Below are 144,179 nucleotides of genomic sequence, written 5' to 3'. Positions count from 1 at the left end.
ATTGATGACACATGATGGGTATCCTGACGGCGTATCCAATATTTTTCTTTTTTTTATTTATTTTTTGAATTCAGAAAGTTGGATTTGATTGGGATTGGAGAAGTATTCTCTATCACATAATCAAATTTAGGAATCCTCCAGTGAACCTATAAGGAGAAAGTTTTCCCGCACCGTGGGTGTAGGAAAAATACAACATCTAGGTCATTAATGTTCACCCTCTATATAGTACGAAGTTGATAATACCTTTTTACTATTTTTGAGAAGGCCTTCTTTCTTGACTACTGAAGGAAAACTGTCCCCAATCTATAATGTTCCTTTCTTTGGAGGAAAAATGTTTATTACGTAACCCACTTTATTATGTTACAACAAAGAGATGTTTTGGTGATGCCAAACATTGGAAAAACAATAGATGTGATATCATTTTGGATTGGTCATGCATGCATTAATGTACACCCTTTTTGTAGTCCCAAAATTTCAAAACTTCACCATGTTGAAATTCCATTTGGGTTGAAGCGGACCAGGATCCTCTGCAGTACCGGCGGGGCGGCGGTGCACATCCGACGGCATAGTAGAGGCCACACATGGCACACATGGCCTCTGCTGTGCACTGCCGCCCACCAGTACTGCATAGGATTTTAATACGGGTTGAAGTTGATATTTAACATGGGATGGGGGGACATTGGGGATATTTATTCATAATATTTGAACTTAGGAGCGAGATTGGTCACAATCAATTCCAATCCAAATCAAATTTTTTGATGAAAGTGTAATCACACAAACCACACATCAATCCCAAAAGGTTAACTGACTTTTAAGATCGTGGAATGACAGATATACACAACACACACCCGACGTGGGACTAAACCCACACACCCCTTTTTTTTTTTTTTTGTTTGATGAAAGTATAATCACACAAACCACACATCAATCCCAAAGGTCTAAATGATGAGGAATCAATCTTGATTGATGCGGAATTAGCCTAAATGTGTCATAGCCCTTGATTTTGGGAGGGTGCATTCTGACCTGAACTGGCTTAATCGTCTGAAGGCCGCTGCGTGGATTTAGAATCGGTATCGATTTTGGCCGAGCCGATCAGGAGCAGTCCATATCGAACGAATTTACTCCTATTTTTCTTACGAAATCGAATTCTCAAATTTTTATGTCCTTGGTCCGATAAGAATCTGCTGCTCCCCGATACCGATACCGATTCGATTCCTCAAACCATGCTGAGGCGGTTGGGGTGGGGTGGGGAGGGGAAGAGGGACAGCAAGTCAGCAACTACTTAAACATGGACGATGTGACGGACGGGGGCTTATTCGTGATCGTTCACGATGAAAATTGAAATTCAATTGAGTACTTCTATTTCATCCCCGTTCTCGCTGTAGCCCTATAGAAATTCTGTGACGTTACCCCTGTGCTGTGCATCTCTCTAAGAGCTTAAAGGTATCTGGGTATGGCCCTCCAAATCTCTAATCAGAACTCTTCTCATCTTTAGTCACAATTGGAGATGAGATCTGGAATAACTAAATTTATAGTGTTCTTCTATTTCCCAAATAAATTTCTCTTGTTTCTGTTTGATACTGTGTCCCCTAGTTTCGCTTTCCCCTGTCTGTCAATTTTTTTTTCGTTTATTCATTTATTAATTCCTGCTTCAGTTTTGTTTATGTTCAAATTGAGCTTTCTGGATTTCTTTCTGACGTGACCTATCTCCGTTGGAAGGCTTTTTAGGAAAGATGATGAAGGCAGTTGTGGTGGCGTCATTGGCATTTTTGCTTCTTGCAAATCGGATCGCATTTGCTTCAACTTCACTATCCACTGTCCCGGCATTCTTGTGGTCCCCGTATCAGTATGAACATCGTTTCTTCTTCTCCTTTTACGTTTGGATGTGTAGTCAAAGAGCAGGAAGATGATAAGTTTTTTTCTCAAAGTATTCGAATTCTGATAACATCTCCCCCCCCCCCCCCCCCGGGAAAAAAATGCTGCCAAACATATTTCCTTACCTTAATCGGGATTGAAACTTTGGTTCTTTAAGTTTCCCACGGATTGAAGTTCCATTAGGCTCTGTTTGTTTCGGCCTAAAATTTTACCTGTGAAACAGACGTCAAACGGAGCCTAAGGGATTTAGCAAGTAAGCCTAGTTCTATTTTGTTGTAATTCATGAATTGGATAACCAACTATAATGCCTTAAGAAGTTTATGCCTATTGAGACATGCTGTCTTGTAGATCTGTAGCCCTAATACATCCCCCTAAAAGGAAACATTATTTAAAAGGGTACTACATCTACGTAAAATTATGTTCATCTTTTAGATTTTCCATTATTCTGCATTTATTGTCCATGGTAAACTTAAGTGTCAATTTGTTGCAAAGTTTTGGGCATTTTACAATACTCATAAACTCCATCACTCTGTTTGTCATTTTCCCTTAATGAATAACAAATTTTTTAGCAGTCGATAAAGAAAAGGAGAGTACAATGAGAGGTTCAATTTAAGTAAGCATACCATAAAGAACAATAAAGCGAAAATTATTGATCAAGACAGCAATTCAGACTGGTAACAGAAGTGTGAGGTCTCAAATCAAAGGGCGGGCTATAACAGCACTTTGGTTGGCTAGTTGCCTAGTTCATCTGGTTATAAAAATGCATAAAGTTGGGAATGATCCCAATCCACCCCTCCTAGGATTCTGCAAAGAGGGACTTGCACTGGGTTATTCAGCTCCCCCCCTTTTTTTTGTTATTCTCCTGGACTGGCTTGAGCATTGTCACCAACGCCCCACTGTATCTAATTTCTGCCTTTTTAAAGAAATTAATTTTGTGATCATTTTTATGGGAAATTAAGCCCATTAAACCAATTGGTTTACCATTAAAAAAGAAAAAGAAAAAACAAGACAATAAGTCCATTTAATCTCCCACCTGTAATGCCAATGAGAAGCAACCTTTTTAACTGATGGGTCTGCGGGTGTTTCTTCCCAAGTTCCTATCCTCATTAGAAGTCCCACGCTCCCACCCTTCTTTGCATCTGTATATTTCTCTGGGGCCACCACTGAGGGACCTCAACTTTTTTCAGGTGAAGGACTCTGACTTGACTCCTCTTCAGCAATCTGACCAAAGGGGGCTGATTTTTCAGTCAAAAACCTAAAATTCTTCTTCATGCCACAAAAATCAGATGTCAATGGCTGACAATGTCTCTGATAGTTAAACTATCATCCTTCCATCCATGCATCCGTTTGATATGTTACAATCACTCATATATGTTCCCCTAACTGGAGTTGTGGCTGCATAGTAATGATCCTTTAAAGATGAGATGTCTACAGTCAAAGATGCATGGAAAAGAGGTTCCAAGTTGACCTAGCAGCAGTCACATGACCAGGAGTAATGCATTTAAGCTTGTATCAGCTTCAACCCGTTATCATCACTGTTATATAGTTTTTCAGCTGCTCCACTGGAAGTTGAATGATACTGAGTTTCTGAATCTTGATCATTGTCAGTGAGATTTCTGGAGATTCTTTGGCAGGGTATCCATTTATCCCAAAGAAAGGGGATGGGTTTCTTAAGGGAGAAGATTTCAAAAGGGATTCTGAGGCCCCAAAGAAAACATCTGATTATCACAGGCTAAACCTGACTTGTAGTGCAAACCCTGGTCCACTTGACCATGCCCTTGAAGCAAATAAATCTAATGGCCCAAGCCCCCAACATGTTGCCAGGCTGGCAGTGGCTTGATTGCTGGGTCCAGAAGCATTCATGGACCTTGGGGAAGCCAAGAAATTGTTATCTACATGAGTAGAAGGATCAAAATTTGAATTTTGGGTTTTGATTTAGATGCACCTCTGCCATTAAACTTCTTTTGTTATTTTAGTACAAGACACATCTCTATCATCAGAGTGATTGCAAAACATTTGGCAGCTAGGTTCTGAATTTCATGACTTTAATCTCCTGGCCAACAGCTTTCTGCTTCCTCTGTTGAACCACCATCAACTAACACAGGTTTTCTAGCCTCACACACAAGTTTGAAATAAAACTCAATAATCAGGGAAGGGGGTCAAAGGAATCCCAATGACTGCACCCAGGTAGAAGTTTCAGGTGATGTTTCCCTCCACTATGGTGATTGCCAGCCTTCTTGGATGAGAAAATGATACAGAATGATGGGGCTTGAAGAGGAGGAAGATCCATCCACAGTTGGCCAGGTCTGCTCCTATCGAGCCAGCTCCTTTTTGGCCTTCATATGGGCCAGCGTAGCCTGAATTATAAGGCCTGATGGTTGGATTTTTAGGTCCAACTAATGGGCCTGATTTGGGCCCATTAATAGATTCTTTTAGTGACTTGCGTGTGAGGCTTAACGAAGATTTCATTTAAATATTTGTTTCTATTTTTAAGTAAGTTATTTTGTTTCTATTTTGGTGTGACCAGAAATTAGGAAGCAAGCTAGGTTAGTTTCTACTGTTATTGGATTGTGTTTTTGTAAGGGATCTTCTCTTCCATGCAAGGGAGGTTTACTTTTGATTGTTAATAAAATAGGAGCTGCACTACAGCCCCCATGATTTGGAGTTTTGAAAAAAAAGAAGCTTGTGCTTTGTGCTTTGTGCTGTGTGATCCCAGCTAGGTAAGAGACCCAGGTCAGTGAGAGACTCACCGAGGCTATAGGTGAGAGGCCTTGGTCATATCCCCCCTCTTCTTCTTCCTTACTTTCTTCCTTTAGTTCTTATCTTATTTCCTACAACTGTGCTAGTGTTTAAAGACTACCGAGACAGCTTTTGAAGGCTACTGATGTGCTGTTGATGCTCCAAAGAGTAGTCCATCGAGTTTTCTAAGAGATAAAGTGATTGGAGACTGGAGCATATTCTGCGGCACATATTGTTCTGGAAGATTCTTCCAAGACACTCAGTGCTGTTCATTACGCATATCAGATCTGAGATTCGCAGCTGGTTCGTGTAGTCAGAACAGTCCTACAGTTCCCTGTTTTGGTGTCTTTTTTTATTGCAGCTATAATGATGTAGATTCATCACCAAAACAAGCTTGTTTTATTAGGAATAAGTCTAGGGTTGGGTTATATACATGTTGGGCCTTTGGTCCCATGGGTTCTCAATGTAATAAGTCACTTTTATGGACCTAAAGTAGGGTTAATTAGGTTGCATACGGGATTAGCTTCTATAGTAGTATACTTAGTTTATTTTCATGTTTTAGTGTTTTAAATTGAACCGGTCCAAAACTGGTTTGAACCAGTGGTTCAATTTAAGTGACTTGAGTCACCTTTCTTTTATTTGTTTTAATTATAAGTTGGGTCCACACCTCTCCACGAATTTGAGAGAGGTTGTGATGTGTAATTAGAGCGGGTAGGAGCTTTTAGATTCATAGTCTAATTAGGACAGCAGGCCTTTTGGCCAATATAAATAATATAAATCATGGGGGTGCTCATTACCTCACAAATTTGAAAATTTTGCTCTTGCAAGCTGCTGCAACTTCTCTTCTCCTTGAAGAATTGTCTTGTGTTTGATCAAGGCTGGTGGGATCGGTGTTTGATCTGATTGACACCTTGTGGTGGGAAGCCCGGGTGGTTCGTTGGTGGGATTGGTGTTTGATCCAATCGACACCTTATGGTGTGAAGCCTGGGTGGTTCTATTGAAGCTCCATTTAAGTTTTTTGTCCAAGATTTGATTTTTATTCAAGTTTCAACTTTCAACAAGCTGCTGCCAGAGAACTTTCTGCAACAACAATCAGTTAGAAGTGATCCCCATTCCCATTACTCTTCTTCTAATCCTCTCATATCCCAACCCTAGCTATCCCCCTTTTTAATTTTCACTTTTACTACACCAACCATTGAACCAGACCTGTCTACTCATCCACGAAACCCCAAATTCAGACCACATACTCCTCCATCATCAAGCTCCACTCTATCCAAAGCCTGGCCCTAACCTCCCATTAAAACCCTAATTCCTACCTACTTGAATCAGTCCCCATAAACCCTAAAACCTTTGCAGACCAAACCCATCGTAAGTTTCTGCCCATTCTTGGACTGAACCTCACTCACACACCTAGGAACACTCGATCCAAACCCTAGGCCAAGAATCCCAATCTGAATCCTAGATCCTCCCTTGATTCTCTTTTGAGAAACCCATAAACCTAAACCTAATTTGCTGTCCAACTCAAATTACACTCTTAAACCTAACAGTACTTAACGTAACCTTCACTGATAGATTTCCCATCACTAAGCTAACATAACCCTACCTTCAAACCCTAGACTTAACTAACCCTAACCCTAATTTGGCCAAAAATTCCCAATGTTAGCCTACCCGAGTTTACCAGTTCAAAGTAGATCCTGGTTATTTGCTTCTAGTTGGTCTCCTACCAATCTAGATTTACATTATATAAACAGGTTATATCTCTACATCTATTCACTGAATTTCTGAGATTTTATGGGGTTCATGCCTATTAACCAAACTCATCCATCGACCAGAACTTGGCTCTGATCAGACCTGCAGATTGGTAGATTATGGTAGTTAAATTTGATTTAAAACCTGATCAGCTGGAGACAACCTCTATTTTATTAGTATTTATCAACTTGTGAACACTGATAAAAGCTCCTGCCTTCTCACCATTTCAGCTTTCTTAGTCTTGGTAGTCATTCGGCATGATGTCATCATCTCACTTGACACTCATTTTATGAAGCTAATTGCAATAAATTGCCCTGCCTGCTTTTATATACATCGACCATAATATGCATAGAACAAACTCAATCAACTATCCAAAACCAAAATAACAAAATTACCCCTGCAGCTATACGTATCAAGAGATTTTTAAGGATAATCAAATATGAATAACCCACAGAACTACTGTACCGCAATACAGTGCTAGACCCTATAAACAACTCAAACCCAAAGAAAATAAAGAAATAATGAATTCTTTCGGTGCACTTCTTTCGCGTAAGCTAATCCTCCTTGATCCACCTTGAGCTTCTTGGCAGAAATTGAGGCACATCGTTGCTTCTTGAGACTGATGATACTTATGCATTACACTCTTTACTATTGCCGCCTCTCTTAATTTAATTGTTACTTGAACAATTACTTTATTTAGATCATTCCATCATCAGGATAGTGTGTTTATCAATTAATTCATTCCTTGTGTTGAGTTACAGAATGATGCCTTTACTAAGCCAAAGGTCAGTACCCCTCCACCATAACATCTTTATGATTTTCAAAGGGATTGTTGATGTCTCGCCCTATCCAAAAGTCGTTCTTTCTTATTCTTTTTTCTTAGTTAATACTTAAATCCAGATCCTGTTGATGGTTATATTGACAATTACTTGCTTCACTGCAATCTGTAGCTTTTAGTTACTTACAATATTATTGATTGGGTGCAGATCTTTATACAATGAGATGAAAGAAGCTGTCAACTATCAAACAATATCATCGAAGGATTTAGCGAAATCTGTTCTGTCCCAAGGGGGCTGGTCAGACTTGCTGGTACTCCTTTTTCCCTTTCAGTTCAATTGGCTGCGGTGGTTTTACCATTTGCCATTTCAGATTTTAAATCTTTGGCATTTCATCTGGAAGTTGAAGAGTTTCATGTTCTATGTTACAATTCCTCATATTGGGTATATTTTCTTTAGTGCTCAGCAGAGAACTCTCAGCAATCTGTGGATGTAGCACTGGTTTTTGTTGGCCGAGAGGTGAGATCCTCTAAGGAATATTACATTTGACATTTTTTACACGTGAGCTGTGATAATTTCTATGCATTACCTTTAGTGACTTTGATTATCTTCTTCTTTCTCTTCTCTTTTTTTTTGTGTGTGTGTGTGTGTGTGTGTGTCTGTGGAGGCCTTATCTCTGTGCAAATATGATCCATGGCACCCTTTTATTAATTATTCCATCTGTTATTATTATTATTATTGTTATTATTATTTGGTTGGAAAAGGTACTGGGGGAACACAAAAAAATATGGGAAGATGGATTGCCTATACAGATTACATTCTGCCGGATGCACAACCACCTGCATCCTTTACGATAACACTCCTGTAGATTTCTATACAAAATTTTAGGATTTAACAACAAAAGATGCCAAGAGGTCTGTTGCCTTGTTGCACTCTGTCCTGATATATTTCAGTTCCATGCTGCTGAATTGATAAAGAAGATTACCAGTGGATGACAAAGGTTTCCAGCACTTCTAAGGCCTGATTTATCTGCTTGTACTATATTTCATAGCATTCCTAGAATCCATAGCAAGAACTCTCTTACGGATACTCAATTCGTGAGCCAGCTGAAGCCCATGAGCCACTTGTTGAAGTTCATGCACCAAGATACTTTGAGAAGTGGCAGGAGCAATACCCGCCATAGGGTATCCCTGATTATCACTGATTATACTCCAAATAATGTAGAGCCAAGTCACCAGTGACTTAACCCCAGAATAGGATCTCTATTACAAGCAAATCAGAACACTGACATCAGTCTCAGCGACAGTACATGAAATAACCACCCAACAGTAGGTGCACAATATGGTAAATCAACCCTTACAACTCTAACAATATCTGGCAAGGATTGATCAACCCTAAGATCAGCCCCATCCAAAGAGAAAGCTAAACAGAAACTATAGAAGACTTACCGCTGGCAATAAGCAAAACCCAAATAGCCAGAAACAAACAATATTCAGGAGCAACAATCACAAGGGTTGAATGGGGGCCAATACTCCCATCGAGGGCCCAATAGGTCTGAACAAACCCTCCAAAACTCAGACTAAATCGATGGTTAGATGCTGAGATATCAGCATGTCATGAAATTAGAAAGTAGGTTCACAATTAGTAAGTAAAGTAAGATGAACAAACCCAGCCATCATAATGTAGTCCTAGATTGGTAGGAGACCAACTAGGAGCCAGTACACCAGGATCTAATATGAACTGGTAGTCTGATTGGGGCAGAATATGATTTTAGGTCAAAATTAGGGTTAGGGTTTGAGGTGTTGATTATGCTAGGCAGGTGTAGGGGAGTCTATCAGTGAAGGTTACGTTAAGTTTTGATGGAGGAATGTGTGCTGGAATGAATTGGCAGCAAGTTAGGTTTAGGGTTTTGAAAGGTGGAAGATGATGGAATCTAGGGTCTATTATTACAGGAAATCAGGTGGTTGAATGGGCTTAATATTTAGGTTGAGTGTGGGTAGGGCGGAGGGGAATATATGCTGAAAGTTACAGCTAAATCAGATGGTTGATTTTGGATTTATGGAGGTTTCCTAGTAGAGATAAGAGAGGGGTAAAAGTGCAATTTCAGACAATCGGCTGTGTGGATGGTAATGAAATTTGGATCGAGTCCTTCTTAGGGTTTTGAGGAAGATTCTATCAAAATTTTAGCAGGTTCGAACGGTTAGATTTGGCTGGGCAGAATTCTCGCGAAAATCACCTTGCATGTGACCTTCGAGAAGGGAAGAAGAATAGTTGCAGGTTTTAGGTTATGGGAAAATTAACAAAAACAAAAGGGGGAATCTTAGGGTTTGGTCTGTGAGAGGATTAGAAGAAGAATTGTTGGGGATGTGGATTCAAACTCACTGTTGTTGCACAATTTCCTTGGTAGCAGCTTTTTTGATTTAGAAACTTAAATTAAAAGTGAATCTTTATGATGCAGATTCATCACCGAAATGGGCTTATTTCTTTAGAAATAAGTCTAGGGTTGGGTTATATGTATGTTGGGCCTTTGATCCCATGGGTTTTCTATGTAATAGACCACTTTTATGGGCCTAAAATATGGGTAATTAGGTTGCATATGGGATTAGCTGTTTTAATTCCTTAGTTTTGATTTTTATGTAATTAGTGGTCATATGATCACTTAAGTGATCATGTGACTTGTTTAAGTGGTCATGTGACAACTTAAGTGGTCATGTGATGTAAGTTGGGCTGGATTAGGATTCTATAAGTCCAGCCAGGTTTTGAGTCTATTTCTTTTAGTATTTTAGTTTCCTAATCAGTTTAAGTTACCTAATAGGTTAAAGATTGAGTTAGGCGTTTCCTTTTTAGAGTAGAAGTCTATTTTTGAGTCTTTTATATAAGGTTGTAAGGGGGCAAAGCCTTCAACACGAATTTGATTAATGAAAAGCTTTTGTTTGCTGCCATTGCTGCTGCCCTGCTCTGTTGAGTGTTGCTCCTTGTGAGTGTGCATCTTTGTGGATATCAAGGTGGAAAGGGACTGGTGGAATCCAGTTGACTCCTTACGCCGTGACGGGTGGGAGGATCTTCTTCAATTCGAAGGTTGTTCTATCCTTCACATCTGTTCAAGCTGCTGGTAGTGGAATCTCCAGTAAGTTTGACACCCAATTTCTTCTTCTAATCATCTAATCCTTCCCCCCAATTGATCCCCCTTTATTTTTGCTTGAATTCCATTAACCCCTAATTCCATTAAACTCTAGATCTTGCTGCTCAGCTATATTTGTCCATCAAAACCGTAATCCCCTTATCCTTATTAATTTCCCCAAAACCCATAGTCGATCCTGACTTATTGCCCAGTTTTACAGAATTTTCAAAACACTTAAAACTCTATAATACCTACATTATTAGAGTCCTATAAACCTGCCTAGCCATACCCCCTAAGCCCCCCTTCCATTATCCTAACCTAAGCCCTAGATTTGACCTAAAACTGCAATTCTGTCCTACTGAAACTGCAGAACCAACAGCCCCATTGTTCCTAGTTTAATTGGCTTCTAGTAGGGCTTTACCCTATCTAGAACTACGTTACTTTAACTAGAACTTGAAGGAGATCTTCAAAGAACTTGAAGGAGAACTTCAAAAGAACCACCCGGGCTTCACATCGCAAGGTGTCGATTGGATCAAATACCAATCCCACCAACGAACCACCCGGGCTTCCCACCACAAGGTGTCAATCGGATCAAACACCGATCCCACCAGCCTTTTTTTGGTTAATAAAAAATTCATTACCAAAACCCCAAAAAAAAGGGGGGGGGGAGGAAGAAAAAGGGGAGGAGAATACATAGGGGGAAAGAAAAAAGGGGGGGGACTATACAAGCACAAAAAAACACAGGCCTGGTTAGGAGAGCCAAAGAGAGAAGAATCTAAGCCCCAGGTAACAACAATGTGTCTGTTCCTTGGGGATCTATAAGAGAACCATGAGAAAGCGAGTGGAGTCTAGAACTGACATAAAAAAAGATGGCTTTCCAAATCAGATCAATTGACCGGGATTTGAAAGTCCATCTACGAAGATTCCGCTCCATCCCGATTTGAGAGATAGCAGCACCGAACACAAGCTTGCCAACTATATCGCAAATTGATCTGCCAGAAAAGGACTTATCTAGCCAAAGCCACTCCCGGGCGAAGGTAAGGGGGCATCTAGTACGGAGCCAGATGGATTGCAAAGCTTTTTTCTATATTGAGGAGGCAAGGGGGCAGGAAAAGAAAAGGTTGTCGATGTCCTCATTCCCATTCCAACAAAGGATACAGGAGGGGGAGACAGGGATGTGGCGGAGGGTAAGGAAGGACTGGGTGGGGAGGCAATTGTTTAGGGTTCTCCAGACATTGAATGAGTGTCTAGGAATGTGGCCTTTGAACCAAACAAGATTGCGCTAGGGGACTGAAGGGCCATGGGGTCTGACAAAATCCCAAGCAGAGCGGGAGCTAATGATACCATTTTTGGAGGGGAGCCAGGTTACTTTGTCCGAATGAGAGGGATGAGGAGGGGGGAGGGGGGAGGGGGGAGGGAGGCCCAAATCTGGGTTGAGACCAGGGGGAAAGGGAATCAGGGGAGACTAGGATCCATGGGAGATAAGTGAAGAGAGAGGAGCAGATTTGGGGATGCCAGTAGAGTAGACACTTCGGGCACCAAGGATACTGTAAAGGACTCCAACGGGGTGCCAAGGATCAAGCCATAGGGAAGTGGAGGTTCCATCGGCGATCACTGAGGAAGTGGCACTGAGGGCTAGAGGACGAAGGAGAAGAATTTTTCGCCAGACCCTGGAGGGGTCCGCAGGATGGGGAACAGTCCAGATGGAATCAGATTTGAGTAAGTAGGTGTAAACCCAATTAACCCAAATAGAATTTTGCTTGGAGGAGATTTTCCAGATTAGCTTGAGAAGGCCTACAATATTGTAATCATGGATTCGACGGATGCCAAGACCTCCTTCAGATTTGGGCCGGCAGATTGCAGCCCAGCTGATCGGGTGAAGGAATTTGGAGGACTCTTGGCCTTTCCAAAGGAAAGCATAGAAGAGAGATTCCATAGCTTTGATTGTGGACTTTAGAAGCCCAAAAATACCACACCAGAAGATGTAAGAGGATTGGAGAACAGATTTGATCAGATAATCCTTCCTACGTAGGAAAGGAATTTGCCCTTCCAAAGCTGGAGTCTCTTACGAATGAGATCAAGCATAGAGGTACAGTAATGGCCAGTCAGCCTGGCAAGAATAAGGGGGAGGCCAAGGTATTTCATGGGGAGGGAACCAAGGGAAAACCCAGTCAGATTGAGGAGAGAGGCTTTGACATCCTCAGAGATCACGGATAGAAAGATTTGTGATTTTAATATCACCAGCCTTGATCAAACACAAGAAAAAAATCTTCAATAGAGATGAAGAGCAGCAAAAACTTTTCATTAATATCAAAATTCGTGTTCAATTCTTGCCCCCCTTACAACCTTATATAAAAGACTCAAAAATAAACTCCTACACTAAAAAGGAAAGGCCTTACCCAACCCTTAACCTATTAGGTAACTTAAACTGACTAGGAAACTGAAATAGACTCAAAATAGAGTCCTAATCCAGCCCCACTAAACACATAAGAAAAAAAAATACTAAAATCACTTAAATTGGACCATTGGTTGAACCGATTCAATTTATGAACTAAAACTCCAAAATAAACTAAGTACGGAACTAAAACAACTAATCCCGTATGGAACCTAATTATCCATATTTTAGGCACATAAAAGTGGCCTATTACATAGAAAACCCATGGGATCAAAGGCCTAACATCTATATAACCCACCCCTAGACTTATTCCTAAGCAAAGAAGCCCAGTTTGGTGATAAAACTGCATCACATCAGATCTTCACCAAACCAGCATGGGGGGGGGGTGTTCTTGAGTATGGGTTCAATCCTCCAAATACCAGCAACAACTGGTGGTTGGATGCACAGATCAATGGAATCGAAGTTGCCACAGAATCCTTGAAGAAAACAGTACCGTAGGTTTGCTTTGGGCTTCTCCAGTCAACCTCTATTGCAGCAACAGCAGGATGCTATTCCTGGGAATCTCAGCAGCAATAGGTAGTCTTTGAAGTTCGAATGGATCTTAGGTGTGCAGAAAATTCTCAGAACAGCAACTAGAGATAGGGGTATTGATTGAAGAGAGGATGAAGATAGAAAAAAAGGTGGATCAAGCTTCTCACTCTCTCCTAGGCATCTTACCCACAAGGTCTAAAACATCACTGTCTTACACAATTTTTTTTTAGCACAAAGCCAAGCTTAATTTCATTAATCATGGGGGAGAGACTATGGTCTCGCATACATATAGCTTAATACTTACTAAAACAGAAAATAGAAAGTAAACAAAAAAAAAGTACTAGGGGCAGGCCTAAAATGACCATAGGAGAAGTTGTGAGGAAGGACATGCATAGTCTAGGTCTTGTACCAAGTATGTCCTTAGATAGAGCCTATGGGAGGGCAAGGATCAGTGTAGCAGACCCCATTTAGCTGAGGTTCTCCTGACTTGCTGGGCTGTGCTTCTTTCCTCTTACTTCCATCTTTTCTTTTCTTTTTCCCTTTATTTTCCATCTTTTCATTTGTCATTTCCATTGTTCATTTCTCATCTCATTCCCCATGTCTCTGTCCCCATCTCTTCATTCCCCCCTTTCTTGTCTTGTCCCCAGTTTCCCCGTACTTTGGTTTTGTTGGATCCATGTGGCCGACTCCATTAAGTTGGGATAAACCTGAGTTTATTGTTGTAGAAAGTAAGCAAAAAGTAAAGTACTAGAAGTCTCTTACAAGGAAACTTTGAGACTTGTACACTAAGCTAACTAAATTCATGGCTAGGAAATAAAATAGAAAGTTGTAGGCTGAACCAAACAGGAAGTTTTTAAACGAAGAATCTCAGCCAGCTGTCCCCCACGATCTGGTTTTGGGTGAACCAGAAATCACCCAGCCGCAAGGCTGGCCCATGAGTCTTGTCCACTTTTGTAGGATCATGGTCCAGACCCCTTAGGTTCCTGTGGGTGTACTTCCGGCCCAGAAACCTTTCTACATCACCAAATCTACCTTTACTCTCAGAGAAATACCCGTCAGAATTTAAAATGCAGAACGTAGGTTTAGGGGTAGCCATCTAGAACGTTTAGAACCTCTAGCGAGGTCTGCAAATAGATGTCCCAACTGCTGCAGAATGGTCTTACAGTAGCATAGTGTCATCGACCAACAGGTTCAAGGAATTAAACTTCGGTATTTTGTGTACAGCCACTTGCCATATATTGTGTAATATTCTCAGGAAGGCTGGACAGTTTTTTAACTAATCTATCATTATGGTCCTGCCATATAGAAATTCGGTATTTTGTGTACAGTAGCATAGTGTCATCGACCAACAGGTTCAAGGAATTAAACTTCGGTATTTTGTGTACAGCCACTTGCCATATATTGTGTAATATTCTCAGGAAGGCTGGACAGTTTTTTAACTAATCTATCATTATGGTGCTGCCATATAGAATACACAGCAGCTTGAAAAGAGATTCTTGATTATCATGATTGTATCCTCACCTAGGTTACGTCGTCATTTCAAATTATGAGACATAGCCTATAATTCTTCTTGCCAATGAGAATGCAAGAAATAATATCTTTGCCGCACTGGTGTTGTATGTGTGGGTGACAGAGATTCTTACTTCTCCGATGATTCATCAACCAAAAGGACTGAGAATGTGAATCTCCAACTCATATTTCTATTCAAGGTTTTCAGAAAATTTTATTGAACCAGAAAAAGACGATCAAAAAGTCAAATGATGAATTGAATCTGGCTTTCTCTAATGGAGAACACATCTTGGGTCCAGAGAAGAGCATAATCCCATACCAGTCTATATTCTGTCAACTGTCAAGCCAAAGGCCCAGAAGAACATAATCCCGTACCAGTCTATATTCTGTCAACTGTCAAGCCACCCGTCAGGATGTGCCACTGTCCATCTTGAATAAGGTGCTCAACCAATGCTTCCTCTGGGGCCTGGAATGATCTCTTCTACTGTCTCCAATATCAAAGAGAAAGCTTCATGATTTGGACACCGGTGATGCAAATGCAAGCACCCGCAAGAAGAAGAGGAAGAGGAAGAAGCTCTAAGATTAGGGCCTAGTAGTGGAGCCTTTGTTTATTTTATTTCAGTTTTAGTTTTTCCATAGTTTATTTTTCAGTTTTAATGTAACATAAATTGAACCAGTTCAGCCTTGGTTCAATTTAAGTTGTTAGTTTCTATTGGATGTTAGGTTCTTATTTCCTATTGGTTACTTAGGAATCTTTTAAGTTGTTTAAGTTATTTTAATTAGCTTTTAATTTCTGTTACACCCTTCCACGATTTATGAAGGAAGTGTTTAGATTGTATTAGGAATTGGGCCTAAGGCCATATTATAAATATTAAAATCGTGGGAGGCTCCCCCACAGTTCAGATTAAAAATTTTGTCATGATTGCATGCCATTGCTGCTGCTGCTCTGCTCCCCAGTGAGTGTGCCTTGTGGATCTTAAGGTGAAGAGATTGGGGGATTACCAATCAACTCCTTGCATCTGTTAAGATTGGGGAGGCCCTCTTATTTCTCTGCTTCAAGCTGCTGCTACTGGATCTCTGCAAATCCTGTAAGTTAATTTTATTTCCTGCAACTATCATTCTTCTTCTCATCTTCCAACCTAGCCGTAACCTATCCCCAATCGATCTCCATTAAACCCTAGCTCCATAGACCCTAAAATTCCTGTGCAGCCCAATCCCCTCCATCAATCCCATCCAAATTTCATCCACTGCAGCCTTACCATCTCCCTTACACTCGACAGCAACCCCAGCTCCATCTTTCCCTCAAAAACCCTAATTCCCCTTAACCCTACAAAAACCTAAAACCTTAAATACTGCCTAGACCTATCTAGCCACCCAAACCCGTCCACATCACAACCGAACCTCCCCTTCACTGCCCTGAACACTCGACTAGAAGCCCTAACCTAAATTCCCATCCTAAACCCTAATTTCATCCCTTTTCCTATTTCCTAAAACCCAAAGCCCTAACCCTAATTTTCTGAAATTCAAATTTTCAATTAAGCATTATTCAAACCTACATTGTTAGCTTCCCCTAGGCCTGCCTAACTTTACTAAATAAAACCCAACCCTTTACCCTGAACCTAACCCTAGTTTTTAACCTAAACTTTAATTCTGCCCAATGGGCCAGCTGTTTTAGAAGACCCTGACTTGCCTGGCTCCTAGTAGACCTTTGTCTATCTAGGACTACATTAACAGGTTTTTTTATTTAATTAATTTTTGCTATTATTGGGACATGTGTTTTCTCTAAGGTCTGTTATACAATCCAAAATATCTGGCACATGGTGGCGAATACATTATTTGACTGTATGGTTGAAGCCTAACTATCCAATGAATAGTTATCACCTCCAATTCACGGGCAAAGTGACAATTTCATCTCACGGTCCTTGGTGGAGATGTTATCAAAGCCCAACGAAATTATCATTGAATCTGAAGATGATGGTTTCGTTGAATTTTTTTAGTTTCTCGTATTGATGGTGTGCTTATTGTGAGGTGTTTGATTCTTTGGACCACATCATCAGAGGTGGTCGATAGTGTTTGGAAGCTCGACAGGGTGCGGTTGTTCATGAGAGCAATGTGTGCATCCTAAAACCTTCTCATCTACACAAGATGTTTGTTTTGAAAGGGGTAGTTGACGAAGTTTGCTCACACACCAGCGATCCAAGCTCAACAAGAACAGCTAATAACGACAATGGAAGACGAGAAGATTATGGATCTAGTCAAAACAGAAGTCAGTGAAATGAAAGCATTCCCATCATGAGTTCGTTCTTCCCCGCAATATTCAAGGCATGAATTCAACCCCATAACTTCATACATTGGATTTTCTTCAAGTTGTAGATAAGGAGCAGATAGCCTTTGTTCTGTGTGCTTTTATGCTTTTATTTTTACCGTTCTACAAAACTCGTGGACAAGTTTTTCTCAACAGCTGGGAAATTGATGCAAAGACCACTTCCTTGGGCATGGCCAAACCTGTTTGAGAGCCCCGACCGAGAATTGGGCCCGAGTTGTGATTTGGGTCTATTAATTATATTTTCCATTAATTCTATTTTGTCCCATGTCTTATATTTGCATTCAAGTTTGTCCTTGATAAATAAATACTAATCCCTATTAGGTCATCTCTTCTTTACCTACTAATTTAAACCTTAGAAAATTCTGGTTATTACAAGATTGACATTGCCCTTCTATTATTTGAACTTTTGTTAATTGGGTAGGCCCATAAGCGATTCGTGTCGGGTATCAGAACCCCAGATCCGCATCAGCTCGGGGTTGAGAACCTGGTTCCAAAGTTGCAGAATCATCAAAGTTCTAACGAAGGAAAGAACTCCTTTGTATTGCCGCTGTCTTCCACTTTCTTATTTATTTTTTTGGTGAATAAATAATTCATTACCAAAAGGAGGAGAAACAACGAGCCCTTAAATTAGGGGAAGGAAAAAACAAAATAGAACTAGCAATTCAAACCCAGACATTTCCATCCATTCCCCCATCTCCCTTGCTATTCAGCCTTTCACTTCTTTCGGTCCCAAGCCCTTCAAGTTCTTTGACATGTGGACCTCCCACCCCTCTTTTCTCCCCACTGTCCAAGAAGCTTGGGACAAGCCTGTTTTTGCTTTCTCCACCCCCCTCATTGCCCTCTCAAAAAAGCTTAGAAATGTTAAGGCTGCCCGCAAGGATTGGAATGCTAACATTTTTGGAAACATCCCCCAGCAGGTCTCGGATTGCAAGGCTAGACTTGCCTCTATCCAGCTTCGGTTGCAGTCTAGCAATCTGGATAGTGCTCTTGCTGCTGAGGAAAAAGACATATCTTTGGAGCTCTCTTCTTTGCTGGCCCGGGAGGAAAGCTTCCTCAAGCAGAAATCTTGAATCAAATGGTTAGGCTTGGGAGACTCTAATTCTGCTTACTTCCACCACTAATGTAGTCCTAGGTAGGAGTAATCCCACTAGGAACCAGGGTAATAGGATCTCTTAACAAGGCTGGCCGATTGGGACAGCTTAGGCTAATTAGGGCAGAATTAGGGTTATGGTTAGGGTTTCGACTTAGGGTTTTATTTGGTAATGATGTGCAGAATTTTATGAGTCTAATGGTATAAGTTGGATCAAATTTGGTTGAGGTTGGAATTCTAGGGTTTTGGGTAGGATGCCTTATGAAAATGGACTGTTTGTAAGATCTAGGGTTTAGGGGCAGATTTTAGGAAAGAGGTTTATAGGGTATTAATGGGCAGGTCTAGGGGGTTATTTTGGTATAAAGAAGTTAGGGTTTGGATGAGTTACAAAATTCTGCAATTTAGGGCAGAATTAGATTTAGGGTTTTAGGGTTCTAATGGATCTATGGATTAATGGAAGGGGTGATAATAGGAGTAGATGGAGCTTAGGTTAGAGGATTAGAAGAAGAAGGTTAAATGCTGAATTAATAAACTACTTACTTGAAAGATTAAATCTTCAATGGTAGCAGCTTTGAAGAACTAGAAGAAGGACCTCCCGATCTACAAGATGCAAGGAGTCGATTGGAGTCCACCAACCCCTTCACCTTGATATTACCCACAAGGTAGCCTTGATATTACTCACAAGGTTCACTCAACAGAGCAGAGCAACAACTATGGCAGCAAACAAAAGCTTTTTCATTAATCAAATTCGTGTCCAATGCTGGCCTCCCTTACAAACTTATATAGAAGACTCAAAAATAGACTTAGACACTAAAAGGGAATGGCCTAACCTTATTCCTAACCTATTAGGCAACTTAAACTGACTTGGAAACTCAAATAGACTCAAAATAGAGTCCTAATGACTTAAAACAACTTAAACTACTTAAAATAAAGAAGATTCCCTAGTAGCCAATAGGATATAAGAACCTCTTAGCCAATAGGATCACTTCACTTAAATTAGATCAATTGAACCAATTGGATGCAACCAATTTAAACCGGTTCAATTAAAAACACACAATAAAAACTAAGTATTGGGCTAATCCCGTATGCAACCTATGTACCCCTATTTTAGGCCCAGAAAAGTGGCCTATTACATTGGAAACCCATGGGATCAAAGGCCCAACATGTATGTAACCCAACCCTAGACTTATTTCTAATGAAACAAGCCCTATTTGGTGATGAATCTGCATCAACCACTCTTTGAAAGCTCGAGTCAATTACAACTCCATTGTTAAGCTCACTGCTACTGCTTCAACAGTAAAAGATATCAAGCACTTGGATGTTCAGTACTACAAGGATTTATTTAGTGGCACTCAGATGGACTCGTCTCCTAACCGGATGACCTGCTCAATAAATTCATCCCTCAGGCATACTTTGACTCCTTGAGCTCCATTCCTAAAGAAGATGAGATAATTGCTGCCACTCACTCTCTCAAGGTGTCGGGAGCTCTTGGGCCAGATGGTTTTAGTATGGGATTCTTCTCAGCTGCCTGGGACATCATCAGATTGGACCTTATTGCTGCCACTGAAAGCTTCTTCTTTAATCCTAATCAGGTCAAAGGCATCAATCACACTTTTCTTTGCCTTATTCCCAAGAAGGAGGGTGCTTCTACTATGAATGAATTCAGGCCTATAGCTCTTTGCAACCTGCTGTACAAGTTTATTGCCAAGATTCTAGCTCGCAGGCTCAAAAGTGTTGTGGACCTCCTTATCAGTGACAACCAATCAGCCTTCATCCTTGGAAGGAGCATCTTTGACAACATCCTTCTCTGTCACGATATTGTCAGAGGGTTTGAAAGGAAAAATCATGCCCCCTCTATCCTCTTGAAGATTGATCTCCATAAGGCTTTTGATTCTCTTAGGTGGGATTTAATTTCTCAAGTGATGTCCAAGATGGGTTTTCCGGCGATCTTTGTCAACTGGATTCAGGCTTGCATCTCCTCCCCAAGGTTCTCAGTCTTGATCAATGGCAGCCCGGCAGGTTTCTTTGAAGCTTTAGTGGGTATTTGGCAGGGCTGTCCCCTATCCCCTTACTTGTTCACTTTGGCTTTGGAAGTCCTCTCCAGGAAAATTCAAATTGCCACGGACCAGCGGCTCATTTCTCCTTTGCCAAAGTGTAAAGCCCTCAAGCTTACTCATTTGGCATTCGCGGATGACCTGGTGATTTTCTCCAAGGCATCCTTGGCCTCCCTTGAAGCTTCACTGCTCTGTCTTCAGCACTTCCATGAGCTGTCCGACCTTCGTCTTAATCCTGCCAAGTCTCTTTTGTTCTTTGCTGGAGTTTCAGATTCTGACAAAGTGGCTTTCATTGAGAGATCTAGCTTCCAAGAGGGCCATCTGCCTGTCAAGTACTTGGGTCTCCCCCTTATTCCTGCTAGGCTTACGGCTCCCCACTGCAGCCCGATGCTTGATCTCATCCGTAAGAGGCTCCAGTTATGGAAAGGCAAGCTCCTCTCCTATGTAGGCAGGTTGGTTCTTATTCGATCAGTACTGGAATCTTCTTATATCTATTGGTCCGGCATTTATGGTCTCCCCCAAGCTACAATCAAGTCCTTGGAATCTCTATTCACCTCCTTTCTTTGGAAGGGTAAGGAGCCTTCTAGATTCCTTCATCCTCTTAGCTAGGCAGCCGTGTGCCTTCCTAAGAAGGAAGGAGGTTTGGGCATTAGAAGAATCAAAGAAGTGAACTCCGTTGGGATCATCAAGCTCATCTGGAAGATTGTCTCTAAACAGAAGAGCATCTGGGTCGATTGGATTTACTTGGGCCTTCTTCGTCAGGACTCCATCTGGTCGGCTTCTGCTACCTCTGATTCTTCTTAGGTTTGGCGCAAGATCTTGGACTCCCGCCATTTGGTTCTCCACAAAATCCAAACTCAGATTAGGGATGGTCTCTCTTCTTATCTTTGGCTTGACCACTGGCTCCCTAAGGGGCTTCTCATCAACATGGTAACTCCTCGTATCATTTATGCTTCCGGCCTCCATAGGCTCTCCTTGGTTGCTGATATCTTAGGCCCAGCTGGCTGGTCTCCTCCCCCCACTGCCTCTTCGGATCTTATTCTCATTTGGAACGATCTTCCCTCCATTTCCAGAAGGCTTATGAGTAGAGGCGATTGTGTTTTTTGGAAAGCAAGCAGCTCCAGCTCTTTCTCCTCAAAATCTTCTTGGGATGTTATTCGTCTGAAGGGTCAGTTGGTTCCTTGAAGAAAGCTTCTTTGGTTCAAGCATCACATCCCTCGGCATTGCTTCACTGCTTAAAGGATTTTTTTTTCCAACTGCCTTCCAAGTTCCAACCCAGACCTTCCTTCGCCACCGCCAGATTCAGGTCTCGCCTTCTTGTTGTCTCTGCTAGAACAATGTGGAAGACACTGACCATCTCTTCTTTGAGTATCCTGCTGCAAAAGCAATCTGGAAAGGAATCCTGATCAAATGTTGGCCTGCCCATCGTAGAATCCTGCCTTTCTCCCGTGAATGGATTTGGATTGATATGACTTTTGCCAGCTCTTCTATCTGTGACACTGTTGGGAAGCTAGCTTTTTGTGCTACTCTTAATCATATTTGGATGGAGTGTAATATCAGGAAATGGACCTCCAACTCTCACTGTTATCAACAGATTTGGGATTCCATTTCTTTTGAAAATAAGGCCAAATTAGCCTCAGCTCCTGCTTCTTCTTGTATTAACTCGCCAAGGAATAGGCTCATTGTTGTCTCCTGGGGGCTCTCTTCTGTCTCTCTTGTTGCTCCGAAGCCTCATCTCTGAGGGCCTGGTCTCTGATTCTTTGTTTTGTTGCTCCCCTTTTGGGGCCATGTAATTTCCTTTTCCTCTTTGGTAATAAATTTCTTATTCACCCCCAAAAAAAAAGACCCATTCCTCTAGGAGAGGAGACAGACGGCTGCAATAAGGACAGAGGTAGGCCCCAGACAACAATATCCTGTTCCTTGGGGAATCAACACACTGAGAATGGGCCAATGCTAACTTGCTTCTTACTTCAAAAGCGATGAACTTCTAAATTTGCTCGAAAGATCTCGGGTTGGAAGACCATTTTCTGAGGTTGTGCTCCAACCAAATATGGTTGATAGTGACAGCAAAGGCAAGCTTACCTACCATGTCACAGATTGACTTCCCGGCAAAGGACATATCCCCCCAGATCCATTCCCTCCCAAATGGAAGGATCCTTTGTCTTGTTGACCAGCATTTACTCAGGAGCCCTTTCCAAACTAAAGAGGAAAAGGGACAAGCAAAAAAGAGGTAGTTTACATCTTCCAAAGCATTCCAACAGAGACAATAGGACGGGGAGACTAGAATCTGATGATGAATGAGAAAAGACTGTGTTGGGAGACAGTTTGAGAGGGTCCACCAAATAGGGGAACTATGACGGGGGATGTGGCTCTTGAGCCAAACTAACTTGCACTAGAGAGACAAGGGGCCACGAGCTCTGATGAGTTCCCAAGCTGACTTGGAACTGAAATGGCCTGAAGAAGAGGCAGACCAAACAACAATATCTCGCCTACCGCTAGGCCTTCTGGGAATGGAAGTCTAGGCATTCTAGACAGCGGATAACCGGGGAGAGGAAGAAAGAGGGGCCCAATCATCATGTTGATTGATATTTGCAACCAATGACTGCTTACTGAATCCCGAATTGAAAATAGCTCTTGCACCGATTGGGTGGAGGAGAATACCCATGGACTGCCAATGGTCAAGCCACAGGCAGGTGGAGGCACCATCATCTATTTTATAGGAAGTGGCTCGAAGAGCAATAGGCCTAAGGTTTAGAATTTTCCGCCAAACCCAGGAAGCATCAGTGATAGGAATAGTTCAAATAGGATCATTACGAAGAAGCCTAGAATAGACCCAATCAACCCAAATACTTTTCTTCTTAGCCACAAGCTTTCTGGATCAATTTGAGAATACCAACAGAATTAACCTCTTTAATTCTTCTTAAGCCAAGGCCTCCCTCATCTTTGGGGAGATGAACAGCAGCCCAGCTGCTAGGGTGGAGGAATCCGGAAGATTCAGATCCTTTCCAAAGGAAGGCACACATTAGGGACTCCAATGCCTTAATGGTGGACTGAGGTAACCCGAAAATACCAAATCGATAGATGTAAGAGTACTGAAGTATTGATCTGTTCAATTCTAGAGGACCAGCATAAGAGAGAAGCTTGCTCTTCTAAAGCTGGAGCCTTTTATGAATCAGATCTAACATAGGAGTGCGGTGATGAGCTGTCAACCTGGCCAAAATCAAAGGCAGCCCCAAATGCTTGACAGGAAGACAGGCTAAGGAGAACCCAGTCTTCTCAATCAGACGAGACTTGACCTCATAAGAGACCCCCGCCTCCCTTTTTGACTGGAGGTAGAAGACGATCTACCTCCCCATTTTAGATATCATCTTGTAAAGTTTATTTCCCCCTTTTGCCCTTCCCTTCTAATTTTAGTTCCTTTTATCCTTATTTTTATTTTGCTTCCAAGTTTACCCCTGGTTGTTATATCTTAATCCATTTTGAATCCTCCTTTTCTTCACTACCAAACAGTACTAATTTCTAGCTATTTACAGTTCTTCCACAATTCTTATAAACTTCATTATAATTACAGAACTGCCAATATTTCTTACATTTGAGTTATCTAGTACTTGGGTGGGCCCATAGCGAACCCAACAAGATTTCTGAACCCCAGGATTGCCGTCACTGTTGTTGTAATTATTAGGCATGGCATGCTTATCTGGAGTTGAGGGGTATACCTGTTGTATGTATTTTACCTTAATGTGTTATATTATTACAGTATTTGAGTGACTCAATGATAATTTTGTATATCCTTTCATCGATTCTCAGTTACTAGGCGGACTTCTTTTCCTGGAATTTGGATATCTATGACCCATGTCTTGTCTGACTCATTAGCATAGTTGTCAATGAGTCAACTAGGCGCCTTGATTGCCATGTTGGTGTTGCTTTGGATCCAAGCCCCCTTCAATGCCTTAGGTTGCATAGATGCCTTGACCACTTTCTCATCAATCTACATTTTGTAGCTCCCTTTTTTTTTTTTTTGTGTATGTGTGTGTGTGTACTGGGAAAGTTATGTATTTCAAGTGCATGGTTTTCTTCATAATCCGTATCTTTCTTGTTAATGTCCAGGCTACTAATATGAGGTGCTTTCTTCATTTGTAGTTGCAATCTTCAGATATTTCTAGAAACAAACGTGCAAATCCAGATCTTTTAGACTTGCTCGAGGTAATTCTAATATGTTCTTTAGCATTTTAACTTTCTAACTTTTAGACTCAAGTGTTCCCCCCCCCCCCCCCTTCTTTAAGTTTTTGCATTAAAGCTCTGAAACTTTAGCTATGCCATAAACTCGTTGCTTTAAACAGGTCTCGTTCATGAGGTCCAATTTTTCCCTGGCATTTCCATATGTTGCAGCATCCAAAGAGGAGTCAATGGAGAGTTCTTTAATGTCAGGGTTCACAGAAGCTTGTGGGCATCAAGAAGGACTAGGTGATATTGCTTTCTTGGAGTCATGTTCAGTCGAGGGTGAAGATTTTAAGAAACTTGCTGACCTGCACTCAGTCCATGTAATTCGAGGACAAATTCTTTTCCTTTTTGATGATTATAGTTCAAGACAAATTTATACAGGTCATTATGTATTTTGGAGGGAATAATGGTGAACTGATGCTACCCCCATTTCTCTTTAACTAAATAAAACAGGATTATTTGCTGTCAAGGATGGAAAACAGGCGAAAGGGGCAAACAGATTTGATTGTGTTCTGCCATGGTGGCACCAATTCTTTGAACAAACTTGAACAGATCCCTTCGGAAGGTATTCTAAATTTGATTATTTATTGTAAATTGAAATGCCTTTTAATGGATGCTTTGATGTCTCAACTCTCAAATACAATGACAATTATGTTTTGGATTGATGTACAGGTGAGGCTCTGTCTGGGCTTATCAGTTCTGTAGAGCAGTCTGGGGCAAGGTACACAGTTCTTTATGCTTCAGATCCTTACAGATCAATTCCCAACCCATCATATGTGGCATTGGAAAGGTTTCTCGCTGAAAGGAGTGCTGGGAATGGTTCAGCTAGTATTACTAGCTGTGATGGAGTATGCCAGATTAAATCAACTCTTCTGGAGGGAGTTTTAGTTGTAAGTTACTACTATTCTTATGTTTCTACCTTCTGTTACTGCTCATGCTGCTTTGTTTGATGGAAGGGCGAGGTTGGGAATTAATTAATGAGAAATATATGATTAACCTAAACCCGTTCATCCTTAGCAAAATCAGCCCCTTTTGAATCTTCAGAATGTACCTGTGTAACTTTTAGAAACATTTTTATGTATCATTGATTGCATGCATTTTTGCCTGAGCTGATAGTCTTTTTTTCTTCTTATATATATATTTGGGGTGGGGTAATTTTTCTTTTAGATAGCAACTGAAGTCTTGTACTAGTTGGTCCCATTTAGTTTGGATTTTGTGGACCAAATCTTTCTCATAGAAGTAGTGCCCTGCTAAAAAATGAGAGCACGTTGTCACATCCCACCACCATAGGCCCACGGGCCAGACACAAATCCCATTTACTTGGGCATTGTAGCCAAGGGGCCTAAAATATCCCTAGCCATTGGATGGAGGACAAATGTAAGCATCTTAGGCATTCTTTGTAGGGTTGGGTGCCTATAAATAGGGGTGGCCTCTTTGGCCAAGCAACTAAGCAATCAAGTTTTGTACTCAAAAGCTCTAGTTCAATTCAACATTCTTTCACACAAACTCTCCTGTTCACTCAAGCACTCTTTCCAAGTCCCTCAAGGTAGTAAGGTAGGCTGACTTTAGTGCTATAAGGAGTTTTTAGTGTTGGCATGGTTGGCTTAGCAAAGACTAAGGCCGTGACATCGTGCAATCCTCAAATCAAAATGTTTGAGAGCACCCTCTAAATAAAACCACCCTATGGATTAAGTGCATGCTTGATGTGAAATGGAATTTCGATTTAGTTGGACAATTCTGAACTTAAAATCCCCATTGGGTTACTATTCAAAAAGGAAAATTTCATTACGGTCAACATTGTGAGTGCTCTCTCTTCCCTGCCCCCTCATGGGGTTCGGTAATATATTTATTTACCAAAAAAAAACATTGTGAGTGCTTATGTTGTTCGCCGTCTGATGCAGTCACATTAGACCTTGATCCCATATGGAAACCTAGATGCAAGCTTGGGAGGCCCACAAGGTTCTGGTGGCATTTCATTGGATTAAAAATAAGCTTTGGGTGGTTATGTTATAGATATGGGCCTTTTAGTTGCTTGGGTTTCATTGTAATGGGTCTTAGTTATGAACCCATAAAGGTTAGCATACAGGATCGGTAGTTAATTATATGAGTAAGATTAGGATACTTAATAGCTTGATAGAGTTCTGTTTTGAATCTATTTACTTTATTCAATGTGTGGGAGTAAAAATGAGTTTCAAAAGTTTATACATATATATGTAATAACCCTCATCAATTAAGTATGATTTGAGTGAAGAATATAAGTTTGTTTTTTCTAGAGTCTTGGAGTTTTTTAGCTTTGCATACAGGATTGGTATTCTAGATCTGATCTCCTACTTTCCTTCTATCCTTCTACTATTCTAAGATCACATGTGATCTTTCCTCCCTCTTCTTCGCAATTCTTCTTTTTCTCTAATTTCTTCTTTGACCTTTTTTTTTCTTTCTAATTCTCTAATTTACTCTATGTATCGATTTCTAGTTCTGGCTATATATTTGCAGAAACTAAATTTCTTCTTGCAAATTTCTAGTTCTTCAATTTATTGGATTGATCCTAGATTTGTTCCTTAGAAGTTAGATCTTTAGATTATCAAGATCTCAAAGATTAATTGATTGACAATTCTGCCCATTTCCTGATTCTACCGACTTCTATATTGATTATGGTTGTAGTTTTTGCTTCGAGAACCTTGAACTGCAATATTTGGTATTAAAGCTAAGACCTGAGCCAAACCTAAGATCTTAATGATGGAGATTGTTCCACATATCTATGACTTGCTACTTTCAATGAAAGATGATATTCATTCAAACCAAAACAAAGAGTTTTTCATGTTGATTCAATAAACTTGTAGTGGGTGGGGTGAGGGTGATTCTCTTGTCCATCCTCAAAACAATTTAAGTGAGGGTTTAGTTGAGCTTTTGTTTTCTTAAAACATGAAAGCTAGTTGCCAAGAAAAAAAGGTATTGGATGGTGCTTACGGCCAATCTAGAAACAATAATAGAAGCGGCAGAAAGCAGTGCGTTCATGGTAAAATCGTTACACAAAATTAAAATATGGAAATGGTGATGCAATCAACCAATGAATTATGACTTTGCACGAATCCAGCACCACAACCCAGCTGAAAAACTACAGCGCGCAACGGTGCTCATAGATTGGCTTTACTCTACCCGTGTATTTGCCCCTAGCAAGACATAGTTGGATCTCTCCTTCATCTTCCTTAGAATTTCTTTAATGAATCATGCCTCAGATCTATTGTAGGAGGTATTGAAGAAGGTATGCGAGACATGAGAGCTAATTTTGTGGATTTTAGAGAAGTATCATAGAAAGGCTGTAGATACATCACCAAAAGGGGCTTGTTTGCTTAGGAGTAAGTCTAGGGTTGGGTCGTATACATGTTGGGCCTTTAGTTCATGGGTTTTCAATGTAATAGGCCACTTTAATGGACCTAAACTATGGGTATTAAGGCTGCATACGGGATTGCTTTTATTAGGACTTGGCCTATTTGCTGATCTGGCCATTTGATCAAGGTTCAGGAACTTGGTGCCGACATTGGTTTCGACCACCCCAGAAACCATATCTTGGTCGAAACCTGGTACTTTCTCCAAGCTAATTCGAAACCTTGGTTTCAAGGCCCATAATTCTTATTCTGGCCCTGATTCTTGTTGTGATGCCTATTTTTCACATTTTGAACCCAATCCATGCATTAGTTTCGTATAGAGAACACTCAAAATAATACTTGTAGTTTTGACCCAAGTTTGATAGTTGTTGAGAACCGTGGGATTGGAATAATTTCTCTTTACATTAGGGTTTTGTTTATTCTATTATTTTCCCTAATGGACTAGTTTGCCCTTGGGGTTGTAATTCTCATTATAAATAAAGTGGGCCTCTGTCATTAATGACAAGCCAATTATTCTCCTCATTCTGATTCCGAATTTGGTATCAGAGCACGAAACCCAAAAAATTCTTTTGGCTTTCTTTTCGCATTGCTTTCCATTCCTCCGCCGCCGCCGCTACTGCTTTTGAGGCTCAGCTTCCCTGTCTAGCATGGTAGACGATCATTGCACCACGTTCTTCCGACGCTGCCTTGACAGTCGCGACTCTCAACTCGCCGTGCTTCAACCATCAGCCCTTCTCCCTTGGCTGGTGCTACCGCTGCGACCCCTGTCGCTGTGCCGTCCTCCGCCATGACCCAAGTCGCCGCCCCTTCCCTTTGGTCGGTGCTGCCGCCGCGATCTCCTTTCGTTGTGCCGTTCTCCGCAGCAATCCACGTCATTGTGCCTCCACCGCTGGCCCTCCTCTGTCGGTGCTGCCGCCGCACCCCATCGTTGTGCCTTGCTCTGCCGTGACTTCCATGTCGTCGCGCCTCCACTGTCGACTCTCCTCTGTCAGTGTTGTTGCCGTGTCACTAGATCGCTGTGCCCCATCCGCCAGCCCTTCTCTATCCAGCGTCGTTTCCGTTGCGCCTCTCATCCGCCGGCCCTTCTCTTCTCGGCGTCGTTTTTTTGCCGCGATCTTAGATCCCCGCTCCCCTCTTCCGCCGGCTCCCTTTGTCCCGGCATTGCCGTTGCGCCCCTTGCTTTGGTCTCTTTGGTGCTCAGGTAGCTTCTGTACTGTACTTCACCATGGGCGATGACAATGCAAGTGTCACCTCTACGAGTAATACCTCCATACCCTCTCTTGGACGTAATGGTTCTTCTATTGGGCAGTCTAATACTCTTCAGTCAGGCCCTATCAAGTTAACTAGCCTGAATTATCTCACTTGGTTTCGTGCCTGCCTTCTCACTCTTCGCTGACACAGCTATGCCGGACTTGTTATAGGAGATACTCCAAAGCCTACTGACCCTACAACAGCTATCACTTGGTCTTCAAATTATTTTTGGTAATGTCTTTCCTAATCAACTCCATGGATCCTTCAGTTAGCCCAAGTTTTGCTCTCTTTAATTCTGCCAAGGATCTATGGGATGCTGTTCGCCAAACCTTCTCACAGGCAAGAAACTATGCCCAAATTTATGAGATTCGTTGACAAGTTCGCAATACTTCCCAGAAGGAACTCTCACTCACTGCCTATTACACTGCCTTGACAACCCTTTGGCAGCAATTGGTTTTTATCATCCCATCCATATGGTACACCCTGAGGATGTTGGTACCTTCCAAAAGGAGAGAGATGGTTCGAGTGCCGTTTTTTGCTCATACTCTCCGTTCTAATAGTGCTTTGACAAAGCTCGTTCATTGGCATCGCTACTTGGGCCATCCTTCATTTCATATTTGACGTTCTATGTTTCATGATTTAGTTAGGATTTGTGGTTTGGAACAATTGAATTGTGATGTGTGTGAGTTTGCTAAACACACAAGGAATTCTTACCCTATTAGTGATAGTAATAGTGATTTTCCTTTTTCTGTTATACATTCTAATATTTGTGGTTCCTCTGGGATTGTTGAACGCAATGGATGTCGTTGGTTCATTACTTTTATTGATAACTGTACTTGTCTTACATGGGTTTATCTTCATCATCACAAATCTGATGCTTTTTCATGTTTTAAGTCTTTTCATACTATGCTTTGTACTCAATTTAATGCTATTGTTAGAATACTTCGTAGTGCTAATGGTACCTAATATGTATCTCTCTTCCCATGGTATTCTCTCCCAGACTTCTTGTGTAAGAACCCCTAAACAAAATGGCATCCCTGAAAGGAAAAATCACCACCTCTTGGATGTTACCCGTACCTTGATGTTTACCACTGGTGTTCCAAAAATGTATTGGGGAAATGCAGTTCTCACTGCTGCCTATCTCATTAACAGTATGCACTCCAGTGTTCTAAACTTCAAAACTCCTCTCTCCTTCCTTCCTGACCCTACCATTGCCTCTTCCCTTCCTCCCAAAATATTTGAGTGTGTTTGCTTTGCACACAATTCTTCTCCTTCTTGTTCCAAGTTGGATCCTCGTGCCCTTAGGTACATCTTTCTTGGTTATTCGGCCTTTCAGAATGGTTACAGATGTTATCACCCTTTTACTCGCCGTCTCTATGTCACCATGGATGTCACCTTTCATGAATCTGAACCATATCATGACACCTCTTTAGGGGGAGAGTCTTGAGGGAGAAGAGGTGATATATCCTTTTGTTCCTATGGTTGTTGATAGTGATTTTCCAGTTGTTTCTTGGGAAATCCCTTGCCAGGGGGAGCCTATTATTGAAAATACAGGTGCAACTATTCCTGCTTCTCAAGATCTCAGGACCTACACTCGGATGAGATCCAAGAAGCAAGGAACCTTAAACAATCCACCATTACCCAGCGTGGCGCCTGCACCAAATCCGCCTCCTCCATCAGGTAATGATTCTCCTACTTATGATAATTTACCTAATTCTACTATTTCTTTACATGATAACCAGCCCATTGCTCTTAAGAAAGGTGTTCGCTCATGCACTCAACATCTCATTTCTCACTTTGTTTCTTATGAATCCTTGTCTCCTCCTATTGGGCATTTGTCTCCTCCTTGTCTTCGGTGTCTATCCCGCAGGAGTGGAAAGACGCCATTACAGATCAAAAGTGGAAAGCTGCCATGGAAGAAGAAATGCGGGCTTTGGACAAAAATGGTACCTGAGAGCTTGTTCCTCGCCCTGCAGGGAAGAAATTGGTCAGTTGTAAGTGGGTGTTCACAGTCAAGCAGAAATCAGATGGGAGAAGTGATAGATACGAGGCTCGTCTGGTTGCAAAGGGATTCACCCAAACCTACGGGATCGATTATCAAGAAACATTTGCCCCTATAGCAAAGATGAATTCGGTCCGAGCTTACTCTCCTGTGCAGCTAATTTGGGGTCAGACCTTTAGCAGCTAGATGTTAAAAATGCATTCCTGAATGGCGACTTGGAAGACGAAGTCTATATGGATCCACCTTCTGGCTTCTCTTTTCCATCTGTTGTTGGTTGTGTTTACAAGTTGAAGAAATATTTGTATGGTCTCAAGCAATCGCTCAGGGCATGGTTTGGCCGGTTCCTATAGGCTATGCAGAAATTGGGGTATAAACAAAGTCTGTCTAATCACACCTTGTTCGTAAAAAGGAGTGGTTCTCAGGTCATTGCTCTTTTCGTCTATGTTTACAATATTGTCATAATTGAGAATAGTAATGCTGTGATTTCCCATTGGAAGACCCTACTTGCTAAGGAGTTTGAAACCAAGGACCTGGCTCCTCTTCGGTATTTTCTAGGGATCAAAGTTGCAAGGTCGGACAAGGGTATTTTCATCTCTCAACGAAAATGCGTCTTGGATCTTCTACAAGACACTGGTATATCGGGGTGTAAACCTGCCGATTCTCCCATCGAGGTTAATCATTAGTTATGTGCTGCTATGGGTGACCCAGTTGATAGGGAACAATACCAGAGACTAGTGGGAAAGATAATTTACTTATCCCATACCAGACCGGATATAGCTTATGTTGTGGGCATTGTTAGTCGATTCCTTCATGATCCCAGGACATCCCATCTTGATGCAATTCATCGCATCCTGAGATACTTGAAATCTGCCCGAGGAAAGGGAATTCATTTTTCCCGTAATGGTCACTTGAAGTTGAAAATTTTCACCGATGCTGATTGGGCTGGATCCATCGATGATAGGCGATCCACCTCAGGCTATTGTTCCTTTCTTAGTGGAAACCTTGTTACATGGCATAGCAAAAAACAGGCAGTTGTCTCCCGCTCCAGTGTAGAAGCTGAACTTCGTGCCATGGCACAAGGGATCTGCGAGCTTATGTGGCTTAAGAGTTTTTTTGGGTGATTTGGGAATTCTCAGTGATGACCCTATGCATCTCTATTCTGACAACAAAGCCTCTATTAGCATTTCTCACAATCCTGTTCAGCATGATCGGACTAAACATGTTGAGATCGATAGACACTTCATCAAAGAGAAGCTGGAACAATGAATCATATGCATCCCTTATGTCAGTTCTGGTGACCAACTAGTTGATGTCTCTACCAAGGGCTTAAATTGTAAAATATTCCACCCACTGGTTTCCAAGTTGGGCATGTTTGATATCTTAGCACCAACTTGAGGGGGGAGTGTTGAGAACCGTGGGATTGGAATAATTTCTCTGTACATTAGGGTTTTGTTTATTCCATTATTTTTCCCTAGTGGACTAGTTTGCCCTTGGGGTTGTAATTCTCATTATAAATAAAGTGGGCCTCTATTATTAATGACAAGGCAATTATTCTCCCCACTCTGATTCCGTACTAAAGTGTATATTGTTCTTGGACATGGTATCGAATAAGGTTTGACCGGAACACAACTCTGTTGAGATATGTAACCCGATAAGGGTATTTTGGGTATTTTATCTGTTTTGTTTACTTGTTCCCCAAGTTTACGTGTCTTTCAAGCTTTTGAATATTATAAATAGAAGGCTTGGGATGAAGTTCTTACCATCTAAGCCTGTGTTCTTTCAAATTGCAGTCTTCTTCCATCGTCTCTTCTCTCTTTTTTCCTCTTTAAAGTTACTGGTTACAGGTCCTAGGTTTTCTACATGGTATCAAAGCTAAGCAACCAGTGACTGATTCTCTTCAAGATTGCTGATTTGAGAGTCGTTTAAGGTTCTCCGATTTATGGAGAAACCCTAGTTCATAGAAAAAAAAGAACTAGGGTTTCCTGCTCGTTTTGGAAAATTTTCTGCAGTAATGATGTTTTTTTTTAATTTTAATGAAGGCTGCTGATTGTTGTAGCTCCCTATTTGAATCGATCCCTATTTGAATCGATCCCTTGTTCTCGATTTCCTCTTGCGGTTGGTTCTCGGAATTAGTTTCTTCTGCGGTGTTGTTGGTTTTTCTCTTATTGCGTGAAGGTCTCATCCTCCTTACTGTCCTCGTCAACTCCAGCCATTACTCCACTGCTCTCTTCTTGTGCTACATCTGGTTGGAGAAAAAGAGAATTGATCTCCTTCAATACTGTTTTGTTCAGCCCCTATTTCTGGAATCCTTTCTGGTATCGCTACTGCTATCATTTCTAGTTTTCTTCGATGAATATTGCGACTGCTGCAAAAAGGGCTAGAGGTGTTTCGTATATTAATATTGCTGGAGTCTATTGGATTCCTGGTACAATGGCTTGATCTGGAGGTGTTTACAAATAGGATTTCTGCCTCTGGTATGTCGTTTTTTTAATTCCTGAATACCAGCATACCTTTGGTTTTCTATGGTTGAAGACAACACTACCAAGAAGGCTTGGTTATCCCCTTGGTTTCTGCCGGATTTCCCTCCAGTTTTGGAAGTGGGTTGGTATAAACCATAGTTGTCATGGTGTCGCCATGGCGTCCTGGCGCTGGAGAAGCCTGCATGGCGACCTACGCCATGGCGTCCTTCTTTGATTTCTTCTTCCTATCTCTCTTTCCCTCTTCGATTTCTTCTTTATTTCTTCTTTCCCTCTTCGATTTCTTCTTCCTGTCTCTCTGTCTCTGTTTTGCAACTAAGAAGTCGCCAGATCTGATTCCAGGAATTAAATACTCCTTGCTTAGTTGATTTCTGTGATGAGTTCTTGCTGTAATTGATAGAACATGATGTGGCGATGCTTTGCTTGAAGGTTTAGACTGGACCGAGAAGAGTTGAAGGAGTTATCTCCTTCGTACTTTGCCTTTTTCTGTCCCAGGCTGAAGTGGTAAGGTTGAAGATAACCATAAACCCTTATTTTTTTCTTTTTCCTAAAGTACCATTCTCTTCTTTTATTCCCCTTTGTCCATACTTTACACATCCCTCCAAGTTTACCCTTGGTCATTAAATCAAAACCCTTTTATGCCCTTTTTTAGATTCTGCTTAATTACAAGATTGCCATCCTTAAAACTTGAGAAACAATAGAGAAAAAATAAAACATGGCTTGAGTATACATCTATTAAACCATTAAAAATAGAGAAAATAAAAAATAAAAAATGGTCGACATGCTCGCCATGGCGGACGACATGTCGATATATCGACGTGACACCCCTCCACCGACTTGGATCGCCGTGACAACTATGGTATAAACCCTCCTCTCATGTTGGTTTTCCACCATTGATCGAGTTTGGGACAGAAGACAACACAGGTTATTTATTCAATTCCCTCCTACCAGTTCTACCCTCCTCTTCTCCTTTTATTCCCTTAAGTCTTTTATTTTGAGTTCATTCCAAAACTACCCTTCCCACTAAAACATAACCAGTCTCTTGTTTGTGTCATTCTTTGTTACTTACAGTGTACCGCTTGGAAATTCGGGTTTATTCCAGATTTACCCTATTCTCCTTTAATTCACACATTTTCTCATATGCCCCTTTTCTCTCTAATCAACTCATGTCCCAAATTTTCTTTTCCTTCCCAATTTACCCTTTTGCCTAGTTGGGTTATAATTGGATTTCAATTTAATTGCAATTTTTCCCCCAAACAATATTTTTAATTCCCATGATGTCCCATTTCCTCTTTAACTACCAAATTGACCCCTTGCAAATTCTGGTTTATTACCAAATTGCCACTCCCTTAAATTTGGCCTTGCTTATGCATATATATGGATTTCACTTAAATTACGGTTCTGCCATTACCTCTTGCTATTGCCTATTGTATACTTGGATGGGTCCATCCCAAACGAAATTGGGTATTTTGACCCGGGTTCCATATCAATTAGAGGTTGCATGATGTAATTACGGAATTGTCATTAGGTATGCATATGTTCCATATTATTGCTTTGGTGGGCCCCATATCACATCAATTTGTTTTTTGGCAATTTGGTATTTACATGACATTGAGGTTGGTGTTTGTTTTGAGGGGGAGATTGGAATTCGATATTAGTATTTGTATATCTGCTCTGCATAAGTCATCAATTGGAGAGTCTTACCTTTCTCAAGACTATTTCGGTGAAGATTTCTCAAGATTTATTTTAGTGAAGATTTTTTACTTTTGAAGGGAAACTCCGAAGTTGTTGCCCTCCATCTTTTAAGCATGATATGGTGTTTTTGAAGATCGACAGGAAAATTCCACTTTGTGCGATTGAATTGATTCTTCCTTTGTTTGAAGATCGAGTTCTTTCCTTATATTGAAGATCAAATCTTCCCTTATTAGAAATTAAGTTCCGCAATTATTGCAGAACATTTTTCATCGTTATCTATCTGCTGTTTTTGGATTGGGCTGATATTTCTACTGGTTTTAATGATGGCTGATTGGAGTTTCCTCTGTGTTCACTGAAGTCTGCAAATACTATTCAAGACTGGTGTGAAGTTTGATTTTCTATTCTTTTTGGTCCAAGCTAGAACCTTTCTTTTGGTATCTGTATACTCCAGCTTGAGGGGGAGTGTTGAGAAGTGTACCACGATAGGGGGAGTGTCCCTATTGTGGTTGAGTCCATTGTGGTTTCCTTTATTTTATGTCTGTAAGTGTTAGGAGTTAGGAGTCAGTTTCCTAGTCTAAGTTAGTTTCCTATTTGGGAAGTTGTTTCATCCTAGTTTAGTCAAGTTAGGCATGTGCGATATCTATGCACCAACTTGAGGGGGAGTGTTGAGATATGTAACCCGATAAGAGTATTTTGGGTATTTTATCTATTTTGTTTACTTGTTCCCCAAGTGTACTTGTTCCCCAAGTTTACTTGTTTTTCAAGCTTTTGAATATTATAAATAGAAGGCTTGGGATGAAGTTCTTACCATCTAAGCTTGTGTTCTCTCAAATCGCACAGTCTTCTTCCATCTTCTCTTCTCTCTTTTCTCCTCTCTAAAGTTACTGGTTACAGGTCCTAGGTTTTCTACAAACTACTTCAATATAAATTAGACTTGAGCAAAATCTTTGGATTTGTTTGAAACCTCTTCGACAAATCCAAGATTGTTTAAATCCGATTTATATTGAAGGAGTTATGTTTCGGTCAAACTTATTTTGGTGTGCATGAATGCTGTTTAAAATCTCTCTGAATGGAAGTAAATTTTTAGACATCAAAACAAATGAATATTTTACCTCTCTTTTAGTTTTTAGCAATGTTTTATTATATTAAGATTTATGAAATTTTAAGATTTGAGAAAAAACCTAGCATTTAAAAGTTGAAAATTGCACCTGCCACCAAAATTCTAGTTTTTGTTCTTGAACTGCGGGTAGACTTTATATTCTTTTAGAATTTTATTTTTTTAACTATTTTTATTGGATTCAAAGAGGGGTACTTGCTTATTTATGATTATTATCTTTAGTAAATGAAATAATAATCATTCACTTAAATGATATTTAGCATAAATAAGTGTCTTGTCTTTGAGCCAGGTTTCCTCAAGTTTCGATGGGGATAAGTGAATTTATATAGTTATTCTGGTCGAAACTTGCAAAATTACCGAAATATGGCCGAAACAGTGTTGAAACCATGTGAAACCCATCGAAACCTGGTTGAATTAAATTTCGACCCTTAACTCATCTCGGTAGCCTGCGAAACCGAGACAACTCGGTCAAAACCTGCAGTTTCGACTAAGTTCTTCTTACATGCATCTGATTTTTTTTTAAATTTGATTTCTTTAAAATCTGGATTTTATTCTGTGAGAAAAGATCCTCTTTTTTTTTTTTTTTTTGGTGAATAAATAATTCATTACCAAAGAGGAAAGAAAGGAAAGAAGTACAGCTACCCTCAAATAGGAGGGAAAAGAAAGACAAACAGCCTAAGACTCAAACACGTGAGTTCGAGGTTTGAAGAGAAATAGAAGAAAGACCCCAGGATACAACAATGTGCCTGTTCCTTAGGTAGTCAATACAAGTAGAGGGAACAGCCAAGTTAAGCTTGGCCTTAATTTCAAAAGAAATGGAATCCCAAATTTGTTGATGAGATCGAGATTTGGTACTCCATTTCCTAATATTACGTTCCATTCAAATGTGATTGATGACAGCACCAAAAGCCAGCTTCCCAACCACGTCACACAGGGTAGAGCCACCAAAAGTCATATCAATCCAAATCCATTCTCTATCAAACGGGAGAATGCTGCGATTGCTTGGCCAACATTTTACTAGGATACCTTTCCAAATGGCAGAGGAGAAAGGGCAAGCAACGAAGAGGTGGTTGGAGTCCTCGATAGCATTCCAGCAAAGACCGCAACTGGGAGGCACCGAGATGTGTCGATGACGAAGAAAGGACTGCGTTGGAAGGTAGTTGGAAAAGACTCTCCAAGCTGTGAAACTATGGCGGGGGATGTGGTACTTGAACCAAACAAGCTTCCTCCAAGGAGCAATCTGACCACGAGAGCGAATGAGATCCCAAGCTACTTTGGAACTGAAAGTGCCCGAGGAGTTCGGCAGCCAAATAACACAGTCATCTCGGAGGGGCCTTCTAGCAATGGAAGGCAAGAAACTCCAAATGTTGTCAAGCACCGGGATAGTAGAGATCAGGGAAGGCCAGCCATTGGAATCAATAATATCCGCCACCAAAGCATTTCGAGCCAATCCAGAGCCATAGATAGTTCTCGAGGTGACCTGATGGAGGAGAATCCCCATAGGATGCCAATGGTCAAGCCAAAAGGAGGTAGGGGACCCATCACCTATACGGGATTGTATAGATCCAAGAACAGACGAACGAGTGGCCAGAATTTTGCGCCAAACCCAAGAAGCATCTGAGGATACAGAAAAAGTCCAAATAGAATCCAATTTGAGAAGTCCAGAGTAAATCCAATAAACCCAAATGCTCCTCTTTTTAGAGGCAATCTTCCAGATCAACTTGATGATACACGCTGAGTTCACTTCCTTGATTCTTCTAATACCCGGACCTCCTTCCTTCAAAGGGAGGCAAACTGAAGCCCAAGAGATGGGGTGGAGAAATCTTGAGGAGTCCGAGCCTTTCCAAAGAAAGGAAGTCATAAGGGATTCCAAAGATTGGATGGTGGACTGAGGCAACCCATAAATTCCTGACCAGTAGATATATGAAGCTTGCAAAACAGATTTGATGAGAACCAACCTTCCCGCATAAGAGAGGAGCTTGCCTTTCCAAAGCTGCAATCTTTTTCTAATGAGATCAAGCATAGGAGTACAGTGATGATCAGAGAGCCGAGCCGGAATCAGAGGAAGACCCAAATATTTGACCGGAAGATGCCCTACAGTGAAGCCACATTTTTCCGCCAGAGCAGCTTTCTGAAAGTCTGAGACCCCAGCCAAGAAAAGGAGGGACTTTGATGGATTGATATGAAGACCTGAGAGCACTTGGAACTGTTGCAGACAATACATAATAGTCTCAAAGGAAGTGATGAAAGCCTTGGAGAAAATCATGAGATCATCAGCGAAAGCCAGATGAGAAAGCTTGAGGGCTTTGCACTTAGGGATGCGAGAAATGAGCTGCTGATCTGTGCAAATTTGAATATGACGAGATAACACTTCCAGAGCTAAAGTGAAGATGTAGGGAGAGAGGGGGCACCCTTGACGAATACCCAAAGAGGAAGCAAAGTAGCCTGCAGGACTGCCGTTGACAAGCATAGAGAACCTGGGGGTAGATATACAACAATGGATCCAATGAGTGAAGACCGGAGGAAAGCCCATCATAGTCATAACCTTATCAATAAAGTCCCATCTTAGAAAATCAAAGGCTTTATGAATATCAATCTTCATAAGGGCAGCTGGGGAATGATTCTTTCTCTCAAAACCTCTAACAATCTCATTGCAAAGTGAGATGTTATCTGCTATATTTCTACCAGGGATGAAGGTAGACTGATTTTCACTGACAAGAAGACCCACAACAGTCTTGAGCCTGAAGGCGAGGACTTTAGCAATGAACTTGTATATAAGGTTGCAGAGGGCAATAGGTCTGAAGTCTGACATCACTGAAGCTCCCTCCTTCTTGGGAATGAGACAAAGAAATGTATGGTTCACTCCTTTGATCTGGGAAGGATTGAGGAAGAAACTTCTGACAGCTTTCATAAGGTCTTCCTTGATGATCTCCCAAGAAGCTAGAAAAAACCCCATACTAAACCCATCCGGCCCAGGAGCCCTGTTCAACTTGAGAGAGTGGATAGCAGTGCTGATTTCAGTGTCAGATGGGATGGCACCAAGAGAATTCAAAAACTCTGGAGGGATGAATTTGTTCAGCATATTGTTTGGAATCTGGCCAGCTTCATCTAAGGTTTATTGAAGAGATCTTTGAAGTGGTTCACAGCCAAACCTTTGATATCATTCACACTAGTCACCGGGGATCCATCCGAAGTCACAAGCTGCAAAATGGAATTGTGATTGGTACTTGACTTCATGGATCGATGGAAGTAAGCTGAGTTAGAATCCCCTAACTCCAACCACTTGATCCTAGATTTCTGCCTTAAAAATCTTTCCTCTTGTGAGAGCAGCAAAGATAACTCAAGAGGAGCAGCCTTTTCATCAATAGCAAGCTGAACATTGAGATTGTCGGATTGAAGCTGTAACTGAAGCGAAGCTAACTTATCCTTGCAGTCCAAAACATGTTGGGAGATATTACCAAAGATATTTGTGTTCCAGTCTTTGAGGGCAGCCTTCACATTGCAGAGCTTCCTAGCAAAAGCAATAAGGGGGGAAGAAAAAGCTTGAACAGGCTTATCCCAAGCAGCCTTGACAGTGTCTAGGAAAGTAGAATGAGAGGCCCACATGTCAAAATATTTAAAGGGTTTTGGGCCAAAAGAAGTGCAAGGCTGGATAGATAAAGAGATAGGGCAATGGTCAGAGATTCCAGGGGCATCAAAGTTTGCAAAGGAGGAAGGGAAGGAGGCAAGCCAAGCTTCATTGACAAGAACACGATCAAGTTTACAATCAATGCGAGAATTGCCAACCCTTTTGTTACTCCATGAGAAAGTATGCCCAGTCCAACCGAGATCATCAACCCCCCAGTCCTCAATACAGTCATTAAATGAAGCCATAGAGTCTGTATCCAAATGGTCACCACCTTGTTTTTCCTGACTGAACCATATCACATTAAAATCACCTCCAATACTCCAAGGAAGAGGTCCTGTTTGATTGCCAATACTGCGAAGATCATCCCATAAGGAGAGGCGCTGCTCAGGACCATTGAAAGCATAATTAACCCTGAAGTAAAAACAGACTTGGTTGAGGCAGTCCGAGAAACACAGGTGAAGGAATTGGGCAGAGGAGGAAAGCAAAGAAATTTTTAATTTTGAAGGATCCCAAAGGACCCAAATGCGGCCATCAGGGTGGTGAATATAGTTGGATAGAAGGGACCATCCAGGGGCAATAGAATTAGAAATTCTAGCAGCATTGGGCTCCTTGACATGAGATTCAAGAAGGCAGCAAAAAGAAGACTTATGAAGCCGAATATAAGATCTAACAGCAGCGTGTTTACAAGGGGAATTGAGGCCCCGAGTGTTCCAAGTAACCCCGTGATTCATTTGGGCAAGGGTAGGGGAGGCAGCTCAGGCCCAAGGAGCCGGGACAAGACACTGCGAGAAGTGGAGGTACTTCGGCGACGCCTATTGAAAGAGCAAGCAAGGGAAGGAGTTGCAGGGGATTTGCAAAGAGTTTTTGTTAAAGGAGGGGGGTCGAGTAAAGGAGAAGAAGAGGGATCCAGGTCAAGAGGCAAGGTGTCTCCAACCCGATCCACAGAGGGATGGGTCACAAACGATGGCAAAAGGTCAAAGTGGGGGCCACAAGGATAGGAATGGTAGGAATGGAAGGCACGTGAGATGCAAGGGGTAAAGCAGGAATTGAAGAAGGGGTTATCAGGGGTAAAGGTGGAATGAAAAGGTTATTAGAAGAGGTGGTATCAGCCACGTGGGCTGAGGGTCCCACAAAGGAAGAATTAACATTAAAAGGGAAAGGGGCAGACGGAACCTGGGAAGGAGAAGGCGAGATATCACTCGCAGAAGGAAGAAGGGGTTCAGATCTCTGCGGGGAGCCAGGCAGCACAGTCGGAGGAGAAATCGACAAAAGGAGCGACAACTCTCGAGGAGCCAAGGAGAGACCACCAGGGATGGCAGAGTGCCCATCAGGGAGCCTAGCAGGGGGCGGCGATGCCATTCATAAGCGACTACGAGGAAGAGCAGAGTCGCAAATCTTCTCGAGGCAAGGGTCAACGTCATTGTCAGAGCCAGGATCAGAGGCTAAAGCTGCAAAGCGATTGTGTCCAGCGGGTAAAGGAGGGGTACCCAAAATGCTTCGTTGATCCATCGGAGCCTGAGGGAGCAGCCGGCGGTTGTTTCTGAATCGACTTCTGTAGCGGGATCTTCCTCTGGCCTGAGGTGAAGCTTCAGCCACCGTCATAGCAATCACCGAGGTCGATGGGTTGTCCACATGAGGAAGAACCTCAGAAACAGCAGTAAGATCAACAGGAGAGGTGTTAGCAGCTTTTGGAGTGCAGAGAGCAGAGTCATGACCAAACAGCTTGCAAACCGAACAGTGGGGGGGTTTCCAGTCATAATGGACTTCCTGCTCAAAGGAGAACTCCTCCCCTTCCTTCACAGTGATGAAAGTTGGCAGAGGCTCATCAGCTGCAACTTCAACACAAATGCGAGCAAAAGCCAGGCGAGTCTTCCTTAAGGTTCGAACATCAGAGAAAAGTGGTTTTCCCAGGACAGATCCCACAGTACTCAATCCCTCAGTACACCAGTAATGGAGAGGAAGCCCAGGCAAAGAGATCCAAAGAGGTATAGAAGATGGATCAACACGACGCAACTGAAGTTGCCTATGCCATTGACGAAGGAATATGGGTTTTTTCCCTACTAGCCAGGGACCACCTTCCAGGACTATCAGTTTATCAAGTTCATCCGAAAACTTGAAAATAAAGAAACCATTGTCGAGGAGGAAGGATTCAAAAGTACCATTAGGTCTCCATTGCTTGGGGAGGGACAGCTTGACAATATGGAAAGGGGGCCTAGAGCCAAGGAAGTGCCCGACTAAACAAGACTCCCAGAGTTTTGCTTCATCAATAAGAAAATCAGATGGACAAAGAGCAACTTTTGAAGAGCCAACAACAGAGGGAGCAACAAAGTGTAGGGGTAGACCTTCAGAGGAGGTAGAATGAGAGCAGGAAGGATTGAAAAAGGAGGTCCATTTGGGAGTAGAAGCAGTAGGGGATGCAGGCACCGAGGCCGAAGCAGAGGGAGGAGATAAAGGAGATGGTGGGAGAGATTCAGGAGAAGTAGCAGGGAGATGGCAAGAAACTAGGAAACTGGGGGAGGAGAAAGGGGGGGAGAGGAAGCAGCCATCTTACCGGCCGGAGAGACTACCCATCACCGGCAAGTGAGTGCCGAAGTTCGCAGTTATTTGTTTTTCGATCCAACACAACTTACTTGCACTTGGTTTGTTAGCAGCCTTCATGTTGATCTGCATTCATAAGTTATCACCACACAGACACAATTTCTGTACATAGATAATAGCCTCCAGCCGTGACAGATGCAAGTTAAGCTGGAGTGTAACAGGAGATCTACTTGTGCTTATTGTACTTATTAGTTACTTGGAGAAGCAAGAAGCTGAAAAAAAAGATCTTGTTTGGCTACTATTTTGATCATTCAAATTCAATACTACATGACCTCTCAAGTGTTCCATAAAAAAATAGAAGTTATACTTGACATAATTGTCAAGGCGGCCGCAAGGTGTGTTCATGCCTTGGGCAGATTTTTTTTTAATGGGAGCTTGGATTTTGGCCAAAATTCACAAAACTTGAGGTTTTGTCATAGAAATAAAACTCACGAGATCTCGGTTTTTCAAGACCTCGAGACGAGATCTCATGCGAGAAAAAGTACTCGCGAGAAATCTCGAGATTTCGACAATATCTCAAGATCTTTTTCTTTTATTAATGAAAATTTAAATTACGAAGAAAAAGGGGGGGGGGGGGAATATACAAGCCCGAGGACCAACAAGCCGAAGCTAAAGATTAGCTAGAGCGAAGAATGCTGGTAGGGAGACCCCAGGAGACAACAATCAGCCTGTTCCTTGGGGTATTCAAGACACTACCCAGGGTGAGGGAATAAGCTTTAGATGAAACATCAAAGAAGATGGCCTTCCAAATCTTGTCAAAAGAGCGGGAGTTGGACGTCCATCTTCTAAGGTTACGTTCCATCCAAATGTGGGAAATAGTAGCACAAAAGGCAAGCTTGCCAATCCTGTCATAGATCAAATTACCCCCAAAAGTTATATCAATCCAGACCCATTCACGGGGGAAGAGGGAGGGGAGTTCTCCTAGTGGGCCAGCAATGACGAAGTACCCGTTTCTAGATGGAGGCAGCAAAGGGGCAAGAGAAGAACAGATGGTCTGTATCTTCGTGCCCATTCCAACAAAGGCAGCAGCTGGTGGAGACTTGCATGTGGCGATGGATGAGAAAAGCTTGGGATATCTCAAGATCTTGACCCAAACTCCTTTATATGAGTGCCAGATCTCAAGATCTCGGTGGAAATTTTGGTATACAGACACTTATCTATGCAAACCTTGGTATACAAACACTTATTTATGCCAGAAACTAGGACAGACACTTATTTATGCCTAATATCATGTAAATCCAAGATTGCTTAAATCTGATTTATATTGAAGGAGTTACGTACCGGTCAAACTTAATTTGGTGTGCGTGAATGCTATCAAAATCACTCTGAATGAAAATATTTTTTTGAACATCAGAACAAATGAATATTTTACTGCACTTTTGGTTTTTAGCAACGTTTAACCATATTAAGATTTATGGAATTTTTAGATTTGAGAAAAAACCCAGCAGTAAAAAGTTGAAAATTGCATCTACCGCCGAAAATCCAATTTTTGTTCTTGACCTGAGGGGTTGATTTTTTTTCCTTTATGAATTATATTTTTTAACTATTTTTTATTGGATTTAAATAGGGGGTATTTGCTTATTTATGACTAATATCTTGAGTAAATGAAATACAAATATAAAATACTATCTTAAGTATGAAATACAAATACAAAAAACATTTACTTAAATAAGTGTTTGTCCTATGTCTATCCTAGTTTTCGGCACAAGTGTCTGTCCTGGTTTTCCACCAAGTGAAACTCCTATTTGGACTTTGTTTTTGCAAAATTTGATAGTGTCATTGTGTTTAAATGGCTTAAAATAGACTGAATACCAAGTTTTAGACACAAACTAGGTCTAAAACCCACCGAAACCAGCCTTCAATTTGAAAAAAAAAAAACATCAACTCGCGAGATCTCAAGTCAACTTGGTTTTTTCCAAGGTCGAAACCTGGTAGAGTTCCAAGTTTTAGTTCCTTGGGTTTTCTAGGATGTTTCCCTCTTTAGACTCTAAACTAGTGAAATGATACCGAAACTCGAAACATGTTCAAAATTTCATCGAAATTGCGAAATTTCAATCAAAACCATGCATTTTATACAAAGGGTTTGGCCGAAATGATACCAAAATTCAAAGCATAGTTGAAATTTTGCCGAAACTTCGAAATTTCGGTCGAAACTTTGACAAAAATGTATATCACCGTAGGTTTTGTTTCGAGACATTGCGAATCTGAAACGAAACCCAAGATAGAGAGTATGGTGTTCAAGAACAGATAAGCAGTCTAATATGCTGGTTATGACAGAATGGAAAAGGATTAATCAACAGAAACAAATCAGAACTCAGACAAGAGGGAAAACAGAATCTAGAATAGGAAAGTTTCAGATCTAAACCAGTAAACCAGAATAATGTCTACGATACTTACTGACAGAATCTGATTTCTGAATGATAGTTATGCGGATCTGCGCATAGAGGAAGAGCTGTTGTGCTGTTCTGCAGATTTGAAGCAGAGAGTCTCCTGCTGTGTCTGAGACAAGGTTCTAATCTCGGTTTTGAGGCTGGCTGAAACTGAGATTTCCCAGGTTTCGACCAAAACCTGGTCAAAACTTGGTATTTTCTGGGTAAAACACGACATGTCATGTGTTGTCAAAACTGGTCGAAACTAGGCTGATCAAAATTGGTCGAAACTGGTCGGAACTTGGTATGGGTCAGTATCGACTCAAGGTTTTTTCCGGTTTCTTGCGGCACTGAGATTTAGAACCATGGTCTAAGATCATCACCAACCTGAACAGAAAAGGATAACAGAGTTCTGTAGGAGAGAAAGAAGAAAGAAATAAGGAAGATCTGTTAGCCCCAATAGCCGCAGGGTGGAAGAACGGAGTGAAGATGGGAGAGAGAAAAGGGTTCTAGCCAATTGAAAGGATCTTCTGATCCTTCCAGGGGGGAGAGAGGGAGGAGAGAGAAAGAGAGTCCAACACTAGTTTCAAACAAACAATTCTTAATCCATTCAATAATCGGTTGGGGGGGAGGGAGTTTATAACCTTTAAATAAAAAAAGGAGCTAGAATTCTAACCAACGTGAACTTCCCAACACACAAGTAGAAATAATAAAATAAGACTTAAAAAATTAGAACTCCCTGAGCCCCATGTGTGATGACAGCTATCTGAAACAGTTTTAAAATTTAAAAATAAAATCCTAACTAATAGCTAATGGACACCACATAATCCTTTCTATATACTTCATCCCATATGCAGAATTAAGACTTCAAATATGGACTTATAAAATAGGCCCATTACATGAATAAACCCAAAAAATTAAAAGCCCACGGCCCATGGAACGCATCCATGGGCCAAAATAAAATCTTTTTGGGCCCAGTTGAACAATCATGATTGTATCAAGAAGAGAGAGAAAAGAGTAAGCCTTCTTGGCTACATGATTGAAATCCAAATTCTGTATTCTATTCCATTAACCATTATCGTGGGGGTGGGAGTGGTTACATATATATAAGAAAGCAAAAGAAAGTCTCTTAAATATAATACTCTTAGGTAGCTAGATTAACTTAACTAACAAGGATTCTAAAATTGTTAACTAATTAGAATTGTTTACGCCTAAGACTTCTATATCTGGCTTGAGTGCAACCTGAGAAGGTGGACCTCTAAAGCTAGATCCTTCTAGTAAATTAGGAGCTCCATTCTCTTTGAAGTCAAATCTAAGATATCGGGTTCTCCTGGTCGGTGTTCTGATTTACCCAGAAACAGGCTCATTGTAATTCTTGGGGCCTCTCCCCCTTCTATTTTACAAGCCCATGCCTCCTCTCCCCTCCCCCCAATTGATAGGCTTTGGAAACCCAAACCCAGACAGAACCAGTCCAATGGTCCAACAAGGGTTGGAATTAGTTTATTTATTTAGTAGTTCATTTACTTCAGTCTTTTATTTGTTTTGAGTTACATACGTAGGAATTAAGAGTTTGAGTTTGAATTGCAAGTTGTTATTTCAGTTTCAGAGTCTAACTAGGAGTCTTGTTATTTTTCCCTTTAAATACTTGCATGTAACCCAACATTGGGACAGTGAATAGAAGTTTATTGAGTTTTACTTTGAGAGAGTGTTTGTGCGTGTGATTCTAATGTAATTCTAGATGGGTAGGAGACCAACTAGAACCAATAACCAGGATCTGCTATGGATTAGGGAAATCGGCTAGATCAAAACAGGTGAAATTGTGAAATTAGGGTTAGGGTTAGATGGGACCTAGGGTTTGATGGTAGGGTTAGGATAAGTTGGTGTAGGGAAGCCTTCCAGTGAACCTGAGATGTTTTGTTGAGGTTGGGTGTGTAAACTAGAGTGAACAGTGAATTAGGTTTGGGGTTTCTGGGTTTTGGGAAAGTGGAAGAAAAGGGAATCTAGGGTTTAGGATTGGAGTTTAGGGCAGGGGCTTGGGTCGAGTTTCCCTAATGGTGTGAGGGGTATTCGATCCAAGTTTGGGTGGGTTCTGATTGTTGGTTTGATCTGGACCGGATTTAGGGTATGGGGAAGGATGTTCAGGTATTTGGGGAAATATTAGGGTTTGGTCTAGAGGATTAGGAGAAGAAGGGTTTGGGGTGGGGATATGAACTTAATTGTTGGCTGAGAGATTCTTGAACCTGGCAGCAGAAACCAGCAGCTTATTGAGAGTCTTCAAGATACCGGCTAGGGCAGAACTGAAACTAGAATGAATCTTGAATGCAGATCGATGGAGAGAGGCAGTTAAGGCTAACTCAGCCTGGGTATCTCACCCTCATAGCCTATCTCAGGACAGTGATATTTGTGGAAGCAAAATTCTTTATTTATTAAATTGTGGGGGCTCAGTTGGAGTTCTTACATATTTATAGCCTTGTGGGTGAAAGAAAACATACTCTAACTATGACTCAAAACAGAACTAAGAACTGGACTCCTAACTAGGATTCAAACTTGCACTAGGAATCCTAATTAGAATTACAACTCAATAAAAGACTAAATAAAAAAAGGAAAAAGATATCCACTTGGTGGTGTTTCCTACACCCTCTCACAGGGCACTGTGAGATGACGCCTCTACCCTCTAGGTAGATACCCAGGCGTGCTCACTCATTGGCCCAGACGCTTGTGTAGAGACCATGCGACCAAGTAGAGATCTCTTGCCCAAAAAAAATACCAAATAAAATCCTAACTTCAGCCCACAATTACTGATGGTGTAGGGAATCCTCTACACCTACCCGATGGCTACTCTACTGCTGGTGTAGGGATTCTGCGGTTGGTTTTAGACAGCCAATTTACATCAGATTCCCCTCCCTCCCCTGCAACTCTGCGTTTCATCTCAGATTTCGTCCCACTCCCTACCGGCCCTCCATTACTGTCTGGTTTATTGGCATAAAATTTACTCTAGTTACAAATGATTTGGTAAGACTGAGGAATGGTCTACACTAGTGTTACTTGTATATAAACATAAGATGACTCCTACAAACAAAGATTAGGAGGATTTCAATTTTTAAAAATTTTTAATGTTCTGTTCAAAGATGCCTCTATTTCTAGTGCTCAATTGCTTCATTGCAATTACCTTCCCAACTATCATTTTTTGTTCTTATGTTGAACCCATACTGAGTACTCATCTCTCTGTGTTTCATACATCTTTCAAGTGGGACTGCCACAATGCTAAACAAAATCTCCGATTTGAAAGACTTTTTTATCTTCCAATTAATGGACTGGGCTTACTTAGTTGCACTGATGTTTGAGATGGCTGGTTCACAACCAGTTCATGGATTTGTGGATCTTGAGCCCCTTGGTGTTTCAAATGGGAAAAAATTGTGCCTTTTAAAGAATCTCATCCTGTGTGATGTATGGATGTTCTTCTGTTTGCTTTTCCATTTAAGTTGACAACCCAATAAGAATCTGACACCATTAGTGGCAATTGTGTTCAGGGGATTGTCCTGCTTATAATCCTAATATCTGGCCTTTGCTGTATGATGGGTATCGACACTCCTACAAGGTTTGAGACTCCACCAGATTCTTAATGGGTTCTCAAAATACAATTCAGGACTGTGGAGCAAGTCTCTCCCTGGCACTGTGAAAAATCAGTGGTTTGCATTGTTGTCGTTGAGCAGAAATGTTAACAGATAATGTCCATTCTTGTGGTTGAAAGGCATTGTATATCCATACATTATGACCTCAGTCAATGGAATGTTTCTCCTATTCATTGTAATTAGAATTTTTGTTTAGGTTTTATTCATGTTAGGCTTGGATGTTGTTTCTTTCTTTTGAGAAGCAGATGCTGAGCAAATAAATTTTATAAACTGCACTATTTAAAAATGATTTCTCCATGTGTGATTGCTACATAACCTTCATCGGTAACTCCATGGGACCATTATATTTCATTGGGGCTTAAGAATTAAAAGGTAGTTTTATGTCTTATGGATGTAAATTGAGGTTGTTAAATTTTAACTTGTAATTCAATAATCTCTCGGCATGTTAACCACAAACTGGTTGGAGAACTTGGCAAGTTTTCCTCTTTTTTTTTTTTTAATGACAATGAGATATTTATAAGTTTATCAAATGAAGGTAGTGAAATATTTCCTGTCTGAATTCTGAAATTGAAGATTTTGGTGCTCAGCCAATGGCAATCGTCACAAGCAGTGATAGACATAAAAACTAGGAAAAAGCCTATCAACTATTGTCTAACTTTTTTTTTTTTTTAAATGGAAATTATTTTAGCTAGTTTATCAAATAGGCTTAGGAGGCAACAACGTTAGAAAGACTTGGCAAGGTTCTTTGAAGAAAAAAAAAGAGAGACTTGGCAAGGTCTAACGTTGCTAATGAAAAGCAAAAAAAAAATTTTTGGTAAACAACGAAATAAAGCAAAATCGAAGCCTTAAATTTAGGAGAAAGTTTTCCTACCCGGCAAATGTATATCTATTTAAGACCACAAATGATCTGCTCCCTTATAGTATGAATTCGATAATACATCTGTTCTACCAAAGAAAAAAAAGATAACACCTATGTTCTGTTACCTGATACCCATTGCACATGAATCGTTATCGTCTCCTGTTACAGTACGGTGCTGTAACGCATCGTGCGGCGGATGCAGAGGCTATGTGTATCATGTGAGGTCCACTTTCACATGGCATCTGCAGCGTCACACCATGCTGTAACAAGAGAGGATAAAAATTCATTGCACACAGTCCCTTGACCGTGGGTGAAGGAAAATTACTTCCTTAAATTTAAATATAAATGTAAATGTAAATTACACATCAGATGCCCAATTTATAATCCGTTATGTTTGGATTGAGGCACAAACGAACACATATGGACCTTAAGGAAAGGCATCATTTTTAATTACTGAAAACCAAATTCATGGTTGCTAATGAAACGAATCGATAAACATTGCCATGGAGATTCGCATCTATCTGTTTTTGGTGCAGAGATAAACCAAAAAAAAGATTTTGGATTGTATGATGTAATTAGAACAAATGGCATTCCCAATTCATAATGATCCAATGCGGAGGATTTGATATGAACGCAAGGATGCAGAGTCCGGGTAGTTGGCACGTAATGCAAATGGATTTGTCGCAGGAGGTGGAAGTTGGTAGAGATGCGATTAGGTGAGCAAATAGGGAAAAATATCCCTTCACGCCCTCATTCAAAAGTAGATCAGCACCCTCTTGAATTTTTTTGCAATGTGGAAGAGTGATTAGGAAATGATATGATTTGGGTGCTTGTCAGATTGTAGACCAAAATTAATCGCATCCTCTCATATATAAAGTACACTCTTTTCCATGTATGTCTATGTACCTTGCCGTCGCCTTTAGTATTTTTTTATCTTTTTCAAGTTGGTAAATTTTGAGCCAAAACTTGATAAGTGAGCAAAGGACCCAGAGGGGCTGGGGGTCCCTATACACAATTCCAGCCCTACCTAAACTGGGCTTGAATTAGTTATTGGAGGGCATGTTGTTCTACTTCCGGGTGAATGAAGGCGTGTTGCGCCCTCTTCCCCCCATTCCTGGCAGAAAAGAGAAGAATTGGTTACCTGCAGATCTCAGATTCACAGGAGATTCTATGACCTTGGAGATCTTATGATGTGTTATTAGACATAGCTTTTACATGAAGATTATTTCAGTGTTTGTAACTTCTCGCCTATTGCAATTGTAAATAATAACGTTCATTTGCTAGCGAAGTGGGAAAAGGAGAATGGAAGATAAATTAAGGTACAAAGCAGAATACAATAACAGCAACCCATAGGCAAGACAAAAGGGGGATCCTTAAGAGAACTATAAAAGACTAATAAAATGATAGATACATAAAAAATCAAGGGTGGAAAAAAACAATTATTTTTGTAATATTATCGTCACTTTTTTTTTTTATGAATGAAAAATAAATTAAGGTAAAACATTAGTAAAATAATATTAATGGCCCATGAAGGTCTCAAATCGCGTTATTAGCACGACGCTCTAACCAACTGAGCTAATAGGGCACATTTGTAATCACTTAAACTCAATTATATTATATTTTCTTGACTTGTTTTGAATTAAATTTTACCAAGAGATGGATATGTAGTCTTCGATCTATCACATGGGTCCACCCATGTTTGCCAATATTACTTACTTTTGTAGCTTAAATCATGACTTAGAAAAGAAAAAGAAAAAATGAGAATACTCTTTGTCATATAATTCATCTATTATGTTGTAATCAACATTTTTTTTTTTTTCTGTTTATTTGTTTGAAACCAAACTATAGCCCTGCCTAATTTGATGTAAATCTTAAGGAAAAAAAAAAGTTTCCAACACAGACGGTGCAAGAGATTTTATCACACAAATAACAACTTTTTTGTCATGTGCACAACGGATTTGATCATTTTAACCACAAGATAGAAGATTAATTTTACTTGCATAAACAACATATCAAATTGAGTAGCACGTACGTATATCATATTGTCCACCATTTATGGCTCTTCTATGCTATTGTTTTTTCAATGGCCTCCTATTTTATGATTTTTTTTAAAACATTATATATTTATGATGGATAATAATCAGATTAGTTTGAATTTAATTCATAATTAGATAATGATATGGACAACATGCCCAAAGAATCTAAAATATATTTTAGGTGTAGGAAACCATATCTCCAGCATGTATTCTAGTTAAATAGTAAATTATAGAACTTAATTGGTTTAGCATTTCGTATATAACTACTTAATAAGACATATGATTTAAGATTGATTGCCGGAGTTGGAGTTGTCCATGGATCAAAGATTACGTACCTACACAGATTGAATAATATATAATAGAAAAACAACATGCATGATCCAATCGAGTAGTACGTGAATTAATAACCAGTAATTAATTTCTCTTTCTCATCTCCAATTATTGGAAATATATATATATATATATATATATATATAGGCCGGTGTGATTTGTGAAGGGAGAGAGATGATTTTTCATTGGTAATTAAAAGGTCCCACCCAATTAATTAATTAATTGTGCTTCAAATTAAGAGGGACGTACACTTTAATATATTGGTCACCAACGTACATCAATCTGCAACCGAAACATAAGTTTCCATGCTATAACTGGAGATTCGAGCTAGCAGCTGTGTACGTAGCTTGTTACCGGACTTGGAAATGATCTCCACATACAATTAATTACCATATTCAAATCATTACTTTTCCTTACAGAGATTCCCGGCCGGCCAATGCATGCCGTGCATACTCTTCGATCTTTCCTTCTTTATTTGAAATTGTTGGAGAAATGGATTTGACCTTCTCCCAATTTATAGGCAAGAAAAAAGGCACCTGCTCCAAAGCTGGTGTCTCAAAAATGCATACCCAAAAATCATGTTTTTTGTCACATGATGATGTATATCGACCATTTCCAAAAATCATATTTATTGATTACTTAGATCTCCATTTGTAAGAAGCATCTCTAGCTCCAAGTAGTTATTAACAAAATCAAATGACATCAAGATTGATTGATCATCTTTCACTCTATGCATGGTTTCTAGAGACTTGTTATTTTAATTCGATATATACCACACGTCCCTATCAATAAAACTTTATTTATTTCTCTCTCCCCCCTCCCCCCTAAAATTTTTTTTTAATACAATCATATTATGAATCATCTATTTTAATTTTAAAACATTAAAAATTCAAACTGGGAAGCTAGCTCCTCAAGGTTTAGGGTATATCATATCTCCTCTTAGGTCTTTGAAGAAATTAGCGTCTGATAGCTAATGGGGTGTTGGGGCTCTACTTGTACGATTGGATGCAACACCTCACTTCTTTCTGTGGATGAAAATAGAGAGAGAGAGAGAGAGAGAAAACTCCTTTTTTTTCCTCAAAGTGAGTCCCACACGTAGATGTATATCTGACGGGTTTCAATCAAACAAAAACATAATCTTAAAAAGAGCAAAGGAGCGCGCACCTCACTGAGGTGCAGAAGATAACTCTTATCAAATGGATTCTAAAAATGACTAGTGCTCTAAGGTGGGACTCAGAGTGCCATCTCTCTCTCTCTCTCTCTCTCTCTTTCTCTCTCATATACATGCATATATTACTAATTACCTTTAAATAATATTTTGGTTTGATTGGCTGTAAATTTGATTTCACCAGCTACCGTGGTCACAATTGAAGGGAAAAGGCCTAGTAAAAATTTTTTTTTTGTTGGTAAAAGTGAGAAGGCCTTGTCAAATTAACTGTCACAACAGTGTTTATATATTGTTTGTTCCACTCTTATCTTACCCTAGGCTGATGCTTTATGTAGGTGGTGTCTTTTGGAGCCATCTTTGGGTGGTTCTAAATGATCGAATTGATGGTGTCCAGAAAGAAAGATGAGTGAAGGAAGGGTACCCGAAGGAGATAGCTCAGTTGGCAAAAACCAACACCTTGCAATACTAATTAAGAAATTATGGGTTCAACATACACTTCTTGGGGCCTATCTACCAACAAAAGGAAAAAAAAAAAAAAAAAAAAAATAGAGAGAACAACGAAGGGTCAGAAATCGTGCTCTTTTTTGTTTTCTCAGATCTTAGCCTTAATTTCTAGTCTCCGCCACCTTTAATCATTTCATATTTAGGTATGAAAAAATTTTAAGACCATAATTTCTTTTGGTTATCTGCACTACTCGATGCTACAGTCATCTGCTACCACAGACTGAGGGTGGAGACCCCACTTGTGGATAAGGTGCCTATCCATGCATTGGTTCCATAATATCTTACTACTCTTTATTATACCAATGGAATTCCTTGTCTATTAATTAAGTGAATATACAAATCCTAAGAAACTACAAATATATAGTAACTTTTGAGAGAGAGAGAGAGAGGAAGATCGAGAACATGGTTTGAAGAATTGGTATCGGAGTACCTATCAATCTTGATTTCTGATTGATCCTGTATATATGTAATGATACAAACCAAGGGTAAAAAAATTAAAAATAAATAAATAAATTTTAAAGAAAAATATGGATAAAACCATTCGATCCAACTCGATATTGGAACCCCGGGAACTAAAACCATGAGAGAGAGAGAGAGAGATTTAGCTTTACTAGAAAGGAATCCGAAGTAGTATTTTTCTATGATTGTCAAAGAAGCACATACGTACATACAGCATTACGTACTCAACATTGCAGGCGTTGGTATGTGGGTCCCACCTCTAGCTCTTTCCAATCCTATATCCTAGATTAAATGTATCTCTTTCTGCAGTAGTACTGCTTACTTCTTTCCGGCCTCTCTTCCTCATTATCATCATCAGCTAGAAATCGATCTATTCCTTTTTTTGTTCCAACAAAATACATTTCTTTCCTTGGGAATAGCAAAACATCATCTATATTACCACAATAGATCTATCGACCATGAGGAATTTAATAAATTATCCCCGGCGGCCTTCTCCAATTAATTGTCTTATATATATTATTTTGCTTATTTCCCTTATCTTATTCCCCCCCCCCCCCATCTTATCGAATTTCTTCTTCTATTTCCCTTATCTTATTCCCCCCATCTTATTGAATTTCTTCTTCTATATATCCTTATATATTCCTCATCTTTGGATACAGAGACCGCATGTGTCTATTTATCACAGCCCTCTAAACATACTATTTTTTTATTTTTATTTATTTTTTGGTAAAAACTAATAAATGAAAATCTAGCTAGTACTAGCTCGAACTAATTAAACCAATTTAAAAAAACCAGTGATATATCACCTTGATAATCCAAATTCTATTATTAACTTTTTCTCTCTCTCTCTCTCTCTCTCTCTACCCGCCATACCCATTCCCATGCAACTAGTACTATTTTAATTTGTAAGAAACTTGGAACAAATCTTTGATTATATTTTTGTATGTGTTTCTGTATACAACTGTACATCTCTCTCTTTCTGTGTGTGTGGGTGGGTGGGTGGGGGGTGACTCGGGTGAGTGAGTGAGTGAACGAGAGAGAGAGAGAGAGAGAGAGAGAGAGAAGAGAGAGCTTATCGACCACCGCCAAGTCTTTTATTTCTAGCTAGCTATTGGGCCAATTAATTAAATAGATCCTTCTAGAGGAGCTGTACGTAGTCCTCGATCACTCGATCTCCTCAGTGCTCAAGACCTAGCTCGATTGAAAATAAATTAAGCATCAACTTGCAGTATGTATGTATGTATAAACTCTCACTAATAAAACAAAATTACAGTACCGTTTTAGCTACCTAGCTACGACTGTACGTCTCTTCTCTATACCTTTCAGTTAGTCTGTCTATATAAGGTTGAGAAGCCTTCCCTTCGTATTCATCAACCACTACTACTACTACTACTACTATTTCCTTCTTCCTCTCCAACAACATTATTTCAATTCCTTCGATCCTCTCATATTAATTTCTTCATTCTCTGCATCCTTCTCTAGCTACCTCTACTAATTAAGATAGACGCCGTACATACTGTGTGCAATATATACATCATCATCACTTGTGGCCTTGCATGTAGGCTCAGAAAGTTGGGTGCAGCCAAGGATGACTTGCCGGCCTGCCGGCTAGATTTTTATTGCAACCTACCAAGCTTTTGTGTTCCTACCTAATTATATATATATATATTAATTCCCCTTATTATTTATAAAAATAGGATTTTTGTGGAGATTAGAGCAAGTAAAAGTTGGCAAGTTGTCTTTGGCTACATGTTTCTTTCTGCTTCTCATGTGAGGCCTTCTTCCATCGGTGATAATAATATATAGTTATATTTATATCCTCCTCACAATTAATTTGCAATATATATCTTGTACATATATATATATATATATATATATATTCATGGGTGGTGCGCGCCAACAGTAGTACTCTCTTCAATCAACAAGATCGAGTGGTAATTATTAAAGATTTGAAACTAACTAACTAATTATGCTCTTCATCCCTTCCCTTCCTGCATTTTCTGTTCATTCTTTTCATTTTGATCTTTTTTTCTTCTTTACTTTTCTTTTCGCAGGAATCCTTTTATATAGCCCTGCCTGCCTGATTGGAGCTGCTTCAAGAGTCTCATCTTTCTATTCCCCTTCTTGCTGCATTTTCTGTTGTTGAAAGATTAATGAATTTTGTCTCATTTACTTCTACTTTTCATTCTTTTCTTTAATTTTCTGTTACAGTTACTTCACATGACGTGAACCCATCATTTAAAATTTTCTCTTCTTTCTTTTCGCAGGAATCTTTTGAACCCTGATCGATTAATGGAGCTCCATCGATCTTCAAGTATTGTAGCTAGATGTAATTGCTGTATTGAAATGCAGGTTTCGATTTGGATTCAATTAACTGCTTCAATTCAATTCAGTGTATATATATAATAATTGGATTAATGAACAAATGGAAAAGCTAAGTGATTAAAATGATCGAATAGCAGCATCCTCTACCATTAATTTTAATTGGGTTTCTTTTCTGCAGGCTCCACATCCCCACACCCCCCCCCCCTCCCCTTCTCATTTAATTTCTTGATCATCTCAGGTTCATTGGTATCTGGTGTTTTCTTGTCACATTACTGAATGCCCCAATCCCCCATGCACCTCCAAAAAAAATTCCTTTAAATATAATTATTGATCAAGATTAACTATTACTTGAATACTGTTAATTCCAGTTCAGTAATGTAAACAAATTAGAGTCCAATGGATACAGTTGGGGTGTTACCTGAATGGAGATGGGAACGCAGCAGAATAAGGTTTTGGTTACGAGCACCATGATCTACAGGTTATCTTCTTGACATCTTGAAAAGTCTCTCCACAGAGAAATCTACACCACAAGACCTTAAGAATTGATGAAATCCCACAGAGAACATAAGGACCCCCTCTAGAATTGATGAAATCCCACAGAGAACATAAGGACCCCCCCTCTCTCCCTTTTAGATTCACACTAGCTAGAAGTAGGAATTCCAAGAAGGGAGGGGGACCTTGGCCGACTCCACTCCAAGTGGGTGGCTCCTATGGTGTGGCTACCCTCCCACGGGTAGGCCTAAACCCGGATTCTGTCAACAAGTAATAATCATTTCAATAAGACAAAACGCATTGCAAATTTCTTCCTCGATCAGTACAGCTTCCAAATGGATCGACTACCACATGCATGCAAGGGCATTTGGGATTGCCTTCGATTCCCTCCTTTTAATATTCTTTGTAGTTCTGTGGAACTAACTTGATCCCTAAACTCATCATCTGCCTTGATTAGCTTATCAAGGTGGTTTTTGTCCAAATATTTGTTACCTGGGCCCCACATGTGAAATGACCACCTCATTCCTGTTTTTCCTGTCGTTTAGCGGCGCTGGCCGGATTGTCCAGCTCCTGCCACGGCTGGACAGGAATCAGGTCTTGTTGGAAATAAACCCGATGCGCAACGGAATTTGGATCGGGTCAATACTTATAGTTCATGATCAAGAGTAGAGAATAAACAATTTCAAAATAACATTCATGGTTACCTTAGAGTCGCAAATGAAACTCCTCCTATAGATAATAGATCTTCTAACTTGTACAAGTTTGGAGATTGAAAATCTTGTTCAACACTTTGAAGCTTGATCAATCTTTACAAGTTGTAAAATAGCACAAAGCACCAAAGCCACTTGGGTTTCACAAAACCCAATTCTCACTCACTCACACACCACACAAGAGAGAGAGGGAGGAGCTTCTCTCCTTTTCTCTTTTTCTAAAAATCAATGACCCTTGGGTCAAGTCATTAACTTCCATATTGATTTTTGGGCAACTTTCTATTTTGGTGATTTGGGGAATCTCTACTTTTTGCAACTTCAATTTGCTATTAAAGTTGAAGAAATAGAGTCTCAAAAGGGATGCAATCTTTCTACTTTATGGTGCAAGAGATATTCTCTTAATATCTCTTCCCATAATATAAAAAAATATTTAACCATAAATAATTTGTTCTCCCATATAATGTCATATGTCCAATAAACTCTTTTATTACACATAAACCCTTTCACTTTCCTAATATCCCATAATGAATTATAGAGTATGTACTTTAATACTACTAATCCCCAATTCATCATGTTCGTTGATTGCGAGAATATGTGATTGTGATCGGACGGCCGAAAAAACTTCGAAATCAATTCTCAATATATTATATATAATAATTTATATTGAAAATAAATTTATAAAACATTTCAAATAAACACTGGATCCAGATTTCTGTCCGACCAATCACTGACTTTCTCTCTCCTAGATATTCCCCGTAAACGAGCAGTGGATTCCATGTTGAAAAACCTATTTGCTTATAATGCAGGACCACGAATCCAGTGTACCGGTTTATAGTCCGATTGGACATCAACCATTGGCTTACCAAAATCCGTAATGCCACACTACAACAAATGGAATCTCTTAGGTCAAAAGGCCATCGAGTGGCGGGTAAGTATATCACACACACAACCAGTAGCAATACATAAGATATACATATCATATTCTCATTTATACACGTTCTCAACGTGTACCCACATCCATGCACCGAAATCACCATTTCTCATGACATACGATATGGAAACCATATAAATAGGATGTCTAATCCCGTTCCCAGTTCAGACCAATTTTAGGTAAATGACCTATGAAACATTCTTATAAGCCCAAATAAAAATAATAAAATATAAAAATTCAATTCAATAATTTAATAATTCGGGTTTGATGGACACACAATTCCAACCGGTCTGACCTGATGAGACCAGATTATGTGGACAGATAGATCACATGGTCCATTGCTTACATGTAAAATTTCAGCCCAAAACAGAGTTTGCCAAGTGATAAAATATATATATAGATTATTTCTTGAATAAAATCTTTCTCCTCCTACAAGTCTTTTTTAATTCTTTATTCAAATTTAAGAAAACTCAAAAAGATCCCATGGCATACATTGATGATGTCAATCCAACAAACCCATAGAACTCCTATAATTAATTTTGATTGTAGAAATTACTGTGGAAATATTCAGATTGAGGACCTCTTGCATTAATTTTGATTTTAGAACTAACTGTGAAAAAATTCAGATTGAGGAGCATTAATTATCCTACATATATAAACATCATAATTAACCACTGGTTTAATGGTTTTGTTGTATAAAAAACAAAATCTTGTATATTCATACACTAAAGGGTCCTTCTAAATGTCACGAGGTACATGTGACAAAAAAGAAAGTGTCATGACCACTCGTTGTTTGACAGAATGGGTAGGTCATGTGATACAGGACCTCAAGTCTCAACCCATGGTGAGGTTTCAGGCCCTTCAAAATATGGAAAGTGCTTTAAATGTGAGTTCCAAGTTGCCAAAAAAAAAAAATTTAATATAGAAAAAAAGATGGATGCATCGGTAATAAATCAATACCTCAGAGAAGATATGCATAAATTTCCCAAAAAAATAAAAAGATATTTACATTGTTCTTGAAGTAAAAAAATTGAATTGACCCTCCATAGCTCTATAAGTTAACTGTCGGACATTAAAAAAATAAGCTTGATCCTTAATACAAAAAAGTAATGTTGTTCATAAGAGAGTTAATCTCGAGAAAGCTAGCTATAATGTTGTTTCGATAATGGTTTGAGGAATTTGGATTGGTCGGATCAGCTGATTTGTATCAGTGTCGATGGAGACCAATATTAATACAGATTCCTGACCTTAGTTGGTAAGTACTCTCCCCTCCTCTCGATTATGCCTTAATGATAGTCCCTTCTCCTACATATTGATTAATTACTCTCCCCTCCCCTAAAATCGAAAGATTCTATCAACCGTACCCATTACGTGAAAAAACGTTGTTAAATGATGACATCAGCCTTAATATATTCAATTAAACCCCAAAATACCCTTATGTATGTGATATTCCAATATTACCCCCTAATAAAAATAGACCAAATGAGAAGAAAACTTCCAGAAGTTCTCCTTCTTCTTGGTTCATTTGAACACTCCGACAATAACCAGACCTTGGTAGCACACTTAGGATTTACAGGGTAATCAGCTTGTACTTGGGCACTTCCGAAGGAAGCTTATCGTAGAATGCTTGATCGAACAAGACCATGTTGTTCACCTTCTCCCTTTGCTTTCCTTTGCTCCATTTCTAGAAATCAAGCAACACAGATAGAACATCAAATTCTAACTTTTCAAAAGCAAGCACTAACTTAGCTAAAATAAAAACACGTTCGACGGAGATCCACTTGAGAAGCTAAAGCTCATATCAAATGTTTGAATCTAACCAGTAATCCAAACCCCATCCCTTACCTTCTTCTTCAATCTGTTTCCCTTTGCTAGATTTGTTAGGCTTCAATGAGAGAGGCAGAGCCTTCTCCTCCTTCGATGCCTGTGGCAAGGATTAGTGTGAAAAAGACGCTAACATAACAAAAAAATGACGGTGGAGAAAATCAAACAACAAAGGTTACAAGAGAGCGAAATTTCCAATCTTGCAGATAGATTACCATTTCCTTCTTTATTTTATTATTCTATTTTCCTTGATATTTCAGAGTTTAAATTACCTCCATAGGCCGATTCAACCCTTAAATCCAAACCCCCAACCTAGTCTTCCATTGTGAGATTTTGACTGAAAACTTCAGATATGGTTCTAAACCTACCGCCAGATCTAATTTCAGGAATTTATCTCTCAAATAATGGTCTGGTGCTATAATCTCTAAGGCCTAAAATCCATAGGGTTTGGAATTACCTAGTTAATCCATAGAGATGGTCTTTAAGGTTTAGGGTATTAAAGAAGAAGAAAAAGAAAAAAAGTAAAGGGGAAGAAGAGGGTTTGGTTGGCAGCAACCATAGAGTTTGGAGGTTTGAGCTGAGTTTTCACATTAGAAAACGGAGAAGATGAGAGACGAAGGAGAAGGAGATGATTCAGTGAGTTCAGCTAAGGTGGAGGAGAAGAAAAATTGGGGATTTGGTGGCTGCGGTAGTTAGATGAGTGGAAAAGATGGGTTTGGTCATTGGCTTAGTTAGTAAGTTTGCGTATTATATGTATATTAAATGTGTATCTGAACGTTTATTTCAAAAAAACGTATTATGTCGTATATATCCGTATGTTTGCTAAAAAACACGTTTTTTGAGTGTTGCCGTTTTATATCCGTATAAATACGTATTAAACGCGTATAATATATTAAAAAAAAAAAAAAAACTAAAGGTAAAGTGAGAAAACACGCAAAACCCCTTCAGTTCGCAAAAAGGGCAAAAAGCTCTGGTCTTCTCTTCACTCTTCGAACCCTAGCCGTCTGCTGCAGTGGTGCTCGATCACCTGCTTCATCTCCGTCTCCATTCAACGGCGGTCGGCGATACTTCATTTAAGGTTCAATACCCCCTAGCCCTTACTCCCTTCCTATTCTCCGTCTCCGTTCACGGTTAATTGCAGCGGTGGAGTGGCGGACAAGCTCTGTTCCTCTTCCATTCTTTGCCCCTTTCTCCTCCTCTCGCTCCTGTAAGTTATACCATCTGCTGTGAATGTAAATAGCATTATTGATTGTTAAGCCCTTTGTGAATTTTTTTTTGGTCTCATGTGACCATGTCTTTCTGCCGCTTCTTATTTCTTTACTCCTCAACCCCCCCTCTTTTTTCTCTTGGTTCCATTGTTGTGTAAGTCAATTTAACATCTTTTGTATTTTTCAATTCGAAACCCAGATGTGAATTAATGAAAGAACCCAAGTTCTGATCATCATTTCAAACCCAATAAGTTCTTCAATCTTAAATCAGCTTTCTGTTTTGGAAGTATTTGAAGTTTAAGTAATGGGAATAGGTGGTGGTGGCCTGAGTGTTTTGACTAATTTTTAATCAGTTATACTCAAATCAAGCACCATTGCTTTAGAGATTTGGAAATGGCAATTGCAGATTTGAAGATTTATATAGAACAAATAACCCTGCTAAGTTATGCTACAGGGCAAAGATTCTGAAAGAACCACCCACTTTAACCCAGAATAAAGGTGTACTTGCATTGGTTCAATTTGCTTTTTTTTTTTTTTTTTTTTTTTTTAAAGTACATTGAATGTTATTCTGAAGATTTAAGCATAGCTCTCTGATTTAGGCTGTAATTAGTGGAAGTAACACAAGTTGAGAACAGAGAATGATAGAAAATTCTGGTTTCCCAATGCTTCAATTATCTTGGAGATACGACGATCGTTTCTGATTTTGGTTAAAGATTCTAAAAGAACCACACACTAAAATCATTGTGTATATGCTATTATTTTGTTTTTTAGGTGGTGAATGTCTGTTACATAGTGAATATATGCCCGTATTTTTACTTATAGAGTGGTCGTATTAAACACGTATTAAATGCTTATCGTATTATTGCCGTATGCGTTTATTACGCCGGATTTTTTAAAAGTATTATTGCTGTCTTGTCCATTTAATTGTCGTATGTATCCGTTCCCGTTCAATTGCCGTTCTCGAACTTACTAACTAAGGTCATTGGTTGCAGGAAGAAGAAGAAGAAGAAGAAGAAAAAAAAAAGGTATGCGGTTAGAGACGAGGGTATTATTTATTTATTTTTCATGGTATTTCTAATACCGTCAGCCAATATGGGTATGATTGATAGAATCATTTGATTTTAGGGGAGGAGAGTGTTATTATTCAATATGCAGGGGAGGGGACTGTCATTACGGCATAGTAGAGGGGAGGGGACAGTAATTTTCTCTTATTATTAAAAAGGCTAAAAAACACTTATTTTACAAGTAACCATATTTATACTCGTCTAAATCCGAATAATACGGATATAATACCTTTTTTTTTTTTTACTTTAAATTAAGCTAATGTAATTATAAATTATAAAAAAAAAAAAAGGAAACTAAAAAACCATAGTTCAAACCCTCGCCCTTAACTCTTTTAGCCTTTCCTATTCTTCTTATCTTCTGTGTCTTCGAACCCTAGCCGACGGCCGGCGGTGATACCTCCTGCCCCATTGCTCAACGGTAACGGCGAGATACCCACTGCCCTTCCTATTCTCCCTCTCTGTAAACGGTAGCGGCCACCGGCTGGCCAGCGGGGTGATTGCAGAGGCGGACAAGCGGTTGCAGCGCCGAGTCGCCAACTGCTCTGTTCCTCTTCTTCTTCTCCGTCTCCGGTTGAAGCGACGATTGCAGTGGTGGGAACTAGGAACGGTACTGTCGACTGCTCTGTCTTTCTTCTCCGTCTTCCTTCATCTATAAGTCGTTTCTCACTTCTCAGATTAAATGGTTAGTCTCTGTATTTTCTTTTTTCTTTAATTTTGCATTTTCTAGTGAAATCTGGAAGAACCCATGTCTATTTCTTTGTTTTGTTTCATCTACTAATCTTTCTCAGTAGTTTCTATAGAAACTTTATGTTGAAATTGGTATTCTGTCTTCTCTAATCTCTGCAGCCCATATATGTTACAGTCTAAACTTTTAATTTCCGTAGTTTCTTCGGCTCAAGCAAAGGCCCTTTGCAAGATTTTTTTTGGCAAAATGATTTGGATAAGATGTAATTGGGTAATTAGTTGGTTTTTAGTCATTTCCGGTGCATGTTTACAGACTATTAGTTGGTTTTTTGGTAATTTGCTCAAGCAAAGCCCTTCTGCTGATTTTTGCTAATTGAGTATTAGTTGGTTTTTAATCCATCACATTTAAAGGGGATTTACGTAAATCTCTCTGTACTTAATGTTTGATGTGTTGCTGTTATTGATATTTTGATATGTTAAATGATAATCTTACGAAATGTAATAGGGAATATTATGATGTGTTTATTTTAGTTGTGAGGTTTTTTTTGATAAAATCATTGTCTATATGCTATTATTTTGTTTAATCATTGTCTATATGCTATTATTTTGTTTATTAGGTGGTGGACGTTTGTTACATAGTGAATATATGCCTGTATTTTCGCTTATAGGGTGGCCGTATTAAACACGTATCATATTATTGCTGTATGCTTTTTATTACTCCGGATTTTTAAAAATTATTATTGCCGTCCTAGTCCGTTTAATTGCCGTACGTATCTGTTCCTGTTCAATTGCTGTTCCCGAACTTACTAAGTTCCTGACCGACCCCGTATCAAGAATTGGTACAGACCAAGGGTAGAAAGTGTAAATAAATCCGTTTTTTTTTTTTTAACTTAAACAGCGTAAGTCTGTCCCATACGGCCATAGTCCTCTATATTTAAAACACATTTAAAACACGAATAAAACGTTGTACCATTTTTTGACTTTTAAAACGTGAACGGTCGAATTGATCTCAAAGAGTCGGCAAAAAACGTGAACAGCTGAAGAAGTTCTAAACGCGTTTAAAATTTGTGTCCATATTTTTCAATTAAAAAAAGGCAGTTGCAAATAACCATTCCTAAAAGCCCAAAATCCGTTCACTTACCCATTCAACCAAAACCGAAACTCCCTCCAATACCCCCCATCCTAACTCCTCAGTTCCCTGACTTTCCCCAATAACACTTTCAGAAACCGTAACACCTCTCGAAGTCTCCCTCATTCTCAATGGCAAAGCAACCTGTAGCCCTTGAACGTCGAAGGGGGCCGGCAGCCGGGAACTTGCAGCACTCAAAGTTACACTCCTGCTGCTCCACTCTAATTTCTCTCCACCCTCTTTCACTCCCAGAGACGCTTGAGTGGCTTGTATGCTTGATATAAGTTCAATCTTGTCTGCATATTTGTTTGGGATACCTTTGGATATAGTTTTCATTTTAAAAGATTTTTTTGATTATCTTGTTTTGTTTTGTTCTTTGCCTTTGGATTTCTTTTCATTGGGGAATGGGGTGGAGAAGTTGAATCCACTGCTTTCGGGCTAAAAGATTTGCTAGGTAATTATTGACTAATTTATGCCTATTTATTGCCATATTTTTTTGGTACCGTATTGTTCAAATTTAAACGTTTAAAATGCGTACTGTCCATTTTCATTCTTTTGTTGTTCGTCACGTATTTGACCATATTTTTGACCATCCCTTTCAAGTTTTGATCTGTTTAAAACACGTCCGTACCGAACACCGTTTGTTTGCCGTTCTCGTTTTAACTAACACATACCTATCCCAATACTGAATACTAAAACCCTGCTCCCGATAAAACACCCCACCCTTTCATTGAACCTCCTTCCTCACTCTCGGACTTTCAACCCTACTTGCGAAAACCAGATCATCTCCCCGCGAGCTGCGAAGAGCCTCTCTCAGAGCTGGTATGAACTCCTCTCTTCCCCCCCTCTGTTGAATTCTGTTTTCCTTGTTATATAGGCTTGCCACTCAAACTTATTCTGTTGCCTCTTCTATGTTGTTCTCTGTTCTCATCTTAGGAGTGATTCTCCCATTGCTGCAGCTGCCGTTATCCTGACTGCCCCAGTCAATTGGCCAATTTTGATTATCAAATGAATAAACAAATCTTAACACATTCGTGTTATCCATATCTGTTAAACCTTATGTCCTACATTCCAGCATACCTCTTCCTCTTTTTCTCTCGCTTCCCTCGCTCTCCTTTGTAACTTTACAGATTTGACAGCCACTGTAGTGTGCAGGCATGAAGCTGGACGTGGATGTCCTGAGATATCTCTCGAAAGATGACTTTAGGGTTCTCACCGCTGTTGAGATGGGAATGAGAAATGTAAGTTAGTATTCTCCTTTTAACAAGACTATTTTTCTCATCCATACCTCAACTTCTAATCTGAAAGAATTAAAGAAATTAAACAACAATTAAATGCATGCGTGAAACTATTCACAAATTGTACCTAATGAACAACGTAAATTAGCTGGGTTCTGAAATACTTTTTTTTTTTTTTTTTTTTTTTGGGTTTCAGCACGAAATTGTACCGTCAGAGCTTGTTGACCGTATTGCCCGTCTCAGGTGAATTTTCACTCATTTTATCGTCATTGGCTAATTAACTTACTGGGTTAAATATTTCCTGTTTTTGACTTTTCGTTTCCTTGATATTCTGCTGGCTAAATATACTGCTTGTAATGTACAGGCATGGAGGCACCTACAAGGTATTGAAAAATTTGCTCAAGCATAAGCTGTTGCATCATGACTCTTCAAAATGTGAGTATTTTTTTATTATGTGAATTTGTGGAAGTGTAGAATGGGTCTGACACTGCCTAATGGTATTTTCTCATATGTAGATGATGGGTTTCGGCTGACTTATCTTGGTTATGATTTTCTTGCCATAAAGACTTTGGTTAATCGTGGGGTGTTTACGGCTGTTGGTCGTCAAATTGGCGTGGGGAAGGAATCTGGTAAGCTTCTCAGCCCACTCTCCCCCAGACACACACACACACACACACACACACATACATATGAAGGAAATAGTGATAACACATTTTTTTCCCATATCCCTGTTCAAGACATATTTGAGGTCGCCAAGGAAGATGGCACAATTTTGGCAATGAAGCTTCACAGGCTGGGAAGGATCTCTTTCAGGGCTGTCAAATCTAAGCGTGATTATTTGGTGCACCGTTCTAGTTATAATTGGTTGTACTTGTCACGGCTTGCTGCACTGAAAGAATATGCATTCATGAAGGTTGCTGATACTTCCTTTTTCTTTCCTTTTTTCTCTTTGTTATACTTAGTACTCTGCGTGCTCATCATCTTTCACTTTATGGTTGTATATTTGTATAACACCTGAGTCCCAACTCATGCAGGCTCTGGAAGAGCATGGGTTTCCTGTTCCAAGTGCTGTGGATTGTAATAGGCATTGTGTCATTATGTCTCTTGTGCAGGGATATCCACTGTAAGAATTCATCTTTGAGTTTTAGGAGTACTTTTTGCCTTTTATTCCTGACCTCCAGTAATCTGCATTTCTAAATTTACCTGTTAATTTAGAGACCTCAATGATGAATGCACTCTTTTCTTTATGTATATGCAGAACTTCTTACCTTTATTTCACAGTTCCCCATTGTGGGGTGTGGGTTGTTTTCTTCTATTATTACTGAACAATCTTTTTTGTTGTGTGTAGTGTGCAAGTGAAGCAATTGCAAAATCCTGATATGGTATTTGAGATAATTATTGGTCTTATTGTTCGTCTGGCAGAGCATGGCCTTATCCATTGTGACTTCAATGAATTTAACTTAATGGTATGTATATTAGGTACTCTAGTTGGTTCCTTATGTTTTCCTATGTTGATAATTGAATTGGTATGTTTTTTATTATCTTAGTAGTTAGCATTTTTGCCATGACTTACATGGAGCCTCATATTGGTCTGAAGTGGCATGCTAATTCTAATAATCTTGGTTTGCTTGATTTGTTGTGTAATCTTAATCAACTCATGGTGACTGACTCTCTTTTATTGTAGATTGATGACAATGAGAATGTTACCATGATTGACTTTCCTCAGATGGTCTCTGTTTCTCATCGTAATGCACAAATGTACGTTGCATTTTCTCTTACTTTTTTAAAAAAAAAAAATATTTCATTAATGTTGGGTTCGATAATGCCCCTAATTTTCTTAGGGTGATTTTTGAAGGAAGCACTTCATTGAGTATACATGTTATCAGAAGATACTTTTTGGGTTGTTGATCCTAAGAGGAAAGAAAAAAAGAATGAGAAAGTCATTCTTACAATGAAAAAATATTTTTTTTTCCTTTGGGCTCTCTTTGGTATCATTTTTTAAGTTTGGTAAATACCTATGTGTAAATAATATTTATATTATTTTTGAACAAATGGGCCCAAATCAGGCTTTTTTTAGAGAAATTGGCCCAAAGCCCATATATATTTTAGTGGTAAGTGAAGAAATTCTCCCATCACCAATCTTCTTTCCCAAATCAACTCTAAACCATAAATCTCCTGAAATACAACATCAATCTGTGCCGATTCAAATGGAATTGGTGAAATCTGGGATTTCAGATTAGCTTTTATATATAATAGTAATAATAAAATAAAATTAAAAGTAGAAAGGAGGGAGAAGAGGGTTATACAATTACAGAGAAAAAATGGGAACAAAGGTAATGTGTGGTGGTGGCAGTTATGGACGGTTAGGACTTAGAAATCTAGAAGAAGATGGAGAAGTGGGCATCGGTTGATGAAAGGAAGAAGAAAAGGTGAAGAATAGAAGAAACAGAAGGAGGAAAACAAGAAATCAAATCAGAAGGAAAACGAAAATGGGTTTTATGTTCCTGCAATCGATGGGGGGTGAAGGGAAATAGGAGATTTAGGGCTTGTTTTCTTCGTTTTTTCCTCTGGCTCAGGGAGCTATGACCATGGCTGTCTCAAGCTTCTTCGTTTCTTTTGTTTTCTCTGGTTTTTTAGAAACCCTGGCTGTCTCAACGCGGGGATCTTCACTGTGGGTTGAACGACGGAGAAGAAGAAAAAGAAGGGACAGAGGGGGCTTGTCTTTCTAAAAATAAAAGAAGATGTCTATTTCACCCCTCATATTTGGGTCATATGAGCACATGCTCATTAAAGAGGGGAAAAACGAAGGGAAAACAGATTTTGGCCATAATCCATAATAGACTCAAGAGTCTATTATCATTTTGGGGGTGTTTTCATTTATTTTAAATAAAAACAAGTTTCAAAAGTGATACCAAACACATGAAAAAATGAAAAATTGTCAGAAAATGAAAATGAAAAATAATACCAAAGAGGCCCTTGGATAAACCACTTCAAAGGAGGACACAATTAAAGAATTATTTCTAAGGATAAAATTTGTGCCAAACAGTCTTCCAGTCAAAATCACTTCAGAGAACACAAAACCCCGGACAATCAATTTGGAGAAGCGATGTAAAAGTGCCCCTATTCTTTGAATGTTTGTATTGATCTTTGGATAAGTCTTTTGCAATTTGCTGGCGATTTATTTATCTCCCGCTCCAATGTAGTATTGGAAATTCTGGTCTCCTGGGGTTGATGGTATTGTTGGAGTGTTCCTGGATCATGAGGTATCATACTAATGGTGTGCTTCCTGGCCCAGTGGGTACAGCAGACACAAATAAGTCAGAGAGTAAAGCTTTAATACATGGATGCTCATATATTGCTCACAAGACAATACACAACTGACAAGGAGGATGACTCATCTTTAGTCATTAGATGGATGTCACAACACATACACCCTTGCTGATTTGTCAGCTAATGTGGACTGTGGACAGAATTTTTGTATTTTGGATCTCTCTTTGGTAGATGTATGATTGGGGGATATGGCTGTTTACATTTTGGGGTATTGTATTGCTTATCGCTCCCCGTCTGGGATACATTTTTGCACTTTTTTAATGGCAATGTCCCTAATAATAGATGTGTGCACTTCTTTCAGCAATGTGCCTAATAAATTATCTATTGACTACCCCCCCCTGCTTTTCTTGGAGGTTGCATTCACTTTGTAAAAATGCTCTTCATGTTTCAGGTACTTTGACCGTGATGTTGATTGTGTTTTTAAGTTCTTCAGCAAGAGGTAAGTTATTGAAGTGATTAAATTCCTTGAAGATGGTATTAATGCTTTTTGTGGCAAACCATTATAGTTGTAACTTTAAGTCCAATTCAATCATTTGGCCTACCATGTGTTTCATTTTCCACATGCATTATCAACTGTTCAACACTTCATCAAACTTCTCAAGATGTTACTTTTCCCACTTTTTGCTTTGAAGTTTTATTTTAAGACATTGTAAGTTCTATTTTGGCTGAAATTCATCATATGACATAGAACTGAGGTGAGGGGCTGTATGTCCACAAAATTCTGATTCCAATGGAACTTCCACATGGTGGATTTTTGACCCACTTAGAGAATATTCTCATGTAGATCCATAAGCCAAGAAAATGCTAACTCTAATTGTGAATTTGGGGCAAATTAAGCTTGCTAGTTTCTAATGTTGATATAGAAATCGGAGGTAGAAGATTGACAATATTTTGGGTTTCAAGCAAGGAACTGAATAGAGGATTTACATTATGAAACCAGAAGTTAAAACAGACTGATGGGGGGTAGGTAGGATGAACCCTAGGTTCAGATTACACACCTCTTTTAACAAGATCCCAAGTAAAACCCCAAAACAGAATTTTGGTCAACCATACAGTCAAAGTCAACCCTTTCCAATGAAGGTCAGAATTTAAACGAAGTTCACAAACCAATAGAATAACCCAACTCCAAAATACTGCGATGTTCTAATGGTGGGATTGAAGTCAATGGTCAAAGAAGTAAATCTGGACAACAAGGGGCAGATTTGGGAGAATTTTATAACTCCAGATCAACAGACCTGATCTGTATCAGGTCTTGGTGGAAGGTCTCTATTAGGGAGATCTTGAGTGTCCCAAAAAGGCTCCTTAATCTGATGGCTAGATACAAAATTAGGGATGAATCTTCAGACAGATAAAGTGAGTTTTTCAGAATTAAAGAACTAGCCGGATCAGCATATCTAGGCACCTGATCGGTGTCTGGTCGAATGAGGAGTCATTTAATGGATAATATTCCCAAAATCTTATTAACAACCAATGGCTGGATTAGGTGTAATTACTAATCTCAGGTTGCAGAAAAATAACCAGAAAACAGAGCACCCGCCAGTACACTATTCTAGCAATAAAGTAGGATTAAATCCCTATATGTTAGGGCCTCAGTATCAGCAACAAAACCTCTTCTTAGTCACAAATCAGTAGCAGAATAAATCACCAGAATAGCGATGATTCGATCTTACCAGTACAGCAAGCTATGAAGGAAATAAAGATATGGAAGGTAGGAAAAAACCTGGGCTTCTCAGTTCCCACTCGATATAACCAGATCAGAATTCCACTGATCTCTTGGACCTCTTGCCCCTTACTGAATCCCACAGCAGTTCTCCATCGAAGAAGACAACAAAAGTTCTTTATTCAAATCGTTAGATTGGTCTTTATTCAAATCGTTAGATTGGCAAAAGCCTACAAAGTACAAGCTTGATATAAAAAGATAAAGAATTCCTAGCCAATAAGAAGTTGGAAAAATAACACAAGTAGGAAACCTTTTAGGCTAAGGAATAAGTCTTTAAGTTAAACAAAACAACTTAAAAAATAAAAGAAAAGAAATTAAACATAGCCCACGATTTGGACTAGAAAACAGGGCCGGTAATTGGCTTTAAAGGCCCACATGTCAGGCTGGACTTAAAAAAGCCCAGATCCATTTAAGCTGCTGGCCGGCTGGCCGCTAAGGCCTGTTTGGTTTTCTTCTTTCTTTGGAAGTAAGTTAAAAACTCCCCTGCATCACAGACCCAAACAGAATTCAGTTGGTCTATGTGAAAAAATCTTTAGATGGAAATTAGGGCTAAACTAGGGGTTTTGGGTGAAAACCGATATCTTCCAAAATATTTTTGACCAGATAGACAGAAAACTCGGATTGAGTTCTCCTTATGGTCTGGTCTATCAACTGAATGAAAATCTCAGAATTCCCCCTTGAATTGAAGGTTGCGATTGAACATGCTAGGGAGAAAAGTCAATACAGGGCAGGGAATTGGAAACTGGTAATATGTAAGTTGTAACAGTTTATGGTTTTCAAAATATAATGATAGAAATTCAGATATGTAATTTACCAATCTGGTAACTATATTGACAGAATCAATTAGAAGATGAATAAATAGAGCACTGATACTAGTAGCACTGGGTCATGGGTGTTTCTAAGAAGCAAATAAATTGACCTGAAGGAGAAGGTCTAAACTAGGAGAATAAGAGGTTGCATGTTTGGGTAAGCTTTTGGGCGGCTTATGGAGTTTAAAAAATATGCAGCCAATAAAAATATAATGTTTGGAAATGTAACAAATCGGGATCTGAAACCAGTACTTGCAAAGTAGAAGAGAAAGAGAGAAAAGAGAGAATGATGGGAGAAGGATAGAACGATGGGAGAAGAAGAGAAGAGAATTGTTTAACCACGATCTATTCAACTTGTCTCCTATCACTAATACAATCATAATTAAACTCAAACTCAACTTACCACGATAGTGACACTCCCCCAATTGTGTGTAGTCTTTTAACACTCTCCCTTAAGCTGGAGTATATATATTAAAAGGCTCCAGCTTGGAACAAACAAGAATAGTTATTAAAAGCAGCACCAGTCTTGAACATATATAGCAGTCATAGACGCCAGTGAGCATAGGCCATAGGGAGAACTCCATTCTGGTAGCAATCAACTCAAGCACACCAATCATCAGCAGCAATAGTAGAGAAAAATCTTCGTGTCAACTAATCCCATTAAATAATCGGTAGAGACACCAACTAAAAGGGCGTACCCAGTACACGAGGCTCCCACCACTGCTGGGTCTGGGGAGGGTCATAATGTGCGCAGCCTTACCCCTGCTTTTGCAAAGAGGCTGTTTCCAGACTCAAACCCGTGACCTCTTGATCACAATGGAGCAACCTTACCGTTGCACCAAGGCCCACCCTCTGCGCAACAACTTCTTCATAAGCCCTTCTCAAAAAAGGCAAGTAGTAAGTAGTAATCTTCACAAAGAAAACATAAAAGTGCAACTATTGATGCACTCATGAGCCCCAAATAGAGGTCGCAAATAAAATTGCAGCATAGGTTGCTATGAACTAGGTAAAAGTGTAATATAGGTTACTGTGAACCAAGTAACTACATAAGGTTGCTAGCGACCAAGTAGCAACATCAGATTGTTGGGGACCAAGTAGCAACATCAAGTTGCTGGGGACGACGAGACAACATAAGGTTGCTGTTAATTGGATAAATTGCATTGTTGCTAAACACCACAAATAGTTATCTTCATAGATAAAATTGTTGATGAGGACACGAGCTGATGGCATGAACAAAATAATAATCTTCAGCTGATGACTTGAGTAGATAATAACAATAATCTTCAATCTCCCCCTCACGTGTTGCATTACACGTGGATAAATAATTCAGAGAATACATATAGAGAATATTCCACCATCATATGGCAGCAAATCACGAAGGATGAGCATCTTATAAATCTCATAATCAAGAGTGGCTGCAAATAATATCCCAATAAAATAATGTCCAACCTCACGATAGCAAATAAAATACCAGATAGGCCAGATCAAGGTTCGAAAACTCGGGTCTCGATGCCAACTCGGACCCTTGAAAAACCGAGTCGAGCCGAGATCTTGCCGAGTTGGTGCACTTTTTTTTTTTCTCGACTCGAGGCCTCATTTTGGTGGGTTTTAGACTTAGTTTGGGTCTAAAACTTGGTATTCAGCCTATTTTAGGCCATTTAAACACAATGACACTATCAGATTTTGCAAAAACAAAGTCCAAATAGGAGTTTCAGTTAGTGGGAAAGCAAGTCAGACACTTATGCTAGAAACCAGGACAGACACAGGACAAACACACTTACTTAAGATATTATTCATAAATAAGCAAATACCCCCCTATTTGAATCCAATAAAAATAGTTAAAAAATAAAATTCCAAAAGGAAAAAAAGTCAACCCCCCGGTTCAAGAACAAACACTGGATTTTCGGCGGTAGGTGCAATTTTCAACTTTCTAATGCTGGGGTTTTTCTCAAATCTAAAAATTCCATAAATCTTAATATGGTAAAACATTGCTAAAAACCAAAAGTGCGGTAAAATATTCATTTGTTTTGATGTCCAAAAATATATTTTCATTTAGAGCGATTTTGACAGCATTCGTGCACACCGAATTAAGTTTGACCAGTACATAACTCCTTCAATATAAATCAGATTTAAGCAATCTTGGACTTGTTGGAAAGCTTTCAAAATAAAGCTTTCCAACAAGTCCAAGATTGATAAAATTTGATTTATATTGAAAGAGTTATGTACCGGTCAAATTTAATTCGGTGTGCGCGAATGCTGTCAAAATCACTCTGAATGAAAATAGTTTTTTGGACATCAAAACAAATGACTATTTACCGCACTTTTGGTTTTTAGCAATGTTTTACCATAATAAGATTTATGGAATTTTTAGATTTGAGAAAAAACCCAGCATTAGAAAGTTGAAAATTGCACTTACCGCCGAAAATCCAGTTTTTGTTCTTGAACTGGGGGGTTGACTTTTTTTCCTTTTGGAATTTGATTTTTTAACTATTTTTATTGGATTCAAATAGGGGGGTATTTGCTTATTTATGAATAATATCTTAAGTAATTTCATTTACTTAAATGATATTAGGCATAAATAAGTGTCTGTCTTGGTTCTTGGCATAGATAGGTGTCTGTATACCAAGAATTTCCAGCAAGATCTCGAGATCTGACATTCATATAAAGGACCTATATGAGCATTTTCCTATGTCAAACGAGATCCGAGATCTTGGAGAGATATTGACATTTTGAGACTCGTAGGCAGTCTCGTCTCGGGATTTCGAAAAACCGAGAAACTCGGTGAGATCTCGCGAGTTCTCGAACTATGGGCCAGGTTTAAATAAAAAAGAGCATACCCAGTGAACAAGCCTCCCGCCACAGCGGGATCTATGGAGGGTCATAACGTACGCAGCCTTACCCCTGCTTTGCGGAGAGGTTGTTTCCAGAAGACTCTAACCCATGACCACTTGGTCTAATGCAAAAGTTGACCTCGGACCAGGGAGAAACCAACGAGAGATTGATTGCAGCCAGGATCAACACGATAAGGATCTATTAATGGTGTGCAACAACAACAAACCTTTAAGATGATTGGGAATTGGATTTGGGCTTTAAAGGGTACTTCACAATAGTTTATTGCAGTCACAGAAATTGCACATAAGTGTATATCGACTAGGGATGGAGAAGAAGATAAAGAAGAGGAGGGGGTAGGGGAATGGCTCTCTCAGCCTGGGTCTCTCACCCACAACTATCCTAGTTGTTGAAACATGGAATTTCTCCCATAACCGATGGCAACAAGGCCTGAAAATTCTTTTCTCCAAATCTGTCTTTATTACAAGAGGGGCTGCCTATTTAATGGAATAGGTCAGCTTACAAAATTAGAAACATAAGAAATAGTAACTTCTAAAAGAAATAGCAACTTCTAAAAATATAAACCTAATGAAAATAGAAACTAAGCTTTATAGTTCAGCCAATATGCAAGGAACAAAATTAGAAACTATAAAATAGAAACTAAATCTAATTAAAAATAGAAACTTAAGCCTACTTTCTAAATCTGAAACTAGTAACTAAACTAGACTTTTAAATCCCTATGCATAGACAAAATTCACTCTTCTAAAAAGTCTTCATGCAATCTGGTCTTGGACCCCACAAGATCTTGTAGTAGCATTCACACCAAGGCAAAATAAGGGGCTGTGACACTGTTCACGTGAACAGTGTTTTGGTCTTTTAACTTCTTCATGCTTCACTCTAGGCTGAGGCTGCCTTAGGTAATGCTCCATCGAGCCAACAAAAAATTTCCACATCATCAGATCAGGCTGCCTGGCACAGCAGTCGAATCCCACAACCTTGCTGGGCTGGTTTTGGGGCTTGTTCCTGCAGGTACATATGGGCTTGAGATCTACATCATGGTCACAATGGAGCAACCTAACCGTTGCACCAAGGTCCACTCTCAGGCCAGATTTAAATAAATCTAAGCAAATAATTTCCAATAATAGCAATCACAACCATCACTTCATGAAAGGACTAATCTTCAAAAAATTGCAGTCCCTAATTGACGTGAGCTAGAAGTCTAAGACCCTAAATTGGGTGCTATGGGCCCCACAAATGGCAATAGAAACTCAATTATAATTAAGGAATGGCAATTTGATAATCATAATATTCAGGAGGCCCTTGGGTGGGTAAAAGAGAAGAAATGACAGAACTGTAAGTATCTCAAAGTTAAAAAGGGCACGTCATGGACATATTTTAGTTGAAATCCAAATATAATCACAAGCCAAAGCCAAAGGGTAAACTTGAAGTGGTCAAGAAAATAAGGGCAAGACGTAGTAACAGAGAGGATCAAGGGTAATTCGGACCAAGGAAATATAGCAATTATGATAGGGAATAAATTCAATGGGAACTATGTGGTATTATGCCACAAAGGGAACACAAATCATAAGAACAGTCACACAATGTGGGAATAGGAATAGGGAGGGGCAATTATGGGAAATTAAAAAATCGTAAAGAGAGATATCGTGACTGTCTTCAACCTAGACAGTCACTCAACTACAGAAACCCATTCAACTTACTCAGAAAAAGGAAAAAAAAAACCAGGGATTGTGAAGTATGACTTGGGAGAGATTGTCGAGGCGCGAAGTAAAATTATCGGAGCCTCGGAGGCACAACTTGGGAGGTTGCTGACTATCAGGAGACTGCTGAACTATCGGGAACCATATAGGATTGCAACCGAGAAACCGAGAGGCAGAAACAATCGACATCGACATATCTTATGGCAATATACCAGAAAACTTCCAGCAACAGCAAATGCCATCGGGCATCGACATATCTTTGATCAGGAAACTCTAATGATTCTTCAATTAGGGTTTTCAGAGAATATCAAGCATGTATATCAGCAACACATCTTCTTCTTTGATCGATCAAAGCATCAATCACAGGGTATATCATCCTCAGCAAATACCATCAGCAAGTAGAACAAGATTGAGTGAATCAGCAGTAGCAGCAGATTCGTTTTCCACGATAGCAGCAATTTGCAGCTGATTCATCCTCAGACTACAGCAGCAAATCGGTAGCAGTAGCAGCAGCGGGATGAATCGATGTCATGTGTGATTCAATCTTCATCGAAACTCTAGTTCTTCTTCTCTTATCAACTAGGGTTTCACAAATAGAAATGGACAGCATAGGTGGCTTTACACCACAAACTAGAACCTTGAATGGCTCTCAAAACAGGTACTGGTTAAAACTTCAATACCATGTAACAAGTCAGGATCTGAAACCAGTACCTGCAAAGTAGAAGAGAGAGAGAAGAGAGAAAATATATTTGTTATTTCATCAAATATCATTTAAGTAAATGTAATATATTTGTTATTTCATTTACTTATGATATTATTCAAAAATAAGCAAATACCCCTGATTTGAATCCAATAAAAATAGTTAATTAATCAAATTCTAAAAGGATAAAAGTCAACCCCCAGTTCAAGAACGAAAAATAGATTTTCAGCGGTAGGTGCAATTTTCAACTTTTTAATGCTGGGTTTTTTCTCAAGTATAAAAATTCCATAAATCTTAATACGATAAAAAATTGCTAAAAACCAAAAGAGTGGTAAAATATTCATTTGTTTTGATGTCTTAAAATTTATTTCCATTTAGAGCGATTTTAAATAGCATTCACGCACACCCAATTAAGTTTTACCAAAACATAACTCCTTCAATATAAATCAGATTTAAGCAATCTTGGATTTGTTTGAAAGCTTTGTTGCAAATCCAAGATTACTTAAATTTGATTTATATTGAAAGAGTTATTTTCTGGACAAACCTTATTCGATACCATGTCCAAGAACAATATACACTATCAAACTTGGGTCAAAACCACAAGTATTATTTTGAGTGTTCTCTATGTGAAACTAATGCATGGATTGGGTTCAAAATTTCAAAAATAGGTAGCACAACTAGAATCAGCGCCAAAAAAAAACCAAGGTTTCGAGTTGGCCTGGAGAAAGTACTAGGTTTCGACCATATCGATATGGTCGAAACCTGGGAAATCCCGATTTCTGGCTGGTCGAAACCAATGTCGGCACAGAGTTCTTGATCATTGCATAAAAACAACTGACAAGTCTATCATGACATGGGTTCACAAGGGTTTTGCGTTGTCCACAAGCTTCACCAACAATGATTAAAGATTATGTACAGCTCATGGCATGCTCATCAAATTTGCTTTATGTAATGAAGAGTCAAGTCTTGTCGTTTGCTTTTACTTTAAGTCCTATCATTACTTTATGTCAAAATAAAGATTGTCTTTCTGTCATGAAATCTTGTAAGTCATGTTGCATTATGGATGTAAGCCTTATTTATGATTGTAATATTGTTAAGTTCGTGAACTCAAAACAAGTTGAAGTCTGTTGTCTATAAATAACGTGGTCTTGAATAATTTGGGGCATAACAAGGCGAGAAACGTCTTAATTTCCACGTCTAATAGTTTTTGTCCATGCAAAACGAACGGACTCACATAGCAGTAGACTTCCCAAAAACTCAAATATATATAAAGGAATACAAAGAAGATGCAAGAACAACTAATAAGAGAGAATTAAGACACATTTTTATGATTGAGAAATCCCTTAAAAGGGAAAAACTCCGGAACAGGAGGATGCTGAGCTTGGTTTTCACTATATAAAAGAAGAAGAGGGAATACGGGACTCAAGAATCTCAGACATGGAGGTCAGGACATTTTTCCCCTGGTTATGCTCCCAATTGTTCAGGACCATGCTATTCATAGACTACCACAGAATTCAACTTGTTTTGAGTTCACGGACTTAATAATATTGCGATCATAGATAAAGCTTACATCCATATTCCTCCATTCCTTGTCAAGATTTGAAAGCCATTCTCCATTGATTATGTTCCAACCAATATTCTGTTTCAAATGGTATTTTTTAGTATTCAATAACTGTTTAACTGCTTTTTCTTGGTTAGCTTTCTTAAAATTTTGACTAGTATCAGTGTTTATGCTTTGCAAATTCCCCACATATTTTTGGTTTCATGTTATATTGCAGCTATAACTAATATATATCCATATTGTATTTGCTTATGTTGGTTAGGAGTAACAAGTACATGTTTCTATGCAATTTAATTATTTCATATAATATTTATTTGTTGTCTGATTGCTTCAGGTTCAACCTTTCTTTTGAAGAAATCACAGATGAATGTGATGAGTCTGATTCAGACATGAATGAAAATGGCAGACCCTGCTTTTCTTCCATTGCAAAATCTGCTGGTTCTCTTGACAAGGAACTTTCTGCCAGTGGGTTTACAAGAAAAGACCAGGATGATATCGAGAAGGTACCGTGGTGAATAATCTGTAGTGTTCTTTGGGTGCATTTGGGTTCGGCTTCTGCTTCTGGGATTCCAGAAGCTCTGTTTCCAAATATGCAAAAGTAAAGTAGGATCCAACCGAAACAGTCAATTTGGAATCTTTACTGCCTAGACACCAAAAAGCCAGCAAGCCTGTCTCTGCTGCTCTTGGCTTGTGGTGCTAGGTAATGCAAGACTGGTTTGGTCCAAATCTAAACCTTTTTGCGGTTTGATCCTGTTTGTTATTGAACCAGTTTGCCGTTCACGTGAACAGGAACCCATGAACAGTAACATGTGACCACCCCTTCCTTAAAATCAGCACTCGTGGGACCCAGTTTGAGACCCAAACCATAGCTTGCGTATGGGGATTTCTGGTGGGTCCAGTTGAAGACTTTTTAAAGGATTGCGGTTGGTGGCTTCCTGATTTTCAGGAAGCTTTTTTTGCAGCAGATCTGGGCTACTACTAGATTCCTTATTTAATCATGTTGTTTGGTAAGTTTAAGTCTTGGATTAGTTTAATATCTTTATTTCTTTTATCTTAATACATCAAGTTGTCCGATCGATATGTCTAGTCCTTTATTTAGGTTGTTTAGTCTGATCAAGTCACTCCTATTGCCACCCACGCATGGGAGTCTCCTTAGCTTATATTTTATTTATGGGAAAAGGCTGGGCACGCTGCCGGGCTGCCCAGCTATGTGTCTGTATCTCTCTCCACCCCTTGTGAAATGACCACCCTGCCCAGCCCATCCTGCCCTCCCCATTGGTGCATGCCGCTAGCTTGCGAAAAGCAGGCTGGCATGCCCAACCCTCTCCCTTTATTTATTTCCTTGTTTTTAGAGAAGGTTAGATTGATTCTTATAAATATATGCAAGAACAGTCCCCACGATTTGATTATGAAATAAATTAAGGTTTAGCTCTATTTTGTGGAGTTTTGTACTTCTTTTCTCTCTATCTCCTCCACACGATTTGTTGCTTTCTTTCTCTTTCCCCTTATGTGATCTAGTCTCTTTCCTCTCTCCTCTCAAACCTGTGATCAGAAAAACCATTAGCAGATTCTTCCATTGATATGCATCACTAGGAGGTGGTGATTATTCCAATCCAAATCCGCTGATTTGTCTCACCATTTTTGCCCCTGGAAGCCCAATCAGGAACTTACCCAAACATGCATTTGGTCTTTCCTTACATTTATTTATTATTTTTGAAAATCCACAGGGTGAGGAAGAAATTATTTCAGTTTTGTTGTCTGTGGTCTCTTACTGTCTTCACTAATTTATCATGAGAAAAAGAAGAAAGCAACCTATCTTGACCCACTTATTTCACATTCCCTTTTCTCTTTTGGGGATAATCAGATCAGGTTTCACCAGCTGCTCTGACATACATCGAGTTTGACCAGAACCCTTGGCATTGGGTTTTAAGAAAGGGAGGGGGTTGAGGAGAGGAACCTTACCCGTACAGGGATATGATGGAAATTTGTTTCCTTTTTTTTCAAATGGCGGTACATGGAGCTTGACTAGAAACATATGAAACTAAACTTGATTTGTCATTGACTCTGCACAAAATGGTTGTATGAGATGACCAGTTTATTTATTCGGGACCTCCTGATTATGGGGGGAGCTGGGAGTTCAGATTAGCAATAATCTGAATTGAAATACTAATAAATCAACACTCTCTCTAAAGTCTAAAATCATGCTCAGATATGTAAATATATAGACAATAGTACATGTCGAAACATTCCCTCACTGCCCCCACTGTCATACTCGATGATAAATGTTCATTTAATTGCCACCATGATGTAGATAAGTCATTTAGGGCTTATTTTATTGGAAATAAGCTTTGGGTTGGGTTATATATGTGTTGGGCTTTTGATACCATGGGTTTATTGTGTAGTTGGCCAATTTAATGGGCTTAAAATACGGGTAGAAAATAGGAAAACGGGATTTACTTTCTTAGTTTAGTTAGAGTCCTATTTTGAGTTTGTTTTCTTTATTATTTCACTTTCTTAGTCAATTTAGGTTACCTTATTAGTTAAGGATACGGTTCGGCCTTTCCATTTTAGTGTCTAAGTCTATTTTTGAGTCTTCTATATAAGTTTGAAAGGGAGGCCAGCATGATACACGAATTTGATTAATGAAATATTGGCTTTAGCCTTTGTTAAAAATCCTGAGACAGGTTGGGGGAGATGCCCAGGGTGAGCTGAGATAGCCATACCCTTCCCTAACCCCCCTCCAATGGTCTCCAATCAAACTCCATTCAGGTTTCAATTCTGCCATAGCCGATCTCTTGAAGAAACATATTTAGTTGCTGGAATTTCTCTGCAAGGTTCAAGATATTTTTGAACAAGTAACTCTGAAATTGAAATTCTGCAATTATTCTTTTTCCCTTCTAGAAGGTCACCTACAAGGTGATTTTCGTGAGAATTCTGCCCTGCCAAATCTAACCATTAGAACCTGCTGAAATTTTGATCGAATCTTCCTCAAACCCTAAGATAGACCTGATTCAAATTGCATTACCATCCACCTAGCCGATTGTCTGAAATTACCATTTTACCCTTCAATCCTATAACTTTCAGCATCTCTTCTCTCCCATATTATCCACGATCTCCTAACTTAACCCTAACATCTAACCCTAGGTCCCATCAAACACTAACCCTAATTTTACAATTTTCACATATTTGACCCAGCCGAATTACCCATTCAAGAACAGATCCTGGTTATTGGTTCTAGTTGGTCTCCTACCAATCTAGAATTACATTAGACCATGTGTACTTCATAAAACTTCATGCGAACTCTTTGGAAAAGCTATGTGAAATGAGCTGGTTCTCCCTTCCACTCCGTCTGGATCCATGTCCTCTTATTCAATCCTACGCATTTGAATTAGGGAAAATTACAAGACATCTTTAAACACATAATTCTTATGGACAATAAAAGGTGGCCTATAGTTTATAAATTATTTTTGGAGGACTACGCAGACTTGCATCAGATGCTCTGTCAATAAGAAGAGGTATAGAAAAGGTTTCCATTGAGATGTTAGGTTTTGCCATTTTTGAAATTAAGAGGTTGCTGAGTAGGAGAAAAGTTGAGCCTTGGGGATTTTCTTTTGGTTTTTTCCAAGAGATGTGTCTTTTTTTCAATTTTTCCATGATTTTGAACTAAACACAATATTACGTTAAAATGGTAAAGCTTTCTTGATATAGAACAAAACATACAGAAAGTTAGCATCGGTCTTTTGGATGGGTGTGAAAACCACTTGGGTTGAGGGTCGTTTTGATTTTTTCATTGAGAGCATTTATTAGTTGGTTTCATTTGTTAGGGCAATCTTAAAACAGAAAGTTGGTTAGTCAGCTAAAAAAATTCATGTCAACTCACCAACAAAGATATATATAAAGCTTGCCTCAAATAGGTAAGAGGGGAAAGTTGGTTAGTCAGCTTTCTTTATGTCAAGTTGTCAACTGATTGATGTTACATTGCCCTGAATGGTGTCCAACCATTGTCCTGGATGGTTTCCCAACCATTCCAGGGACAGTGAGGTAAAAATAAAAAATGTAAATCTCAAGAAGAAAAAAATCCATTAAACTAGAACCAAGGTTTAAAGTATTGGTATCGTGATGTAGATTCGTCACCGAAATGGGCTTATTTCTTTAGAAATAAGTCTAGGGTTGGGTTATATGTATGTTGGGCCTTTGATCCCATGGGTTTTCTATGTAATAGACCACTTTTATGGGCCTAAAAGAGGGGTACATTGGTTGCATACGGGATTAGCCCAATATTTAGTCTATTTTTATGTTTTTAATTGAACCGGTTTAAATTGGTTGCATCCAATTGGTTCAATTGGTCTAATTTAAGTGAAGTGATCCTATTGGCTAAGAGGTTCTTATATCCTCTTGGCTAGTAGGGAATCTTCTTTATTTTAAGTAGTTTAAGTTGTTTTTAAGTCATTAGGACTCTATTTTGAGTCTATTTTAGTTTCCTAATCAGTTTAAGTTACCTAATAGGTTAGGAATTGGGTTAGGGCCTTCCTTTTTAGAGTAAAAGTCTATTTTTGAGTCTTTTATATAAGGTTGTAAGGGGGCAAAGCCTTGAACACGAATTTAATTAATGAAAAGCTTTTTGTTTGCTGCCATAGTTGCTGCCCTGCTCTGTTGAGTGTTGCTTTGTTGAGTGTGCATCCTTGTGGTTCTATCAAGGTGGAAAGGGACTGGTGGAATCCGGTTGACTCCTTACGCCGTGACGGCTGGGAGGATCTTCTTTCTTCGAAGGTGGCTTCGTCCTTCAACCATTCAAACTGCTGTTAGAGGATTCGAGAGTGAGTTTGAATTTATTATTTTCTGTTTATCCTTTCTTCCCTTCCCCAATCAATTCCTTTTCTCTTCTGTCCTATTTTCATAAACCCTAGAAGACTCTAAACTCTGATTCAGATCTGCTCCTCCATTGGAATCTGATCAGATTTGGACCATAACTTCCCCTCATCACCATCTCCACTCGACCCTAGCTGCTGCCCATTCTGTCCATCAAAACCCTAAGATCCCTCTTCTCCATTGACCCTAAAAACCCTAATTTTCTGCTGGGACACATTCAGCCATCAGAAACCTTCCATATTGCAACCGAATCTTCCCCCTAGCCCCTCTAACAGTCGACCTTAACCCCTGCCCCTAAATCCTACTTTAAACCATAATTTTAGTTGTTTTTCCTCATTACAAAACCCGAAACCCTAACCCTAAATCTGCAGAATTTTGAAACCTAACCAAATCCAGATATTTTTATATCATAATGACCCTCTAAACCTGCAGATTAAAACCCTATAAACCCCATTCCCAAATTCCCATCCTAAACCCTAATTTTGCCCTAAAACAGCCCCTAATCAGCCCTAAACAGCAGGCTTACCCTAAGCTTGGTTCTACTTGGTTCCTAGTGGGATTAATTCCTATTCTAGGACTACATTATATCGACTATCATATCAGAAGGGTGATTTTAAGAAATGTATCGTGTCGGAGATAATACGCATGGAAATGTGGAAATGTCAAGATACACATGGAAATACACTTTTGGATCAAAAAACAATATAAATAAGCAATATATAACATGTATCATGCATAAACACTAACGTAGAGAACAATGTATAATGAGAGAATAAACTTTCATCATTTGAGTACAAATCCTTGCAAATGATCAAGTTTGATGCATCAATTAACTTAGTTTTACCTAAATCTATTGATGTATAATAAAAAATAGGATTAAAAACCATGACTTAAACAAAAGATCAAGTTTTTCTGAAACCTACCTTTTCTGTGAAATCTCCTTCAATCACTGATCTCAAAAACAAAATTATAGTCTGATAGTCACATGGGCCTTTAATGGCCATATCGACGTGTATCAGTTGGTATCGACTGTATCGGTCTGTATCGAGCTGTATCGGTCTATATCAAGCTGTATCGATATTCTCACAAAACCCTTTAATGTGCTATTGTAAGTATTGGTACGTATCATATCGTATCGAACGATACAATATGAGACCAATCAAGAATCAAGACATACTATTTTCTAAAATAAAGATACGTATGGGTACTGATAAACTGTGAGAGGTGTTTTTGTGAATTACTGTTACCATGTTACATCTTCGTAATTCCATTTCTCTTTGTGACTACAAGAATAGTATTTAAATCGTGAAGGAACCTGACTACAATTACCCCTAACATGAGGGACATTTGGTGCTATTTACCCAATTTATTTAAATTGTCCTTTCATATTTTTATTGTTCTTCTTAAAATTTTCCCTTGGTTTTTCGGCAAGTACATTGATCTTTTTTTGTAAGGGGGGGTTGTTCTTGTGAGTCTTTGTTGACACCTCAAAATTCTTTCTGATAGGTTCACTCATTGGTCTTGAATGTATATTCTGCAAACCTTACTGACCAAAGCTGTCACCAGGTGTATTGTTCCTTCATGTAGAGGCAGATCCATTGCAATCATGGATTCATGGTTCAAGTAAGCAGAATTGGCAACAGGATTGGCCTCCGCTGATTCCGATTCTGATCCAGTCGGAATCTGCCTGAATGACTTGAACCCTAGAAAAAGCCAAAGAATTGGCCAATTCGGCCAATCCGCGCCTGATTACTTGAACCATGATAGTAATTGAACTCATGGCAGGACTTGGCTCCCAAAATAATGGAGCACAACTCAGGGTTTTGGATTAATGCTCCTGAGTCATTTTCCGTAAAAATTGATCAATTTGAACCCTCTATGGTTCATAGATTAGTACTTCCATGTATGCCAAACTCTCCGCTTGATGCTCACTTGCACCAGTCTTCTCTTTCTCCCTCTGGTTACATAAAGATGAGATCTGCAACCATAAATCCTCTTTATCTATCACCATGTAGATAGCCCTTGTGCTACAATTGTTTCTAATGGAAGCAATGATGGTAATTACTCAGGGAGCTACATGATAAATGTTTATCATGAACAGAAGCTGTAATTGTGTTTACTCTAGACTTCACAGGCAGTCCATTTTGGGCTTAGATGGTTAGGTTCCAAGTGAAAGAAGTCTCTCCTTGAGCTTATGAATGGTTATTTACCTACGATCCACATTGGTGAGAAATACATTCTGTGGCATATGGGTTGCAGATCATTTTATCTTGGATGTTGTACTTTCACTTCATTATGTAGGTTTTTTCTTGCTCCAATAATGGGCCTTTTGCTTGAGCTTTTTTGAGTATCTCCAAGGCAGAAGTGTGGTCATAGGACAAATTTGGTCAGTATCTTATGAATCAGTAGTTCCTTTGCTGATTCAATTAATAAATTATGGAGAGCTGTGGCTTGCCGGAGCTGTAGTTTGTGTATTTCATCAGTGGTTGGTGAGCCCCAAATGATCTTCCTAATCCGACCTTATGCTGTAGAAGTGTGGTCTTAGCAGAACATGAGAAGGGCTATAGAATCTATTCCCAGCTGTAGTGTATTGGATCATTTGGAGAAAAAGAACTCCAGGGATTTTTTTGATAACTCTTTAACTCCAAGGGACATGCTGGTAATGCAAAAGTTGACCTCGAACTAGGGAAACCAGTGGGAGATCGATTGCAGCCAGGACCAACACAATAAGGATGAACAAATTGAATAACTGAAACTTTTATTTTTATTTTTATTTTTTTCTGTTCACATATGAAAGAAGAACATAGAAAAGGATAAGAAGAAGAAGAGATACAGAGAAGATAGAAGAAGAAGGGGGTAGGGGATGGCTTTCTCAGCCAGGGTCTCTCACCCACAACTATCCCATCTGTTGAAACAAGGATATTCTCCTATAAATGATGGCAACATGGCCTGAAAATTCTATTCTCCAAAATCTGTTTCTATTACAAGAGGGGCTGCCTTTTTAATGGAATAGGTCAGCTTACAAAATTAGAAACTTAAGAAATAGTAACTTCTAAAATTAGAAACCTACGGAAAGAGAAACTTGGCTTTAAAGTTCAGCCAACATGCAAGGAACAAAATTAGAAACTAGTAAATGTAGTAACTACTAAAAAGAAAGAAACAAAATTAGAAACTGCTAGATACCTAGACTAAATAACCAAGAAACTATTACTAAAATAGAAACTAAGTTAATGGCAACTTCAAATAGAATATTCCACCAACATCCAGCAGCTAATCTTCACACCAGCCGTCCATATCAGCCCCCAAATCACTGTACATGTGAACAGTAACTTTTTAAAAAAATTTCTGTCTTGGTCTCTTATCTTCTTCATGCTTCTTTTTGGGCTGGGGCTGGGGCTGCCTTAGGTGATGCGCCATCGAACCAACAAAAACTTGCCACATCATCAGACCAGGCTGCCTCTCACATCAGTCGCATCCCACAATCTTGCTGGGCTGGTTTTGGGGCTTGTTCCTGCGGGTACATATGGACTTGTGATCTACATCAGCTAGTTTTGAAGATCATCAGAATTTTGGTTTTTGTGCTAGTAACAAAGGAACACAAAAATTTGGCATGGGCTGAGAATGGTACCAACTGATGGTCCATTGCTTTGGGTAGTTGATGAAACCTTTTGAATGTATATCTTTTTGTATATCCTCAGGATAATCTCCTTTTTTTAATGATAGACACCTTGCTCATCATTTTTCCAATATGTTCCATTTCAACCTTTTATTATAAAAATAGTTTGAATCTGGTGCATTTCCTCTTCTGTTTACTAGAATGTATCAGATAATTCCATTAACATTGCTATCCTGATGTTTTCTAATATCGCTAAGTTTTGCAGTTCACAGAATGTGTGAGTGAGAAGGATTCTGATGGCACTGAAAATTCAGATGGGGGAAGTTTTCCAGATGATTGTGGAGCTAACAGTAGCAATTTGGAATCGTTGCATCTAGTAGATCTGGTTAGTATTTTTCTTCCTCTCTCTCTTTTAATTCCTCCCCCTTCTCTTCGATAAGTAGGTCAGGTTGGTTTCGTACAGCTGTTTTTACCTATTGCCCCCCCCCAAGCTCCATTAATTTTAGTGGTATGACCTACACATTGGCTTTGAATATCAGAAAGACAACCCAAGGACCCGGATAAAGACTCGGTGAATGCATCTTCTCTTAATTCAATGGATGGGTGTAGAAGAGCTTGTCATGTTAATATTACAAATTTAACAAATTAAGCTGCGATTTGAATAAACTCCTGTTCTGTACATTTTCCAGCCACCAACATGGTTATTCACTAATGCCTTATCTCATACATGAATCCTGTTCTCTCATTTCCTTGTATGTCTCCATCTAGGACCAGATTTTCTGCTCAACTAAAAATAAATAAGTTTTTCCTAGCCGCTTCAATCCATGCCCTTTTAGCCTTACCTGTCTCTTTGAGAGCTGCACCATGCACCCTATCATATTTTTAGCCGTTCAGTCATCGGTCTTGAATGCTTGTTCATTAGTGAGCCTCCGCCACCAACATTATCACCGTTGGTTGTATTCCATCATGTGGCTGTGAATTTGCTATTTAAGAATGAACCTGTTTTAGGACCATGCTTCTAAAACTCGGATGCTGGCAGGTTTAGTAGTGTGAACTCCGAGTCTTTTAACTTAAAGGTCTTAGACCCTCAAGTGTTGTCTATAGATGGTTATTTATCATCGGACTTTCTCTTTACATCTTAATCCTAAGTACTCTCCTCACTTCCTTTCCCCATCCTAAATCTCTCTTTCCTCTCTCTCTCTCTCTATATATATATATATTTCATTTCTGCCACTATTTCTTCACATTTTGAAAGCATTTGTCTGATTCTATGCACAGCTAATTTGCCCTTTGCTTTCTTCTTGTTTTGATATGCCAAAAGTACTGTATTTACTTTTATGTGACCCTTTCAGGAAGAGCTGTCCATGATGGGTGGTAACAAAGAGGATAACATGGAGGAGAATCGGCATTCCTCTGAAGTAGTCGAGTGCAATGGACCTGAAACTTCAGAAGCAGATGAGAAGGTATGCACATTGAGTAATGTAGTCTTAGATAGGTAGGAGACCTACTAGGAGCCAAACAACATGATCAAATAGCAAAAGGGGCTGCTGGTTCGAATGGACAGCACTAGGATTTAGGTCAATTCCTAGGATTAGGGTTGGATATCGGGAAAGGGGTTTATAGAGTATTGATGGGCAGGTCTAGAGGGCTATTATGGTATAAAAAGGTTAGGGTTTGGATGAGTTTTGAAATTCTGCAATTTTGGGCAGAATTGAATTTTAGGTCAAAATTAGGGTTAGGTTAGGTTTAGGTTAGGGTTGTCTTATATGGTAATGATAGACAGATGTAGGGAAGTCCAATGGTATAGGTTTTATGATGTTTGAGTGAATGGAAGTAGGTTAGATGAGTTGGACAGCAAGATAAGGTTATTGGAGACGGTTCCTAATGGAGGTAGGAGTAGGGGATTCTAGGGTTTAGGGTGGTGGGGGTTTGATGAAACTTGGATTGAGTGTGAATAATGATGTAAGGGATGTATGCTGAAAGTTTGGTTTGAAACTAATGGACAGATTTGAAGTTATGGAGGAATCCTAGTTAGGGTAGGAGTGAGAAGAAGAAGTTTTAAACAAAGTTCAGATTCAAACTCACTGGATTTGAAGAGATCTTCAATGGCAGCAGCTTTGAAGATGAACAATGGGGTCTCCCGATCTACAAGATGCAAGGAGATAAGTAGCAGCCCTCCCAATCTTCACGATGCAAGAAGTCGATTGGAGATCCACCAATCCCTTCACCTTGATATTACTCACAAGGCACACTCATGATGGAGCAAAGGCAGCAACAAAGGCAGCAAGCATAAAACTGAGTTTTTATTAATCAAAATTCGTATCCAATGCTGGCCTCCCTTACAAACTTATATAGAAGACTCAAAAATAGACTTAGACACTAAAAAAGGAATGGCCTAACCCTATCCCTAACCTATTAGGTAAACTTAAACTGACTAGGAAACTAGAATACTAAAGGAAATAGACTCAAAACATGGCTGGACTTATAGAGTTCTAATCAAGCCCAACTTACATCACATGACCACTTAACTAAGTCATATGATCACTTAAATTGAATCAATTGGATGCAACCAATTTAAACTGGTTCAATTAAAAAATATAAAAATAAACTAAGTATTGGGTTAATCCCGTATGCAACCTATATACCCATATTTTAGGCCCATAAAAGTGGCCTATTACATTAGAAATCCATGGGATCAAAGGTTCAACATGCATGTAACTCAACCCTAGACTTATTCCCAATGAAACAAGCCCTATTTGGTGATGAATCTGCATCATTGAGAGCCTTGTCACTTCCACTCAAGATGCTCCCTGCTTTGGTTCAAAGTTCACCTACATCCCATGCTTGGGTCCTTTGTGGCTATTGAGTGTAATGCCTACTTTCATCTAAATAATCATGTTGGCACTATAGTAGTTTTAAAGAGTTTTGTTATAAATCATAGTTATAACTATTTCATTCCATAACCTGTTGGTGAAAATAATACAATTTTTCTTTTGAATATTCATTCCCTGTTTGGCCATCCTTGAAGGAGGGGTGGGGGTGGGATCCACGGTTTAGAATAAAATATAGAAGATCATTGTAGTAGGGACCACAGTAACCAGGATCTGAGTTGAAATTTGAAGGAAAATTTCAGAAAATATGACAAAATTCAGAAGGTATTTACACTTCTTGAGCTCTGTATCTATGGGTCAATTTTTCAGAGATCTCAGAAATAAAAAGAAGAGATGGGGCTGTGAGCAAGGACGGTAAATCAGAATTGTAACTTCTCAAAGCAGTATGAAACAAGGTTGATATTTCACCAACAGAATCGCCTGAATCTATTGATGATTTCCGGGCCAGAAAATAATATTTTAATATAGCTGAAAAAGCGCAATGTGTTAGTTGGAGGAAAAAATCAGAAAGAAAGTATGAATTTAGTTCTGTATTTTTAGATTTGAAAAACTAGAAATCAATCTTAGAATTTCAGAGAGCATTTTTTTTGGGGGATGAGTGAAGATCATTACCAAAACCCCAAAAGGGGGGGGGGGGGGACAATACAAGCCTCAAGTCAAGCCCTAAGAAGGCGGGCCTTGAGACCAAAGAAGAGAATCAGCTAAACCCCAGGATACAATAATAAGCCTGTTACTTGGGGTAAAAAGAAGTGATCTACAAGGGAGCGTATGGAGTTAGGAGCTAACATAAAAAAGATGGCATTCCAAATCATGTCAATAGAACAAGAATTGGAGGTCCATCTTCGAAGGTTCCACTCCATCCAAATGTGAGATATAGCAACCTCAAACACTAGCTTACTAGCAGTATCGCAGATTGTGCCACCTGAGAAAGCTTTCACCATCCAAAGATATTCCCTAGCAAAGGGAAGAGGTCTTCTACTATGAAGCCAAATTGATGCAGCACCAAGTTCCCACACCCGAAGGAAGAAGAAGAAGCAGCCCTGAAATTAGGGTTTAGTTTGGAGCCAGAGCTTAGGTTTACATTTAGTAGGTTCTTTTTTCCTCCTTGGTAATGAATTTCTTATTCACCCAAAAAAAAAATAAAAATTGAACGGTTCAAACCATGGTTCAATTTAAGTGATTTAATTACGGGGAAAATATAGGGACACCCCCTCAACTATGGCCCCTTTTCATGTACACCCCCTCAACTCACCGTTACCTAACTAACAGAAAATATAAATTTTCTAAAATACCATCCATACCTATATACATTAAAAAAAGGACCAAACTACCCTAAGTCCTCCCACCCTTCTAGTGATTTCAACATGAATCAGAGAGCTCACCGAAGTTGCTTTTCTATCTGGAGAAATTGCTGTTGCTTATCCTCTGATTGAACTCAAAAAATCTCAGACCATCTATGAATTTGAATTCTGGAAGAATAAGTGTTTCTTATTCTTTTAACAAGCTATAATGAATAGTCACATTGCGTTCACCATGTTTATCCTACTAATCACAACAACTTTTCCTTCTCCCATTAGATATTTCAGCAGTAACAACGGCCATGTTCTTATAGCTGCAATTGCAGAGCCCACCAAAAAGATCAATTAATCCATTGTAGATATCTACGCAAAAAACTCATTTGTTTTTGCACAACCATTTGAGAATCAAGTGTAATTTTTGTTCCTTCTCAAAATCTAAAGCATTTTTTTTTTGGGGTAAAAAATCTAAAGCATTGGATGCCTCACGCTCTGAAACTAATATGTACAAGCTCATGTTAATTCGTGCGTACACCCAAACATGGGGTTTTCAGGAAATGAATTTTCAATATTCGGCCAAGCTCCCCCAATTAACATCGCTGGCTCTGTCAACAACTTTACCCACATTAGTAGAACACGGGAGGCGCAAGTGGATGTTTCTTTCGAAGGAACAGATTCTAGGCAGAGCTTCCATATATTCGGATGTGGCTCGTGATTTTGGTCTTCCTTAGGGTCCCCCTCTCCATTGCAGGAAGGCACCCATTTCTGCTGTGTTGGGTTGTCCTGGCATTTCATTTAAGTGGAAACCCACCAAACATCTACTAACCTAGCTTACTAATGAAGAGGAAGAAGAGGAAGTGGAAGAGGTGCAAGAGCGCTTGGTGTTCTTGCTGGTACTGTCGCTAACAGGGATGTTACAAGGGTGTTAGCAGTAGGACTTGCAGAAGTCGCAAGGCTGTTAGAGGTTGTAGCAGGTGGAGTTGCTACGTGGGCAGCAAACATTTTCACAATACAACGGAAGTGGAGTTCCCATGTGTGATAGTTTCGCCTTTTGCTGCTGCTCGCTAGTGTCCGAAAGCCTTTCTTCTACTCCTCTGCTATGGGTAGACGACCACTACTCACCACCTGTTTTCCCATCTTCTGAAGTACGATGTCATGCTGGGTCAGACGTTCTTCATAATGCCGGTTTGGCTCGCCGGAGAAGGGTGTGAGATGTGAAGTGGTTGGAGAGAGAGAATGGCATGAGTTGTATCTACCCCTAAAAGGGTATTTTCGTCTTCAAACTTATAATTTGGGCAAATTTGGGTAATCTGGTCCTAAAAAAATAGTTGGGCGAGTATTGACGTTTAAAACTAAACGGCAGTTAATTTGATGGACTAATTTACATGGTTTCAATAGATGAGGGGGTGTGTTTGAAAGGTTTTGAAGATGAGGGGGTGTACATGAAAAGGGGGCATAGTTGAGGGGGTGCCCCTATATTTTCCCCTTTAATTGTCTTTTGTTTTAAGTTATTAGGGGTAAGTAGGTCTTTTAACTTTTAAAAATTTTAAGTTGTTTGAATTAGGTTCCCCTCTCCACGATATAAGTGAGGGAAGAGTTTAAATTGTATTAGGATTTGGCCTATGGCCTTTTATTATAAATATTAATCGTGAGAGGCGCCTCCACAAGTTTTAGAATTAAAAAAGGGTTAAATACACATGCCCCCCTAAAATGGACCCAATATTCCACATGCACCCCTAAGATTCTGACAATTCCACACGCCCTCCTTGAAAATTCCACGTACACCCCTACTTTTCTACTTAAAGCCATTTAAGTCCACGCCGTTAATATCAGGCGTTAGACGTTAAATTATTTTTTTATTGACCAAACTACCCTTTCTTCTAACAACCCTTGTAATTTGAAAAGACCTTTTTACCCTGCCCCATGTGTTCTTAAGAAACTAACCCCACCTCTTGCTCCGGCGACCACCACCTCTTTCATTTTTATTTTTTCACAATATTAAAGAAAATAGTCTGAACACATTGTTCAACACACAGGAACATAAGAAAACCCTAGAAATATCTGCATCTAACATCGACTCATTTATTAGAACTCAAAGACTAAGTAAATGGAGAAGGGAGGAGGGAGGGAAGGAAGGAGCAGATTGGTTACCTTCGAAGGATAGCAGCACTTCCCTGGTGAGCTAAAAACGATGCAGCTTTAGAGTGTGGTGAATCGAAGTAAGGGATCAATTTTGGTTTCATAGAACTCGTTCCGGAGCTGTGAAGATCAAGAGCAGGTTGAATTCAGGGACTAAAAAAGAGCCCTAAATCGTAAATTGAATTTGAAAAAGGAGGAAAAGGAACTGATTGGGTTTATGATCATGGCGTTGGGAGGTTTGGAGATGTTGGAGATGGGGTTGAAGGTAACCAAAGTGGGCGTTGTGTTGAAGGATGGATTGAAGAGTCTGGAGCTGGAGATGCTGGGCATTGCGGGTGCTATCATCCAATTTCTTCAGTATCTCATTGTCTCCGTCCATCATCATCATCTTCCTCCTCTCATTCACCCCCTTGTTAAGACACCTAAGAAAACAAATAACAGAGGAGCAGCAGCAACGACCAAGTTTTTCTTCTCATGCTAGGTGGGTTTTTAATACACTAGTTCTGAAATTTTGGGGTTTTCAGTTTGATTGTGATTGCAAATGGAACTGATTGGGTTTTTCTGTTTGATTGTGATTGCAAATGGAACTGATCTAGATTTTAACGAATTTTCTTAGTTTGTGAATCTTCTTTCGGATTTTTTCTTCTCCTGATTAAATATTAAGAACGAAAGTTGTTGAAGCTTCTTCTTCTTCTTCGACCTGTCCCGACAGCTCTGTTTTTGAGAACTATCGTTCTTCATTTTTCCTGGATCTTGAATGAGTGGAACGTGATTTTAATTTTGGGAAAAGTCTCTTTTAGAATCTTCTACAAGAGAGTAAATCTATCTGAAGAAAGCGCTTGGAAATTCTGATGGGATCATCCGAGAGCGAGAAGGAGAGGGAGACAGAAAGAAGGGTAATGGATGGTGGCAAGAAGTACTGGTTGCTGAAGACGGAGGTGGGTGAGTGGTCGTGGGAGAAGATGATTTGGGGAAGATGAGGGCATTTTGGTCTTCCCTCATTCTTCCCTTGTGCAAAATGGAAGAGAATGTGTTACTCATAAGGGCATTGTGGTAATTATGCCCTAGTGAGGGTATAATTGTACATTACATTTTTCAATTTCAAATCCGTTAGCATTTAACGCCTGATATTAACGGCGTGGACTTAAATGGCTTTAAGTTGAAAAGTAGGGGGTGTGCATGGAATTTTCAAGGGGTGCGTGTGGAATTGTCAGAACCTTAGGGGTGCATGCGGAATATTGGGTTCATTTTAGGGGGGTATGTGTATTTAACTCCGTGTTGCTGCTGCTGCTCCTTGAGAGTGTACGTCCTTGTGGTTCTATCAAGGTGGGAAGGGTAGGTGGATCTCCTACGACTCCTTACGCCGTGACGGCTGGGAGGTAATGTAGTTCTAGATAGGGTAAAGCCCTACTAGAAGCCAATTAAACCAGGACCAATAACAAGAAACAAAGGGGCTGCTGGTTCTGCAGTTTCAGTAGGACAGAATTGCAGTTTTAGGTCAAATCTAGGGCTTAGGTTAGGATAATGGAAAGGGGGCTTAGGGGGTATGGCTAGGCAGGTTTATAGGACTCTAATAATGTAGGTATTATAGAGTTTTAAGTGTTTTGAAAATTCTGTAAAACTGGACAGCAAGATCTAGGGTTTAATGGAGTTAGGGTTTATGGGATTCAAACAAAAAATAAAGGGGATCAATTGGGGGAAAGGATTAGAGGGTTAGAAGAAGAAATTGGGTGTCAAACTTACTGGAGATTCCACTGGCAGCAGCTTGAACAGATGTGAAGGATAGAACCACCTTCGAATTGAAGAAGATCCTCCCAGCCGTCACGGCGTAAGGAGTCAACCGGATTCCACCAGTCCCTTTCCACCTTGATAGAACCACAAGGATGCACACTCAACAGAGCAACACTCAAAAGAGCAGGGCAGCAGCTATGGCAGCAAACAAAAAGCTTTTCATTAATCAAATTCGTGTTCCAGGCTTTGCCCCCTTACAACCTTATATAAATGACTCAAAAATAGACTTCTACTCTAAAAAGGAAAGGCCTAACCCAATCCCTAACCTATTAGATAACTTAAACTGATTAGGAAACTAAAATAGACTCAAAATAGAGTCCTAATGACTTAAAAACAACTTAAACTACTTAAAATAAAGAAGATTCCCTACTAGCCAATAGGATATAAGAACCTCTTAGCCAATAGGATCACTTCACTTAAATTAGACCAATTGAACCAATTGGATGCAACCAATTCTAAACCGGTTCAATCTAAAAATAGGAAAATAAACTAAGTATTGGGCTAATCCCGTATGCAACCTATATGCCCCTAGTTTAGGCTCATTAAAGTGGCCTAATACATAAAAAACCCTTGGGAACAAAGGCCCAACATGTATATAACCCAACCCTAGGCCTATTTCTAAAGAAATAAGCCCTATTTGGTGATCATTCTGCATCAACTCTCCCCAACTTGAAAAAATTCGTCCTCGAATTTTGTAGTGATGAGGGGGAATCAACATGTGACCAGCAGCTTTGACCATCCCCAAACAGAATTCCGGTGAAGCAGGAACATTGGGGATAAAATCTTCAAAGCGTGGAGCTTTCTCTTCAAAGACCCATGGTGGCATAACAAACTCTATGTGTTCGACCTTTGAATCAATATCAACTATGTATGTCGGGTTCATAGAGTCTTCAACGTTGATAACCTTCTCATGTAAAACTTGAGGCACAAGCTGTACCTCTTCAAGAACAACATCTTGAATGCCAACGATTTCCCGTGGAGTGCTATCAACCACCTCTTCATCTTCTGCTGTTTCAGCTTTGTCTACTTTGTTTTCTTCAACATTGACTGCTTTACTAGAATCTTCTGTTAGCGCATCAGCCGTTGGTGAAACTTCAAACACAGTCGATGCCACTTGCATTTGAGTTGACATGTTCGGCAGTCCCTGTGGCTGTACAGTTGATGTGGTCACCTTTGGTTGTAACCCTTTTAGAGTAAACAAACGGTATAGACGGTGTCGATCAGGTAGGACACACGAGTTGTTTTCAGGTTCAATCCAACCTTGTCGCTCGTCCAACCAATTACAACCTACTCCAATAACGCTCCTTGGAGATGGTACCGGCTTACACCAAGCACCGTCAGAGTATGAGGAACACTCAAATTCAACAAAGACTTGACCTGTAGGCATGATGCAAATCTCTCCTGACTGGGACAACATATCCACCACAGATTGTGAAATAATGTTGTTACGTCGTCTCTCATCAACAACTAATATGGCTGTGCTCCCATTGGGTAGACGAACTCGGGTCTTGAAAACGAAGGGAGGTGGGTCTTTCGAGGCTTGGTTGGAGCTTCCCTCCGCCATAGCTTTGATACCAAAATAATGTAGTTCTAGATAGGGTAAAGCCCTACTAGAAGCCAATTAAACCAGACCAATAACAAGAAACAAAGGGGCTGTTGGTTCTGCAGTTTGATGAGGACAGATGCGCTTTTAGGTCAAATCTAGGGCTTAGGTTAGGATAATGGAAAGGGGGCTTAGGGGTATGGCTAGGCAGGTTTATAGGACTCTAATAATGTAGGTATTATAGAGTTTTAAGTGTTTTGAAAATTCTGTAAAACTGGACAGCAAGATCTAGGGTTTAATGGAGTTGGGGTTTATGGGATTCAAACAAAAATAAAGGGGATCAATTGGGGAAAGGATTAGAGGGTTAGAAGAAGAAATTGGGTGTCAAACTTACTGGAGATTCCACTGGCAAGAACAGATGTGAAGGATAGAACCACCTTCGAATTGAAGAAGATCCTCCCACCGTCACGGCGTAAGGAGTCAACCGATTCCACCCCCTTTCCACCTTGATAGAACCACAAGGATGCACACTCAGCAGAGCAACACTCAAAAGAGCGGGCGCGACTATGGCGCAAACAAAAAGCTTTTCATTAATCAAATTCGTGTTCCAGGCTTTGTCCCCTTACAACCTTATATAAATGACTCAAAAATAGACTTCTACTCTAAAAAGGAAAGGCCTAACCCAATCCCTAACCTATTAGATAACTTAAACTGATTAGGAAACTAAAATAGACTCAAAATAGAGTCCTAATGACTTAAAAACAACTTAAACTACTTAAAATAAAGAAGATTCCCTACTAGCCAATAGGATATAAGAACCTCTTAGCCAATAGGATCACTTCACTTAAATTAGACCAATTGAACCAATTGGATGCAACCAATTCTAAACCGGTTCAATCTAAAAATAGGAAAATAAACTAAGTATTGGGCTAATCCCGTATGCAACCTATATGCCCCTAGTTTAGGCTCATTAAAGTGGCCTAATACATAAAAAACCCTTGGGAACAAAGGCCCAACATGTATATAACCCAACCCTAGGCCTATTTCTAAAGAAATAAGCCCTATTTGGTGATCATTCTGCATCAACTCTCCCCAACTTGAAAAAATTCGTCCTCGAATTTTGTAGTGATGAGGGGGAATCAACATGTGACCAGCAGCTTTGACCATCCCCAAACAGAATTCGGTGAAGCAGGAACATTGGGGATAAAATCTTCAAAGCGTGGAGCTTTCTCTTCAAAGACCCATGGTGGCATAACAAACTCTATGTGTTCGACCTTTGAATCAATATCAACTATGTATGTCGGGTTCATAGAGTCTTCAACGTTGATAACCTTCTCATGTAAAACTTGAGGCACAAGCTGTACCTCTTCAAGAACAACATCTTGAATGCCAACGATTTCCCGTGGAGTGCTATCAACCACCTCTTCATCTTCTGCTGTTTCAGCTTTGTCTACTTTGTTTTCTTCAACATTGACTGCTTTACTAGAATCTTCTGTTAGCGCATCAGCCGTTGGTGAAACTTCAAACACAGTCGATGCCACTTGCATTTGAGTTGACATGTTCGGCAGTCCCTGTGGCTGTACAGTTGATGTGGTCACCTTTGGTTGTAACCCTTTTAGAGTAAACAAACGGTATAGACGGTGTCGATCAGGTAGGACACACGAGTTGTTTTCAGGTTCAATCCAACCTTGTCGCTCGTCCAACCAATTACAACCTACTCCAATAACGCTCCTTGGAGATGGTACCGGCTTACACCAAGCACCGCGTAGTATGAGGAACACTCAAATTCAACAAAGACTTGACTGTAGGCATGATGCAAATCTCTCCGACGGGACAACATATCCACCACAGATTGTGAAATAATGTTGTTACGTCGTCTCTCATCAACAACTAATATGGCTGTGCTCCCATTGGGTAGACGAACTCGGGTCTTGAAAACGAAGGGAGGTGGGTCTTTCGAGGCTTGGTTGGAGCTTCCCTCCGCCATAGCTTTGATACCAAAATAATGTAGTTCTAGATAGGGTAAAGCCCTACTAGAAGCCAATTAAACCAGGACCAATAACAAGAAACAAAGGGGCTGTTGGTTCTGCAGTTTCAGTAGGACAGAATTGCAGTTTTAGGTCAAATCTAGGGCTTAGGTTAGGATAATGGAAAGGGGGCTTAGGGGGTATGGCTAGGCAGGTTTATAGGACTCTAATAATGTAGGTATTATAGAGTTTTAAGTGTTTTGAAAATTCTGTAAAACTGGACAGCAAGATCTAGGGTTTAATGGAGTTGGGGTTTATGGGATTCAAACAAAAAATAAAGGGGATCAATTGGGGGAAAGGATTAGAGGGTTAGAAGAAGAAATTGGGTGTCAAACTTACTGGAGATTCCACTGGCAGCAGCTTGAACAGATGTGAAGGATAGAACCACCTTCGAATTGAAGAAGATCCTCCCAGCCGTCACGGCGTAAGGAGTCAACCGGATTCCACCAGTCCCTTTCCACCTTGATAGAACCACAAGGATGCACACTCAGCAGAGCAACACTCAAAAGAGCAGGGCAGCAGCTATGGCAGCAAACAAAAAGCTTTTCATTAATCAAATTCGTGTTCCAGGCTTTGTCCCCTTACAACCTTATATAAATGACTCAAAAATAGACTTCTACTCTAAAAAGGAAAGGCCTAACCCAATCCCTAACCTATTAGATAACTTAAACTGATTAGGAAACTAAAATAGACTCAAAATAGAGTCCTAATGACTTAAAAACAACTTAAACTACTTAAAATAAAGAAGATTCCCTACTAGCCAATAGGATATAAGAACCTCTTAGCCAATAGGATCACTTCACTTAAATTAGACCAATTGAACCAATTGGATGCAACCAATTCTAAACCGGTTCAATCTAAAAATAGGAAAATAAACTAAGTATTGGGCTAATCCCGTATGCAACCTATATGCCCCTAGTTTAGGCTCATTAAAGTGGCCTAATACATAAAAAACCCTTGGGAACAAAGGCCCAACATGTATATAACCCAACCCTAGGCCTATTTCTAAAGAAATAAGCCCTATTTGGTGATCATTCTGCATCAGGAGGGCTCCTAAGATTGAAGGTGGTTCTATCCTTCTCTGTTGTCCAAGCTTGCTGTCAGTGGATTCTACTATAAGTTTGAGACCTAATTCTGTTTCTAACCCTCTACTTCCCCCAATCGATTCCCCTTTGTTTTTGTTTGAATTTCATAAACCCTAATCACCCTTGTCAGTGGATTCTACTGTAAGTTTGAGACCTAATTCTGTTTCTAACCCTCTACTTCCCCCAATCGATTCCCCTTTGTTTTTGTTTGAATTTCATAAACCCTAATCAGAATTTCATCAGATTTGGATCATAGCATCCCCAACACTTCCTAATGTAGTCCTAGATAGGTAGGAGACCTACTAGGAGTCAAACAACAAGATCAAACAACAAAAGAGGCTGCTGGTTCGAATGGACAGCACTAGGATTTAGGTCAATTCCTAGGGTTTGGGTTGGATATTGGGAAAGGGGTTTATAGGGTATTAATGGGCAGGTCTAGGGGGTCAATATGGTATAAAAATAATAGGATTTGGGAAGGTTTTAAAATTCTGCAATTCTGGACAGAATTGAGTTGCAGATTTTAGGTTTAATGGAGTGGGGGAATGGAGGGGCTGTAGTGGAGACTAAGGGCTGTGTTTAAGGTCAAGTGTAGGGAGAGGTGCGGAGAATATAGGCTGGAAGTATGGTTCGAAATTGATGGCCAGATCTGTAGTTATGAGGGAGTCCTAGTTGAGGTAGGAGTTGCAGGTTTAATGGAAATTAGGGTTTGATGGATGGAGGGGGGTGTGGATTAGGTTAGAGGATGAAGAGGGGAAGGATATCTGTAAGAAACTAAGATTACTTACTAGTTTGATCTCCTTCAAAGGCAGCAGCAGCAGCTTGAAGAAGCTCGATTGAATAAGAAGAAAGACCTCCTGATCTACAAGATGCAAGGAGTCGATCGGAGTCCACCAATCCCTTCAACCTTGATATTACTCACAAGGCACACTCACGATGGAGCAAAGGCAGCAACAAAGGCAGCAAGCATAAAGCTAATTTTTATTAATCAAATTCGTATATAATACTGGCCTCCCTTACAAACTTATATAGAAGACTCAAAAATAGACTTAGACACTAAAAAGGAATGGCCTAACCTTATCCCTAAGTTATTAGGTAACTTAAACCAACTAGGAAACTAAAATACTAAAAGAAATAGACTCAAAACATGGCTGGACTTATAGAGTCCTAATCCAGCCCAACTTACATCACATGATCACTTAACCAAGTCACATGATCACTTAAATTGAACCAATTGGATGCAACCAATTTGAACCGGTTCAATTAAAAAACATAAAAATAAACTAAGTATTGGGCTAATCACGTATGCAACCTATATACCCATATTTTAGGCCCATAAAAGTGGCCTATTACATTAGAAACCCATGGGATCAAAGGCCCAACATATATATATCCCAACCCTACACTTATTCCCAATGAAACAAGCCCTATTTGATGATGAATCTGCATCACTTCCCCTCCACTCGATTCAGATCTGAACCACTTTCCCCCTTCCAAAACCCCCTAATCTCCATTAAACCTCGTTGAAACCTAAGAACCTAAAACCTGCCCAGACCTAACCAGCCATTAAAAACCTCCCATATTTGGATCGAACATCCCCCTCCCAACTTGGAAAACTCGATCCCAACCCTAGCCCTAAACTCCCATTTAAAACCCTAATTTCAACCTAAATTCTAAAACCCAAAACCCTAACCCTAACCCTAATTTTTTGAAATTCAATTTTGTTAATTAAACGTCATTCAACCTACATTAATAGCTTCCCCTAGGCCTGCCTATTAATACCAGATAAGACTCATCCCTATATTCATAAATCTAACCCTAATTCTGCCCTAATTCCCCAGTTCTGTCCATTCGAACCAGCAACCCTCTTAGATCCTGTTGCTTGGCCTCTGGTAGGATCCTTCTCCTATCTAGAGCTAGATTACAAATAGAGGCTAAGGCTTTTTTTCCGAATACTGAGGGTTAGGGAGAAAGTAAAAGAAAAGGTGATCGACATCCTCAATGCCATTCCAACAAAGGACACAGGAGGGGGAAAAATATCTCCTCAATTTGCCTGCCCGTCAATTTCCTCAATTCTCTCTAATACAGGGAGGTGGACCCCACCCGGGCAGTGTGTTCGGGTAGGGGGTAGGATGGTCATTTCCATCCCCCTGTTAGATGGAATTGAGGAAATTGATGGGCAGGCAAATTGAGGGGAAAAAGATCCCACAGGAGGGGGGGTGACAGGGATATGGCAATGGAGAAGAAATGAGTGGGTGGGGAGGCAACGGTTGAGGGATCTCCAAACATTAAAACTGTGACGGGGATGTGGCCTTTGAACCAAACAATATTGTGCTAGGGAACAATGGGAGCATGGGGACGAATAAAGTCCCAGGCGGATCTAGAACTAAAAGCTCCGTTAGGGGAGGGAAGCCAAGAGATCTTATCCAAGAGAGAAGAGGTTTGGGGGGGGGGGGGAGATGCCTAGACTTGGGTGAGACGGGGGACCAGGAACCTAGGAATATGATTGAGGAGAGCGGGGCTGATTTGGGAATACCAAAGGAATAGACCGAACGGGCACCTAAGAAGTTGTAAAGGATTCCTAAGGGGTGCCGGGGATTTAGCCAGAGAGAAATGAAAGTTCAATTAGCAATCACAGAGGAGGTGGCTGAGAGAGCTATGGGTCGGATCATTAATAGTCTATTCAGTATCAAATCTGGAAAGAAACATAAGTAGGATGAAGAAGATACGAACAGATCAAACAAGCTGAAACTTGATTTGAAAAACAGAGGTTCTGACCAGAGAAGAGAAATAAAGGAAGATCTGACCTAAGATGGAGTACGATATAAACTAAAACGAACTGGACTCAGAACTCTCTACCATAACTCTAGTAATAGTATAAATGAGCGTACCCAGTGCATGAGGCTCCCGCCACTGCAGGGTGTGGGGAGGATCATAATGTATGCAGCCTTATACCCACTTCACGGTCGGAGAGGCTGTTTTTGACTTGAATCTGTGACCACTAGATTGCAAAGGAGCAAACTTCCAGTTGTGCTGAGGCCCCCCCCCCCCCCCCCCATATTTACTAAAATTCCCAATCTATCCCTAGTGGAACCAGATGCCAAATTTAGGCCTGGTTCTCCTTGTCCTAGGCTTCCAAACAGGGTCTTGTTTGTCCAGTCAGGCAGTGCATCTGCATCAGGGGGACAAAGAAAAGTTTGCCCATTGAACAAGCTTCATGCCAAGTTAATTCACCTAAAAAAATATGTATGGAATGACCTCAAAGGGTGGTGGGGGAGTCTGGCCAGAGTGCAAAGAAAGGCTTATGTCAACTTTATGCTAGGAAAAGCTCACAATGTCTATTGAGCTAAGATGCTTCATCTCCTAGTATGTTTCCATGCACTATTATCTGGAGTTCTATTGAACTAATGATTGCTTTATCTCCTTGTTTGTTTCCAACTTTCCATGCACTATTCTTTAGAGTTCTGTTGAAGTAAAAGATTTTCATTTCCTAGTATGTTTTCATACACCATTATTCTTTATGGTGTCCCTTTTCCGTTTGTGAATCATTTTCCATTCATTGTTCTCAATGTCATTTTCATCTGCACTGTAAGATCACATCCATTACATTAGTAGTCACTGGCTAGCTCAGTAGATATTATAACTTACTCCGCAAAACATAATCAGTAACCCTAACAAATCAAACACACACACACAACGGAGAAGGTTTTAGGGTTTCTCTTCACTTTTTCTATTTGAGGTTTGGGGGATCGGGATCAGGATTGGGGCCAAAAGAAACTTAATATAAGCTTGTGCTACTTATATGCCAATTGTTAGGCTGGTAAAGTGGAGTAACACGGAGGGAGAGGTGCTTATCCTTGCCCTGCTCTCCCCGTTTAAGTTTAACAGTATAACAATCCCACCCTTACGATCCAAATGATACCTCATTTGGGCAGATAAACTGCTAACTGTTGACTTGTGGACTTTGAATGTTGGAGACATGGCTTCCACTGTCAATAAGGCCACAGTTGAAAATATTAATTTGTCATTGCATTCCTGTTAATTATATTTATCAATAAAAGCAGGGGTAGTTCTGCATCTCCCTTACTGTGACTGAGCTAATCGATTCAAGTTCCAAAAAGATGCAGTTTGAGGGCTTTTCCCAACTTTGAGGGTTCGACCAGATTTTTAAACCAGGCAGCCCCTGATAAGTTTCCTTTTATTAAAAAGTCAGTTAGAAGATGAAAGAGTCATTAGTTGAAGACCATGGAACCAACCTGGTTATTTGTTTGTGCTATTGATCATAAGCGAGCCTACTGTATCTTATTTCCATGGATAACCAATGTTCAAATTGTTAACCTGCTCATTTTCTTTAAAAAGTAGTTGTTGGCTTGCTGATTAAAAGTGAGCTAGAGGTTAGATCTGCATGGAATATGGACATAAGCATTAATTCATTGCTTCTTTGTTGTTATTTTACTCCAGATGGCATAAATTACAAAATGTCCAACTGGTGCCTTAGTGATAGGGATTCCCCTCAATAGATAGCTGCAGCAAAAGGGTTCATTTTAGTCATGTATGCTAAAGGTTTGGTATTCTATGAGAAAACTTTAAATTATAAAAAAGGTATATAGATAATTTGTCAGCCAAAGTGGTAAACATAGAAAATAACTAGAAAAATATATCAGGCTCTATCTAGATACAAGGTGTAACGTATTGGTATTGATCAGCGTATTGAGAGGGTGGTTTTAAGACATATCTCAGAGACGTATTGTAATGATGCAAGATACGCTAAAGCTACACATGAAAATAATTAAGAAACACATGGATATGCTTAGGATGAATGCAAAATACTATTTTGAAGCATAATACACCTTAAATAAGTAGTAATTTAGTCCAACCCAATATCTACCTCGTGGCAGATGAGTTAGGACCCAAATTTTGTGTACAAGTCTACCCCATGATATATCCTAATTACCCATCAATTTTGAGACATTGATCTCATTTTTTGATGTTTTTTTTTCTGGCATCTGATTTGACCAACAAGATGGCCAGAAATGGAATATTTCCAATGCTTGTCAATCTAAAAGGAGTATGATGACTGTTTCTTTGGGTCATTAATCTTACACAAATTGGGTGACACCAAGTTTCTGAGGCTGCAAGATGGTTCATATATGGTATTTCCAACCAGATCTTTTCTGAGCCGTTAGATTTGGTCATTATAAAAATATTATTTTATGTTATTAAGGAGGCCAGATTAAGTTCCAAAGTATTAAATTCAAAATGTAATATATTATTCATTGCTATGAAAAGATTTCAGAAAACTGATTCTTATTTAGGGTTCATAGTTTAGACAGTGGAACCTAGGTTTATTATATAATGCAGGAAATTAAAGGTATGTAAGATATTAAATTTTTTAAAGAATGGTACTTAATTAAGGTCCATAGACTGTTGTTGTTGTCCTTAGGCATTGCCCCATCTTTAATGGTTATGGGAAAATTACACTAGGGGTACCTAACATTTAGAGAAACTGTCTAGGGTACCTCATGTTTGGCATATTATGTTTGGGATACCCTTTTCATATTTTTTTTTAACTTTGTCCATTTAATGTATATAGGCTGTGTGCCAAGAAGCACAGCCACAAGTGTAGGGGAGCACTGCAGGTGTAGGGATTTCCCTACACCAGCTGAAAAATCGTGGGCTGATGTTTTATTCTCTAGTTAGTTTTTTTTTTTTTTAAAATAATTCCTAGTTATGTTTTTGAAATTAGTTTCCTAACTATGTTTGAATTGTACTCCTAATTGGGAATCCTGGTTAGGCTTTACTGTCTATTTTTGTTTCAGCCATTAGGATATATATACATGTATCAGCTCTTGAGAGCCCCCATGATTTGACTAATAGAAGAAAATTTTTTTTATGCAATTGTCAAATCCAGAGATAGGATAGGTGAGAGACCTAGGGTGAGATACCTATCCCTTCCCCCATTCGTACCATAATCGATCTCCTCAGTTCTTCTCCATTGTTGAGATTCATTCAACCACAGTTGCTTCCAACCTGCTGGAGTATTTTCAACCTTTCAATCCACTACTATTACTGCTGGAAGACATCATCAACAACTGCTGCAGACCAGAGGAACTCCTTCCCGTCGATCTCAAGTTTGTCAGGGTTTTTAAAGCTTGAATCTTCCCAAATCGATCTCAAGGGATTCTTCAAGTGCTGCTGGGTTTTTTTGCAAGTTAGTTACATCAATCTCTTGGTATTCATCATCAATTATTGCTACCAAGGTCCACTATTGTCAACCATCACAACAGGGGCTAACCCCATCATCGATATCTTTTTTCTCTGTTCTATTCGTGGTCATCTAATTGGGGGTTTCATCCTACATCTAAGAGGATCACTCGTCCTATTTTCAGCTGTTCGTGGTCATCTAATTGGGGGTTTCATCCTACATCTAAGAGGATCACTCGTTCTATTTTCAGCCTCAACAGGTTATTGATTTGTGGGATTCCACTATTCACTGCTCTTGTTCACTTTGGTTACCAATTTCCATCCTACCTGGGATTAGACCTTTTAGGTTCTATTCTTACATTACCATTCCAACAACTCAACCTTATACCAACTAAATGGGTTCAGCTACATAGATCCTTGCCCTCCAATTTGCTCTATTGAGGTCATACTTGATGCAAGGCCTAACCTATGCATTTCTTTCCTCACATCTCCTAGGGTCATTTTAGGTTTGCCTATGGCTCTTTTAGTTCCTTCAATATGAAGTAAATCACTCCTCCATGCCAGAGCATTCAAAGGCCTCCGTTGAACATGGCCATGCCACCTCAAATGACTTTCTCTTAGCGTATCATATATCGGAGCTACTCCCAAATTTGCTGTAATATGATCATTCTTTACTTTATCCTTCCTAGTTTTGCCACTCATCCATCTCAACATCCTCATCTCTGCTACACTGAGTTTATCTATATAATGTTTCTCAACTACCCAACATTGTGCACCATAAATCATAGCCAGTCGTATGTCTGTCTTACAAAATTTTGCTTTAAGTTCTAAAGGAATGTGTTTATTATACAACAGTCTAGACCCAACTCTCCATTTCATCCGTCCTATTTTAATTCTCTGTGAACCATCATCCTCTATATTTTCTTTATTTATGATTAGGCCCAGATACCTAAAATAAACACTTTGCAGAATCTCCCTCTCATCAGTTTTTACCACCTCATGATCTGTTGGTGTGTTACTAAAGTTACACACCATATACTTCGTCTTCATTTTACTTATCTTAAAACCTTTTGATTCCAAGGTTGATCTCCATAACTCAAACATGGTATTAATCCCTGCTTTTGTCTCATCCACCAAAACAATATCATCAACAAAAGCATACACCAAGGAACCTCATCTTGAATGTCTCTGGTTAAATCAACCATTATTAGTTCAAACAAATAAGGCTTAAAGTTGATCCTTGATGCTACCTAATTGTAATTAGGAATTCACTACCTTGACCCCCCACAATCACCACACCATTATACATATCTTTATTATGTCCACTTATTTACTTGAAACACTTCTTTTCTCTAGTACTTGCCAAATTAACACTCTAGGGTCTTTGTGATAAGCTTTTTCTAGATTAATAAAGACCATACAGAGATCCTTCTTGCAATCTCTAATCTTTCCACAAGTCTCCTAAGTAAATAGCTTCTATCGTGGATCCTCCTGGCATAAAACCAAATTGGTTCTTCGTAATAATAGTTTCTTGTCTCCGTTGGATTTCAATAACCCTCTCCTATAATTTCATAGTATGGCTCATTAGTTTTATGCCTCTATAGTTATTGTCACTCTGAATATTACCTTTATTTTTGTAATTTGGAACCATGCTTTTCCTCCATTCATCTGGCATTTTTTGTGTGCTCATAATCTTATTAAACAGCTTGGTTAGCTAAGATAAACCACAAATTCCTAAGCTCTTCCACGGATTCCCATACCATCACCTCCAAAAACTCCTCCCCACCACCTCCTTTTTGTTAAGAAACAAACATGGTCTTTTGGCTGGATAGGGTTAGATTAAGTTGTGCTTCCATCTCCAAGGAGCGAAGCACTGTCGAGCCTACCCACTGTTTCCCCCATCCCCCTCTGCATCTCTCTCTCCTCCCCCCCCCCCCCCTCTTCCTCTGCTCCCTCCCGCACCCCCACTCTCTAGAAACTTTTAAATTTTGAAGGGAGAAAGAAGACATTGCAAGCTTGCATCTTCCTTAACCATATCAAAGTCTATACAAAACTTTTATGCAATAAATCCTCTCTTTAAGTACCAAACCCTAGATAATTTCAGTCCTTCCCTACAAAATTTGCATCACATATTCACAGGGGAGGGGGATAGGATAGAAACAAATATATCTTTACTTCATTGTCTTATTCTCCTTCTTAAACCCTAGACTAGATTGAAATATGAACGATGATGACATCACCATGTATGAACATGACCATGGGGCACAGGGTCTTCACCACCGTGACCTGCCAGTCTATGTTGTGACAAAGTGAATCTACAAATTCTATTACGGTCATCGCTTCAGAAGGGACTGGCTCTCTCTCTTCATCTTACCCAGTTCCTCTCTATCTCTCTCTCTGCCATAAATTCCCGCAGCCCCCTTCTTCGTGAACCCTACAACACTTCCTTCCCCTCCCTCCCTCTCCCGCTCCCTTAATCCGCCACCTGCTGCGCTTTCAACAATCGATTGCTCTCCGCAGCCCCCTCCCCCTTCTCTCTCACCCCCGTCTCACTCTTGCATCTCTCCCTTGCTCATTGCATGTGGGTGTTGGGTGTTGCGGTAGATTGGCCAGAGAAGAGGAAAAACTGTCCCTAAACATAAAATCTATGGGCAAATTTGAAATTGAGAAAAGAAAAGGTATTTATGAAACGTGAGGTATCCCAACATAATATTTATGATACATGAGATACCCCAAACATAATATATTAGACGTGAGGTACCCAAGGCATGTTTTTCTAAACAGAGGTATCCTAGGTGTTATTTACCCAATAGTTATTTATGATAGAGAAATAGGTGTAAATGAAATAGGATGAAGATGGAGAGAAGGAAATTGTCCTACTCTGCCTTCCAATCTCTTGCTACAAAAGTTATCGTCTCCCCTCCCCCCCCCCCCGGCACGGTTCTGCCTCCTCTCATTTCAGTCATGCATGTTCATGATTTGGTCAAGTATGACAAAGAATTGTCAAGTTAAAACACTTAGGTATAGCTAGAGCACAAGGGGCTGACACATAATTTAGATAGAGCTCAAGGGAGTGAAGACATAGATATTGATAGAAAGATAGACTGAAAGGCTTATTTTTCACGTAAGATAAAAAAAAATTTATTAAGCAACGGAAAAGTTCTTATGAACAATGTGATTCTTTTTCCCCTCAATGGGGAAGAGAAACAATGTTCATTTGTAACTTCAAAGTGTTGTTTTGTCTTCTTACTGCATACCACTTCTCTTCCCCCACCCCCATGACACCTGGATGCCTGCTAACTTTTGTAAGGTCCATGTACTAACATTCCTTTTGTTTCAGGTGGATGATCAGGACCTCAATGAAAGCGATGATGAATTGATGAAGCGCTTGAACAAACAGAGACGGCGAGCAATAGCTGCAGCTCATGGGGGACGGAGGGCCCTTGCCTCCAGAAATTCCTACAAGGATAAGGGTGGTAAGACTTCACACAATTCGAAGATCCAAAAGCAATTGAGTGGTTGGTGATGGATAAGTGCGAAAAGGTTCAGTGGACAAGTCTTTTGAGTGCTAGTAGCAGGTTTGGTCATCCATCATTTCCATTCAGCAGCGGAGTAGGGGCAAGGATTATTCAGACAAAAGTTGTTCTGGATGACCACAGATGTGATGATCTCTTCAGCTTCCGGTTGAGGTACAAATTCTGTTGTGGCATTTTTTATGATTGACAATAAATTTGAGGTATACATAATACGTTTGGACAATAGGTCCACTATTGTAAGTAGCATGTATGGCTGATTTATGTGGAAAACTGGTTTTACTATTATTGAAGTCTTTTGCTCATGGAATTTTAAGGTATTTTAAGTATAAATCAGTGACGAGATTTTTCATTGAAAGCTTTCAGTGAGTAGATCAAAATCAGTACTGAGAGCAATGTGGGCAGTGGTTACAGTCCCAAGTTGGCAAGATTTATGCATAATTATTTTCAGGTTATTACCTAGGGGTGTAGTAAATGAATAGCCGTTTACCAACAAAAAAAAAAAAATGAATAGCCGAAATCCGTTTTCGTATCCATGTCCGTATCCGTTTAGCACTATCCGAATCCGTCCGAAAGCTGAACGGATGCAGATATGGATAGACTATAGCTATCCGAAAACCTATATTTACATGTAAACGGATAAAATATCCAATCCATATCCGTATCTGTTTAGCACTATCCAAATCCTTTGAAAGCTAATCGGATTCGGATGCGGATATATCACTATCCACGCTGAATCCGATCCGTTTATATCCCTATTATTACCTTGGCTTTTGTACTGCGAGTCAATGGCTGATTGTTGCTTGGGGATATCTCATGATTTTTTTTTAATGGGGGGCAATTTGTATCTAAGTTTGTTGCTATTCATAATTGTCCAACCAGTTACACCTTAGGCTCTGTATGGCAACGTTTTTGTTTTAAAAAACTGATTTTGGGTCCGACATAGTTTTTTTTGTCTTTTGAGTGTTTCTAGGTCTTAAAATCTTGTATGGTAACACAAAAAAAGTTTCTGTAACTTAAAAAAATAGAAACCTGTATGAGGTGCACTTAACAGAATCATTTCTGGTGTTTTTAAAAAATCATGTAAAATTCCAGCGGCACCATAATTTTTATACTTATGTTTTTTTAAATAAAAGAAATGCAAAACATAGCCATTAAAAATTACTTAAATTGTTTAGATAGTATGATCATGTGTTTGAACCAATTATTACAAATATATCTAGAGTTGAAAGAAAACATAAACAAGAACAATTGATATGATGAGGTATCATATCAACAAGAAGGTCGTTACATCAAATACAAAATACTTCGGTGGATTTCCTTGTGGTGGATGAGTACGAATGCCATTCTTGAGAACATTATTATGGATGTCAACAATGCTTTTTCAGTTTGAAAGGAGTGCTATGTAAAAAAATCCCTCTAAGCCATCGTCTCTTGCTTTTCATCTTTCTTCCAAATCTGACACAAAGGCAAGATCCCATACAAAATTGAATATCCTTGTTTTCAAACACAAATTGATGATTCAATCTCCACAAGGCAAATACAACATGCGGAAGGAGCATTCAGTTGCTACCTAGTGCAATGTTGCTAATGAACATACTATTTTGAATGCAAAATCTTCATTGTGACAATGGAATCAAGGAAACGTTCTAAGAAGGAATTTACAGATTTCAGGGAAGCATCCACCGGTTTTCATGCTTGAAGCACCTTTCAATAGGATCGATTTCAACAACTAAAGTCCTAGGGCTTCTGATTGTCCAGGAGATTATACCCTTCACCCAAAATATCATAAATAAATGGCTTTCAAGGAGTTTGATCAAGCCGGATACGCCCAGAACATAGCATAAAATAGAACAGGAAAGAAGGAAAAGAAGAAGAAGAAGAAAATACACAAGAAGGGAAAGGGAACCAGATAGCAGGAAAGAGGGAGAGAGTACCTTCAAAGAGTCGATTCACCCTTTTGTCCAGTCGCTGGCTTTGATTGCTGAGTACCCTCGAAGATTCGATTCACCCACACCCCCAGAGCATAAGTTGGCTTCGATCGCGCAAAAGTCCTTTGAAGAGCTTCAACCCATCCATAATCCCTCATTGGCTTCAATCGCGCAAAGTAGTACCTTCCAAAAAGAAGATGGTAATTTTAGGACATGTTGGATGGGTTATATGTTTTGTAAGACAAATCCCACAAATACCCCTTGTAACTAAAGAAAATAAATCCTCTCCAATTCTTTAAATTGTGGCAGTGTGGCAGTGCTAGGTGGAGATGTTGACACCTAGCAGTTGCGCATCTAACGGTCCATATCAATGAGCTCAGACCATTGGATGCGGCAGTTACCAGGTGTTAACATCTCCACCTAGCACTGCCACACCTTTAGGAATTGGAGAGGATCTCGGTCCATAACTAAAGGCGGTCATTGCTCGCCTTGCCATGTCTTGGCAGCACGATCCTACCGGGCAGCTCGGCAATAGAGGATCTGGATCCACTAGACGTCACCTTTTGTGTGGAAAGGATATAAATTATTTGAAATTGTATAAAGGGCAATTGAGCTGTGTTTATAAACCCACATGTTTGTGTATAAAAGAAGGGTAGTCCACTATGGACTTTTGAATTAATACATATATACATACATACATACAGGGAAAAAGATTCCAATACGCCTTCACTTAGAAGTAGATCAGCATACCTTGTGTTTTTTTTTTTTGTTTTTTTTGTCTTTTTATGAAAACATACCTTGTGTTTTTTGCCACCTTTGATCATATGAATAATTCTGACGGTTAATTAGATGTTTAGGAAATAATGTGGAATTATTACATTATTGAATTTTAGTTCGAGATTCAATGTATTATCTCATATTTAGGCCTTACCCTCACATGTATTTCCATACATCCCCATTATATTTGTTTGGTAGGTAAGCAAATGACTTTGTGGCTCCACCTATACACAAATTTTTTGCCTCTGCTTAACTTCCACATATCAATTATTGGAGGGTGTACTATTTTACTTGTGGATGAGACCATGCTAGAAGGCCAACAAGAGCATGTCCCCAGTCGTCCCTACTCCTACAACTTAAAATATACTACAATCAAGTTTCATCTTGACTCAAAGAAATGTAGTTTATGGATGATTTAATATAGGATTTTCTTATTGACACCCTTGGTTGATGTCAAATCATTTTTAACTTTATTATCGTCTTTCTCTTTTAATATAACATTTCTTTTTTTTTTAAGTAAGAATATAATTTTTTTCATTTCACACGTGTGTATTTGAAAAGCAGACAATACAAGGACAGCTTTCGACATTGTCATTATGATAAATATATTTTTAAAATATTTTGAAACTTTTTTTATTCATAATATTATATATAAAAATAAAAATAAAAGATTCCAAGAGACAATCAAAAGAAACATATACATACACTCGTAGAGGTGTTGTTTAGAACACACCTAAATGCTTATGCCAAGTTGCCAACAATCTTAAAAATATATGGGAAAGAGAGTTTGTTGTCTAGTGATTTAGCGCTTGCACCAGTGCGAGGATCAATGAGAACTTATGCAGGGGGCTCTACCTAAATGAGATTTTATTTTTATTTTACTGAGGCTGAACGGTATATTCATGTGGTCGTGTGTCTGGATGCAGGAACGACACAACCAATAAATCGTTTTTATATACTTTGTTTGATTTTTCTTCAAAATTATATAAATATATAATTTTTTTCTTCAACAAAAGCCTTAACAGTTGCTTCCTTCCCCTTTGTTGTTTGATTTTGATTTTGTGTAATTAGTTAAGTCAGAAGCAATCGTTGATCCATTTTGGATTTGGATGATCAAGAAATTGAAAATCCAAAATAGATAAAAGCTGTATTCATTCAACCTCCCCCGGGCCCTGCCTTTCAATTAGCCTTTATTATTAATTAACCGTTGGCTTTCTGAAAAAGCAATGAAACCAAATGATATTTATGGTTGTAGTAATCCATAATCAAACCCTTCAGCCTCTCTCCCTCTCTACCTGGTCTTATAGAAGTTAGGATTCCCTTTATTAATTAATTAAAGTTTTATCTTCGGGAAGACGAAGACCTCATGGTTAAGGTTGTTGGACAAGACAGACATGATCGACGCTTGCTCATATATAGGAGAAGAGACCCAAGACTCTAGAGAGTTGGCCGGTTCTCTTTAATTTTTGGAGTTCCAAAAAATATAAAATTATAATATAATATAATTATGGGTATTGTGTGAGTTTACACGCCACCTAGTGATGGGACGTTTATAGCTTTCACTATCTACTGTTACGCCAATTAATTATTATGATTAACAACAATTGAAGGAAAGAATCACAAGTAATTAATCAAAAAGTATATATGTTCGTTCGTTGTTATATGATGGTTGTTTTTTATGTAAGTTTTTTAACTTTTATTAATGAAATTTTGTGTAGGCTATTATCATCATCCATCCATCCATCCCTGCTCTGCTCTGTCTCTCACTCACTGACTTCACTCCCACACACTCTCCCTCTCTCCCTCAGTTCCTCTCATAATTAAGCAATTGCAATTACAATTACAATTGCAAGTGGCGTACGTAGTTAACACCCATTTAACATTATTATTAGCACTTTTGGATTAATTACGAAGCCAAAAAAACACCTGTACATAACTACCACATACTACCTAATAATAAAAGGGTACAGAAGAAGAAAACCAAAACTAAAAGAATGAAAAGAATACATCTTAAAAAGGAGTTTATTATATAAGAAAAGGGAAAAGGGAAAAGGGAAAAGGGAACAGGGCAAAGGGCAAAGGGAAAAGGGCAGAGGGAAGCCTTTCTCTTCTTCTTCTTTTTCATTTATTGAAGAAGAAGAAGAAGATGAAATTTGAAATGTTGATGGACCTAATGGTGGGTTGGTGAGCTAACATCCTACATAGAATATATGTAAGTAATTATGATTAAAACTCCCTTAGGAAGGAGGAGTGGAGTACATGCATGCCCTCGTCTCCATCTCAACTCTGCCCTTGATCGGTTGGTTGCTCAATCCTTTCATATATGCACACCTACAACGTGGAGTGACAACCCAACTAACTCTCTCTTTGAAAAAAAGAAATGTAATTTCATATTGGGGCCGGTGAGGGTGAAGAACCAATCCATCCATAAAACAGCAGAACAAGATCAATTTTTATCAGTGTCTGAAAGAAATGCTATGTTTATTGAAGCTTTCTTTCCACATATCTATATATATACATATGGGTATTAATTGGGTATTGCCGTATTGGGTTGGAGTTGTAATACAAAATTTGTACTTCTTACCTACTACTACTACTACTACAAAGAAAGCAAACAGTCCAGTTGGCTGCCGCCCTTTTTTCCTACGCTTCTGAATGAGAGAGAGAGAGAGAGAATATGTTATCGTCAATGTAAGAACACTCGTCATATTTCAATTGTTTTAACACCTCCCGCCCAATCCTCAACCCTCAACCCCACAACCCAAAAAAGAGAAATTCTTCTTCTTCTTCTATAACTTTTAATTTATTTTGTTCCCGCATTTTTTTCTTAGTTTTTGGGTTCTTGGCTTTCTGTTTTCTGTTTTTTTTTTTTAATTATTATTTTGATTACTAGTATATACTAAATTCTGTGTCACAGGAACCTGGTCTCTTCTCAAGTTTCCAATCGAAGTTTTGACTGATAATAAAATTTGACCTCTACTGCAAATTTTGGACCTCGTTTGGTGAAGAATAACTTGCTCCACCTGAAATCGATTCTCCTCTTAATTTGAAGCTTTGAAGAGGTAAGCCGTTTCTTTCTCTTTATTTGTTCAGCACACACACACACACAAAAAAAAAAAAAAAAAAAAGAGGCGCCAATGTAAATAATATGTCATTCTCAGGTGGTAATTGTAGGTGAAAACACACAAGTCATGGTTTGCGTTTTCTTGTTCTTTTTTTTTTTAATAAATTTGATTATTTTGGACCTGGCATTAATCTTCCAGTTCTCTTCCAGTTTCGTAATGCCATCCTCAACATTGACCCAATCCTTCAAATAATTGAAGTGTTACATTTTTCATAATAAAAATAAAAAATAAAAAATAAAAAAAAGAAGGGATTTTCTTATTGACACCCCCTTAAGGTGTCAAACAAAAGTAGTATTTTAAAATAAAGAATTTCTTACTGCAATAATATTAGTATGAAGTTAAGACCCTGTTCTATGAAGTTGCATTGCAGCTTCTGATTTTTTTGACTGTGTAAACTGTAAAGTCTATGCAAAAACAGTTTACTTAGCTGAAAGGAGAAGTATTAGTTTAGTTAGTCCTTCATCCAGGAAGTATTTTAGTAGCTCATCCAAATTTCCTTTCATTTTCATGTTTCAGACCCAGCCATGGACAAGATTGATCAGAAAGGAATGAGAAGGAGGGGTGTCCTCTACACTTGAAGTTATTACACCTCTGAGCATCATGGAATCAAGAAAATCTGTTAAAAACCTTGCTCAGTCTATCCATTCTCTCCTAGGATTTAAGACTCGTCTAACTTCTACCTGGGCAGATTCAGTTTGTAAAATAATCAAGAACTTATCATCTCAAGATTCAACAGATGGTTCTCGGATAAAATTTCAAAACTGCAATTCAGACAATTCAGAGGCTTCCAATGAAAACGAAGATGCTGATAATGGTGCTGCTGTTTCAAAAATATATGGTACATCCCTGCCTTTCAGAATATTTTGAATCATAACATGGATTACTAATCCCTCTTTGAAAATGCTTTCACTTGTACTTTTATTTTCTTCCACGGGCATGTGATCTTGCACTCACCCTTCTCTTTTTCTTTGGTGAGCAGATGATCTTGCTGCCTTGACTGCCCATCTAAATGAACTGAACTTAAAGAAGAGACAGGCCTTGAATGACTTTTTGGATTTGAAGGGTTAGTCAGGCAAATACTATCAATTTTGAACTAAAGACTGAAGCAATTTGTTCAAATAACTATCTGAATTTGAAATATGAAAAGTTTGGAGGGGTGTATATAATGAATTGAATGAATTGGTGACAGATTGAAACTTAAAAATGAATGTTAGGAAGCGTTGCCTTCTTTAAATCCTAGAAAGATTTCATCACCTTGTAAATTGACCAAGTTAATTTGAATTAGACAAGGGTTTCTATTTCAATCTATTCATTGAGTTTTTGAGCCATTATGCTTTCAACAAGTTGCTTATGGTGGCATACACTCATCATTTTAGACTTGTCATTGCAGGGAATATCCGTGTGTTTTGTCGCATAAGACCCATCCTCGATGAGGAGAAATTTAGCCATCTGGCACCTGTCGTAGCTTCGGATTCCAATAATGTGGTTTTAAAACTTGCCAAGAATAAGTCAAAACATTACACTTTCGACAAGGTTTTCCACCAGGGTTCATCACAAGGTGCTTCAAATCGGTACACGAAATGCTCTTTAAGTTTTATTTTCTTTTCCTTTGGTGATGCAAGTGAATTCTGAGAATGCTCATCAGATAAGTGGAATTTATTTGCCACACTCCAGTTGGATAAGGCCCTGAGTGAATATTATGTGATTCCAAATTGAGGCTAAGTCAATATCTCATTTAGCTGTTGTTCAGTACTGTAAGCCTGCAACCATGAGGTCATGGATTCAATTCTGTTGAAAACCTTACTGAGTTGTGTTTGTTATATAAAATTTCAGATGAAGTCTTTTCAGAAATTGCGCCAGTGATAAAATCTGTGATGGATGGCTACAATGTATGCATTTTTGCATATGGGCAGACGGGAACTGGAAAGACTTTCACCATGGTGAGGATCATCTTACTGGACAGAATTCCGCTTTACCATGCTTTCATCATATTCAAGTTGGAAAACTTGGCAATTCAACTATTGGGTAGGCGCACCAAGTCACCAAAATAAGGGGCACATCAGGTTATTCTGTGGACACTGGCTTGGCCATATCTTCCCATTTCCTTTTCCTATTTAAATTGCTCCAGCAGTTGCTCTGAGGTTCATGGATTTTTGTTTAGAAGGGAATACAAGAACATTATCTGCACAATCTACTTTTTTAAATTATGGATAAACTCATGAGTAGTTGGAGCAAATGAGTAGAATTGCCAGCCTTGTTCTTATGTCTTAGCAATGAATGTGACCAAGTTTTAAAAGCCTCCTTAATGGTGTAATCATTTAATTGGGCTGATCATCTGTTAATGTCATTTTAGGAAGGTAAACCCGATTGTCCGGGGATTGTGCCTCATGCAATCAATGAACTTTTCAAGCAAGCAGTTGATAGCAACCATTCTTTTCTCTTCACTTTCAGTATGCTTGAGATTTACATGGGCAATCTCAGAGACTTGCTTGTCCCCCAAATGACAAAACCAACAGATCGTTTTACAAAATGGTGAGTATACAGCCTCCATCAACTAATGCCTTCGGATCAATCCTGGTTGAGGTGGATGCCTTTTAATTTATTTGGTGTAAATTATATAAATCCATTAACAGGGGGTCATCTTAATATGAATTTGTTTCTTTTTGTTCTTTTTCTTTGTTGTCGACAAACAAAGCTTTATTGATAAACAAGACTTTGAGACTAACTGGCTCTTATCCTTCTAATAGAGTAATAGCTTCAACTTTCTTCTCAAGGTTAGATTTTGTATGCTTTAGAGCTAATAATCTTGTTAGGTTCTAACTAAGTGCAGATATCAACCAAGGTACACATTATTACATTGATAAAAAATAGTAAGTAAATGGTCCTTGGCTAGGTAACCAAGCCATACCTGTGTTTGTATCATCTTTAGATAAAAGATGTTTCAACGTGATGTTTTTCTGAATATTTAAATTACTGTCAGCATATATTTGGATCCTTGAGAATCCAAGCAGCTGTGAACCAACTGATTTACAATGGATCAGGTTGATGCAAAGTGGGCATTGTGGAGTTTGTTGTACTATCTACCTTGTTAAATTCTCACAGCCAATGGAAATTCAGACTTCACCTAATTTTGTGAAGTTTGAATTCTAATAAAACATAGGAAATTGTTTTAGTAATGGGAGTCCTTCTGACATGTTATGATGAAATCCTTTTAAACCATTGATAGACTTACAAAAATGACAGGAGTTTCAACTCCCATGCTTCAATCTGATCCTTCATTTCACATAACATGTCAAACTTTTTAAGTTTGATTGATTTGGCATTCTAAAAGAAGTATGTGTTTGATATAATCTGGTAATCTATGTCCACAGCCTTTCAATTATAAATGATCCCAAGGGAGGCATTGAGATTGACAACCTTGTGGCCATTGGAGTGAATGACTTCAACCAAGCTATGAATCTGTATAGATTGGGTAGGCAATCCAGGTCAACTGCTTCTACAAATGCCAACATCAATTCAAGCAGATCTCACTGGTAATTATTTTTTCCATAAAAATTTCACTTAAAGCAATTTTCCAGATGTCAACTATGGACTTAGGACTTGTATGAGCCAACATAGTTCAAGGGTGTTCCAGAGCAGTTAATTCAGCCTCAGTTACTGAGTTTTGAATTTTTGACAAAAGTAATGAGCAGTGATAGAACTTTTCTTCCGTCCTAAGCCTCACTTCTTATTATCTTCAGAACAGCTTGATCCGCATATCCTTGACTAGCTTTAATGCTCCATCAAGGCGAAAGGAAACAAATAAAATGTGGATGATTGATTTGGGTGGAAGTGAACGGCTGTTGAAGACAAAGGCATGGGGAAGAAGACTGGAGGAAGGAAAAGCCATCAACCTATCACTCTCTGCCCTTGGTGATGTCATCAGTGCACTCCAGAAAGGGAAACCTCATGTACCATACAGGTAAGAACTTTAAGAATCAATGTTTAAACTGGACATTCAACCAACATACTCAGTTTGATCGCTAATTGCCAGGCTGTTATATCTTGTTTTGTTGTGTGTTGATATACATTGTTGTGGAAATTAATTAACAACTCGAGCTTTTGGGATAAGTGGTTGTAACATGGTATCAAAGCCAGGAGGTTGGGTGTTTGATGTCTAGTGTGTGCAAGGGGTTTGTGTTGTATGTTGTTGCGCCCTTACACCTTGTACCCTTGGTGCCACATGATGGTGTCACATGTAGAGCCATGTATGTGTGATACTGCATGTGTTGGGGTATTGTGTATTGATATACTTACTTAACAGCTCGAACTTTTAGGGTAAGTGATTGTAACATCTTGGTTTGGAAGTGTCCATTGGAAAAGGAAAACCCTTGAATCTGAAATTTTGTGTAGAGATCAAGTTCATTAGTTAACATCTAAAGAACAAAAATTTGATGAATCAATCTATCAACTGGGTTTGATGTCTAGTATCTAACAGCAAAGTTACAACTTCTTTATTCTGACAGGAATAGCAAGCTGACTCAAGTTCTTAGGGATTCTCTAGGTATCAATGCTTCCTTCTCTTGATGTCATAGTTTGTTATTTGTTGCCATACAGAACCTTTTTGGTCTTTAATTTTGCTCATCTACTTAAGGTGATTTTTGCTTCAAGGGGGGGAAGGAAGTCCCTCACCCCAACTTTTGCTGTAGATGTGGCACAACACGTGTAGGAGGTGATTGGATTTAAATGGGTATTTCATAGGAGGTCTACCCAGTCAAGGTTTACCCTTGTTTAATTTCTCAGATGACTCAAAATTATTTTCCAAGCAAAAACCTATATAGCTTCATTCCCCAAACCCCAACCCACCCCCGTAAGAAAAAGGGGGGGGGGGGTGCGGGAAAGTGTACCACAGAAACAGCAAACAGAAGCAATGATGAATTTCTGTCTAGTCGGGTCCAATAATTCCTTTATATTTGAATTTTGTACTCGTTGTATACAGGTGAGGATTCAAAAACACTAATGCTTGTTCATATTAGTCCCAAAGAAGAAGATTTGTGCGAGTCTGTATGCTCCTTGGGTTTTGCAACACGGGTGAGAAGTATTCACCTAGGGAATGAGGCATCAGTGGTAAGTTCTCTAAACCGACTTCTCAATAGTTACCCCATCACTGTTCTATAGATGTACACAAGTATTGTTTGTCTGACAAAACTCTAAAATGGACATTGTGACTATAATATTATGTTATCACGACTTGCATTTCAAATCCATGAACGCATATAGAAGTAAAAAATCCAAAGTTGAGAAACTGCCTGCTAGATATTCCCTGTTACAATGGCCTCACTAAAAGTGTAATTGATTGGATGGTTAAGAGGCACCTGGTAGGGGTTACAGCTCATTCCAGAGGTGATAAAACTAATTGGAGATGGACAATCCCAAACAATGCGACATGTTACATCAACCAGTGGGTGGAGAAGAAAGCTTAATCATGCATTCACTCCGTGATCTTAACTTATGTCTTCAATGCTGCAAGAAACAATTTCCCTAGATTTAATATATAAACAACAGACAACAAAATCTTTCTTTCAGAATGGCTTGTACATGGAAACATTTGACTGTTAAGTATGAAAAGATCAGATTTCCAGAAATTTCACTGCACCTATCATGGGAACTTACACCTTTTTTTGTGCTTGTATTTTAGCTTCTGCGGGACCAATACTAACCACAGAATTGATTGCTTGAAAGTAGGAAGTACAGGCAAAGAAGGAAATTGCAATGTCCAAGCTGTTACAGAAGGTGAAAGAGCTTGAATCTGAGGGTCATGAAGTTAGAAGAGATATCAAAAAGCTATATAAGAAGTTAGAACATTTAACCAGAGGTGTATCACCATATGATACACATTTGGAGGCTCTGTGTCTATCTAATGAAGTGCTGCAGTCTAACATAGAGATGGAGAAGCATAGTGGTGCAGATGTTAAAGCAAGTCCCTCATCAAAACTGCCAAGTTTTATGAGGCCAACCATTTGCAGTACAAGCAGATATGGCAAAGATCGCCAAATTCCAGAGTATTCCCAGAAAAGAATTCCCCTTCCTGGACGAAGGAGAAGATGTACCAAGAATCGTCCTTTACCCCGAAACGGTATTTCAGAATATGGCTCTGAATGCAGTACCTCCAGGACTAGCAACTTGATGAGCCTCAACATGAAACATAGCACAGATTATGAAACAGAATACAGTCAGGATGCTTCTGAATGTGATATTAAAATGGTTGTTTTCCCAGAGCAGGAAAATTTTCCAAAGAGTCTGGGTTATCAAGCAGCTCATCTAATTTATAGAAATACAAGTGAATATGCAAATAGTAAAGCAAGTGAAATTGATTCTTCAAAATGCTTAACAATTGACAATCGGCTTCATCCACAGAAGAAGGAACTGAATACTGGTACTTCCACTCATCGGACTAAATGGGTGCCTTCTATCCCTGTCCTGGAGAAGACATATAAGAAGTCAAATAAATTACAGCGTGAGAAAGTACATGGTCATAAAATTACAAACAAAAATGTTCCTGTCCATGGTAATGTCAACAGCTTGGATGAGATAGGGGCAACTGGACAGCCCTCAGTGGAGGTGGTTATTTGTGAAACACACAAAAAATTGGATGAACTTGTAACTGAAGAATCTGGTTATAATTCCATTCCTCATTCTCATACAGCTGATACTGAGGTAGTGAAAGGAGAATGGGGATTTTCAAGTGGTTTCATTATAAGAAACTATGGATGCTATGCTGTTTCTCCTCCTGATGTGCAGTATAATTGCTTCAACCAGTACAATGATTACAGTGGGGTAACCGAATCAGCTTCTAAGCAGATAGATACAGGTGGCGTACACAATTTGCCAGAGGATTTCATGTTCCAAGACAGTAGGTGCGATCTCCTCTCTTCATCTGATATGGGGATTAAGAATATACTAAATTTGAAAGAACAGTCCAATGAATTAGAAAGTCAAGGGGTGCTCACTGAAAGCTCCTTTGAGTCTTTGGTTGATCCTACAGAAATGATTAATCAGAAAGTCCGAACAGTAGTTACACCGAATGGAAAGAATAGTGACGGATATTGTGAGAAGGAAGATTTTTCTGCTTCTCTTCAATACACTGAGGGTGTCACGAGACCTTGGTTGCATACAATGAGATGTCAAAGAGCTTTACTTGCAGAGCTAAATGATGCCTCTCAAGAGGATCTTACTATGCCCTTGATCCAAATCCCTGAAAGAATACATGATACAGGTACAGAGCTAAATGATGCCTCTCAAGAGGATCTTACAATGTCCTTGATCCAAATCCCAGAAAGAATACATGATACAGGTAACAAAATTAAACAACACATGTTAGTCTCTTCCCCCTCTAATAGCATTTATAGCTCTTTTGTAGAATACACACTTGATTTGATGAATTTCTTTTTGCAAATGCTTTGGCAATTAAATTTTTAGTATGGTTCCTAATGCATGTAAAAGTGTATATAGCTTATAATCTAACAATCAGTCACTTGGTTTTGGTCAGGGATGAGTGATTTGCTTGGACAGAAAACTCAGACTTTAATTTCCAGTGCTCTTCTAGGATTTGGAGTTCAAAGCTTAGGCTTGGAACATGACTTCTTCTATGGATTGATGCTTTAAAGATCTTTCATGGGATACAACATGAAATCAGATCATTGTGCTTGTTATTGGTGCCTTTCAGGTTTCAGTTGTGTGTGTGTAATGTTTGACCACCTCAATTCAGCGGAGTATATATGAAACAATTCAGAGTCCAAAGGTATGGAGAATCTCGTCTCCGTCTCAACTCTCAAGGTGAGAGAAGAGCCAGAAAAAAAAAAAAAAGAGTGTTTATTTATTTAATTACAACATGTTCACAGATTATTATTAAGGAAGATATCTACTGCATGATTTGGTTATCTTCCAAAGAAAAAAAGATTACAGTAATATAGGGAGGGCCATGTTTAAGTGATATATGGTGGTTTGGGTGTACGGTTTGAAAATCTATCCCTTTTTTGTTTTTTCTACATTAGGCATTAAAAAGAATTTTCTTAATGGGCATCTAGATCTGCATGAGGCAGGTTATGTGGGGTTGAAATTTTGTATCATCTCGAATTTCTCAAAATATGGTAAAATAAGATTTTTTTTATTTATTTATTTTTTTAAATGTGACTACCAAGAAAATGCAAAGAACTACAAATGGATGCATTGACATTAATAGGAAGAGCTTTACCAAAAAAAAAAAAAAGACATTAATAGGAGGAGATGACATTATAATAGAGGGAAAATAATTGAATATGAGGTTGAAATTTAATATGTCGTCTAATTTTAAACTATTCCCTGGATGTACAACGATTATATTTGCCAAGTCACCTCTTACAAGTGGCAAAAAATAGGTGTGCCTGTTAAAGAGATTTTTAACTCTTAGATGGAGTATTAGAACAAAAAATATCCATTAGATAATGAACTATTAGTTCTACGCCATCTCTTACAATAAATCAACAATTCAACGTGATTTTCTTACGTATTCATGATGAACTAGCATTCGTGCATGAATCCCTTCCCCTTGTTTTAGCTATTAAGCTCTTTGGCTTCTTCCCACCCTCTTGGTAAAAATAAGTCATTGAATGCAAAGAATGCAAGCAGTCCGGCAACATTGCAAATATGTGCATGGTTGTATGTAAGTGTAATACCTGTCTCTTTTCCTTTTAGAGATACCCTTCCCTTTTCAGACTCTTAAATGGCCGTGAGTGGGACAGATGTTGATCACTAATCATATGTAACGTGCATACCTCTACCTAGCCAGCCTCCAACTCATTTTCTTATTTGGATATCCTAAACTGCTTGACGATGGGGTGATATACGGTATACCTACCTAAAGGCCGTCATACTATTTCAAATTAAAAAAAAAAGGAAAATGTTTTCTGAACCATAGGGTGGATCTTTATCTGCTCCATTTCCCTGCCCGGTCCATTTCCCCAAGTTCCTCTAATAGGGTGTGGAAATGATCACCCTACCCCTGACCAAAAACACTGCCTGGGTGGGGTCCACCGTCCACCCCCTTATTAGAGGGACTTGGGGAACTAGATCGGGTAGGAAATGGAGTAGATAATTTTCCACCACGGGGTAGGTATGCTAGTATCTCTATATCTATCTTTTTCTTCCTCACATAAAATGACCCTATTGCCCTTCTATTGATGACATAGTTGTGTCAACTTCATTGGTGGACATCTCGAAAAAAAAAAAGGGGGATTATCACAGCCCACTTGCATGGCCAGTGTGCCAGCAGGGTAAATGGGAGTGTATAATAGGGCAGGGTGGTCATTCACGAGACCTTGTGTTTGCGTGTTGTGGGACTCTATGGGCAATGTTTATTTTTCCATGAATTATGAGAAAAAGGATTCTGCTCAAGTGTATACCCCCTATTCATAGTTAGTAAGTTCGTGTATTAATTGCCGTATTCGACCGTATGAATCAATAATCCGACTCTTACCGTATTCTATTAGGTAGTATAATTTTATATGCGACTCAAAAGAAACAACGTATTAATTGCCTTATTAATCGTGTATTAATACATATTTATGAGTTTTAATTAAACAAAATAAAAAACTAAAAGCCCAAAACCCGGTGAGAAAACCCCCAAACCTGAAACCTGAAGACTCTCGTTCAGGTTTCGTTTTTTAAAACCATTTGAAAAACCTATTGAATAATTTATAAAAACCTAATAAAACTATTTAGGGAGAATGTTTTCAGCATGGGACGTAGGGGCCACGCCCACGCACAACAGGGGCCGGAATGACTGCCATGCCCCCCATGTATGGCTGAAATTTTGCCCCCTTTTGAGCCACCACGTACGCTCTCATTGGCTGGCACGCGCGACGTGGCCCCTGGGTCCCATCCAGAAAACAGGAGTGCAAGTTTGGCCCTTTCGGCCCGAACCCGCCCTAAGCCTAAGCAGGGCCTGGGTTGAGAAACCTAGCCTTGAGGGCGGATCAAAGCTAGAAATTTCTGACCCTGAGTCAGGATCGGTCGGGCTAAGGTTTAGGTCTCGAGCTAAGCCCGACCTGACCTAGCCCGACCCTGTTTTAAGTTATACTATAAAATATGGGAAAATATCTCTACTTGGTGGTGTTTCTTACGCACTCTCATAGGGCACTATGAGATGACGCCTTTGCCCCCTGGGTAGATACCAAGGCATACTCGCCTATTGGCCCAAACGCTTGTGTAGAGACCATGCGACCAAGTAGAGATTTATTGCCCATAAGATAGGGCACCATGTTGACCTATCTGCTCATTCTTCTCATCGTACTTTTAACTGTTTAAGAAGGCATGAGAGATTAGAATTTAGTTGAAAAAAATCACTTTGGTCCTTGATTTTTACTTGGATAAACCTGTATTTTTGCTCCCATACTTTTATAGAGCAACTATATTAAAAATTCGTATTAAACATGTATCGTATCATTCCATGCTGTACCCGAACTTACTAACTATGCCAAGAGCTTTTATATATACTTTACTTTTGTTTTTAGGTGGGGAATAGGGAGGGGGGAAGGTACCAGCCAGGAGGGGGGAATAGGGTACCAACTGCACTAGGCAGATGTTCGTGTAGAAATGAATTATTATTTATTTACCTCTAATTAACAAGGGAGGAAAAATGGGAAAGGGAAACCCAAAACCGGGAAAAGTGTTGAAAGAAACTGTAACTTTAATGCGCCCAAAACCCAGAGTCTCACACCAAGTCCTCCAAACCAAACCAGAACCCATACACACCATTTGGTTGGGAGCGTAAAAACGCGATTTGTTAGGGAGGAAGGCGTTAAAAGGAGCATGACGATGGGACTGGGTCAAACGCCATGGCTCCTGACCCCCGAAACCCTAACCCTAATCTGCAGAAGCAGCGGCGGCAGCAGCAACAACAGTCCCAGAAGAAGAAAGAAGATGACCAACAAAATGGTCCCACACTTATCCACATCTCCTAGTCCACTGCAACAGCTTCGCTCCCTATCATCCCTAATCTGGTTTTTCCTTTATTCTTCTTGTGCTTACCTGCTTTCTATCAATTAGATTGGATGGTGATGATGATGAAGCTTCCGTCTTTCTTAGTATCACTGACCCCCCTCTGATTAATTTTATGCGGGCGTCAGGGCTTCGCAGCGTTTGCGCCTTTGGAGCTGTACTGGTGGAACTGCTTTAGCAATAGAACTAGAATTAGAATTTCATAATTGGGGCTTGGGCTCTACTCTTTTCTCTTTTATTCAGAAAGGGTAGAAGTTGAAAGAAAGAAGAAAGAAGAAATAAGAAGAGGAAGAATACTATGGAAGGAAATTCTGGCGGAAACGACGTTGAATTGCTCTGCAAAACGCTCCAGGTGGAGCACAAACTCTTCTACTTTGATCTGAAGGAGAATCCTCGAGGTCGGTATCTGAAGATTTCTGAGAAGACTTCCGTTAACCGGTCGACTATTATCGTTCCCGTCAATGGCATTTCCTGGTTCTTAGATCTCTTCAATTACTATGTTAATTCCGACGAACAGGATGCGTTTAGCAAGGAATTGCAGCTCGACACTAAAGTATAAGTCTTTTCTGATGTTACATTCTCTTCTTTCCTTCGTTCTGCTTTATTTTTGTTTCTATATCTCCTTTCTTTGAGTTTCCCGTTAAATGGGTATTGGATATCCATCTATGATGCTTTGATGATGGTTGATGTTCAGGTGTTTTACTTTGACATTGGCGAGAACAGAAGGGGTCGCTTTTTAAAGGTGAATTCCCATTCGGTTTGTTTTGTTGCTTCTCGTTGTTGTGAAGTTCTCTTTTCCTTGTTTACTCAAGCGAATGGTCTTTTCTTTATCTCTCTTTTTGGGTGGTTTTTAATTGGATTCCTCTAATGAATATTGAATAATGACTAATTAGTTGGAATTTCATTTCTTTTCGAAATGTTCATTCAGTCATTTTTTCTTTATTTGTTGTGTGTGTTTGTTGGGGGAGGGGGATTATGTATTCCAATGATGGATTGAAGCATCAAGAGAAAGAAGACTGGAACAATATTAAACGGCTCTAATTGGTCTGATTTGGATTTATGCCCTATGATATGAATGCCAATTGTATGAAGTTTCTTGCAAATGCCTTGCATAAATCTATTGAGATACAATATATTTTTACAGTCTATCAGTCTCTGTTTATCCCTTTTGCTGGACCTAGAAGGCTAAAATGCTGCACTTCGTATTGTGCCAACAGTTTAGCTGGTAAGAATTTCTGGTTGGAAATTTAAATCTGGAAAAGCTTATTTTAGTTTAGCTTAATTAGCTCTTTGAGCTATTGATGGACATGAAGAAGTTTTTTTGAATCTCACTTTCAACTGCATTTGCAGACTTCAATAGAGATTCCACCCCAAAAATGAAAAGGAAGGAAGGAGAGGAAAAGGAAAGAAACTGAATGGATATTGGTGGGATTAAGGCGTCTTAAGACCTTTAGTTATAGTCATACTGACCGGAGAGGTGGCGATGGACTCTCACAACCATAGAAGATTTCCTCTCTCAATATGCAGTTGAAGTTATGGGGAACAGTTTAATCTTTCCTAATTTGGAAGGATGGCTGTCTATGGGGATATTGAGGTAATAGGGTCCTTCTTAGGGCAAGAAACTTTTCATAAGGAAATCAGCTTCATCTTTATTCCATAGGTTCAAATTCAAAATGGTGATATGGGATTCTATTGCTGGGAAGTATCAGGATTCTGAAACTTACCTTTTGAAATTAACTGGATTGGAGTTATTGTTTTCCAACTTCTGATCCGTGGTATATGAAAAACCTGGTTTTTGGAGTAGCTGCGAGTGCTGAATTGCCTCTGCTGTATGGATTATCTGATGTCTGCAGCTGGAGAAAGGGAAGCTGAATAGTATCTTGGTTGCCCTGTGAGTAACTGCAACATAGGGCCAAACAATGTAGGGGTGTTACATGACGAAGAAGGTAATCTTTCTCTAGCCAAAAAGATTGGAACTGGATATACTGAGGCACTACTCATCAACAACAACAACAAAAACAACAACTCAGCCTTTTCCCAACTAAATGGGGTCAGTTACGTGGATCCTTGCTAAGACTGAAACTATATTAAACTTATAAAAAAAATCGGTAGAAACTCAGGAAAACCCACCTAAATGGGGTCGGCAACATGGATCACTGTCCTCCAAACATCTCTATTTGTGGCCATGCTTGAGAGCATTGAACTAAAACTCGGAACTCAACCAGGTTTCGACCCTGGGAAAAACCTAGTTGACTCGAGATCTCGGTCAAGTTGGTGCATTTTTTTTTTTCAACTCAAAGGCTGGTTTCGGTGGGTTTTAGATCTAGTTTGGGTCTGAAACTTGGTACTCAGCTTCTTTTAGGCCATTTAAACACAATGACACTATTAGATTTTACAAAAACAAAGTCCAAATAGGAGTTTCAGGGAAACCAAGACACTTACGTATACCAGAAACCAAGATAGACATAGGACAAACACTTATTTATGCCTAATATCATTTACATTTACTTAAGATATTATTCATAAATAAGCAAATACCCCCCTATTTGAGTCCAATAAAAATAGTTAAACAATCAAATTTCCAAAATGGGAAAAGTCAAAACCCCCAGTTCAAGAACAAAAATTGGATTTTCGGCGGTAGGTGCCATTTTCAACTTTCTAATGCTGGGGTTTTTCTAAAATCTAAAAATTTCATAAGTCTTAATATGGTACAACATTGCTAAAAACCAAAGTACGGTAAAATATTCATTTGTTTTGATGTTCAAAAAACTATTTTCATTCACAGCAATTTTGACAGCATTCGCGCACACCAAATTAAGTTTGACCAATACATAACTTCTTCAATATAAGTCAAATTTAAGCAATCTTGGACTTGTTGGAAAGCTTTGCAAACTTAATTTGGTGTGCGCGAATGTTGTCAAAATCGCTCTGAATGAAAATATTTTTTTGGACATCAAAACAAATGAATATTTTACCACACTTTTGGTTTTTAGCAATGTTTTACCATATTAAGATTTATGGAATTTTTAGATTTGAGAAAAATCCCAGCATTAGACTGTTGAAAATTGCACCTATCGCCGAAAATCCAACCTTTTGTTTTTGAACTGGGGGGTTGATTTTTTTTTCCTTTTGGAATTTTATTTTTTAACTATTTTTATTGGATTCAAAGAGGGGGTATTTGCTTATTTATGAATAATATCATAAGTAAATGAAATACAAATTCATTTACTTAAATAATATTAGGCATAAATAAGTGTTTGTCCTGTGTTTGTATACCAAAATGGCAGTCCCTGTAGAACTCGAGAGTTCTGTCGAGTTCTCGTACTTTTATAAGGTAAATGGGTCGGGCCGATCGAGATATTGCATTTTTTAAACTCGGATGCCTCTCGACCTCTGAAAAATCGAGACCTCACGAGTTTTAGTTCCATGCTTGAGGGAAGGCTCAAACTATGTATGTCTTTCTTCACTACTTCTCCTAGGGTATTTTTAGGCCTGCCCCTAGCTCTTTTAGATACTTCATTCTGAATCAGGTGATGTAGATAAGTCACTTAGGGCTTATTATAGTGGAAATAAGCTTTGGGTTGGGTCATGTATGTATTGGGACTTTGATCCCATGGGTTTACTTTATAATTGGCTAATAATGAGCCTAAAATATGGGTAGAAAGTAGGAAAACGGGATTTACTTCATTAGATTAGGTAGAGTCCTATTTTGAGTATGTTTTCTTTATTACTTCACTTTCTTAGTCAATTTAGGTTACCTTATTAGTTGGGAAAATTTACGTTTACCACCCCTGTGGTTTCAAACTATTACGTCTATCACCCCTGAAATTTGATCTATTTCAAAAACCTCCCCTGTATTTTGAAAAACCAATCGTAACCCTACCGTTAGATTAGAACAGTTAAGTGATGATTTCATTGCCCAATTTTAATCTAAATGCCCATATTACCCTTAATAAAACCTCATTCCTTATTTACCCCCACTTGGAATAAAGTAATATTACTTTTTTACCCCACTACGGATGAAACTTCTTCCTCTCAAACACGAAGAGACCGAAAGCTTAGAGGGAAGAAAAGACGTACTTCCATCATTGCTGAACCGACAACCTCCATCGCCGAAGAAGGAAATCACCATCGCCGACGCCTTTGGGTTCTTCGCCGAGCACCACCATCTCCATTCCCCTCTTTATCGGATCCACGGCTATAAACTCTGTTCACTCTGAAACCCTGTGATGAGCTACTTGTGAAAACCCATAATCTCTCCCTCCCTCCCTCGATCTTCTCAATCTCCCTCGATTTCCCCCACATCGTCGACCGAGAGGAGAGGAGAGAGCCATAGAAAGAAAAGGGAAAGAATGGGTTATCTTCTTCAACCCCAAGAATCTGCTAAGAAACCCACCGTCTGCGGTTTGTGGTGATGATCATAATTACCTTGTATTAGACTCTGCTGATCACTCCAAACAGAGCTCAACAACAGAATCACATGGAAGGGATTCCAACGTGTGCTTTTATGCACCGGGTATGGTAACCTACCAGAACTGCGAAAACTATTACATATACACCAAGAAGGGATCAATGCGAGCGCCGAGAAAACTATTACATATACACCAAGAAGGGATTCAATCCGAAACAAAAAAGAAAGAGAAGTGACAACTCCAAAATCCCACTTTCCTGCTCTGATTTTTTTTTTTCACTACTTTGTGATATTGCTGCCATCGATACTCTTCAATTTCTTTGAGAGAATTCTGAAGTGGTGTTGGTATTCTCTGGGGTGAAACTGGGATTCAATAGCCGGCGGTTCTGCAAGAATTCAGGTTTGAGATTTCGTCTTTCCTTTTTCTATCTCTTCGATTCTCAATCTCTCTAATTCTTGATGTTTTATACCTCAAGAACATTAGTCTTTGTGATAATTTTGGCTCCCAATTGGTATGCTTGGGATTGACAAGTGGGCAAGTGGGGTTCTGCTGATTACTAATTTGTCCATTTTGAAATGAGTGATTTTGATTTTGTGACCACTGAGGTAGTCTGATTGATAAAGATTATGTTTCAGAGTAATGGGGTTGCAGAGGAGGAAGAAGAAGAAGGAGAAGGAGGAGGAGAAGGGACGGTGATGTGGTGGGGTTGGCTTGCAGCGGGTTGGGTTGGGTTGCAACAGGTGGTCGGGCCAGTGGGGTTGCAGAGGAGGAAGGAGGAGGAGGAGGAGAAGGGACGGTGATGTGGTGAGTCCCATTTAAGGGTAAAATTGAAAAAAAAAATAAAAATTGAGTAATTAGGTTAGTTACAATCTGTTTTAGGTACCTCAAAACACAATATGTGAAACTTTGGGTACTTAAATTATAATTTGGTAAAACGGTAGGTACCCTAGGTGCCATTTACCCAATAACAAATAAGAAAGGGCAAAATTGTCTTTTAGAAATAAAACTAACAGAGTTAGTACTCAGGGGTACAGACGTAATTTTGAAATTTCAGGGGTGGTAGATGTAATTGTTTGAAACCTCAGGGGGGGTAGACGTAAATTTCCCTATTAGTTAAGAATAGGGTTAGGCCTTTCCTTATTAGTGTCTAAGTTTATTTTTGAATCTTTTGTATAAGTTTGTAAGGGAGGCCAGCATTGTACACAAATTTTATAAATGAAATATTGGCTTTAGCCTTGGTGAAATCCTGAGAGAGGTTGGGTGAGATGCCCAGGCTGAGATGGCCATTCCCTTCCCCCATTCCCTTCCATCGGTTCTTGATTCCAAATCCTAATTGAGTTTAAAAGTGCTACAAGCTGAGATTTCTTTCGACTGATTGTCACATTGATTTCTTAAAGATTATTATATCAAGATCATTGCTGCTTCAACAGGTTAATTTGTGTTTTTTTTTATTTGTTACTCAAACCAAGGAAATTGTTCCCTCATTTGAGTTTCCATTGTTCTCTTGTTTCCCTTATTTTTGGTTCCCATTGTTTTCTTGTTTCCCTTATTTTTAGACCCCATTGTTCTCTTGGTTCCCTCATATGATTTTAGTTCCCATTGCTTTCTTTCTTGTTCTTTTGAGATTTTCTATTTGATCCTGCCTGGGATTAGACCTATTCAGGTTCTAGTCTTACATTATCAGGTCATCCCTCCGCACTGGTGCATCCCGAGGCCTTGGTTGAACATGACCATGCCACCTCAAACTAATGCAATCCCAGGATTGGAAACCCTATATGGGTTCGCTATGAGCCTGCCCAAGTGTTAGATAACCCAAATCACAATAAGTAGTGGCCAAATAGTAAATAGTTTGAAGATTTATATGAACAGTGGCAGAATTGTAAATAGGCAGAATCTTAATAGTGTATTTGGGTAGACGAGTGAAAGGATAAAGTAGGGATTTTAACTAATTAGAAGGGACAGACTTGGAACAAGCCAAATTAAAAAGATAAGAGAGAATAAGGAATAAAGGGTAGGGGTATTAGAGGAAATAATTAAAAGAGGAATTTTAAAGCAACCCACGATGAGGGTCACCTTCATCCTTCAGACGTAACCATGGAAGAAACTACGGAAAGGCTGAATCGATGAGCAGTGTCTCCTCTCTGAATCTTAATCTATCCCAATGTTTTAGGAGGTGATTCGCAACCATAAGAGATCTTCCGGGCGCAACTCACAGGAGCCTCAAACACTGGTTGAAGAAATTCTGCCCAACCGAGAAACTCAATACCTGGCGGAAAACCCAGATTTTTAGGTGAGCCGGACTCCTTTGTTGGAGCTTTATTGGTTCTGAAACTTCTGGCTCTAAATCTCAGCCCCGCGCCTTCTGAATTCCAAGTGATGCTCAATTGAAACAATCATCAATGAATCGAGAAAATTTCTGCAACTCAGGCTTATCGGTGAATAGAGAACAAATCCTTGCTTTGCTACGACCCTCACAACACGGGTTGATTTCGGTGAAGAAACCCTTGGATTAGGATCGCCTATGAGGGAGCGGTCTTCGATTAGGATCTGACCTAGCAGAGAGTTCGGTCACTTTCTTCTCAGCCTGGTAATGTCAACACTCAACAGTAACACAAGCAGCAACTGGGTAGAAAATGAAAGAAGAAAATCAGAGGAGTGAAGAGAGGCACGCACGGCTCATGGCAGCCATCAGTTTAACCCAAATAAAATTTCATTCAAAATTCTCCAATCTCAATCGTTGGGTACAACCAAGTTACTGAAATAGAGTTCGACTCTATATTGGACTCGAACTGGAACAAACTCTTCCCCCAACTCTACATACGACTCTATCAAGAATAATATAATAAGAAGAAAATTACAAAATTTAACTCAAAAGATAAATCCTAATTCCTACGCATGACTGCATCAACTCTCCCTGTCTTAAAAGAACTGGAATCCGCTGAGTTAGGTCGCAAGCCCAAGATGCCTCTGTAATTCTTTTGACATTGAGGTGGCACGTATCTTGAGGTAGACTATCGAACTGCAACTCCACAAGTAGGGAGAAGAGAGTGATCCATAACTGAAGGAGGGGACAACTGTTGTCGCCGCGACATATCTTTCAATGCATGAGGTAGCATTAGAAACATACGCCCTCCTTGTTTTATTTTGATAGTGTTCCGTGCACCTTCGTAGAGAATACCAACATGTTGCCAAGGTCACCCTAAAAGAATGTCGCAATGCGCTAACGAGGTGACTAGGCAAGGCATATGGTACTGTAATGGCCCATATTGCAAGTATACTCGAACTACTATAGTGGCCCCTTGAACTGTAGTTTTAAAACCTCGCACATGAGTTTTCTTGAAAAGCTGCTTCTGTGGAAGATTGTGTGCTCGAACAAAATCAGTAGAGATGAGATTGGCTTTTGCCCCAATATCAACAACTGTATGAACATTTGTATATCCAGCACCGTGCAGAAGAATACTGATGCAGGTCCAAGCACTAGGATGAAGAAGAAGCCTTGAGAAGGCTGCTGTTTGTTTTTTTGTTGGAGCTTTTTCCCATACTTTGTTTTTAATTGTCTAAGTTATTAGGGGCAAATCAGTCTTTTCCCCCTTTTAATTATTTTAAGTTGTTTGCTTAGCTTAACTTCCCCTCCATGATTTTATTAGAGGGTTGATTTGTTTTTGGATTTGTTTTTGTACTCAGATTTGGAGTACAAGTCTGAGATCTATTTGTAATTAGGAATCAGATTGGGATTACTAGTCCTAGTCTGAGTAGGGTTTGGCTTAAAGCCTTGATTTATAAATAAACACCATCGTGAGAGGCTCCCCCATAGTTCAATTAATCAATTTTTGCTTTCAAGCTTGCTGCCATTGCTGCCATTGCTCTCTGAGTGTTATATCCTTGTAGATCTCAAGGTGGATAGGGTGGGTGGACTCCTGCGACTCCTTGCATCGAGAAGATCGGGAGGTTTCTTCAAGTATTCAAGCTGCTGTTTTGGAATTCTCTTCAAACCAGTAAGTAGATTTTAAATTCTGTTATACCTTCTACTTCTTATCCTCTAACCTAAGCCTCCCCTTTTCCATCGTTCCAGATCAGTTCACTAAACCAGATTTCCCTTCCCTCCATTAAACCTGCAACTAATCCATTCGAACCTTAGCTGGATTTTCAAGCAACCATCATCCAGCCACTTGATCATCCCCAAACTTCCATCAAACCTTCCTCTCACCCCCTCCTACACTCGATCCAAAGCCCAGCCCTTCATTCCAACCCTAACCTCTCTATCACCTTACTCCATTAAAACTCAAAACCCAAAACCCGATAGGTCAATTCTGCCCTAATTTGTAGAATTTTCAAACTCATCTAAACCCTAATCTTCTTATACCTCAATAACCCCCTAGACCTGCCCATTAAAACCCTATAAACCTTTTCTTCAACATCCAACCCTAACCCTAGTTTTGCCCTAAAATTACTAAACCCTAACCCAATCAGCCAGCCTTGTTTGTGATCCTATTACCCTGGTTCCTAGTGGGAGTAATTCCTACCTGGACTACATTAAATACCCTTTTGTCTGAAGAGGGAAGCTTTATCAACTAGTCCATTCGAGAATTATGTAAAACTAGCGGAGTAAGCTTTAACTTCATCATCGTCATCCTCTAAAGGATAAGGGTATAAATTTTCATCATCATCGTCATCCTTCTCTATTTGGTGTTTCTTTGTTGCATTTATGGGGCGAGACTATTGGGACATTTATTGCCATAATGACCCTTTTCACCACAATTACGACACGTAATGTTCTTCAACCAATCATTGTTTCTGTTAAATTTCATTTTTTTTTTCTTTCACTTTACGGGGTTCAGGCTTCTTTTCTTCAATCTGTGGTGGAGGCCTATAAACTGAAGGAGTCTTGAGCATATTCTTCAGATAACTATATTTTTCTTCAGCTGTCTTGGCATAAGCTGCTACAACATCAACGGACCTGAAATCAGTTTTAGCCAACTCTAATCGAACCCGTTGACATATCAGTACTTAGCCTGCTGATAAATCTCATAACCCGTTGTTGGGCACCTTGAAGATAATTTACGGAACTCTAGTGTGTAAGTATCCACATCCTTGTCGCTTTGCTGAAAATTGAACAATTTGTGAAACAATAGCTTCTCATAATTAGGAGGAACATATTTTTGCATTTAGAATCTACTTCACGACTTCCCAATTAGTAACGGGTCCAAGTCACCTGATAAGCCTCAAATGTTGTACGTCATCCCACCATGAACATGCATACCCAATAAACTTGATGAGGACGAGTTCACACTTTTTTCTCGTCCGGAAAGGATTTATAATCAAAGATCCTTTCAACCTTGGTAAGCCAATCAAGAATTTCCTCTGTCCCTTTTTCACTACTGAACTCTGGAACCTCAACTTTGGTGCCATAGTCCCTATTGAAAAATTGCCGTGTGATGTCCTGGGGCATAAATGGATCAGGTTGATGCCTTTGAGATGTATCTTCAATCCGTAAAGAATGAAATTGAGGAGCTGATGTAGATGTTCCTGCTTCAACTTGTTTTCTGGTTCTCTTCATAAAAGCAAGAATTTCAGCGAGGGTGCTCTGAGTCTCTTCCATGAACTTGTCATACATTATCTCATTCCTCTCAAGTCTGGCATCAGTCTTCTGTTGATTCTCAGCCACTTCCTGGTATAATTTGTGCAACTCAGAATTTGTAATATGACCACCTGTCATGGTTTTTAACTGCCAGAAATTGTGGCTCTAATATCAATTTAATGCAATCCCAGGGGTGGGAAACCCTGTATGGGTTCGCTATGAGCCCGCCCAAGTGTTAGATAACCCAAATTACAATCACTAGTGGCAAAATAGTAAATAGGTTGAAGATTTATAAGAGCAGTGGCAGAATTGTAAATAGGCAGAATCTTAGTAGTGTATTTGGGTAGGGAAGAGTGAAAGGATAAAGAAGGAATTTTAACTAATGAGAAGAGATAGCTTGGAACAAACCAAATTAAAAGGATAAGAGAGAATAAGGAATAAAGGGTAGGGGTGTTGGAGGAAATAATTAAAAAAAAGGAATTTTAAAGCAATCCACGATGAGGGTTACCTTCAACCTTTAGACGTAACCATGGAAGGAACTACGGTAAGGCTGAATCGATGAGCAGTGTTTCCTCTCTGAATCTTAATCTATCCCAATGATGTAGGAGGTGATTCGCAACTAAGAGATCTTCCAGACGCAACTCACAGGAGCCTCAAACACTGGTTGAAGAAATTCTGCCCAACCGAGAAACTCACTACCTGGCGGAAAACACAGATTTTTAGGTGGTCGGACTTGTTTGTTGGAGCTCTATTGGTTCTGAAACTTCTGGCTCTAAATCTCAGCTCCACGCCTTCTGAAGTCAAAGTGATGTTCAATTGAAACAACCACCAATGAATCGAAGAAAATTTCTTCAACTCAGGCTTGACGGTGAACAGAGAACAAATCCTTGCTTTGATATGAACCTCGTAAAGGGGTTGATTTGGGTGAAGAAACCATTGGATTAGGTTTGCCTATGAGGGAACGGTCTTCGGTTAGGATCTCTGGTCAGATCCAAAGAGTAGCAGAGAGTTTGGTCCCTTCCTTCTCAGTTTGGTAATGTCAAGTAACACAAGCAGCAACTGGGTAGAAGAAGAAGAAGATCAAATCCTAAACCTACATTGAAACTGAAATAGAGTTCGACTCTATATTGGACTCAAACTGAAACAAACTCAACCCCCAACTCTATGTTCGGGTCTATCAATAATGATATAATAAAAAGAAAATTACAAATTTTAACTCAAAAAGATAAATCCTAATTCCTATGCATAGCTGCATCACAAATGAAGAAGAAGAGAGGCACACACTGCTCATGGCAGCCATCGGTTTAACCCAAATAAAATTTCATTCCAAATTCTCCAGTCTCAATTGTTGGGTACAGCCAAGTATTTAAATGGAAAAATCAACCCTAAACCTACCTTGAAACTGAAATAGAGTTCGACTCTATATTGGACTCAAACTGAAACAAACTCTATCCCCAACTCTATATACGACTCTATCAAGAATAACATAATAAAAAGAAAGTTACAGTTTTTAACTCACAAGATAAATCCCGACTCCTATGTATTAGGCTATGTGAAAATTGTATGAAGTGCTATTTCACTCCATGGTCCTGGCCTTCTGACTGACTTAAAAATCTACTGATATGATTCCTGTGATATTTATTATCTTTTTAGTTTTTTTTTTTAAAATTTGTTGTGTTTGCTGAAGCTTCCTTCGACTTTATTCAAAACCTCATCTCCATGGTTCATCCTAACATCTCATAAACCTCCACTGGTTGTTCCTTGATTGAGGGACCTTCTCTAAATACTCAGCCCAAAACCTTTGATTACACAAATAGTGTGGGAAACCATACCCATACCGGACAACTTTTCTATCATGTGAACTGATAATATGATATTTTGACCATTGGATAATTGGGGAACTGGTGGCCCAGCTCGAGCATATGGCTCATTGTGTATGTGTCTTTTCTCCTTATTTTTCAACAGTTCCTGTTCTTCAAATAGTCCCAAATAAATTTGACCTTTTCAGACGAACATTAAAGCATTATATTACATTCCTACATACTGAAAATTAATTCATGGCTGGATGGCGACATGGAACATTCAGGGAGGTTTGGTTTGTTGCTCTGATGTTTATTACATGGAAATATCTTCACTTTTTTAAATAGGGGAAATTTGACGGACACCCCCTGTAAGTATATGAAATATCATGGACATACCAAACTTTGGAAAAATATCAGACTACCCTTATTTTATGATTGTATTTCAACTTAGTCCACTCCGTCAGGTCTGTGCAGTTAAGTCACTGTTAACTCTTTTATAATGGCGAAATTACCCTTACCACAGGGTGAACTTCCCATAATACCCTTGAGGGTAAAGCCCCAAATTAAAACCATTCTCTTCATCTTCTTCGTTGGTCCGAAGGTCGAAGAAGGGTTAATGCTATCAATTGCTGCCTCTGGCGCGCCATTAATCCAGCAGCCTATGCTAAAAAAAAAAAATCCGGCAAGTGTTTGAAAACCCCTACGGGCATCTTATGCCGCCGCCGCTGCAATTCCTAGCGGTGAGAGGAAACGACGGTTTTAGAAAGAGTTTGAAAACCCAAAGAAAATCTCTAATTTCCGTTCTGAAATGGTAGGGGTTCGTGTGTTTCTTTTGTTGATTGTGGGAACAGTTTATTCTCGGGCTTTTTTTCTTCCGAAAATCTAAACTATGGATGATATTTGCAGGTTTAATTTAGTAGAGCATCAGAAATACCACACAACAAAATCAACTTCTCATATGAATGTTACTTATTAGTAAATCAATCTTAAATCTGAAATGTAACAGCTCTCAGTGACCAAACCAGAGAGAACGTTTAGAAAATATAAAACAAAATTGTGTCAAGAAAGACGCATAGACAAGAACACCGATCCTCCTCCTCCTCCTCACCACCAGTCATCTTCTTCGTCCCCTTTCCCTGCATCTTCAATTGATCTGTCTTCGACAACCTCTCTGTTTGGAAGCCCTCCTCCGGGTCCCATCCCTACTCGTTCTTTTGGTCCCACCACCACCACCTCCTTCGTTTCAGACGATAACGACAATTCTGGTGTTGCTGTTCTTCTTGTACTATTCTTCTGCTCTGCCATCTAACTAGAGGGAGATCATAGAAGAATAAAAACAAAGAAAAAATTGTTGTATGGGTCCTCTTCCTAAGAAGCCAAAAAATCCAGGTTGAAATCTGCAGGAGTAAAAAGGAGGGAGAAGGAAGAGAACCCAAATCTGAGAAATTGAGAAACCAGAAACACAAGTCAAGGGAAAACCGAAATCCCCATTTTTGAGAACCAAAATCTCGCAGGTTCTGGAGTGAAAATTGGCTGCTTATGGGAAAAATTCTTCCGTTCTTGCTTCTTCCTTCTTCCCTCACCTCCTCCCCAGACTTTGCCCAACCCACCGCCAGATTTCCTCTACCTATCGTCTCTCACTACCAGCACCCAAACCCACTTTCTGCAAATGGATGATGATGAGTTGCTGCAAATAATCATCGTCGGAGAAGAAATCGACGGACTTGATTGTCGATAGAGCTGGAGCTGGCGCAGCTGATCGTGGCCGGAGAAGAAATCGCTGGAAGATGATGGATTCTTAGTAATTTTTAGGGTCCTGAAAATTACTAAGAGGGTAAAATCGACATTTTAACTTTGGGTGGTAACCCTGCTTAACGTCAGGGGGAAGGTTGCCATTTTGACCAAGTTTGGCAAGTCTCTGACATATTGAATATTTAGAGGGGGTGTCCGTGAAATTTGCCCTTTTAAATAAATGAGAGAGAGGCAGGTTTACTGTGGAATGAAGACTGTCAATATCTTGTTCTATTTACAAGTTATCGCCAAACAAGTGTAGGTTGGAATTAGGAAACTGGCCATTCCAACCTTAATCCCAAATTCACTCTCTTTTGATGCTTCTTACTCGGGAATCTAGCTTCTTAATGGAAATGTCAATGGAGCACCAAATTGTTGAATCAAGTTTCCTTGTTTATGAAAAGTGTCACTGAGGATTTTCCTTAGGCTCTCGTCCTGTGAAATATCCAGCTCTGAAAGGGCAAACTCTTTTCCTTTGCAGGTAGGATTGAGTTGATCAGATCAGTCCTTCGATCCTCTTATATCTACTGGTGTGGTATCTATGGACTTTCAAACCATCATAGCCATGGACTCTATCTTCCGCTCCTTCCTTTGGAAAGGAAGGAACCCTGTAAATTCCTTCATCCGATTAGTTGGGCTGCCACCTGTCTCCCAAAATCTAAAGGTGGTCTTGGTATTCAGAGGATCCGTGACTATAATGTTGCTGTCATCCTCAAGCTAATCTAGAAAATCTCCACCAAGCATGATTCAATATGGGTCAATTTTAACTCCATTTGGACAACCCCCCAACCCCAGACCCCTCTTGGGTTTGGCATAAAATCCTTCTCTTCCATCCCTTAGCCTTTTCAACCACCTCCTCAGTGATCGCTGATGAGACTTCTCTCCCTCTGGCTTGATCCCTGGCATCCCCTAGGAGTCCTTGACAATCTCTTAGGCGCCCATTCAATCTATTCCTCCGATATCCCTAAATCTGCCCCTCCACAATCATCTCCATAGGATCCTGGTCCCCCCTCCCCTTTCCCCCGGTCTCATCCATGTCTGGGTGTCTCTCCACCCTACCCCTCCTACCCCTCCCTCTTGGACAAGGTTATTTGGCTCCCCTCCCTGAAAGGGATTTTTACCTCCAAGTCTACTTGTGACTTTGTTAGACCCCATGCCCCCTGTCCCCTGGTACAATATTGTCTGGTTGCAAGACATCCCCCGCCATGTCTTTAATTTTTGGAGAACCCTAAATCTTTGCTTCCCTACCCAATCTTGCACCGCCACATCCCTGTTTCCCCCTCCTGTGTTCTTTGCTGGAATGGTAACGAGGACGTCGACCACCTATTTTCCCCCTGCCCCTTAGCCCTCTCTATTTGGAAGAAAGCTTTACATTCCATTTGGCCCCGTAGTAGGAGACCTCTTCCCTTCTCCAGGGGATGGCTGTTAGGGCTTTTTCTGGTTGTACAATATGCGACATCACCGGCAAGCTTGTGTTTGGGGCTGCTATATGTCACATTTGGTTGGAATGGAATCTCTGAAGATAGACCTCCAATTTTCTTTCTATTGACATGATTTAGAAAGCCAACTTCTCCGAAGTTGGTTCCAAGCTTCACATGCTTCCCCACAGATCTCTTATTGATACCCCAAGGAACTTGGGTTTTAGATGATTCTCTTTCGTCCTCATAGCCTGCCTTCTTAAGGCCCCCCCCCTCTCTTTTTTGGGGGGTTTTTGGTAATAATAATTTATTCACCAAAAAACAAAATGTCACTGGTATAGTCAAGTGGTGGGAAGAAAAGTCAATGTGAAGTGATATGTGAAAACAAGTGGGACCAACAAGAAAAATAGTGAATATTGGCTACTTTGGGCAAAATATTATTGCCCAACAAGAAAAAACTAACGGGGAGCGCCGAGATTAGATTTCCGATATTAAATTTGTTGATTTCTCTCTGTTGGCTATTTTTTCGCTCAGTGTTATTCACTTTATTTTTTATTTTACTGAACTCATGAAGATTTCAATTTACTTAACTTCACATTTAGCCAAATGGAGCCTTAAATATGCTGCCACACGACACTAGTTGGCTTTTGAATGGTGTACCTTCCCCCCCAACACAAAAAAATCTTATTATCTTGTTTCCATGCATAGTTTTTAGAAGCAGCGCTTGGACCACATATATAAGTAAACTTGGTTTGGCAAGTCCCTTTTGGGAATTTTAACGACTCATGTTTTTGTTCAGGTAGCGGAAGCATCGGTGAGTAGGAACCGAAGTACGATCATTGTTCCAGCAGGAAGTGCCCGGGATGAAGGGTGGGCTGCTTTCCGGAACATCTTAGCTGAGATCAATGAGGCTTCTAGGCTTTTTATCCTACCTAATCAGGTATGTACTCATGATCAACTATTCATTGCCTGTTACTTGCTGAAAATATGAGTCTCATGGGTTCTCTTTGTTGAAACAGCAAAACTCTGAACCTTCAGAACGCCTTGTGGGCCTTTCTGATGACGTAGGTGCAGGATTCATAGCTGGTCATAGTACTCAACCTGCTTCAGCATCTGAATTAAATGTAGAACGATCAGTTGAATTGCCTTCACAGGATGAAATCGGTAGCCTGGGGGTTTCAAAGGTGATCAGAGCTGATCAGAAGAGATTCTTCTTTGATCTTGGGAGCAACAACAGGGGTCACTTCTTGAGAATATCTGAGGTAAATTTGATGGTTGTGTAATTTGCCTCCCCCCCACCCTGATTGGTTGTGTTTTGCATGATCATATTATGGGCTTTGTTTTCGAGTCAATTTAGTGTTGATCCATCTTGAATCACAATTGCAGGTGGCAGGAGCTGATCGCTCTTCCATTATTCTCCCCTTATCTGGGCTGAAACAATTCCATGAAATGGTTGGTCATTTTGTGGAGATCACAAAAGATCGACTTGAAGGGATGACAGGTGCAAATGTCCGGACAGTGGAGCCACCGCAGAGATGAATCTGATGATTTTGGGGGTGGTGAAGCAAAAGCTCACGAGTGTTGCAAGTGTTAGATCTATTCTATCCATTTGAATTAGGGGGTGGGGGTTGCATATTGGTAGTCTTATTTCTGTAGTTCTATCATTCAAGTCTGTTTGAAAATAATCCAATTTTCTGTGTCGATGATTTCTTGGAAGGGAAATTGGGGTTGTTTGTCTAAGCTTATTTCTAATCAAGTAATAATGGAAAACCCCTGTATTGATTAATGACATTTGCATTCATTCAAGTGAAACCTACCTACCTATATATATATGGCATCTATATAAACATCTTCATCTGTATTTTTTTTTTAATTTTGGACCAAACATTTTCTATTGATCATCATCCATCGTGCTCCTCTCCATTTGCTGCCATTTGGTAGCAATTGGCAAGTTGGTTTAAGATATTTTTTAGTTTCCTTTTGATTCCCTCCCATCCCATCACACGGTTTTATATTATTAGACTATTAGTGTCTAATGTCATTTTAATACTTTGCTTCACGTTATTGCCTATGCTTTCTCTGAAGCCTACGCATGCAACCTCATCGCCTACTTTCTCCGCCTTTGTCATTACATTATTATTTAAAAAATGGAGGACTTCCTCCTCCTCCAATGGCTAGGACTGAAAATGGATAATCGAAAATTCGAATTTGATTTGGATTTGCATCTGTTTAGGGACGTTTGTATTCGTTTAGAGATACTTGGAAAAAAAATCTGAATATTCTGCTATCTGGAGAAAAATCCGAATACTTAATAATAAAAAATTTAGTAAATAATGATCTTGAGGGTTTTTGAAGGCAAAGATGTAAACGGATGGTAGAAAATTCGAATTCGATCTGCATCCGAATCCATCCAAATCCGTATTCGATCAGAAAATATCTGGAGCTGTATCCAATCCATTTACAAGCCTACCAATGGCCATGCACGCGTCTAGCTTTAGCTCACCCTCTGCTGGACCCTCTACCTCTCCTACATGCCACATCATCTATCTTTTTTTTTTGCAAGACATTAGTTAAAGAGTTTTAATTTTAGGGCACTGTTCTCTGTGCCGCAGTGCAGCCTGTGCCCAGCCACATGGGGGTAGGCACAATGACCACCCTGCCCCCCCTGCACAAACTGCCCATGTGCCTGGGTGCAGGCTGCACTGCGACACAGAGAACGTTCTCCCTTTAATTCTCTAGAGGCATTATAAAAAATAAGTGCTGATATGCCACCAAAACGTTATGTATATTTTCAATCTCTATTCAAACTTAAAACACCCATATAATTTTTATCCTGATCTAATTGTAATTTTTTTTTTAAGGTAAAAAACCAATTTATTCAGAATGATGTGTCAAGCTCATAGTTGGCATGGTACAAAACTCCAACCATGGAGTGGAATTAGGCTATATTGTCGCACACAATATAGACAGAACCTTCCTAGCTAGGGAATCAACTAACATATTGATCTCCCTAGGAACATAGTGGAAATTACAAGAAACAAAGTAAGACGTCAAGTGCAAAATATATCCAATGACATGCTGCACATATAAAGGAATATTTAGAGATGTTCCACCAAGATATGATGCAAGCTCTTTACAGCCAGACTCCACTAGAAGTCGCTCCACACAAT

At 39.4% G+C, this 144,179-nt stretch overlaps 4 protein-coding genes and 1 long non-coding RNA gene across 9 annotated transcripts in view; 4 read left to right on the top strand and 1 right to left on the bottom strand.

Annotated features, from left to right (window-relative positions):
- The window catches only part of LOC122642445, a 49,059-nt gene extending 490 nt beyond the window's left edge, over positions 1-48,569 (top strand). Inside the window, exons 2-9 of the mRNA XM_043835920.1 lie at positions 1,720-1,846; positions 7,350-7,452; positions 7,599-7,658; positions 24,306-24,368; positions 24,506-24,706; positions 24,840-24,951; positions 25,059-25,276; positions 48,440-48,569. Of these exons, the coding sequence (XP_043691855.1) occupies positions 1,734-1,846; positions 7,350-7,452; positions 7,599-7,658; positions 24,306-24,368; positions 24,506-24,706; positions 24,840-24,951; positions 25,059-25,276; positions 48,440-48,532 (963 nt within the window). The 5' untranslated portion in view covers positions 1,720-1,733 and the 3' untranslated portion in view covers positions 48,533-48,569. The remainder of the gene's footprint in view (positions 1-1,719; positions 1,847-7,349; positions 7,453-7,598; positions 7,659-24,305; positions 24,369-24,505; positions 24,707-24,839; positions 24,952-25,058; positions 25,277-48,439) is intronic.
- A 16,789-nt stretch (positions 48,570-65,358) lies between these two features.
- LOC122642444 (serine/threonine-protein kinase rio2-like) lies at positions 65,359-109,343 on the top strand. Of its 2 annotated transcripts, none has more exons than XM_043835918.1 (13): positions 65,359-65,505; positions 65,699-65,745; positions 65,867-65,937; positions 66,018-66,131; positions 66,240-66,415; positions 66,537-66,625; positions 66,851-66,968; positions 67,187-67,260; positions 69,224-69,271; positions 78,504-78,672; positions 86,920-87,039; positions 88,007-88,117; positions 108,967-109,343. In XM_043835918.1, the coding sequence occupies exons 1-13, from the start codon at positions 65,422-65,424 to the stop codon at positions 109,150-109,152; spliced, it is 1,407 nt and encodes a 468-aa protein (XP_043691853.1). In that variant the 5' UTR covers positions 65,359-65,421; the 3' UTR covers positions 109,153-109,343. The 2 variants fall into 2 exon arrangements, with proteins under 2 accessions (XP_043691853.1, XP_043691854.1); XM_043835919.1 differs by lacking the exon at positions 108,967-109,343 and adding an exon at positions 103,089-103,099 and having other exon boundaries at positions 65,360-65,505.
- A 5,459-nt stretch (positions 109,344-114,802) lies between these two features.
- On the top strand, positions 114,803-122,769 carry LOC122644245 (kinesin-like protein KIN-14B). 4 transcript variants are annotated; one of them, XM_043837880.1, is made up of 13 exons: positions 114,803-114,929; positions 115,515-115,830; positions 115,972-116,055; positions 116,383-116,550; positions 116,826-116,932; positions 117,346-117,524; positions 118,364-118,525; positions 118,738-118,953; positions 119,498-119,535; positions 119,971-120,098; positions 120,717-122,196; positions 122,290-122,325; positions 122,521-122,769. In XM_043837880.1, exons 2-13 carry the CDS (start codon positions 115,593-115,595, stop codon positions 122,634-122,636), a joined length of 2,952 nt encoding a protein of 983 aa, XP_043693815.1. In that variant the 5' UTR covers positions 114,803-114,929; positions 115,515-115,592; the 3' UTR covers positions 122,637-122,769. The 4 variants fall into 4 exon arrangements, with proteins under 4 accessions (XP_043693815.1, XP_043693814.1, XP_043693816.1 ...); XM_043837879.1 differs by lacking the exon at positions 122,290-122,325 and having other exon boundaries at positions 114,806-114,929; positions 120,717-122,247; XM_043837881.1 differs by lacking the exons at positions 114,803-114,929; positions 115,515-115,830; positions 122,290-122,325 and having other exon boundaries at positions 116,369-116,550; positions 120,717-122,247.
- LOC122644246 lies at positions 120,376-120,977 on the bottom strand. The gene is made up of 2 exons (XR_006330259.1): positions 120,842-120,977; positions 120,376-120,752 (listed from the first exon to the last, which is right to left on the bottom strand). It is a non-coding gene; the product is annotated as an uncharacterized LOC122644246 (long non-coding RNA).
- Positions 122,770-126,057: 3,288 nt separating the features above from the next.
- On the top strand, positions 126,058-142,793 carry LOC122642408 (transcription factor Pur-alpha 1-like). The gene is made up of 6 exons (XM_043835861.1): positions 126,058-126,256; positions 126,297-126,561; positions 126,703-126,750; positions 141,809-141,949; positions 142,029-142,271; positions 142,396-142,793. Exons 2-6 carry the CDS (start codon positions 126,307-126,309, stop codon positions 142,546-142,548), a joined length of 840 nt encoding a protein of 279 aa, XP_043691796.1. The 5' UTR covers positions 126,058-126,256; positions 126,297-126,306; the 3' UTR covers positions 142,549-142,793.
- Positions 142,794-144,179: the final 1,386 nt, after the last annotated feature.

This window comes from Telopea speciosissima, chromosome 10, assembly GCF_018873765.1.
Source record: "Telopea speciosissima isolate NSW1024214 ecotype Mountain lineage chromosome 10, Tspe_v1, whole genome shotgun sequence".
Classification (NCBI taxonomy): domain Eukaryota; kingdom Viridiplantae; phylum Streptophyta; class Magnoliopsida; order Proteales; family Proteaceae; genus Telopea; species Telopea speciosissima.
Note: the sequence above shows the minus strand (reverse complement) of the source record. Positions and strands in the feature narration are given on the sequence as shown.

What these genes read in the sequence shown, in the direction of transcription:
- LOC122642444 (XM_043835918.1), top strand. Translation starts at nt 65,422, where the DNA reads ATGAAGCTGGACGTGGATGTCCTGAGATATCTCTCGAAAGATGACTTT. An exon ending in TGGCGTGGGGAAGGAATCTG is followed by an intron (nt 66,132 to 66,239) that starts GTAAGCTTCTCA and finishes TCCCTGTTCAAG; the next exon opens with ACATATTTGAGGTCGCCAAG. An exon ending in CTTCAGAAGCAGATGAGAAG is followed by an intron (nt 88,118 to 108,966) that starts GTATGCACATTG and finishes CTTTTGTTTCAG; the next exon opens with GTGGATGATCAGGACCTCAA.
- LOC122644245 (XM_043837879.1), top strand. Translation starts at nt 115,593, where the DNA reads ATGGAATCAAGAAAATCTGTTAAAAACCTTGCTCAGTCTATCCATTCT. An exon ending in CTGGAAAGACTTTCACCATG is followed by an intron (nt 116,933 to 117,345) that starts GTGAGGATCATC and finishes ATGTCATTTTAG; the next exon opens with GAAGGTAAACCCGATTGTCC. An exon ending in ACAGATCGTTTTACAAAATG is followed by an intron (nt 117,525 to 118,363) that starts GTGAGTATACAG and finishes CTATGTCCACAG; the next exon opens with CCTTTCAATTATAAATGATC.
- LOC122642408 (XM_043835861.1), top strand. Translation starts at nt 126,307, where the DNA reads ATGGAAGGAAATTCTGGCGGAAACGACGTTGAATTGCTCTGCAAAACG. An exon ending in TTTTTATCCTACCTAATCAG is followed by an intron (nt 141,950 to 142,028) that starts GTATGTACTCAT and finishes TTGTTGAAACAG; the next exon opens with CAAAACTCTGAACCTTCAGA. An exon ending in ACTTCTTGAGAATATCTGAG is followed by an intron (nt 142,272 to 142,395) that starts GTAAATTTGATG and finishes TCACAATTGCAG; the next exon opens with GTGGCAGGAGCTGATCGCTC.